Source organism: Cyprinus carpio, unplaced genomic scaffold (genome assembly GCF_018340385.1).
Source record: "Cyprinus carpio isolate SPL01 unplaced genomic scaffold, ASM1834038v1 S000006762, whole genome shotgun sequence".
Taxonomy (NCBI): domain Eukaryota; kingdom Metazoa; phylum Chordata; class Actinopteri; order Cypriniformes; family Cyprinidae; genus Cyprinus; species Cyprinus carpio.
In genome coordinates, this window is record NW_024879359.1 from 625285 (window position 1) to 760169 (window position 134885).

General features: G+C 36.8%; 5 protein-coding genes and 3 pseudogenes across 6 annotated transcripts; all 8 read left to right on the plus strand.

The window, feature by feature from the left end:
* LOC109046281 overlaps nucleotides 1–1431 on the plus strand; it is a 60530-nt pseudogene extending 59099 nt beyond the window's left edge.
* Nucleotides 1432–9341: 7910 nt separating this feature from the next.
* On the plus strand, nucleotides 9342–29332 carry LOC109046030 (annotated as a pseudogene).
* Nucleotides 29333–30250: 918 nt separating this feature from the next.
* Nucleotides 30251–33205, plus strand: LOC109046031 (tRNA pseudouridine synthase A-like). Of its 2 annotated transcripts, XM_042755976.1 has the most exons (7): nucleotides 30251–30283; nucleotides 30386–30537; nucleotides 30616–30845; nucleotides 30924–31061; nucleotides 31477–31579; nucleotides 32006–32691; nucleotides 33057–33205. In XM_042755976.1, the coding sequence occupies exons 2-7, from the start codon at nucleotides 30468–30470 to the stop codon at nucleotides 33087–33089; spliced, it is 1260 nt and encodes a 419-aa protein (XP_042611910.1). In that variant the 5' UTR covers nucleotides 30251–30283; nucleotides 30386–30467; the 3' UTR covers nucleotides 33090–33205. The 2 variants fall into 2 exon arrangements, with proteins under 2 accessions (XP_042611910.1, XP_042611909.1); XM_042755975.1 differs by having other exon boundaries at nucleotides 30275–30537.
* A 528-nt stretch (nucleotides 33206–33733) lies between these two features.
* On the plus strand, nucleotides 33734–39101 carry LOC109046282 (nucleolar complex protein 4 homolog). The gene is made up of 15 exons (XM_042755974.1): nucleotides 33734–33941; nucleotides 34050–34170; nucleotides 34501–34607; nucleotides 35637–35738; nucleotides 35826–35975; nucleotides 36097–36199; nucleotides 36278–36312; nucleotides 36744–36794; nucleotides 36877–36988; nucleotides 37071–37131; nucleotides 37213–37323; nucleotides 37439–37602; nucleotides 38413–38495; nucleotides 38642–38755; nucleotides 38866–39101. The coding sequence occupies exons 1-15, from the start codon at nucleotides 33801–33803 to the stop codon at nucleotides 38980–38982; spliced, it is 1572 nt and encodes a 523-aa protein (XP_042611908.1). The 5' UTR covers nucleotides 33734–33800; the 3' UTR covers nucleotides 38983–39101.
* A 456-nt stretch (nucleotides 39102–39557) lies between these two features.
* On the plus strand, nucleotides 39558–40920 carry LOC109046032 (14 kDa phosphohistidine phosphatase-like). The gene is made up of 3 exons (XM_019063829.2): nucleotides 39558–39726; nucleotides 40591–40718; nucleotides 40804–40920. Exons 1-3 carry the CDS (start codon nucleotides 39582–39584, stop codon nucleotides 40894–40896), a joined length of 366 nt encoding a protein of 121 aa, XP_018919374.1. The 5' UTR covers nucleotides 39558–39581; the 3' UTR covers nucleotides 40897–40920.
* Nucleotides 40921–51387: 10467 nt separating this feature from the next.
* LOC122144817 (glutamine synthetase-like) lies at nucleotides 51388–54061 on the plus strand. The gene is made up of 6 exons (XM_042755992.1): nucleotides 51388–51719; nucleotides 51805–51966; nucleotides 52173–52319; nucleotides 52802–52929; nucleotides 53005–53204; nucleotides 53616–54061. Exons 1-6 carry the CDS (start codon nucleotides 51551–51553, stop codon nucleotides 53926–53928), a joined length of 1119 nt encoding a protein of 372 aa, XP_042611926.1. The 5' UTR covers nucleotides 51388–51550; the 3' UTR covers nucleotides 53929–54061.
* Nucleotides 54062–56764: 2703 nt separating this feature from the next.
* On the plus strand, nucleotides 56765–84971 carry LOC122144806 (arrestin domain-containing protein 1-like). The gene is given in 9 exon segments (XM_042755970.1): nucleotides 56765–56842; nucleotides 56844–56902; nucleotides 75277–75387; nucleotides 79432–79482; nucleotides 80219–80373; nucleotides 80947–81129; nucleotides 81278–81454; nucleotides 82464–82938; nucleotides 84051–84971. Coding segments are annotated over 9 exon segments (1335 nt in total). The 5' UTR covers nucleotides 56765–56786; the 3' UTR covers nucleotides 84119–84971.
* Nucleotides 84972–100416: 15445 nt separating this feature from the next.
* On the plus strand, nucleotides 100417–120621 carry LOC109053896 (annotated as a pseudogene).
* Nucleotides 120622–134885: the final 14264 nt, after the last annotated feature.

The window sequence follows — 134885 nt, forward strand, 5'->3', positions numbered from 1 at the left end:
GAATGAATGAATGGACGGCCTCTTAAAAAAATCTGAATCTTAATAGGTGATCATCTCAGAGGCACTGGAGCCAGAGGTGGAACATTACGAAGAATGATGAAATCTCTTGGTTATGGATGTTGGATGTTGTATAGCCACGGATATATCCATCCATCTCGGTAATCCAGTGTGTCTTTAGCTTGATTTTCCAAATCTCATGCAAAGCAAGGCTCTTTTCCAAAGCGAGGAGATTCTTCAAATAATGATCTTTAGTCTCTAATTCTGAGCCAAGGTTCTCAGGATCCTTGAAAAAAAATTGCCTTACTATCTTGAAGGGAAAATGAACTGGTAATTGCTTGATTATAAGTCAGTTTATTATTGTAGGGAAAATTGGACATAATCCAAAAAAAAGTAAAAAGGATAAAACAGATGGCAGCAGAAAAACAGAATCCAATAAATCAATAAATATGAAACAATGGAACTTCTGTGCCAATTGAGTAAAATAGGAAATATAATTGGGTGCATAGATTCAATCAATGGAGGGAAAAAAAATTAAAAGAAAAAAGGAATCCACACAACAAACAAAATACAATGATCAAGGTCCTTTGAACAAAACTATCTTTTTTGTCAGCCAATCAATTCTCAAACAACTTTGAATGTAAACAGACCACCTGTATCCACAGACTACAGACCTGAGAAGCAATGCTCAAAGCTCATCATATTCTACTACAGTATTACTGGGGGTCAAGCCCCCCCAAGGTTTAAATTCTAGTATTGCCCAGGGTGGTCTCAAAACAGGAAATAGAGTTGACAAAAGCTGCAGAGGGAAAAGTGAAACCATAATAATGTGTATGCCAGATGAAAGCAAGTCTGAAAAATCCATTCTACGCATCAACCTGCATTTTATTTCCTTGAATTTTTCACTTTCTCTCTTCCCAGGAGCGTCATATTTCTTCAAGGGAAAGGAGTACTGGCGTGTGGCAGGCAGTGATATGGAGGTTGAAGCGGGTTATCCGCGTCCCATCGGCAAGGACTGGCTGATGTGCACAGAAATGCAGTGCAGTCGGACTCCCCGGAGATGCAGAACAACTCAAACACCAGGCTTCATGGGCAGCACCATGCAGACCATGCAGAAAATGGCTACGAGGTGTGTTCCTGCACTTCGGACTCAGCCTCCCCATTGGGGACGCGACTGACCTTCTCGCCCGCCTGGGTGTTAGCGCCGTTCGGGACACTCACACTCGTCTCCTCCTCTGCTCCTCTCTGATAAGGGCAGAGCCACAGGCCTGTAGTCAAAAAGACTCCAGGAGCAGAACTTACAGCAGCCTGTGGGTAAAGAGTGTTAAAAAGCTCTGGAAAAGCCTTTTGACAGCACCAGACTGATGGAAAGGCCTCAGCCCTTCAGTCAAGAGAGGGATTGGATCACATTCACATTCACATTTCTTTTTTTGGGGGTGGTTTATACTTTTTTTTTTTTTTTTTTTTTAGGGTTTTTTTTTCTAGAAAATGGAAATTCTATTATTATTATTATTATTTTATTACTATTATTATTATTAGTGGGGATTGCTATTGCTTATCTGAACAAAGGGTGAAAAATTGCTGCAGATTAACCATCAGGCTATCCAAAATGTAGATAAGTTTGTTTCTTCATTTGAACAGATTTGCATAACTTTAGCGTTACATAACTTGCTCACCAGTGGATCCTCTGCAGTCAATGGGTGGCATCAGAATGAGAGTCCAAACTGCTGAAAAAAACATTAGAATCATCCACAATTAATCTACATGATTCCAGTCATTGAATTAACATCTTGTAAAGTGTAAATCTGTGTGTTTGTATGAAACAAAGACATTAAATGATGGGTGGGACTCTCATTCTGACGGCACCCATTCACTGCAGAAGGATCCAGTGGTGAGCAAGTGATGTAATGTTACATTTCTACAAATCTGTTCTGATGAAGAAACAAGCTCATTTACATCTTGGCTGGCTTGAGGGTGAGTAAATCTTAATAAAACTCTAATCAAAGTTCTAATCTTTTGCCTATAAACCCCTTTAAACCCAAGTATTAAACTTCAACGCATAATTTATCTCACACCGTTTGTGCTACAGACATGAATGATATCTCAAATCATGCCGCTCGTCGAAGTGTGCTGTTAATTTATCAGACCTACGACTTCACCTGACAGACAATAAAACAACCGAAAAAATCCTGCAGGAGGGTTATGAGGCATATTTAGGATCCAAACTATCATAGAGACTTGTAAAAAGTCTTAGAATGCATCCATAAGTAACCCTTGCAACCCATCGTGCCAGTGTGTTTTGCACAAACAAGCATCAATATTTTTATTATAAAACGTAAAAATGTATTATTATTATTCAAAACATGAGAATATTCTTTAGCAGATTCATTTAATTATTTTATGTTTAAGAATATGTCGATATCAAGAGATTACAGTAACCAGCTTTCTGAGGTGTATCCAGGCAGAGCCAGTAATAGTAGATAATGATAATAATGATAGCGATAGTAATAATAATGCTGATATCGGGAAGGCAGCAGAAATCTCGCGAATAGGGCTTCCGGCTGGCTGCAGTTCATAGGCATCATGGGATACCATGAGCCACAACCTAATATCCTTCCCGCGATCCAAGTGCTTTAAGAATCCTGTCACTCATCTTTATTGGCACCTTTTTGACTTGTCTCTTACTAAAAATGTAATCCTTTACTAATCCAAGCATACGGGTTCCTTATTGTAACCGTCTCCTCCTCGTCCTCTCTGATCCACCTATTCCCAGTGTCCCTTTTTCTTTCTTATTAGTCTGCATTGTTCTAAGCAATTATATTTAATCTCATCTTCAGTACTGACTGTTTTAGTAAAACCACCACAAAATCATCACTCTAAGGCAATGACAGTAACTTATGATAGCAATCATCTGTATTTTATGGACATAAAAAACACTGCTGTTTAGTTTATCAAGGTGATGCATGAAACTGGATTCACAATGCCTGGATCACCAGAACTTGAACATTTAGTTATACAGTTATTTTTGTTTTGTTACAGTCTTTCCAATGGTTTCCACAGTCAGAGAGGGTTATGAGAAATAATTCAACAGACTGAGAGGATGTTTAACTCATATCCTGGGCTACTGAAAGTGCACTATGATTATATATGTAAAGAAATGCTTATATACTATATATAAATACATATACATATATATTTAAGGTAGAAAAAATAATAATAAACTTATACAGCAGTTGCGAAATCAATGTACATTCTGAGCTGTCTTTTATAAGGTGAAATATTTTTGTAGAAAAATAAAGAAGAATGAGCAAACTTGCGTGATGAGTGCTGTAATTTCATGTCACACTGAGACTAAAAGCGAGCTCCACGCTCCCACAGTTCCTCTTCCCCACAGACATGACAGCTGCTGTCACACAATGGCGGGAGCCGCATTCGCGCCGCTGTTTCGTGCACCAGCTTCACCCAGCGATGCCAAAATAACATCACGCCACCAATCACAATTGTATTAGCACCCAGAGCTCTGATGGTATGATATCCCTGTATATTTATGTGCAGACATCCTGCATGTATTCTGCTTTATCTTTGATTATTTTGTGCCTGCCTTACTGTAAATCAAGGACAGCGCATATATATTTCACAGTGTGTATGGAAACTAACCGTCGCCTTGGTAACGAGCCCACTCCGCGCCATGCATGGGAAAAGCTGTAGACGTTGTTTGAGTGTGCATGTGTGTGGAGGCTATCTGTGTGTGGGTGCCGATACGAAGATGTTTTAAAAAGTGCTGAAAGTAAAACCAATGACTCTGAATAATGTGCTGCTAGTTACCTTCCGATGGCGATAACAAATGTAAAATGTTTCATCAAAGGTTCCAGCGCTGCTAATTACCCGGCTGCCTGGAGACCGTCAGTGCCCGGTAAGCAGAGTGGTCATGTTCCAGTGACTGAAACTACATTTATTCAGCTCAGGGACTATGTGCTGGGATCCTCTGAAATACCGACAGAAATTTCAATAGGTTTACCGCTTTCTTTAAAGGTGAAAACACGGTCAGTCTGATTCTACGCACGTGCTTGAGTGAAATCAAGTGGGCGGATGTAGTCCTATAGCAAACTTATAACCGTTAACGTTAGCTGGTTTATCGTGTCGACCAGAGTTGGACAAAAAATTTTTAAAAAAAATGAGAAAAACGGGCTCCTTTTCAATTTGTTAGTGTGAATTTGAATTGAATTGGACACTCTACACAAATTTACTGAGTTGTAATTAAATGAATTTCTTCAGCGATGATGAATTCATCTCTATTGCTTTCATATAGGGTTTTATCTATCTATCTATCTATCTATCTATCTATCTATCTATCTATCTATCTATCTAAATATCTGTTGCTTTCTATTTATATATCTCTCTAACAAAAAGGTTCTTCATTTGAATTCTGCTTCAGTTCAATTTAAAAGGCATTTCTAATTCAGTTCTGAATGGCGCACAACCCTGATGTCGAAGCATGTCTCATCCACTTTTTACACAATAAAATATAAATCTCTCTGCCAAAGCAACACCAGCCCCCTCTTACTCATTCCTCCAGTGGTTGTAGGCATAGACTCGGGGTTGTTTGAACACACTGATGACAATTACGAGCTGTAAGAGTGTCGCTCGTTCCTCACTGGTGCTGTAGGATTTTGGACAGAGACACAGTAGGGGAATTCACCAGATGGTTCAGGCAGAACCAATCCATTCCTTTCTGGGCCGATGCAATTCACGAAGCCACCGTTTATGGCAAGTGTACACCGACCTCAGGGTCTGTGCTGGTATTGATAGTTGTGATTATAGACAGTTTCAGTAGGCGGTCATGAAGAGTGACCCACCTGCATGTCTCAGTTCTCAACTGACAGTTTCTGATAACCTGGGCCGGACTTACCATTGGGCTTGAGTGGGCTGCAGCCCATGGGCCCCACCTTGGAGGGGGCCCCGCCTTTGCCCGTTTATGTTTGTTTGATTTGTTCATTATTATACGCTATTCAGAATTCATTCATTATTAACCACATTTCCACTGCGCAGGCGAGCAGTGTTGGGCCAAGTCAGCGGTTTCCCCGCGGAATTTGGCTACTTTAAACCACTGTTTCTGCGGGTTGATTTTCATGTCCGCGGTTTTAGCGACCACAAGAACGTGATATTTATTCCCTAAAATGCGATTTTTACCAGGGGACCCCTCGAAATGCGATTGGGTTAGTTTAGGCTAGTTTTGAGTACCAATTGGGCAGGTTTTGTCGTGAAAACCTGGCAACCATGCAGCGCAAGATCTAAACGGGCAAGCTGAGGCTACTACAGCTTATAACTACAACTAGACCTTCCAGTTCACAATCAAACAGCATAAACTGGTATTCATAAACTGACATTTCACATAGAAGGACACTGAAATCGCGTTTGCATCAATTGGTTTGTTATCACATGGCTACTTCAGCTCCATTAAGCTTTTAGCCCAGAAGAGCACACATTTATAAAGATAATCATAAATTCTTCAAATGTTCACACCTCATTTCTTTAAAGAGGATGATTTTATATTAATATATTAATGTTGCACTAAATTATGCGATCATCTGATGAGTTTTTGAGCGCTCTTTCTTGTCTTACTGCCATTACACATAGTGGGGAAGATATGTCATTAAAATGATTTTAAATAAAAAATGACTATTTAATGAGTTTCTGTTTTTTATAACATAGCTATGCCTATGATGTAGGACTTAGCCTATCACACAAACAAGTCCGGTTTTATATATATATATATATATATATATGCAAGATCGCAAATGTATAGTAACCAACAACTTACAGAATTCCGTTTTGCTATGTCAGAAAGAAAATAGAACAAAACAGCAGAACCGCTGCATCTCCAAGTGTGTTTTGTTCCTCAGGGTTACACGGACCAGTAAAATGATTCAAAGTAGTCGTTTGCGAAGTTAAATGAATCAGCTTTTTAAAAAGAATTGGTTGATTCAAATCTCAATCATTAAGACAGTCACTTGCTGCCACCTACTGGTGGTTGTAGTTTCATATTTAAATAAAAGTAGCTTATTTTATAGTTTTTAATATTTCTACATTAAAATGTAATATTTAAACTTAACATTTATGCACAAATCCATCTATAAATTTTGTTGATAGTGACTTAATTTGATTTTTAATAGCCAGCATGTCTTTTTTTTGATTGAATTTATTGATTAAATAAGAACCTGACATAAGAGGACACAGATATAACAATAACTTTTATAATACTAATAAGCCAACATCTGTTTTTTTTTTTGTTTTTTTTGCTCAAAGTTATTTCAGTGTTTTGATTTCTCAACTGAGAGAACACATCCTTTTTATTATATTATAATGAATATTTAATATTACATTTAAATTATGACTATAAGCCTAGACATGTTGCATATTAATTGTACTGTTTATAAACCTCAAAGCAGTTTGTTCATTTTGTGTTACTCCCATAATGATGTTCTATTTGAGGGCATTTGTAGTGTAGGTATAGGGCCCAAACATAACCTCAAGCCCAGGGGCCCCCGCCCTGCCTAAGTCCCTGCCCTGCTGATAACCTTTTGGCTCTTACACCAAAAGGCTCAGGGGCTGTGAGTGATGGTTTGTTTGTCACGAGTTAAGCTCCTCCACAGTTCCATTTGATAAGCTGGCAGGTGACTCATGTGAACACTATGGATTTACATGCTCAGAGGTCTTTCAATTTGGAGCGGCAGCACTTTGATCTGCACAGTACATCTGCGACATTACTTTGCTACAGCTCTGCCTGCTAGCCTCATTGACACAGGAGAGATCTGGCATCTATAACATCAATTTATGTCCCATCATGTTCAGTTGAAGCCCTTTTCTCTGGTGCAAAGTGACTGATCATGAAAGACCTTTGAGTACAAACAATTTGACTGGACTGGATCCCTAAATGTGAACAAACAGTGCAGTTGTTGAGATTAGGAGCAACAAGAGTGAAATTTGCAATTTGATGGTTTTCACTATCTTGTGTACTGCCAGCACCTGCCATTGCACTCCATGCAGAGCAAGAGCCAAGCATAACAGATGCAAACATGGAAGAATTATTAGTAACCTTGTTGTAATGGGTCACAATCGAGCGGCAACCTCCCGCTCTCTCTCGTGAAGCCAACACGGCCTGGTTCAAAAAATGATTTTGGTCTATATAGCTAATTTTGCCCTTCATGACAACTGTGAGGGGGGAGAATTTGTTTTATACCTCATCCGTTTAAATTATATTAAGCCTTAAAGTTCTGCATAATTAAGGACATGGCCACTTGAGTGACAGGTGGATTGCCGCTGCTGACACTGCCGTCGAGCTAGGTGGGTGTGGCTTCAGCGACCAACTCCCGCCTTTTTGCCCATTTTCGATTATTATAATGACGCACTGCCAAAATGGTGACGGCCCGTTCCGCCCACAATGTGCTTCAAATGCGGTCTTCAGAAATCTGCGGGTGACGTCACGGACACTATGTCCATGTTTTTATACAGTCTATGGTCACAATGCATGATGCTAAATGTCCCCAGACCAATTCTAGCTGCCAAACTGTGCTTGTGCTTTGAAAATGCTGGTGTCCCCGAGGCTCAGAGTCTTCTGCAAGCCTGCAGCGCCCTCTTGTGGTAGAATTTAAAACACTTTAACCCACATGTTCTGGCTGTGCTATCTATGCTGAATAAAAGTATTAAATTCTTTAAAATTTTGAATGGTAGTGTATACTATGGTATTTACATGGTAATCTAGGGTGCATCAAAGAATACCAAGGTAGTACCATGCTAAATGTCCAAACAAACATTGCATTATGGTACTGTGTCCAAATACATGGTACATAATGCATTTAACTGTATAATGTTTCGTTTTTGTTTCATTAACAAACCCTGAAGATAATATTGCACTTTGCTTTCATGCCGTATTGTATACTTATGAGACATTTACTTTATAATAAAGCAAAAACGTATCCTGTGTATTCAGTTTCCATCTCTGTGTTATTTGCAGTGAATGCACAGCTCTCTTACGTTGCTGGTAAAAAAAAGAGGAAGGTAATTTCTTACAACTGCTTGTTTTCAGAGGCTATCTTTTTCCTAAATTTTCTAAAAGTATTCAGTAAACGGTCTGTATGAAATTCCCCGACTGTTTAAACAAATTTCAGATTCACAAAGAAGCACTGCCCACTCCCTGGAATTTATGTGAAGATCAGAACGGACACTTTTATGAGTATAAAAGCTGTCTTAAAAAGGTTTACAAAATGAACGGATAGGACAAGTTTTTGCAAACATTTTATAAACCTATTTTATTCATCTTGTTTTAAGGAGATATATATATATATATATATATATTATATCTATATCTATATCTATGTGTGTGTGTGTGTGTGTGTGTGTGTGTGTGTGTGTGTGTGTGTGTGTGTGTGTGTGTGAAGAGTTCATATGCAATTTTCATTTGCCATGGCTCCTATGTTTAGGTTCAGTAATTTTACTTTAACAACAATATATAGGTCCTTTTCTATACCATTAAAGAGAAATAAATGAACATAAATATAGGAGCCTTATAAAAATACTCATTTCAGATGAAAATTTCAGACTGCACTTAAAGGCTTATAGTTCTATCTGAAATTTTCATCTAAAACGAGCATTTTTATCAGGCTCCTATATTTATGTTCATTTATATATATATATATATATATATATATATATATATTATATATATATATATATATATATATATATAATGGAAAATTAGACACAAGTATTGATTAATAAAATTATTTTAAACTTTTAAATGTTTTAAACAACTTTGTCTCCACTTTACATTTTATACACCAAAAAGTTTAAAATCTAAATAAAGTAGCAACAGTTATTTCTTTCTACTTTTTTTTTTACTTTTATTTGTCGGTTATTTTGCCTATTTTGCTAATCCAACCTACTCCACATGATGGCTCCTGAAGTACTCTGTTCTACAGAATACCTACACTTCGAAAAGATGTTTATTAAAATATTTCCAAAATAGTTTCGAATTAAGTATTTTAAAAAATATATAAACACAAGCTGAACTGCTATTTGCTTGTTTTCTTTGCAGTTTTGCTGCACATTTCACTGCTGGTCATATGCTCTCCATATAACAATGTAGGCTATGTGACAAATAAATATCTTGAATCACAGTATTTTTGCTGTGTTTTTCTGTAGGAACTCTTTACAGTGTTCCTGTCAATTTGAGTTGTTTTCAGTGTTGTTGTTGTTTTTATTGTAAAAAAATATTAAAACTGCTAAAGGGTTACTAATTTACTGTTGAAGTGAATACAGTGACGCGACCGTGACAGCGCTTCCTTGACGTCAACACCGAGCCTGGGTGAAACGGTAGCGCGCATGCGCAGCGCTGCAGACCTCGACTAAATTGAGGTCTTTGTTGAGACCAATATACATACATTAGACAAATCTTGCTCGAGCTTTTCAGATATCTCATGGATATTTGGTGAAAAGACAACCGTGTTACATACAATCGCGAGCTTGATGTAACCCCGAACACGAACGCGAGGATAACAGCAAAGCTGACAACATCGGATGTACACAAACAAACAAACCCATCGCTAGCGTTTTAAGGTAGTATATTTTTTTAGCGTAGCTCGATTTTATTTATTCACCAGTTACGACAAGCGGTTTGCCGACATGGGAAACTGTCATAGTTGAAAGGAGTAGATCTCTTGACCTCCAGGATATCATGAAAGAGGAGAGGAGTATTTATATGGAAAGGCTGCCCATGGCACGCAGAAGTGGGGTTCAACTTTCCAACAGCCTCGTCCAGACAGAGGAGAAGAGGGAAGCAGGAAGAGGATATTTGTGGGCCAGGTTTATTTCACATAAATAGTCAAGCTGAAATATTTGGGATCAGGTGGGAGATGGAGACTGTCGGGAAATTCGAGTTCAGTAGGAAGGACCTTATAGGACACGGTGCCTTCGCTGTGGTATTCAAAGGCAGGCATCGAGAGGTGAGGAAATATCATTTAAAATGTATAATGCATTGTTTTCCTCTGAATGCACTGGTGTCATTTTGTATTATATAAATATACTGGTTGCAGAACTGACATACCACCTTAAAGGCCTCGAGCACAACAGATGGAGGCTAGAATAAGAGATTAAATGTCCAGTAGTATTATAGGGCGATATGGAATGCATTAAAACCCATTACATAATACATTCTCAAGCTTTAAATGTGTCATTTTCATTTTTAGAGATGACAGTTAATCAGAGATCGTGAAACAATAGGCATGCACGGGCATGTCTATGGTCATATATGTTTAATACAATATAGACTACAAGATGATTATGGTTAACAACTAAAGTCATTAAACTTTTCAGAAGCATGACTGGGAAGTTGCAGTCAAATGCATAAACAAGAAGAATTTGGCTAAATCTCAGACTCTACTGGGGAAAGAGATCAAGATATTAAAGGTACGTTTTGGTTGTATTGGCAGTTCATTGCATTTCAAGAACATAATAATAAAACATTTGTGTGCAAATGAATTCTCATTTGTTTTCTTTAGGAACTGAAACATGAGAACATTGTTGCATTGCATGACTTCCAGGTAGGTTGATTTGTCCATGAAATTACTCTGCAGATATGTGGATGGACAGTTTTCAATGCAATCATCTAGTGAAAGTTTACTCCTTCAATAAGTATTAAATACAAATATTTTACTAGGTATTATGGGCTAAAAAAAGGTTCAAATTTATGTTTTACCATCCCCAAGGCTGTATCATGGCTTCCTTTGCATTGATTGGTTAAAAACAGTCACATGTTCTTCTGTTGACATGACATGTGCACTTGTTTTTAATAGCTCTATTGCAGAGCATTGTGGGTATTGGAGTCTTGGTTGGAGGTCAGGCGTGTTTTGCTTTTGCAAGTAAAGGCAAAAAAAGTGGGAGTACAATAGACATGTTAAAAATAATAAAATGTATTATTTAATAAGCTGAAGATTAAAAAAAATTAGGGTTAAGGTTGCTTTCAAGAGGTACAGCTCAAGTGTCTTGGCACATTTCCTCTGATCTGACCTCTTCTCACATCTCCTGGATAGTCACATCACTTTCTGCTGTGGTGTTGACTGTCTGTGAATTGAATGGCATTAAAGTTCAAGTAGTTCTTGCACTACCCTGAAGGAAAGAGTCTGTGAGCTGCTTGGCTCCTTGCCACACGTGACAAACTTGTGCTTGTTTGTGCAGGATGAACCTTGCAAGAATTAATCTGGTCATCTTTTCCTTTCAGACACAGAAACAAGCTTTTGAGCAGAGCTTTTTTTTTAGTGCATCAGGGCCATTTAGTTAGAAACATAATTACTCTTAAAAATTAAAGTTCTTTATTGGCATCTATGGTTCCATAAAGAAAACTTTAACATCCATGGAAACTTCTTACTGAAAAAGGTTCTTTAGATTTTTAAAATGTTCTTCACACTAAGAACAAAGCTGGTTCTTTTAAGAACTGTTCACTGAAAGGTTCTTTGTGGAACCAAAAATGGTTCTAAAACCTCCTTTTGCAACCTTTATTTTTTTTTTAAAAATGTATAGATAACTGTGTGTAAAAATGGGTTCTCAACAGGTTCAGTAACATTTTAGGTCAACTATCAAGCTCAAAATATAAGGGTTGCATTTGAAATGGGCTGAGCAACAAAGCAGTCGTGTAAAAATAACAAAAAGTCCTCTCCAGAACCAGTTTAGTAGGGTCTCCACTGCCTCTGTGGTTAAATTCAACATAGCAGATCTCACGGGTCTGCTGTGTTCATAAGCAAAGCTCACTTTATCACCCACATGAACATCAATCATCTAGGCACCAAGTTGTCTGTGAGTGATGTGGAGCCTGTTGGATTTTCCCAACTTAATAGCCAAGCTCGTTCAAGTGCTAGTTGTCATTAAACAGCGATGTTTGGCGTAGTTTCAGTCTGACTGCACAGCCGACGAGAGTCTATCTTCAGTGGCAGAAAGTGAAACTTGGGCAACGCTGAGTCAGCAGCATATGCCAGTCACGGATCAGTCGATTCGGCTGATTAGTTGAGGTGGACACCAGAAAGGGGGAGGTCATCTGTTGCTAAGTGATAAGGTCATTTTAAGTGGGCTACTCCCATTTTTTTTTTCTATAGGCCTCCTAACAGGATTATTGGGCCATAAAAGCTGACGTGATAGCAAACGCAACCTGTCCTCTCTGATCGTCTGGATAGTTGAATATTTAGTGCTTTGGCCATTTGGCATGGGTTTAAGAAGATATCATGCATTTTTTTTTTTTGGTCAGTGCATATGTATTGAGGACAGTTCTGTTCTAATATCTAGTGTGTGTGTTTATATATGTTAATCATTTCCATAAAGCCCATTGACTGACATTGCTGCTTGGTAGCTGTCTGTATAAGGAGCAACAGTTTCAAAACCATTATCTAAAACAAAAAAATAAAATAACTTAAAATGAATTATACATAAATAAAATTGCATGCTTATTTCTTTTTTCCTTCAGATTACCTTTGCTTGTCATCTAACACTCAGTCTAGTTAATCTTTGATCTAATCTTTCAAATTTTTTCATAACAGAAATATGAAATCTTAAAGAGACCAAATCTCAAAAATGGATATGAATTTTCATAATGTACATTATGATATTGTGATGACTAAATTAATTTGTAGCAAATTAAATTTGCCAAAACTATCCATTTTAGTTTTTTCTTATTTAAAAAAAAAACAAAATCTATCAATCTCTAATTTTGCTAGCAAAATAGCATAGAATTATAATGTTGTATTGGTTAACCTCTACTCAACTCAGTGTTAAATTTTAGCAGAAAACTTGTTTTAACACTAGCAACCACACAGCATGCACTAAAACACGCTAGCACCGTGGTTAGCATTTCTCACATTTCATTTCATCAGCAGTATCTGTACTCTCTTGTGTTTGATTGAGGTTCAATGGTGTATGCTGTGGCTGCCTTGAATAGAAATCTGTCGCACCATTGAACTTTGAAAACGTACAATGCTAATAAAGCCTGTGACCTTTGCCCTCCCACTGGCCTTTATTAGCCTATTATGACCCAGTGCAGAAAAACACACTCATGCCATTTGTGAATTAGTGTCAGCCCACCGCGTTTACAATACACACAACAAATAAGCTGTTAACACTGCTTCCAGTGTAAACATGTTCCCACACAAGTCTCAGCATGATATGTTAAGCACAGATATTTTGAATATATATAAAAGAAAATGAATTCATTTACTGTCTCGGCCACCTTTCTGTCCCAGTGCTAAATCTAATTACTCAATTTCTTTTTCCTAGGAAACAGCAAGCTCTGTGTACCTAGTGATGGAGGTAAGTGGGCCTGTTTTCCCAGTGTCTTTTGTTGTTGATCTTGTCTGTCTTGTACCTGGTAATTCCTGCAATTAGCCATGTCTTGGGGCCAATAGAAGACAGCTGCGCAACATCCTTAGACAGAAACAGACCTGAATTCAGGTTGTTTTGTGTGACACAGTGAGCATTTGTAACGTTTTTTCCAGTTGCTATGAACCTCAACTTCCTGCAGATGCCACTCCACCATGTCAGTTTTCAGAAAAGCTCCATGGAAAAGCAATGGGGCCACTGGGAAGCCCATCAGTGGTGCACAAAGTAAAATAAAGGCCCATCTTTTCTGAGTGACTCGTTTTAATATGCATCTGAATTGTCTCTCTCTGTGCAGTGAACTAAGCCCCATTCAGATGCAGGTTTTGTCATACAGCATTGTGTGCTGCTTTTATTCATAATAAAAAGATCAATGTTTTTTCTTTAACTGCAGTACTGCAATGGGGGAGATCTGGCTGACTACTTGCACTGTAAGTGGGACATTTCATTTATCAAGCGTTGACTTTTTTTTTTTTTTTTTTTTTTTTTGCTGTAGATTCTCAGCATTCCAGCATCCTTTGTTAAATTGTGTTCACTCTAAATAATACATAATTTGTGTTTGATTGAAATAAATTCTGCTTTGACAGAGTAGGGTTGTGTAGGGTGACCGTGATGAAAAAAGTGATATCAGTTTATTTCATAAGCATGCAAAGCCAAATTCAGGAAGTTAGGCCAGAAGGGTTAAGGGTGTTTGTTTGTGCAAGTATGTTTTGTTTAAAGCAGGTCTAAGGAAGCTCTAACTGTTGACTTTAGAGTTTGAGCTTGTTTTCAGAAGAAGTAGCTGCTCTGAAAAGTCCAAACACAAGAATTTTTGTATGAATCTTAACATGAGAGGAAATAAATAGGTGAATCACTACAGCATATTGCTTTGCCTGTATATGTAATGTATAGTAACCCATTTGAATTTATATACAATTACTATGCGGTGCTGTCTTAGTTGATATGCATTGCACTTTCGGAAGGATTGCATTTTGAATTAGCATTTTAATTTGCCTGTAAATCTGGTTACAAATTGTTACATTGACTGTATATAGCATAAACGGTGCAGAGTCAAGGCCAGGTTATATAATATAAATCATTATCTCAGTATTTTTTAGTTTTTTGATGGTATGCTATTTGTGAATTTGATCTGAAATGACTTAAATGTTAATGGATTTTTGTAAATGAGATTGAGTTTTCAATGCAAGACAAATTCATTAACAATCTAGTTAAATGTTAAGATGCACTGCCATTCAGAAGTCTGGGGTCAGTAAGATTTTTTACAAATAAATTAATGCTTTTATTCAGCAAGGATACATTCAATTAAATTGATCAAAAGATACAGTAAAGACATTTTATAATGTTACAAAATATGTATGAATGTATTTCAAAATGCTGTCATTTTGAACTTTTCTGTTCATACCATCGATAGAAAAAAGTATCACAGTTCCCCGCAAAAATTGTTTTCAGCATTTAATAATAACAAGAAATGTTTTTTGAGCATCAAATCAGCATATCAGAATGATTTCTGAAGTATCACATGACACTGAAGACTGGAGTAATGGCTGCTGAAAATTCAGTTTAATTAGTACAAAAATAAACTACTTTTTAAAAATATTAAAATAGAAAACAGTTATTTTAAATTGTAGAGTTATAGTAAAAATTTGACTTTTTTAACAAATAAATGCCTTGGTGAGCATAAGAATCTTAAAAACATTTAAAAAAAAAAAAAAAAGGTTTGAATAGTAGTTTTATTTCTCACAGTTTTCGCTAAACGCTAAACATTTCCACAGTTAATGGAAATTATTTTATGGTATTTATATTTATATGTTAATTGTTTAGATCACCAGCAAAATCTTCATAAATATATTTTAAACATTTGATAGCTATATATTGCCCAGCCCCAGTAAAATCATCTTTGCTCTAATGCTGTTTTAGCTAAGGGCACTTTAAGTGAAGACACCATCCGAGTATTCCTGCAGCAGATCGCAGGGGCCATGAGGGTCCTTCAGGCCAAAGGGATCATCCACAGAGACCTGAAACCCCAGAACATCCTATTGTCCCTTCCTGCAGGCCGAAAGTCCCACTCCAACAACACCTGCATCAAGATAGGTGTGTGTGCCAGTGTTTTTGCATCTGTCCAAAGCATTAGAAACTCTAGATTCCACATCCATATACTCAAGGAGGTCTGGCGTTTGCAGATCAAGCCTTGTTTTTAACCTTTTGTTTGTGTTGTGCTTGAGGACTTTACTTTAAATTTTACTCTAACTCTATCTCAGATTGACAGACTTGACTGCAAATTAAATAGCTTTAGGCCAGTGATTAAAGTATGTTCAGTGATATGAAAATATATCACTGTAATAAAACAATATATTGACTTCTAAAACCACTCTTTATGAAATCTATTTAATGATTTATCAGTTCTCTTTTATCTAACACTGATTTGCCATTACCCAGAGTGCATTGCTTCACCAGAACAGATTCTAAGATCTTATTTTGATTTCCTTAGCTGACTTTGGCTTTGCACGGTACCTCCAGAGCAACATGATGGCTGCCACACTCTGTGGGTCACCCATGTACATGGTATGAATTGTACATTTTCTTCTCAGAATTTATGCATACATATGCATCATTGTGATTATTACTCTGAAATGGGTTCACCAGGCACCTGAGGTTATCATGTCACAGAACTATGATGCCAAGGCTGACCTGTGGAGTATAGGGACCATTGTGTTTCAGTGCCTGACAGGGAAAGCTCCATTTCAGGTGCGTACCATTCTGTGAGCAGATGCACTTCAAGTTAATTATATAGTTGTCATTCTCAAGTGCGAGATATGATTAGGAACTTTGTCCTGGCATAAGAAAAAAAAAAAATTATATATATATATATATATATATATATATATATATATATATATATATATATATATATATATATATATATATATATATATATATATATATATAATTTTTTTTTTTTTTTTTTTTTATTTTTTTTTTTTGCAATGTTAATTTTGGTATGATTGTCCATCCATCAGGCCAGCAGTCCCCAGGACCTCCGATTGTTTTATGAGAAAAATAAAACTCTTAGCCCAAAGTAAGTGCATCTCTTATTGACTCTAATAGCTAAGGATACTATTCTGCTACATGTGTAAAAGTCCCCCTCTTTCCTGCTCTCTCTCTATACAGCATTCCCAGAGAAACTTCCAGCCATCTCAGACACCTGCTGCTTGGCCTCCTGCAGAGAAACCATAAGGACCGTATGGACTTTGGTCAGTATCCTGAGTGTCTGTGCCCACTAGATGATGAGGCAATGTTTGTTATTTATAAGTTTAGATTTGGCAATGACTTTCATTAATTGATTGTGTAATCTTCTTAAGCTGATTGTGAAATCTTTGTGTTTTTGTAGATGAATTCTTCAGACACCCTTTCTTGGAGGCAAGCTCCTCTATGAAGAAGTGTGAGTTTTTACATTGCCACTTAAGTCAGTAATGCTTAATCTTCAGAAAATTTTTAGTGTCAGATTAACTGTAAAATATGTTAGTATAATAACGTAGTTTAGCATGCTAATCTGGTCGACATGCCAAGTAATGCTTTTACGTGATCATACTCGCACTGAAAGCTCTCCTCAGCAGCCTGATGAGTGTCCACCGACTGAGTGGTGTACTCTTCTGAGCTGCAGGCCCCGAACCTTCCAGGTCGTGGGTTTGAATCCAGTGTGGCACATAACATGTGACACACTTATATACAAAATCTTAAGAGTGTTTTGTGCTTTTGAGATGCACATTGTGGAGCTTTTGACCATTCGTGTGATGTGCATGTAATTGCTTGCAGTGGCTTGCTTTGATTGCTGCACCTTCAGTGCTTGGCCCCAAATTGCCGCTTGCAGCTGTATTTTCTTACAGTATCTGTTATAACACGGTTGAATGACAGAGAAAACACAACTTTTACAATTTGTGTAACTGTTGAGAAAATGAAATGAGATCACTTGCTTGTTTCCCACCATGCTGTAAAAGGGTCCAAATGGTGTTTTGGTTATTTGTTTATTTATTTATTGGGTTACAAAAATTGGGACACAACTAAATATACATTTTTTAATTAATTAATTTAATTAAAATTAGGTCACGTTAGTTTTTACTACAATGATTTGAATATATACTAAGTAGACATCGAAATGATGACTTTATATGATTGTAATTGTAGGATAGAGTTGAAAAGATCCACTAAAAGTCATTGGACATCATAGTGTGTATTATATGTGTGCGTGTCTGTGTATTTTTCACAGCTGCTCCAGTGACTGTGACTTGCTTTCCCAACTCAGCCTCTGCAAGCTCATGCAGCAGTTCGTCTACTTCACACCTGGCCTCTCCTCCTGTAAGTGTGTGTCTCTTCATGTCCAAGTAATTCTTTTGTAAAATCAATGGTTGCTCATTGTGTCAGTTGCACAGATATGTGTTGAAGTGTCAGGAGTTTGTCACAGACATGAAAGATAAATAAGCACAGCAGCCAGCTGCCAACATTTTATAGCGGCTTGTAACACTAATCAGTGGTAGGAGCCACATGTTAATCAGCTCTGTATTTTGTTGTTTTTATGGGTCTCATGGTATCAGAATGCTGTATAAAGGTCTACTGTCACATTTCTGTCACAACTTCACAAAACTTTATACTAATGAAAAAAAATTTAAATAGAGTAAAAGATTTTTTTTTTTATTGTTATATTTTTTTTTTCTTTTTATCTCACCAAGGCTGCATTTATTTGATCAAAACTACAGTAAAACAATAATATTGTGAACTATTATTACAATTTCAACTTTTTAGCTTAATATTTTTGTAGAAACCATGATACTTTTTTTTTTTTCCAGAATTTTTTGATAAAGCTGTTCTAATTTTTATTTATTTATTTAATTTTTTTTTATTTTATTTTATTTTAAGTATTAATTGCTTTCAAGTGTTAATTTCAGTCATTAAAAAACAATCAATAAATGATATAAATAGAATACATGATATTAAATTATATTCCATCGGGGCACAAAAATTGCTTTTTACGATCTTTTATTCTTTTAAAAAAATAAATATAGTGTAATATTAATTTTTTTGTAAAAATCTGTTGTGTCAAATGCTTTATCGGGGCACTTTTTTTACGATCTTTATTCTTTTAAAAAAAATATAAATGTTTTAGCAGGAGTGGATATTAATGATTCAGGATTATGTAACTCTCAGGACTCATCCTCTTTTATGTTTGTAGCAATCCCTTGCAGAGATCCAGCAGGTCCGTGCAAAGGCATTAGCCTCCCCTACCCAGGATTCTCCAGGATACCTGCTGAAGGACTCGGGAGGTGGCGGAGGTGGCAGCAGTAGCAAGAACTCGTCCTGTGACACTGATGATTTTGTCATGGTTCCAGCTCATTTCCCCAGTAAGCCTGCAAGAACTTTGTCCTGCCGGCTATTTTATTGCCTTTCCTTCTCCTCATTTAAAAAACATTGTGACTGTCCTGTTAAAGTGGAATGCTGGGTATTTGTCATCTTTTTTCCCTCTGTCTGTCTTTTTAGGTGAGCTTACTTGTGACATGCCAACAGGAAAGGTTCTCCAAGACAGTTTGATGTATAGTGGGTAAGAGCTCACTTTAACTGTTTACAGAAGAAAAAAAATCTGAACTGTTTATAGACAATAAAAAATCTGTTTCCTGCTTGACTATAAAAGTTAATCGTTTATAGACAGACATTTATAGACAGACATTTTAATACAAAAGTAAATTTCATAAATGTAGATGTTAACTCTAATAATGCCTACAAATTGCACTGATGCTGTGGTGCTCAAACAACTCATGAAATTTGAATAATACATGATTCTCCAGAAATCATTTTAATATGCTCATTTGGTTCTCAAAAACATTATTATTGATGCTGAAAACAGCTGTGCTGATTAATATTTTTGTGGAAACCACATTTTTTTCAGGATTCTTTGATTAATAGAAAGTTCAAAAGAACAGTATTTATTTTAAATAAAATAAATAAAAATTGTAAAGGCTGTATGCTCTTTACAGCTTGGATAATACAATTTCTGTTTGATATGGTTAAATGGGGTAAATTTCCCTCACTAATTAACCGTTCTAAACATATGCCAGAGTATCGTTTGGCATTAATCCACTGCTATAATCCATCTCTGTCCTGCTTTAGGAGCTCTCTTCTGGTGTCTGGAGGTCAGTACAGTCAAGGAAAAACCCCGCCACGCTCTCCCTCCTACAGCAGTTCTCCAGGACCCAGCGGGTAAGAACACAGACGGAAGAAAGTACGGCACTAAAAAATGACTAACAAAATGACCTTTTCATGTCAGGACATTTCAGCTGTTTTCTTGCAAGCAGATAGAGATGAGTCATGATAGTTGACAAGTCATGGAATTATTTATTTTACTTTATTTTAAAGTGTATATATATATATATATATATATATATATATATATATATATTTATTTATATTAATTTATAATTTACATATATTTTTATCCATTTTTATAATTTACATACTTTTTATCCATTTGTTATATACTTTTTTATTGTTTGTTTATTTTTGTGCTGGTGCTTGATTTAGTGTGTTGAAAGATTCAGAGAACCTGCCGGTGCGTTTCAAAAATATGTAGTTTTGCACAAGTAGTTATGAGTATAAACCATGGGCCATTTTCAGGTCACAATTTTTTACATGTAGCAACAAGGCAGAAAATTATTTTTCCTGTCTAGCAAAGGCTAATCTTTTCACTCTTCGGTTTCTGGGTCATTGAAGTTCAGGGCCTTTGCCACGTGGGATATGAGTCCTAGATTGGCACGAGGAATCTTTTTGATGGGCACAGATTGTCCTGTTCTCCTTAATTATTAAATACGGCACATGAAACCCACAGCCACACACAACAGGCAGTCATAGAGCACTCTCAGCCTCTACCTCTGCATGTTTCATAGTTCCTATCCAGAAATGTCCTGTGAGATTTGAAATGTTTTTATTTTATTGATCGGGTGCTGAAAGATACTGATGTTTGTGCTTTTTTATGTTTTATGCCCTGTCTGTCTCTCTCTGTTTGTTCAATCGCTCCATATCTTTGACTCTCCCTCTACTTTTTATTTCCGCCTCATTCTCAGCAGGCCGAGTGAGTTTTCTGGGAGTAACTACGGCAACTATGGGCAGTCTGTACCTATTCCAGTCCCCACACAGATTCACAACTACCAGCGCATGGAGCAAAACCTCCAGTTCCCAGGTCAAGAGGGCTCTCCACAGTGAGTGAAAGCACATTCTTAATATTCCTCCTTGAAATTCAAGAATTGGCATTTTAATTCACTTGCCCATGCTCCACAGGAATTTGAATATGAATTTGATTTGGAATGGCAAGAAGGGACATTTACTGAATTTTAATTCAAAGAAGGACAACACATTTATACAACAGAGACTAAGTTTTGCAGCAAAACCTAAATAACTCCATCATTAATTATGCTTTCACAGGGTTGGGTGATAAATGATCACCCAGCCCTATTAGAGCCAACCCAACCCAACTATCCGTACATAATTTTCCTCAAAACGATAACAGGAGTTTGTTATAATGTTCATGCGGCAAAAGCTGAACGAAACAGTGCTACTCATTTGAACCAAGCCACACGGAGCATTTATCCGCTCAAAGTTCAAACAGCAGCACAGCGCAAGCTCATTAGAGCAGATGCATTTACTCGCTGATAAGTGTCAGTCTAAACAGTGCTGTGAGATCCAGTGTGAAGTGCTTGAATTCCGTGAAGAACACAAGTGACTGTGATTTAAACTAGTTTTAAGGTGTATAAAATATCGCTGACAAACAGGAGAAACACTGTGAGCAACGATACAGTCAGAAGACATTTCAATCTACAAATCTCCATCATTTACCATGGATTTACTGTAGTAACACTAACTGTACCATGGTAATGTGGCAAAAATGTGGGATATTCATATAGAATTTTATTATATTATTAATGTAGAGGTATTAAATGAGTAATGGAATATAATTACTGTATTTTTTGTGATTAAGCTATAGCGTTTATAAGAAATGTATTTAGACTATAAACATATGTTACATTTTTACCATGGTATTGAGGTGCTATATGTGTGGTTTTAACTGTGGTTATCAAGATTTAAATGTATGCTACTAACGAAGACCAGTGACTAATTTTAATAAAATGGTCAGCTTAATTACATTTACCATATAAAAATGAGTTTGTAACAATTTTTGCACACATAAGTTTACATTTGCATCCCAACTGTGAGTGGCGTTTACTCTCCACTTTTATGCTATGGGGCACCGATCAGACTGGAGAGCTGGTCAGTGACGTCACGGGCACACGGGGATCAGGTGAGAGGTGTGGGCCAATGGGACATAACTAGGAAAGTGGAAGTGGAAGGTTTTTTTTGTATAATAACATGTTTAGGAGTAATTTATACAGAAAAAAATAAAGGTATTATTAAAAATTACAAATAAAACAGTACATGAATTTCTTTAAATTTCAATTTACATAAATTCAAATTTGAATTGTTTTGTATCTAAATTTTTATTCAGTTCAATTGGAATTTAAAGGGCATTTATTAATTTAATTTTCGTTTTCTCTTTTTTTTCTGTCTTGCTCTCTTTCTTTTCTTTCTTTCCTTCCTTCTGTCTTTTTTTCTTTTGCAGGTCTGGCACGGTCCAGAGGTGTGGTAGCGGGAGTTTTCTGGCCTGTGGAAGGACAGGGCCTTCTCCTCCTCAGTCTGGATCTGCTCTCACTTCCCGCAGGCTGTCTACAGGAGGCGTGAAACCCTTCCAGCTCTCTCCACAGGGTGAGGGCCGCTTTCTTTTGCCCAAATCCCTAGTCATGTCACTGTAGCTTAAGATGATTGAAGAACCCTTGTGTTTCTAAATGAACTCTCTGACTCTCTCTCCTTCTCTGCTTTGCTTTTGTCTCAAAGTGGGCACAATTCCTGAGCTGCCAGGCCAAGTTTGCCCAGCGAGTGCAGAAATGAGCCACAGGGGCTCTCGGGGTGGAGGTAAAATCATTCTTCCTCTGTTTCCATACGTTTTTTTTATTTTATTTTATTTTATTTATTTTTTTATGGGACCTCAGTATTTCATAGCCCAATTACTTTCGCTATTGTAAATGTTGCATGTCAAGAAAGTTGGGAAACAATAGCTTTCCTCTTTTCCCAGATTGTGAATGTTATGCATTAGTTTTTATTTAGATTCCTCTTGCACTCTTCCTGTCTGTATCTGCTTAGAAACCAAGGCTTGGCCACAGCAGCACGGTCTGGGCACTCGGCTCAACAGTGCCCCCTGTTTGCTGGAGGCGGCTGGTGGGTGCAGGCAGAAGATCAGAAAGCAGCATTCAGACCCGGTGGTGGCCCCTCAGGGAAACGTGATGCCCTTTAGGACCCTGCACTCCTCACCCAGGCTCAGTGAACTTATGCAACGCAACCCCCTACCAACCATCCTGGGTTCCCCTTCCAGAGTAAGATTTCATTCTGTCTGTGTGTATGTTCATGAGCTCTCAGTCTAAACTCCTGTTTAAAAGTTTAGGATTGGTAAGATTTTTAAATGTTTTTAAAAGAAGTCTCTTATGCTCACTAAGGCAGACAGAACACGTTTTTTTTGCAGTGAGAGGTGCCTTTTTTAAATTGTTTTCTATTGGCAGTGAGCGTTTTGCATGCTGTTTATGCGCCCCGGGCGCTTCTTGTTTTAGCCACCTGCTGAGCCTCATGTTTTTGCAGGAGCGCTCTGAGTGCCCGAAGTAAAAAAAAAAAAAAAGGAGCTCTGAGCAGAAAAGCGCCCAGCATTATTCATGTTTTTTCCCTTGTCCAAACAAATGAGTGGACAGGCGGGCCTGTTGCTTGGACACTGCAGTGATGGAGGAGAAACTAGTTGTGGCTATAATCAAGGTCAGAGCAAGCATCCTTTGCTTGTACATTAGTTTCTGCTAATATGACAGTTTAACAGCAAACCAAAGAGAGCTCGTGCTACACTGACAGGACAGCTGATTCAGTGGTTGCCTAGCAACATAAAAAAACCCAGCGCAGTGCCTGAAAAACGCGTTCTGTTTGATCAGGGCCTAAGGCTGCATATATTTGATCAAAAATACAGTAAAAACAGTAATATTGTGAAATATTATTGTTTTTTGTTTTAATATATTTTAAAATGTCATTTATTCCTGTGATGGCAACAATGACAGTTCAAATAACAGCATTTTTTTGACATTAAAATCTCGTATAACATTATAAATGTCTTTAGTGCAATTTTTGACACATGTAGTGCATTCTTGCTGAATAAAAGTACTTGATTATTTAAAAAAAAATAAAAAATCTTCTTGACCCCAGATTTTTTGAACGCTGGTTTGAGTTCTGTCTGATAAATGCAAACAAATAAAAATATCTTCTCCTTTCTCCATCCCAGGCCATGCCACCATTCGAGTTTCCCACCCCCGAGTTCCCCAAACATGGTCACATTTCTGACCCACCAGGGCCTCAGACCAGCTCAGGGAGAGGCTAGTTACCAGCCTGAAGAGAAGAAAGGCTTTGAGAGGTATGAGAAGGATTTTTGCTCCTCTTCAAACCCTAGTAATCTGTCTCGCTGTCTACATAGGCAGCACTGTGAACAAAATGAACCTCTTTGTGAACAAACTGAAGAGCGTCTTAAGTTACAGTGACGCTTTTCAAAAAGCTTGTCAGTTCTCCTAGTTTTGAAACAGAACCCTTGATTCAAGCTGATACAACCGCCCCTGTCCTTTGCATTCCTTCTTGCTTTTATTTTTTCTCCTCTTTTGCTTTCTCTTTTATAATCTTCTTCACTCTTCTTCTTGTTGGGGCAGGTCTCAGAGTGTAGGCCGCCTATCTGATGTGTTGCTGATGGCAGCGTTTGGGGGGCAGAGAGGAGAAAGAGGCAGCATGGACAATCTCAATTCTGACAGAGCCATAGACATCACAGGTGAGTACATTTGACAATTGTATTAATTTCATCAATGTATAAAGTGACTTTTTATTATTATTTTAATATATTTTAGAATGTGATCACAGAAATAAATTTCAAAGCTGATTTTTTGGCAGTCATAACTCCAGTCGTATTATTATTGATGTTGAAAACATGTTATTTTTAATATTAAGTTATATACAGTTTTCATATAACAAACTTTTGTTTTTCTGCTCACAGCACCATCTGGTGGTGGAGGCTTCGTGGTGGGCTCAGGTAGCCCTGCTCGAGTGGTGTTCACCGTGGGTTCTCCTCCCAGTGGAGGAACACCTCCTCAGAGTTCTCGCTCAAGAAAGTTCTCAGGTGAATTATTTATTATTATTATTATTATTATTATTAACATGGATGCTTCTAGGTAGCACTGACCTGAACCCCTCTGTGTCTCACAGCAGGCTCTTCAAGCTCCATTAGTCCAGTAGGGTCCCTCACCAGCCGCTACCCACAAACAGGCATTTGCATAGATGGCTACGAGGGGTCCTCAAGTCCCCGCTATGGTTTCACTGACCCCATCTCAGCCGTGACTTTTGAAGCCCCTGAACTACCAGAGGAGACCCTAATGGAGGTAAGCACCAAATTGCTGCATTACTTTTTGATAGAGTCATGTTAGCATGACTAACATGACTCTATCATGTTAACATTGCTGTCTCTCCACCACAGCAAGAACACACGGAGACTCTGCGCAGGCTCCGGTTCATGCTGGACTTTGCTCACTGTGTGGTGGAGGTGGCAGGAGCCCGGGGTGGAGAGGCTGCCCAGGCCGACCTCTCTTCCACCAGCCTGCTCCAGCAGCAGAGCTTGGTTGCCGACCAGATCAGCTCTCTGAGTCGAGAGTGGAGGTGAGGAGACGTCTGCTCATTGCTAATCTCTCATGCAAAGGAGCACAGTTGCTGTTTAATATATACATGTTGACAGCAGGACAGTGTCATTAGTGTTGTATAATAACCTGTAACTTTATAGTCCACTAAAACAGAAATTAAAAAGTCTATAGTTAGGTTCTGTGTTGAGTGGTGTTAAATACGTGTGCATTTATTTTGTATCAGTTATGCTGAGCAGTTGGTGCTTTACATGAAGATTGCAGAGCTTCTGTCATCTTCACTACACACAGCCATGGAAGGCATCAAGCAGGGAAAACTCTACCCCTCAACCACCGTCAAACAAGGTCAGCAGTCCAGACACTTTCTTCTCACCACAGTAGTAAAGCACAACAGTTACCATCCACTTATTAAGCATAGTTCCCATCTATTTACTCAACAGGCATCAAAAATTAATTGTAAAATGTTTCAAAGTATTTAAAAAAACAAATTTATATATATATATATATATATATATATATATATATAGAATATATATATATATATATATATATATATATATATATTATAATATTTTTTTATAATAAAATATATAAGATTTAATTTATTTGTATATTTATACTATTATTGTTTTTATTTTATTATTATAATTTTTTTTAAATATTATAAAAACATTCAAATTAATGCATGTTAACAGTTCTCTTTTTTTCATAAAACTCTTGATGAAAATTCATTTAATACAAGTACATAAATATTTAAGTGTACGTATATATTTATATTTTAGTTAATATTTAAAAAGATTTGCTGCACATTTGCATGTTAACAGTTCTCTGACATCAGTTAATGTTCAAAAGACATGCAGGTAAACAAATAAAATATTTCACCTGTTTTTAGTAAGTGTTTATCTGATGTGTTTATATTTTAATTTTATATTATTATACATATTATTTTACATCATTAAATTTTTTACATTATAACTATGATTCACTTAATTATGAACCTGAGGTTCAACCTGAAAAAAATATATAACAAATTCAACTTCCAACCTAAATCAGTAAAAAAATAAACAAAAAAAACAGATAATATACACACAAATCAGTAAAAACATACACACACAAAAAAAAACATACATACACATACTAAATATATATATATATATATATTATTTTTTATTTTTTTTTTTTTTTCTCCAGTGGTCAGAAGGCTGAATGACTTGTATAAGTCCAGTGTGATGTCCTGCCGTTCTCTGAGTGCTCAGCTGGAGCGATTCTTCTCCCGTAAACACAAACTCATGGACCACATCAACAGCATCACCGCAGAGCGGCTCCTCTTTAGCCACTCTGTACAGATGGTAAATAGCCTAGCAATATCAGGAATGATTGAAATTGTGACTTCCAGGCTCTGGACAATAATGGAATTTTTTTTTTTTTTTTTTTTTTTTTTTTTTTTTGTTATGCTCAGCTGTAAAATATTTGTCACCTTGTATAAACTTGTATAACACTAGTTCTTTGTCAGATTGTTTTTCTATTCAGCTTTTTTGCTATGGAAGATACCATGTAAATTTTAGCATATAAAAGTGTATTTAAGAAGTGGCCTGGTGTTACAGGTGCAGGCGGCTGCTCTAGATGAGATGTTTCATCAGGGGGAAGTATCGGTCCAGCGCTACCATAAGGCCTTGCTGCTCATGGAGGGTCTGTGTCTCCTCCTCACAGAACAGGCTGACATCCTCAGCATTAACAAGTGTGAGTAATACAGTAGCACTTGTTTTAATATTTAAGATGTCTTTTAAGATCATTTACATAACCAGTGTGATGTTTACTTACAGGTAAGCAATGCATCGAACGCCGTCTCAGCGCCTTGCAGTCGGGTCTCTGTGTGTAAAGCCTCTCCACCACGCTGCCGTTACACCGTTAAGATTCCCGTTTCTCCCTTGAGCAACTTTCTCCATCTTTTTTCATTCCCACCTTTCAAAATGCTGTGGAGGAGAGAACGGCCCTCTTATTGGACCAAGTTATTGACAGCTGATGTGGAAAGATGTAAAGTTGTGTTGCCACTTTACATCATCGCAGACACAGAAGGACAGAATAATACCTGTGTCTGTAGTCAAGATGAAACCTGTTTCCACGATTATCTCTCACGGAGTTTAAAGTGTAGTACAAACATGTTTCTCTGTGCACATGCTGGCTCAAATAGGATGTGGTTGCTCGTTATAAATGGGTTGTGCAATCTGAATTAATCTTAGATGAGGTTTATCCATCCCAGAACATCAGTTTCTTATTTTTTTCTTAGTTTGTAGTCAGAGATCTGCCCATGCACTACGTTAGCTAGCAGAGAGATGTTAGGAAACACTTTTAAGATGATTACTAGTGATTTAATAGTGCATTTGGGGATGCTTTGCGTGATGTGAAGTTAAAGTCATTTTGGTTGGTTGGTTGGTTGAATTCCAAATGTCCAGTTAGAAGAAATGATCTCTGAATGAATGTTGCAGACCAGCAAAATGGCGATTTGTGCACCATGTCAATGTTGTAAGAGGCCCAAATACTCCCTCACTGAGAATATTAATCTGAAATTCAATGACCAAATTTTGCCAGTTATTTAAAAAAACATTCTCATTGTTTCGCAGAAAGCAACTGTATAAAGCCAGCGATATCATTTGTAGCACTTTAGTGAATGTTTACCAAGAAAGAGCATGTGAGATCCCTTTTTCCTCCTTAAAATGTCTAGGAAATTAATATTGCGTGTGGTGTTTAGACATCTCTTATGACCTGTTCAGTTTCTTATTTTTTTTAAATAGCTATTATTGTGTTTGGCAATCATTTGTCTGAATGTAGTTTGGCTTTTTTAAGTTTGTCCCTTTAGGGCAAGACATAAAATTCCTGCGCCACCACAGAGAATCTTAGCTGTTATTTGGTCCAAATATTATGCCAAAAAAGATTTTTAGTGCATTTCCTAGTTTAGATAATGGCGGTATTAATGTTGGCCTGCTCACTATTAGGTTGGCATTGTCGTTGGCATCAAAAACGACAGAATTTATAAGGAACTCTTGATTATACCTCTTATTGGAATCATATGTGTGCCCTGATGATCAGTCCTGTTCCTGATTTCCATCTAGATTAAACTGAGAATTTAATGCCCATTTATAAGTGTTTGTTCTAAGGACAGAATGTACTTCCTTTTGGGTTGTGCATGCATAGTTGTTCCTGTTGTTGATGTGAGCTGTGTATAATCTGAAGCAGGTATATAAAGGACAGGTCTTAAGATAGTAGTCAATTCTAGCTTGCACTGTTTGAGGACTCTTTTTCTTTTTTAGGTAAGACATTCAAAATCAAGCGGACCATTTAGTGTGAACACATTACCTTACATTCTTTGTAGAGTTATACAGTCAGTGCTTTTTAGCCTTATTTCAATTGTGTTGTATTTGAACCGTGTGTTCATGTGTTGAATATATTTAAAACATTTTTAAAATGTGCCTTTAAAGAAAAAAAGCAAAAACTGAAACACAGAAAAAATATTTTGCTCTGTTGAATTTCCTTTCTTTTTGTACATTGTCAGTATGGAGTGAGTTGTGTTTTGATTGGTTGAATTAGACTGGGTTGAGATGCAGTGGGATTGATTTAGTTTTGCTTCACTTTTGTGTGTGTGAATGTATTTGTGTGTTTAAGTATCATAGTTTTCTTTGAATAAACTGAAGTGTGGTGTCATGATAGTGAGACATAAGCTCCAAAGCTTCCAAAGGCCAGTTGCCATCAGAGTAACATGCATTTTTCTCTAATACATACCAGTTAAATTGCAATTTTGTTAAAAGACTAATAGATTTTTTTTCTTTTCTGTCTGAACAATTTGAGGATTATGCTGTATTAAGATATTTCCCCCATGCAGTGTATTTGTTGTGCTTTTTAAACTGCATAAAATAAAACTTTAATCCATCAAATGTTAATCGCCGCCTAAATGGCCATTCAGTATACCACTTTAAATCACTATGTACCGCATGAAGTGTTTTGTAGTTACATCTTATTTAAGCATCACTTTGTCATTGATCTGCAGACACTAAAACTTGCAATATGTGAGCTCAGCAGATGTCTGACGTCCTCCTTTTGTTCTCCAGTAATAAAGACATACATCTGTTTTACCTTGATCTCTCAGAATCGTGTAAATTTGGATTGTAAATTATCGCTTTAAAACTTGTACATTTAACAAACGCATGGAGATTTGCTTTTCCATCACCCTCTCCCCACCAAAGATATGAACGTTCCCTATTGTGACTGTTGCTAAACATTTACAGTTGCTTGATTTGTAAAAAAAAGACCTGTACACACTCTTTCATGTCTATATAATATGTTACTTTTTGCTTTAAACAGTACAGCACCAATAAAAGAGGAAAACTGAAATAAATTGCCTAATTTTTGGTTTTAAACTCCCTTTACCTTTGAGGTTTTGGGAGAATGGAATGTGATCTGTAGTCTGATAAATATTTAAAATAGAAATATTAAAAAAATTAACAGTTTATATAAGAATTTTACATTTTTATTTTTCATTAAGATGTATTTGTTATTAATTTATATATTAAATGTTATACATTTTAATTGAATAAATAAGATAAATATATATTTTTATCATTTAAATATATTAAATATCAATTTAAAATTTAAAAGATTAAGTATATTTAAAATCATCAAATTATTATTTAAATATATAAATATGAAATATAAATGTTAATTGTAATTGATTTTGTAAAATGAATATATTAATATGATTTACTGAAATTAAAACCATAAAAGTTTTCAACTAAATTAAATCAAAGTTAATGCAAACTATAAAAAAAATGACAAAATTACTAAAACCTTAACTAAAATGAAAATGTTAAATATAAAAATAAAAACTCAAAATACATCAGATTTAACATATTAATAATCTCACATATAAATAATATCTCAATATCTCAATGATACTACAATTGAGGGGGATTGTTAAAACATGGCACCCCCTCATGGTCCCTTTTTATTTTGAAAACCTGGCAACCCATTTTAGGTCACGCGATATTCGGCGAGACGTGAAAGTTCAGCCACTCCACGTGGGTGTATTCATGGTACAGGGGAAGTAAATAAGTGTTTTGCGGTGAAGATAGATCATACTGCTGTTAAAGATACTCACAAAATTAGTTTTCTATACTAATTTCACTTATTTGTAGGAAATGGCAGATAACGTAAAAGCAGTCGAGCTGGTTTTGTTCTAAAGACCCTGGTGAGATCCTCACTGAAGAGTGTGATGACATGCTGAGGTGCTGTCGGATCATTCATATTTTATCACGTCACACATTTATTCCTGCTCTCAAAAGCAAAGGTGAGTTCCTTAACAATGCGTTCTCCTGTAAAGTAACCGATGAACGATCATTTAATGTTCGACTGAAATGCTCCTCAGGGTGGCCAGATCCTATATTAAATCCCCGTGGATTTTGCATGTCCTGCAAGATGACTGAAGAGTCAACAGACGCTCAAATCAAAGCTCTGAAGAGACCAGCAGATGATACCCTCGTTGAGACCGAGCATGAAGACAAGAAGCTTAAAACAGACCAGGATGAGAGGAAATACCCCAAGAAAAAGGTGGCCCTGCTGATGGCATATTCAGGCAAAGGGTATTATGGGATGCAGGTGAGTTCTGATGATGCAGGATAGTGATTTATATGTTGCAGTGTAGTCCAAGCATTAATACTTGTCCTGTGCATTCAGAGAAATGCAAAGAACTCTCAGTTCAGAACCATTGAGGATGAACTGGTCACTGCTCTTGTGAGAGCAGGATGTATTCCAGAGGGCCATGGAGATGACATGAAGAAGATGTCTTTCCAGCGGTGTGCACGAACCGATAAGGTGAATAAATACTTCAACCTGATGCACAATTACTCACATGTTCTCCTATGAGAGATCAGAAACAAGCTGCCTTTTTTCTAGTGAGTGCTATTTATTATAGTTAACTAAAATTACAACTAAAACTATTTAAAAAAAAACTACTTGTAATTAAATGTTATTTGAAATAAAATAAGATATATGTAAAAACCATAAACTTATTTTATTTCTTTTTTATTCTTCCTGGTTAGAAAAAAAAGAAAACATTGCAAAAAAAAAAAAAAAAGATTTTAAGAAAATCAATAATTAAAGTAATAATAAAAAATTGACATTAAAATATATTATTATTGTTATTATTATTATTATTATTATTATTATTATTATTATTATTATTTAAGAAAAGAGTGTAATTGCTGATAACTTCTCATTGCATTACCAGGGTGTTTCTGCTGCGGGTCAAGTTGTGTCTCTGAAGGTGTGGATGATTGACAACATCCTGGACAAAATGAATGCACATCTGCCACCTCACATAAGAATTTTAGGTCTAACCTTAAGGTTTTTTATTTACAATTTTCCTGTTCAATTACAGTATTATCAATGTAATGAATCAAATATTAGTATTATTTATATACTGTTATTGTATTAATGAATATTTTTAAACCGCTTTTATTGTTATCTTTTAATTTTAGTTGTAGTCATTTTTATTGCTTTTGTCAATTTTTTTAAAATATTTCTATTTAGCTTTCACTCATTTTTATTTCAATTCTGGTTTTAGTCATTTTAATACGTAAGCTTAAACTTCTTTTATTTGAGTTAGTTGGCAATTTAGGTTTTTAAGTTTGAATTTTAATCTAAAATTTTTATCTTATTTCAGTTAACAAAATGATTTCATTTCAATTAACAAAAACAAGATTTTAATTGTGTAAGTTAATTATAACAAGATCTTTTAAATCTTTTCAAACTTGCAGGTTACAAAAGAGTCACAGGAGGCTTCAATTCCAAAAACAACTGCGACGCCAGAACGTATTCCTACATGCTTCCCACTGTGTCTTTCTCCCCAAAGGACTATAACCAGGAGGACACGTCATTCCGTCTGAGTTCAGACACCCTTCAGAAGGTCAACCAATTATTTGGCCTGTATAAAGGAACCCACAACTTCCACAACTTCACTTCACAAAAAGGTCCACGGGACCCCAGTGCCAAACGTTACATCACCCACATGTCCTGCGGAGAGCCGTTTGTGAGACAGGAAGCTGAGTTTGCCATCATCACAGTAAGAGGCCAGAGCTTCATGATGCACCAGATCCGGAAGATGATCGGTCTTGTGATAGCTGTGGTTAAAGGATATGTGGATGAAGGGGTGATCGAGAGGAGCTGGGGAGAGGACAAAGTTGACGTTCCCAAGGCCCCTGGGCTCGGGTTAGTGCTGGAGAGGGTGCACTTTGACCGCTACAACAAACGCTTTGGAGGAGATGGCATCCATGAGACTCTGGAATGGACTGAAGAAAAAGAAGCCATCACTGCTTTTAAGGACAAGCACATTTATCCCAGCATTGTAGAGGCTGAGCTCCATGAGAAGTCCATGGTGAACTGGATGGCTACACTGTATATCCATGATTTTGAAGCCACGGCCACAGGAAACCAAGAGTGCAAAGTGGGTAATGTTTGGCTGGGCTGTTTAAAGTAATGATACTAATATAATTAATTAATTATTTATATATATACACACTATATATATATATATATATATATATATATATATATATATATATATGTATATGTATATTTATATATATGTGTGTGTGTGTATATATGTATGTATATGTATATTTATATATATGTTTATGTATATGTGTGTATGTATGTGTGTGTGTGTGTGTATCTATGTATGGGTGGTGTAAATTAGAATTATATTTTCATGAAGAAAATGTTTTACATTTTTTATTCTGCCCTGTTGTGCATGGATTGAACATGAATTATAGACACTGTTTAATATTTATCCAAATGCCTTTTTTTCAGGATGATGATGAAGATGGAAATGTATCTGACTGATTCACTAAGAAGCAGACGTCTGTTTTGTTTAATCTTTTATTCTGGTATTTACTTGTGTGCTAACATTAATTTCCAACGATTCCACTATCGAATTCTGAAATAAAAAGGTGATTTTATTAAGGCTCGTTGCAGTTTTCCTTTAAACAGTTTCCTTTCTGTTAAACAGTGTTGATGTCTATATGCAAGAAAGTGTACTGTTTAGTTGTTAGACCATTTTTTCTAAGAGATTGTTACTGTTTTATAAATGAGTTATACTTTTCTGTATTATAAATATTTGGTGCATTAGAAAGTGGCTCAAAAAAGGTGCTTTTTGTCTCACTGGAGACATTAGAAAGTGTCATCTTTTAAATGTAATACATTAAAGAATTTGTCCTTACCTGAAATCACTCGGTAATCACAAACCGTTCTGATTGGTCCAGCTCGATGGGCGCAGTGAAATGTAACTCGTATCACGTGACGACTGTCTGACACACTGCTTGAATCAGCGCTCTTGACACCATAATAATGATATTGAAACGTTTAATTGGAAATGATTTTGAAGTTACAGAGTGAAAAGTCCTAATAGATGAACTGTTGTCTCAATGCGTCGTAACTGACACCGGCTTCATGCCGTTCTTGTTATTTATTTTCTGCGGTAAAACACCAGCTGGCCACTAGGGGCGACCTCATCCTATGACATGAACACAGCGACACGTTTTTAGTGAAACAATCATGGCGTCGTCCACGGACAGCAACGTGAAAGGAGAAAACAGTCAGGTTTCATATAAGAAATATATAAATACTAAGACAGATCGTGTACTTCAGAACAAGAAACATGCTAACGACATATTCGACGTTATTGAATATTTGCAGGTATGCGATTCTTGTTTCATAGTGAACTCTAATGAATTACACACCTGATGTTTTGGTCTATAAATGACTCCTGTTATAAAACATACACTTTTTTTTTCTTACCTACAGTCCGAAAAGGATAAAGAAGTCATTTTCGCCACCAATGCTTGCAGTAAGGTTTTCTGTCAGTTGTTCTACAGAGGAGATCTTTATGTTGGTGATCTGCCTGAAGAAGAAGACCTCGTGAATGGTAAATTACTGCATCTTAAGATCATTGGATAAACAAGGTTAATGATCCAATTTATCTGTATTTTACCAATTTTACATAGGGCACATTGCATATGTGGTTTTTACATATTGTGTATGAAAAACCAGCTATCAAGTTATGACCTTAAATGTACCGCATTTATTTATTATTTGTTTGTGTAATAATTAATTTTATATATATATATATATATATATATATATATATATATATATATATATATATATATATATATATATATATAAGAAGTACCGAATACCAATTAAACACAGTGAAAAAAACAATGAAAAAATTATGCTGAAATTAAATTTCCAGGTGACCGCAGTGCTGAAGAGAAGTACCGTATATTCATGAGACATCGGTACAGCAACTGTGTGGAACTTCTGCTGGAAAATATAGGCCATAAAGCTTTCCAAGTGAAGGTGAGTGAATTTTGTAGGTGATTAGTGTGTGTTAATTTATGTAACATGATGGTTTAGTTTTTATAAACGTGGTCTTTTATGTACTTTACATATACTGCAGATTGGAATATAAATAAATGTATAATACTACTATAAGAGTCATCAGATATTTAATAACCAACAGATCAATGTTGTTTTAATACTATTTATATACTAATAATATTTTTAACACCCATATTTTAATATTTTTTTATTTTTTATTTTAATTTAAGAGCTTATATGTATATATTTATATATATATATATATATATATAATATATATATATTTTTAAAGTGAAAGTGCTTTTGACAACATCCTGGATTAAGTGAAAAAATTAAGTGCTTTTATATCTTATATGTATATATTTATGCCAGTTGTAGTAATTTTATAAATTCAATCCATTTATATTAATTTAAATACTTTTATGCCAGTTGTAGTAATTTTAGTACTTCTATTTTTTGATTTTTTTTAGGAATTTTTTTTAGGAATTTTATATGCATTTTTATACATATTTATATACAGATTTACTTTTGTCTATTTTATTTTTATATTTTCTGTTTTTATTTTAATTTTAGTAAATGTTAATTTTATGTCAGTTTTAGTCATTTTAGTACATTAACTTTCAGTTGTTTATTTTAGTTTGATTTCGTAATTTTGTTATGTGTTTTTTTTAATCACACACACACACAATGCTACAGTAATATATATGTAATATATTTAATTAAATCAATCAAATCAAATCATATATATATAAATATATATAGTTTTAATTTTAGCATTTCAAGTTAAGCTTATTTATTTCAGTTGCCAAGATAACATGTCTAATTTTTTAGTTTTAAGTTTAAGGTTTTCATCTAATATTTACATTTTATTTTATTTCAGCTTCATTTCTATTACTGAAATAGGTTTACTTTTAGTTAACAATAGCAGCTCTGTAACAGACTTGGGACACTCCCATATCTGATAAACTTCAGTGTGTGATTTATGTCCATTATTTTCATATTTTCCAGGAGACGTCCCTATGTGCACTGATGAAGTTTGTTGCAGCAGAAGGCAAACACCCTCTCCAGAATCTGGATGAGCACTACAACTTTCCCAGGGAGCTCTTACAGGTAGGTTTTCTTTACAACTACAGATACTGACATGTGTCGCACACTGAAGTCATGTAGGAATAAAGCTTATCCCTCTCATGTGCACAGACCCTGGTGGAGCATCTTCTCTCAGAGAAAGAAGACATGTCACTGCTCATCTCCAGGTTTCAAGAGTTTTTGGAGATGGACGATGTGCGCTACTACGTCATGAGTTCAGTGCGAGACAACATTTACAGAGTCATGGGCCGAAACAAAAAGGTGAGTGTGGTTGTGTTTACATAGTCAGTTTTTCTGTACATTTATGCATATTCAGTTTTGCATATTTATTCTGTATCACCAGTTTTACAGACTTATTTTTGTAATCAAATCTGTTTCATAGGCTGTGATTCCTGTATATCAGAATAATGTTTTCACACTCCTCTCAACCATCAACGTACCCAGCGAAGCATCAAAAATGAAACATTTCCTTGTCAGACAAGATTGTAAGTTTGCTTAATTACCGCGGTATTGTCCCTATAAAACATTGTCCTTCATAAATACTATTTCTCTCTGCTTTACAGACAAACTTGAACAATGGAAAGTAGCAAAACTAAAGGTAAATTTCCAAAGTTCATTCTCACATTATAAATATAAAGGGAAGTCGTGGCCTAATGGTTAGAGAGTCGGACTCCCAATCGAAGGGTTGTGAGTTCGAGTCTCGGGCCGGCAGGAATTGTGGGTGGGGGGAGTGCATGTACAGTTCTCTCTCCACCTTCAATACCATGACTTAGGTGCCCTTGAGCAAGGCATCGAACCCCCAACTGCTCCCCGGGCGCCGCAGCATAAAAATGGCTGCCCACTGCTCCGGGTGTGTGCTCACAGTGTGTGTGTGTGTGCACTTCGGATGGGTTAAATGCAGAGCACGAATTCTGAGTATAAATCTTTCCATATAGGAGCATAAACGAGCTTTTGAGCAAATGTGGTTGAATTTTTTATTTTTTCCAAAGTTCATTCTCACATTATAAATATATCAATCTTTCCATATAGGAGCATAAACGAGCTTTTGAGCAAATGTGGTTGGTGTTTCTCAAGTTCAAGGTAAAACAACCCTCACTATAATGTCACAGTATATACTCCTTGTCTATATTGAGGTTCTTAACCGGTCTTTGGGTTGCCATAGTTACCTAGCAACATGTACAAGAAGATCCTGGTCATCCTTCATGAGTCCATAATGCCACAGATGAGTGATCCCACACTTTTGATTGACTTCCTGAGCGCTGCCTATGACATCGGTGAGTCCAGGGTGTGAATTATTATTCATGACATTATCTGTGTTATGTGTGTAATGCACTTTTCTGTCTGTGTTTTTCCCAGGTGGGGCGATCAGTTTATTATCTCTGAATGGCTTGTTCATCCTCATCCATAAACATAATTTGTAAGCATTAAACCATTTCAAAAGAACCGATTTAATATTTTAAGATTCTTTTAAAAAGCCTTCTCTGTCTTTGTTGTGTAGGGATTACCCAGATTTTTATAAGAAGCTTTACAGTCTGCTGGATCCCTCTATCTTCCATGTGAAGTACAGAGCACGTTTCTTCCACCTGGTGAACATCTTTCTATCTTCAACGTAGGTTTACTCTTTACACTTTTATTTTGGCCTAAAGATAAATGTGAGCATCAGAATATAAATGTTGTGTTTTGGTCTTAAAAACAGTAGAATAGTAACCCGTTTGCTCTGACAGACATCTGCCAGCCTACCTTGTGGCAGCGTTTGTGAAGCGTTTCGCTCGGCTGTCTCTCACAGCGCCACCTACATCTCTCCTCATACTTCTGCCATTCATCTGTAATCTCATCCGCCGGCACCCGTCATGTAGAGTCCTCATCCACAGGCCCAGCACTGCAGAAGGTACGTCACTGATAGAACGATCAAATTATTAATAATTTAAAGGTGCTGTATGTAGGATTGACACCGAGTGGTTGAACTAGGTATCGCAGTCCAAATTCAAAATATTGGAGAGGGTTTTTTTCACCCGGCCCCTCCTCCTCAGACTTGAGGCACATGCAGGTTGCCAGATTGATGATACAAACAGGAACGAGTGCACATGACGATGAATGAAATGAAATGCGCTGTATTTTCCGCCAACTGGCAACCTGGGGTACCGAAATACAATTGGTAAACTGGCAGTGGGCGGGTTTCACAAACCAAAACAAATACTGACATTCCGACCCGGAACACACATTTTCAAAGGAGAATAACTGACTGTAGCATTGTTTTTCAGATAAACAACTATGTTTACTAAGCATGTTCTTAAATATTTGCAAACATATTATGGTATTTTTATGCTTTAGTAAAGTCAAAAAATCACAAACATCACCTTAAAGATATATACACATTTATATATACATTTACAAATATGTATATTTACATATGTTATGTATTTATCGTGTATTAATTAGTATTTATTTATCATTTTTATTATTTATTTATGTACTTGTTTATTTATAAATATATAAATTTATTTATTTGGTATAAATTGTTTATTTAAAATATATATAAAAAATAAAATAAAATTTTATAATAATAATAACAAAAAATACCACAATTTACAAAAAAATATAAAAAATAAAAAAAAACTTGATTTTAACCAGAATTTATTAGGTGGAATACAGGAACACTTAATTATGAAAAATTGTTCTTGGTAATGTTTTTAATCAGAGCCTTGTGACGATCCGTATGTTATGGAAGAGGAAGATCCGGCTCAGTGTCATGCTCTGGAGAGCAGCCTATGGGAGATCAAGGTAAGACTCTTCATATTGTTCTTTATTTAGTACTGTCCTTTTCTGACATTTACATTCTGAATGACTCACCATTCACAAACTCAATAAAGAATTAACCTTTGACTATCTAAAAGGATGTCCATTAAAAAAGGCCAATCTTCTCTTAGACTTTGCAGAAGCATTACCATCCAGATGTGGCCAAGGCTGCTATGAAGATCAACGAGCCACTTACAGAACAAGAGGACGATATCAGTGAGCTGCTAGAGCTCTCTACATTTGAGGTAGTTAGCAAGATGTGGTATTTTGATTATATTTTCTAGTTATATTTGCCATGTGTTACAAGTATAAAATTGTTAACTAATCATTATCCCCTCCACATTTTGTATGGCAGCTAATGGAGCGAGAACTCAAAGCTGTAAGGAAGACGATACCGCTCGAGTTTGATACAGCCATAGAGCTCCTGAAGAGCTCTAGAGAGGTGCTCGGAGTGCACTTTTCTCTGGAGTAACCACTCTTATTTGCAAATATGATCTTTCCAAAAATGTATTCTTTGTATTAAAAAAGGTTGTGCATCAACTGTGACACTCCGTTCCCCAGTGTGACGAAATAAACATTTGCACAAAATGAGCATGTGCTGTGGCCTCTAGTGAATGCTGATCAGACTGTAAAACAGCAGTACAAAGATTTAATTTAAAGAACACCATGGTACAAATGTGTTTTAACACATTGATTGCTAATGTAATGGTACCACAGTTTTATTGTATGGACAGTAACTGTAGTTTATTCGCTGTAATCTCAGTACTATATACATTTTCCCTGTTCTTAAACCTCTTCAAATAACAATTAAATCTAAACAGCATACATTAAGTGACAAAGAAATGATATGTCTTTGTTTTGCATGAGCACACCATACTTAATGTGATATAAACACTCTGTGTGGTGATTCTGTTCATTGTTGTTGCCGCTGCGTGTCGTTCTGCTCCGCCCCAGTAGGTGTCGCTAATGTGAATACGTTCATTCCAGTACTTCAAAACACAACGATGTCAAATGAAGTGCTTCTGTGTTGTTGTACTGAACTTCGCTGTAGTCTTAGGATTTTTTGTAATTATGTCTGCCGAATGTCTCGCTAAAATCCCAGAGGTTGATTTAGATCCCAACGGCGTCTTCAAATACGTCCTCATACGGGTGCACAGCAAAAACGATGATTCACATGTTGATATTGTGAGAGGATACGCATGGGCCGAGTATCATGGTAGGGACTTGTTTGAATGAATGACAGATGTGAGGAAAGTGCAAATTTATTGAGTGCGATAGGCTGTGAATGTCAGAAAATACAAGTTTTAAAACTACTTCAGCGGCAGTTGCCAAATGTTGGTTTTGGCTTGTAGTCTTTCAAGGCGAACTTTGTTGATTTCCTAAAATATTGTATTTAGTGGGAATATTGAAGCAATGGCGAATCGTGTGTGTGTGTGTGTGTATATATATATATATATATATATATATAAGGTGAAATGTTGAGATCTATTGACTTACATTGCTAATATAATTGAATGATGTTGTTTCTTTAAATAATCTGTGATTTTTACTTTTTTTTTTTTAAGCGAACGGATCGTTTTTGTTCACTTATAAGCGTTGACTCGTATTTTTCTTTCACTGAAGTGACTTACTCAAAACACAAGACTTTTGCAGGAACAGCCAATGAATGAATCTTTTTAAATGAACTGATTCAAAAGATTCGCGTCACCGGGAGAAATAGAATTTGTAGCGTATTGAACTGTGATTAGTCTCCTTTTTTCATAATGCTTTGTGATTGGTCTTTTATTTATTACAACAAATAATCATCTAGTTTGCATTTCATGCATTGCTATTCATTTCTCTTTCTTTCTTTCTTTCTTTTTTCTTTGTATTAGTGTTTCAGCTTTTCTAGCTTTCATTTTACTAAAGTTTATTACTGCAGAAAAGCACTTGAGTTTGTTTAAATACAAAAGTGTTTATTTTTCATATATTTCGAGATATGTATTACAGATTTTTTGGAACTTTCTCCACACATTTGATACAAGAACAAATGTTTATTTGTGTCTACCTACAATTCCTTCGTAACATTGTATCTCCTCAGCTGATATCTATGACCGTGTGGCTGGAGAACTGGAGAGAGGTGGAGGACTGGATTGTGAATGTCTCGGAGGTGGAAGAATCAAACATGACAGTGCTGCAAAAAAGATCCACGTCTACGGTTATTCCATGGTACACATGACGTTCCAAAATATAAAACGATATATACACACCTTGAATTAGTTCCATTTGTTGAACCAGTTCCTCTTTTTTTCAGGGATTTGGGAAAGCAAAGCATTCAGTTTCCACAGAGAAGATAAAAACCCATTACCAAGACTATGAGGTGACCTGGGCGGATGAAGGGTATTGAATGGGTTACATGGGACAAATTACAGCTGCGAACAAGGACACTATTTCAAACCTAACTGTCTTAACATAGCTTTCAAGTCTTGATGTGCCAAGGCTGAGAAAGTACAGAACTTAGATGGGTGGATGGGACATTTACTCCAAAACTAGACAGGTCATCCTCATGTTTGATTGGTTTTTAACTTAATGTGTAGATTAACACATGGCAACAAAGAGAAAGGAATTCAATTACCTTTATTTCCATTGGTCTTTAAATATGATGAAATAAAACAGGTAAAAGGGATACTCCACCCCAACATGAACATTTTTGTCATTAATCACTTACCCCCATGTCATTCCAAACCCGTAAAAACTCTGTTCGTCTGCGGAACGAAGATATTTTGGATAAAAACCAGGAGGCCTGTGACTATCCCATAGACTGCCAAATAAATAACAGTGTCAAAGTCCATAAAAGGTATGAAAGTGGTCATCAGAATACTCCATGCAATCTGGGTTATATGAAGTGACGGGAACACTTTTTGTTAGCGAATAAAACAAAAATAAGGACTTTATTCAATAATTCCTTTGTCAACAGTCTCCTCGGTGTCTCTGCATATTGACGACTTTCATACCTTTTCATCTGCGCTGTAAGGATGTGCTGTTTTTTTTTTTCAGATCAAAGCTAAATACATGTGGAAACAGCGCATCCTTGTGGCGCGGATGATACAGAAGAGTGTACGCAGCATACAGTGATATGGAGAGAGACGTTATTTTTGTTTTCTTTGCTTTACAAAAAGTGTTCCTGTCACGCTTCATACAACTCAGATTGCACATCTTATGGCAGATGTAGTATTCTGACGATGACTTTCATAGCTTTTATGGACCTTGACAGTGTAACTTACTATGGGACAGTCACAGGCCTCCCGGTTTTCATCCAAAATATCTTAAATTGTGTTTCGAAGACGAACTGAGCTTTTACAGGTGTGGAACGACATGGGGGTTACAAAATGAGGTGTGGATTTCTCATCCACAAGGATGCTGTTGCAACTGTACTTTGTCCAAAAACCATAAAAAGTTATATAGTGCAACATCCTGAAATAATAATAAAGTCAAGAGAAGTGTTCTTTGAAATTCCCAGAACATGCTTATTTGTTATTTATTTAAGTTTGAAGAAATGTTTGGATGCACTGTTATATCACAAAATGGGAAATATCTTGGTAAGGTAGATTACTCTGCTTAACTACAAAATATTAAAATATAAATTGTGATTTAATGATTTTTAAAGCACCATACAATAAATCTGGACCCACCGACCTGATCTAGAGGTTGTAAACCTTGCCTGATAAACTTGAACATCCACCTCACATCCATTTGTCAGCATTTTTAATAGAACATGACAATAATATACACAGACACTCTTCTCTCCTAATAATACTACCAAACAACAACATCCGAATAATATTAACAACATTAATAAACAACAGCATTTAAAACAACTGTATTTTTTGTCATTTCAAGCCTGACGATTAAAATCGAGATCATCTTGTATTAGTTGCATTTAAATCATTTAGTGCAAACAAACAGAAATGGATTGCAAAACAACATATTTAATAAATGAGTCTATCTTTGTGTAATTGCCTTTATTTCTTATTTCTTTGCTTGTCTGTCGAGCTTTACTGGCAAGCCGAACCTTAGAAATGGTTTACAGTTTGCTACTATTAGTAAGAGCAGAATGTGCCATTCGTTTTAGCTAAATGGTAGCATTGTCAAGTGAAGTATCTAGTGTTGAGGCCAAAATAAACTGAACTGTCTGTGCTGCATATTTTTTAAAAGGGCTGAGCAGCTTTAAAGGAAGGATCTGGCATGCGTCTGGGGGTTAAAATGTAAAGTCCAGGTATTATCTCTGTGGAATCCGAAGGAGGGGCACAGGTGAAGTTAAAAACTTTGTATGTGGCAGGATGGTGCTTTTGCTCACTGTACGCTGAAGAAGAGATCTTGTTCTGTCTTCAGGTGGCAAAAATAAAGATTGGATTCTCCTTGTGTGTCTCATGCTGAATGTCTGTCAGAGGGGGTGAGAGCTGGTGTTTTTTGTTCTTTTATTTGTCATTAACGTTTTCAGGTCAATTGCTTTAAAGTATTGAATGCCACTTTGGGACATATGTGTACTATCGAACATTAGTCATATTTTTCTTATTTTGTTTTTGTTTTTAGTGCTTTCAGTTGTACATTTAATGATATTTCTAATGATAGTATTAATATTTTTATGAATAAGCTCCATTAAGTTATATCTGCTAAACCGGTATTACTGTAAATGCAATCTGTTTTCTGCTAAACCCATCATAACTGCAGAACCATCTACACTATATCATATGTTTATACAATCTCTGGCATTTTACCTGATTTTCTGCATTGTTTAAGAATTATCATCCTTGTATTTGGGAATGCAGCCTCATATCTGACATTTGTGTAACAGAGACCTTTGACTGTTTGCTGCGTGTGCGAGCAGCAAATCAGCATTAGAATGATTTCTGAAGGCTTATGTGACACTGAAGACTGATGTAATGATGCTGAAAATTCACCTTCGCCATCACTGGAATAAATTACATTTCAAAATATATTAAAATAGAAATGTTATTTTGAATGTTTATGTTTTAAATGTTCATATTACAGTTTTTACAGTATTTTTGATCAAATAAATGCAGCCAAGAGACTTCTTTTCAAACATTTTAAGAACTCGAACCACCCCCTACACATTTGAAGGGTATGATGTCTAAAAAAAAGTAGCTTCTTTATTATTAGTGCAGTAGTAAGCTCCCAGCAAAAAAAAAAAACTGAAGTGATTTTAGGTTTCTCTTCCTGTAATGCTTCTGTGTTCTTCAGGCTGGTTCATGGAAGTGACAGCTGTGACTTCTTATACTCCCAGAACCACTGTGCTTGTGTCCCCTACAAAAAAACACCCCTCCCACACCTCTCCCCCTCCTCACATACTCCACATCTGAAACAAAATCACACACATACTAACATGTTCAAAAAAAAATCAAAAAAAAATTGATCAGTTAACCTGAAGACCAGACAAAGCTCCAGCGTCCGTGGCTGGAGGGAGGCCACTATCTACCTGGGCTGTATCTTAGGCCCTTTCATTATCCAGCCCCATCCGAGAAAAAAAAAATAGAAAAAAGCATCATTCAACTATTTCCAGATGGAATTCCTAGATTGTACCCTGCCGGGTAAAGAAAACTGGAAAAAAGCATCATTCAACTATTTCTTTTTATTTTTCATTAGGGGACACCAATCCTTGCTCCCTTCTCATTTGTTTCTTTTTTTACATGGATATGTGCAACTTAATTATCAAAGGTACAAATTCACTTTTTGGGGGGTGGCATTTCAAATCCACTTGCCTCATTTTGAATGTGCATGGTGCTTCAGGGATCAATGGGTTATATGGATCACAGTTTTAATGATAATAAGTATGTTTGGATTCTCTCTTTGTTTTAGTTCCACCTGAAAGTGGAACATGCGGTCCTGGTTTTGTGACATGTAAGCGGGAGGGATGTGTGGAGGATATTAAAGTGTGTGACGGCACTGTGGTGAGAGACTAGCAAGAGAAATCAGTGAAGTGTTAATGATGAGACGTTTCATTCATTTAATCTTCAGTGAATTGATTCCTGTGTTGCATCACTGGTCTGGAGTCATAATCACTGATGTTTTGTTCTGTTGGTGTGTCTTTACTGTATACAGAGCAGAACATGAGCTGTGACTTTGAAAATGGCCTTTGTGGATGGGACCTAAGAACATTATCATCCTTGAAAAGGACAAGGACCAGTCAGATGAATATATCACTTTCTGAGCCTCTAAAATGACCTGGTAGAGAACACACAACTAATACTGTGGCAGGTATGTGCGGGCCAGTCTGAGCAAATAATTTATTTATTATTTTTTTTTTTTCTAAATAATTAAATTTAAATTAAATTTATGCATTCAGCAGACACTTTTATCCAAAGCGACTTATAGTGCATTCAGGCTATTAATTTTTACCTATCATGTGTTCCCGGGAATTGAACCCCCAACCTTGCGCTTGTTAATTCAATGCTCTACCACTTGAGCTACAGGAGCACAATATAAATAATTTTGTTTATTATTATTTATTTCATTTATTCAGTTCATAAAAAAGAGAAAGTGAGAGCGAGAAAATTATCAGTTTTATTTAGCAAGGATGCATTAAATAGATTGCAAAGAAATTGTATTGCGCTGTTTCTACGTGTATTTAGCTTTGATCCAAAATATCTTAAATTGTGTTCCGAAGATGAACAAAGCTAACACTAATTTGAAAGAAAACAGCACACCCTTGTGGCGCGGCTGATACAGAAGAGCAGACGCAGCATACAGTGATATGAAGAGACACAGAGGAGACTGTTAATAAAGTTGTTATTTTTGTTTTCTTTGCTTACAAAAAGTATTCTCATCGCTTCATAATGTTACGGTTGAACCACTGATGGCAGATGGACTATTCTGACAATGTCTTTCATACTTTTCTGGACCTTGACATTGTAACTTACTTGGCAGTCTATGGGACAGTCACATACCTCCGGGTTTTCATCCAAAATATCTTAAATTGTGTTCCGAAGACGAACAAAGCTTTTACGAGTTTGGAACAACATGGGGGTAAGTGATTAATGCCAAAATTTTCATTTTGGGGTGAAGTATCCCTTTAAGAAGTCATATAGCATCATTTCTGAAGTTTGAAAGCTCTAGTCACCAATTATTGCAATTGAATGGAAAAGAACAGCCAGTATAGTCTTCAAAATTTCACAATTTGTGTTCCACAGATGAAAGAAAGTCATAAGGGTTTACTGTAATCTCTAGTAATCTAAACTACTCCATAATATTTAAATATCCTTTTGTGTGTTAAAAAATTCACAAAAACCAAATTACAGGGCCGGCCCATGCTCTGTTGTTGCCCTAGGCGAGATTTTAGATTTCCGCCTCTCCACTAAAAAAAATTCTGAAAATTCAGATTTTTCAAAACTTTACTATAATGTAACATAACATAAATACTGATAAGTAACTACATAAATAAGTAGTAAATAAATTGTGATAATAAATAAATGGAGATGTTGAAGCGCCTTGTAGGTATTTTAGTAATAATCTAAAAAAACATACTAAAGAAATGACCAGACATGAGCTACTCCCACATCTAGGCTATTCCTACAGTACAATATGAAATGCCTAAAGTAGTCTAACAGACAACAAAGGCAACAAAATAAAGACTAAATTTTGTAATTCATTTGTACATGTTTGCCAGCTAGCTAGTTAGTCTAATTAGCATTCCCATACCTTTCATTTCAATTTTGTGCATTCATTACAGTGGAAAATGGCATACTTAAACTTAATTATTTAATTTTATGAATGCTAAATTATAGTCCTAGTCATGGTCTTTAAAGCAAATATCATTTAGACACTTTTTGGTGAATTAAAAGCAAGCAGTAATGTAACTGATCTTAAAAACAACATTACAGAAGCTTATATTTATTTTAAAGAAAATAAAGTAAAATTAAAATAAGCAGTTAACTCAAGCAAAAACGTCCCACAGTGTTAGTGTTTCCAGCTAAGATATTCTAAAAAGGCTATTTCAAAATACTACATAAACATCACTTGCTAATACACAGTCCTTCCTTAACCAGTGATTTCTATCTCTATATTGATATTTATCTCTATATTCTTTGCTCGCTTCCTGCCTTGTGCCCCTGATAATTTTCTTTTTCCACTCATTTTTAGAAATGATACTTTAAGAGCACATAAATGGCAAAACTGGGTGCGCCATGCGTATTATAAATGCGTTATGATGATGTATTATAATTAGGCTGCGTCATGACGCAGAAAGTGTTTAAATGAGTCCAACATGACATGTTGTCAGATCTTATGATTTTTCGTTGATGTCAATTTTATTTTATTCTAACATTATTTTAATCAGTTTGATGATCGATCGAATTATGTTAACTGTCAAAAATCATAAATCATAATACATAATAAAATATTATATGGGTTTTTGAACCGCACGATGCACAAAAGAAAAAAAAAAAACAAAAAAAAAAAAAAAAAAACAAACATGTTGACCCCCCTGTTACTCACCACTTATTTTGCGCCACAGGCAACTGCATATTTGTGACTGCGCCACCAACCAGGGGCGCCCCCAAGGGGTGGCCACCCCTAGGATGATTTGCAGTGGCTACTATTAATTGGCAGCCTTTCAGCAAAACAGTCGACATCACAGCAGAGAAACTGCTTTGGGTTCTCCACATGAGAAAGATCTAGTGGATGGTCCCCAATTTAACGGATTCTCTCTATTAGAGAATAAGTCAGAGGTTATCAGGTCCTAAGTGCCACAAATTTCTTTTTTTATTTTTTTTTTTTTTTTTTTGTGGAGGTCCTAAGTGTCATTAAGTGCTGTGTAAATTAAATTAATATTGTATTCCCATTCTGCATACGAAAATGTCACATTAAATTGAGAATTCTTTAAAAAGTGTCTCATGTGCGATTAATAGGAATATTATGCAACTTAAACGTTCTGTCAAATAATATCTTAAAGTGTAAATAAACTAATTGTACAAGATAGATAGATAGATAGATAGAAAAAAAAACACATAAATAATCCCATAAAACATAATGAATTTAACAAAACATTCTTTTCATATACAATTAAAAAAAATTTTCATATACGATGATGAAAAATACATACAAAACTGGACACTACAGACAGACGCTAAACCGAAACCGAATCACGGCGTCTCTTAGCAACGGCGTCTCCACGGCAACATCCTCCCAGTCCGTCTGTCGAAAAGCTTCAGTAGGATAATTAAAGCAACAAAATCCTCACGCTACGTCACCAGTAAAAGATATAAAGCTTTGCTGTGTACAGAATTAAAGGATAATAAAAACCAATGGAGAGGAGCAAAATATCGCGAATTGTTTATGAGGCGCGTGACAGAGCTGCAGTGACAGTAATGCTGTGATTAATTCACGATTATCTATCCGTGCAGCCTGCATTGCTGTGCAAAGAAACCCCTACAAATAGCGAACACTTTCACTTACCGGCAGGATGGACCCTGGTGTGCTCATATTCTTACTTTACGTCATGATAGCTCACGAGCTTGTGTGTGGATTGATGCAGTACAGGAGACAAGCAGCCAAACCTAACAAACGCCTGATGTGGTGCTCCAGGTAAGATGTACCTCGCTAAAAATATTAACTATTTTTCTGACCAACCTCATTCTTGGGACACTCACAAACGTACAGAGTTATTCTGTAACGTTATGCCTGAAGATGTTCTGTAATGTAATCTAAATATTCTTCTGCTAACATGTAAAGTAATTATATTTAATATGACTGAAGCAACTTTAATTATTCCTTAATAGTATTTAAAGGGTTCACTTTTCTGGGAAATCCATCTCTTATTTTTCAGTACAACGCTCTACAAAAATTATTATTTTGCATGTGTCTGTGCAATGATAACTGTACCATCTTCATCTTTATTTTTACCCACAGTTCCCGTGTCTGTCATGGAACATGGAGAGTCAGTAGCCAGCCGGTGCGGACAGGGAGACGAGACTTGAAGAAAACTGGACGTATTGTCAGGAAAGCGTGACACGAGGGCAGCTGTTGACTTACGATCCATAAATGTGGTTCTTAATCATCCTTCCTGCACTGTGATCAATCACTGAAGCTATGCTGACCGCTCACTGCCAGTTCATGATAATATCATTTCAACTTTGATGCTCAAAGTTTACAGTTTTCCTATTCACTGTAATTGTGGATATCTTTAGAGGTTCATTTTTAGCTATAGTTCACCTAGAAATTGAAATTCTGCCATTATTTACTCACCCTCATTGTCGTTGCAAACTTAAGAAAAAATTTAAAAACTATACTTCCTGTGATTTTTTTTTCCGCTGCAGTTACAATGCTTCAGAATGGACACAAACAGCACCATAAAAGTGATCCAAGTCTTCTGAAGTCATGTGATAGCTTTGAGAAAAAAGTCACAGGTTTGGAATGGCAGAAAATAATGGCAGAATTTTAATTCATGAGTGATCTAATTCTTGAAGTATGTTTGTAGAACTACGTTTTTTCTTAGTGATTTGAAAGCTGCTGTTTTTACCTAAACTGAATATATTGTGTGTGGTTAATATGAGTTGTTTTTGCCAAACGTATAGTCCAGTCCCATGCAAGCAGAGGTGATTTGAGATCTCTGATCACATTTACAATGTAATGACACTGTGCACTTGAGTATGGAAATTAATCCCAGATTGCAGCAATTAATCTACATTATATCACTTTTGATAAAAATCATCTGCTAAATGGGTTTCCGAAACACAATTTGTATATTTCTTGTTCAGTTTGCTGTTTCTGCCCTTATTACATTTTGTAAATTAATTGCAAATTCTTGTTTTGGATGTGATAAGTCTAGTGTACATGGAAGTTCACGCTAAACCTTTGTACCCGACTGTGTATTGAGATTCATTAAATATGCATTTCAGCATCAACTATAATGTAGTGATATTTTTTTCGAGTTGAGGTGTCAGTATCAGTAGGTTTGGGAATTATAGTGCTTAGCAAGCACTTTCATGTTTCAATGTCGAACCACTTAACATTTTCAAATATTGATTTTTGATCTGTCTCATCAATGAGGTTTGAGGAATACTTCATGCAAAAAGGAAAATTTACAAATTAAGTTTGTTACTTCATCGGACAGATTTGGATATATTTAGCATAACATCACTTGCTCACCGATGGATCCTCTGCAGTGAATGGGTGCCGTCAGAGTTCAAACAGCTGAAACATCACAATAATCCACATGACTCCATCAATTAAGGTTTTTTTTTTTTTTTTTTTTAAGTGAAAAGCTGCATATTTGTAAAAAATAAATCCTCCATTAAGACCTTTTTAACTTAAAACCATAGCTTCTGCTTTTGGATACAAGTTTGGATACGGTGGTTTTCCACTGAATGTTGGAACATGGCAAGGGAGATTTGCTTCTACTCAAACACAAGTTGGGTGTTGGCTTGCAATTGCTGCTCCAATTAATCCCAAAAGTGTTACGTTTTTTGTCTTGTTTTCCAGTACAGATAACACTCTTAAATTAAGATACATTTTCTTAAGAGGCAAAATAACAAGATATTTTTTGTAGTCTTATTTTCTGAAACATGTATCAAAATGAAGTGAATTTCGCAAGAAAAAATATCCATCAGTGGGGTTAGAAAAAATAATTCTGTTTTCCCTTTGAATTCATTTTCTTTAACCACTTACATTTATCTTTATTATTTGAAGTAAATGTGTCTTGGTTTAATTTTTTAATTTATTTATTTTTGATATTTCTGTTTCTAAATGTGTCTAATTTTTTAATTTTTTTTTATTTTTTTTTATTTTTCCACTGGAAAACATGACAAAAATACTGAGTAAAAAACAAACAAACAAACAAACAAACAAACAAAAAACATTTTTGAAGTGCAGAATTATTTATATCTTATTCTTATATCTAAAACTAAGGTCTGTGTGAAAAGGCTCGAACCATTGATCCTGAGACAAAGATTGTAGCTGATACTAGACTTTCTATTTAGTTTGACTTGTTTTGGTTTGTTTATTTTTATCTGCAAATATCTTCAACATGTTGCTTATGCCAGTTTTGCTTGTTTGTAGGATGTTTACCCTACAGCATTTTAGTGGCCTATAAAAATTAGTGCTTCTATGTACTAAGATGCAAACGAGCAGTTTCCTTTTAAATAATAGAGGCTGTTTTTGCTTCATCTACATTTTTGCAAAAGACTGTATGTGTTTATTTAATCAGCTTTAATAATCAGGTTATTTACAGCAATGACCATTTCAGCAGGTTTGTATATTGGCACATCAGAGGCTAATTGGCTGTAAAAACCTCTGGTCCTCAGTGCTTTATTTGTGCTGATGTCTCTTTGCAGTGGAAAAAAAAAAACTCTCAATAAGCCTAGTGTGTAATTGTGTGTTCAGGGGAGCTGAGGTGAGAGAAAACTGTTGAGCTGGTTTATTTGTCAGTGAACGCACTGGTCATCCTCAAGTCTCTAATATTGTATGAAGAGACATTAGACTATAACAAAGTGTGCTTCAGTCTTCATATGAAGTGGAGTAAGGGGGGTGGTGTCATCCATATTATCTACGTCACACCTCTATACAACATAACCTCAATGACAGGCTGCCTTAAATCTGCCTGTTTCAGTGTACAGGGTTTCAGTCTTCATATGAAGTGGAGTAAAATATACATCTCTGAGTAAGTCATCTTTGATTTGTACGATTAATATGGTACATTAATGAGCATTGACATTTAGTTTGTTGCTTGCTATCTATTGCAATCAATGAAAATGTAACAATTATTTAAAATATTTTAATAATAATAATAATAAATTATCTAATGATATCATAATATCAGTACACAGTAGAATATTTAAGACTTGTCTCTTTACTTTCATTTTGAGGAATGCATAACAATCAGATGTAATTTCTTTCAAATGAATTCCCATGCTATTTTATTAAACAAGTAACATGCTGTTATTTATCATACAAAAAGATAATCTTTTTTTAAATGCACTACCTTAACACAAAGTTTTTGTCTTGTTTTATCTCTCCAGGTTCGTTGGTTACTGTACATCTGATTCAGTATGTCTTATGTATCAGACAGCTCTAGTCTCAACAAGGCCCTGCGGCAGCAGTATCTAAGTCTGCCCCAGGGAAACTTCTGTCAGGTCACTTACGTCTGGATCGATGGCTCTGGAGAGGGTCTGCGTAACAAGACTCGAACCATGGATTCAGAGCCAAAGAGCGTAGCTGGTAGCAAAGTGTTGACTGGTTTCACTTTCATCTTGAATATTTTATTTATTCTTATTTTGTTTTTGTTCTTGTTGTTCTTTGACAGACCTACCAGAATGGAATTTCGATGGTTCAAGCACGGGTCAGTCTAAAGGACACAACAGTGATATGCTACTGATTCCTGTCTGCATGTTCAGGGACCCATTCCTCTTGGACCCGAACAAACTGGTGCTATGTGAGGTGCTCAAGCACACCCGAGAACCTGCAGGTAGAGTGTATCCACTATAAAAATTTTGTAAAGTTAAAATAAAAAAAATAAAAGATGAAACTACAAACCTTTTTTGTTAGAGTTCTATAATCACCAAATTTTGTACAGTTAAAGTGCACAGCGATTTATTTGAGTTCCAAAATTTCTCGTAGTGATAATACAAATTAAACTTGTGTAGAACTAATGAACAAATTTGTTTCTTTTAGAATCAAACCACCGTAACTACTGTAACAAGGTCATGGAGAAGGTCAAAGACCTTCACCCCTGGTTTGGCATGGAGCAGGAATATACCCTTTTTGGAGTGGATGGACACCCTTATGGCTGGCCCAGGCTTGGATTCCCCAAACCACAAGGTTAAATCCTGTATCAAGCTGCTGAAAAGGATTTTTGAATGCCAGACATATTGTAAAACGTCCCCCTACCTGGCAGATAACCCTAAAATCTGTGCAATGAGAAACCACACCAGTTCTTTGTAAACACCGAAGAAGAATCTGGAAGCAGGCCATGTTCAATAAGAAAACACTTTCTGTTTGTAAAAAAAAAAAAAATGCATGTTTTGGTTGGCTGACAGGGCTTAGGATTTTGATGAGATGTGTGGTTGAAGAGCAGTGGAATATAAGAAAACAATCACTTACAGCACCTTTATTCCAGTGGTACATTGATAAATGATACTGCCCTGTGGAAGAATTTAAAGAGATCAAAAATCTCCCAACTCCCAAGGTCAACATTCAATTTAATTGTATGGAGAAAAAAAAAAAAAACTTGGACATTTTAATTTTTACATGTCTGATTGTACAAATAAAGTGCCATCTGTGTTGTGTCTGTTTTCTGTCAGGTCCGTATTATTGCAGTGTTGGTGCTGACAGAGCTTTTGGCAGAGACGTTGTGGAGTGTCATTATAAAGCCTGTCTGTATGCTGGCATCAAAATCAGTGGCACTAACGCAGAGGTCATGCCCTCTCAGGTAACTACTGTTAAATTATAGTTACTAAGTATCATGTTCTGGATGGCCAGTCTGGATAGTTTGCTCTCTCTGCAGTGGGAGTTCCAGGTGGGTCCATGTGAAGGAATTGAGATGGGAGATCATCTATGGATGGCACGTTTCCTGCTATACAGGGTGTGTGAAGATTTTGGAGTGGTGGCCACTCTGGATCCAAAACCCATGACAGGAGACTGGAACGGAGCCGGTTGCCACATCAATGTGAGCACAGTGCAAATGAGAGAACAAGGAGGAATCGAGTATGTACTGAGTTATACACACACTCATAAGTCACAGAAAAGACTAAAGACACCTAAAAAACAAACAGAGTTGTGTTAAAGTCCATTCACACTAAGAATGATAATTATATTTGCCTCCACACCAGCACATGACAACGATCTGTTTATTATAAGCACATGCTGCAGTTTTAGTGCTCAAGCTCTTAAAAGCAGGATGACTTGATTTTCTGATTGGCTCTCATTGACTGATTTTATCGTCCATGAGATGGAAATAAATTCTTCTTATAGTGATTCCAACAATATTTTTCCCCTGTGTCGTTATCATTAAAGTTGTGATGTGAACTTCCATTACCATTACCATTTTAGTCATCCTTGGCGCGAACTGTGTTTGGTCATGTTATCTGACTTCCATGATTCTTTTCTCTGCATCAGGCACATTGAGAAAGCTATTGAGAAACTGAGCAAGCGCCATGCAGATCATATTTGTGTTTACGACCCACATGGTGGAGAAGATAACAAACGTCGCCTCACGGGTCGCCACGAGACCTCCAGCATCCATGATTTCTCAGCGGGTGTTGCTAACCGTGGGGCCAGCATCCGTATTCCTCGTCAGGTGGGACAGGAAAAATGCGGTTACTTTGAGGACCGTCGTCCTTCTGCCAACTGTGACCCATATGCTGTGACCTGCGCAATGGCCCGCACATGCATGCTGGAAGAGGAGGAAGATACCCATGAAACTGAATAACACACTTTTGGAAACTATTATTTGTTTAGAAAATAGGAAAATATTTTGCTGAGATACAACTGTTTGAAAATCTGGAATCTGAGGATGCAAAAAAATCATCAAATTTTGTTTTGATATATTTATGGAAACTTACAAAATATCTTCACAGAACATTATCTTTATTTAATATCCTAATGATTTTTGGCATAAAAGCAAAATTTATCATTTAGACCCATACAATGTATTTTTGGCTCTTACTACAAATATATCTGTGCTGCTCAAGATTGATGAGGTTGATGATGTTTCTTATCCTCACAAAGACTGCATTAATCTTATCCATTTATATGTAAAATAAAAAAGCTTTTTGAAAAATTAAATGCATTAATTTAAAAATACAGTAAAAGCAAGAAAATTTTGGCAATATTATTGCAATTTAAAAAATATATATTTTAACATATTTTTTATTAATTTAATTTAATCTTGTGATGGCAAAGCTGATTTCCAGCAGCCATTATTCCAGTATGTAGTGTATGTATGATACTTCAGAAATAATTGTAATATGCTGATTTGGTGAAACATCTGTTGTAACATTATATATATATATAAGATCAGATTTACAGAGATAATTCACACTAAAACAGGTTATTCACTATTTCTTCTTTGGAACAATGTAGTTTCAATATAGTTTGAACATTTGAATGAGTTTTATTGGCAATTGCAATGTATGCTCTTCTGTATCACCCGCACTACAAGGATGCGCATACACAGCATACAGTGATATGCAGAGTGGATGGACACCCTTTTGGCTGGCCCAGACTTGGCTTTTCCAAACCACAAGGTTATCTAAATGTTACCATGAGTTGTTACATCCACAGTCTAGGGTGAGAATGCAACATTAAGTATAACAAGTAAACAGTAATACACAATTTCCTCTGTACACATATGGACAATGATATTGCATTCTAAAAGCATAGACATTAATATGGAGTTGGTCCCCAAACTGTTCCCACAAGTTGTGGGTGGGGGGGTTGTTTTATAATAGATTTCTTCATAAAGTAGCCATAAAATGTCATCTGAACTTCAAATAATTCACAATAGACAAATACACAGTGTGTAAATAATGCTGAGAACAAATGTGGTTACTTTGAGGACCGCCGTCCTGCCGCCTATTAAACAATAATAGATAATAATAGGTGGATAATAGAACAATATCTGGGATTTGTGTGATACGCAAGTGTCAATTGTTATGATTGCTGTTCTTTTCTGTGTCCATTAGGGGGCGTAGTAGGCTAGTTTTTAGAACCCAGGTAACGCTTTGAATAAGCCTAGAAATGTTTCAAGTGTTTCTCAGTTTAGTTTGAAAATAACGTATTTGTTAAAAATTTTGCTCAAATGTTTTAATAACTCAATTTATTAATCATTATCTCAGTCTTGTTTTCCAGTAAAATATCTAAACATCCATAAAACATGATATTTAGTACAGAATAAAATATATTTCCCCCTCTTTAGAATAGGCCATCTTTAATATGTATGTTGCTTTATTACACAGGAAGATTGCTTGTTTAAATCTCATAAAATGCACTGTTAATTAAATGTATTATTATCTATTATCCATTGTATTATATATTATACAATGTATTATAATTAAATATATTATCTATTATTATCTTACAGCTATTCTTTCAGTGAAACTTTATATATAAAGTCTGATGCTCAATGCAATTAATGTTGTTGGTTAGCAAATAGCACTGATTTTCTACCTCTTTCACACAGGTGTATTAGAACAAATACCAATTTTGACATAATTCTTTAAATCTCTTGAGTGACATTAATAAAGTTGCTATTTTTTTCTGTTATTTCCACGAAGCAGATGTCTCAGAAAAAATAAATGCTGTTGTCAGCAGGCACAGGAGATGAGTTTAAAGGGGCTTCTATTTTCAGCAGATGAGTGATGTGTTGAGCACAGGAGTGTTCAGTCCCCATCATGAGGTGAATTTATTATCCCCAGAACAATGGAAGAAGAGATGTCTGTTCAGTTTTATCAATGCTTGTGTCGCCAGACAGATGGAGTTATGGATTTTTGCTGATTTGGTTGGTTATGGAGAAAGTGCAGCGTGGTGCTGTTAGCACATTTACATCACAGCAGTATGTGGGTCAGTGACCTGACACTCATTATTTTGCTTTTAGTAATTCAAAAATACACAAACTCAATGCAATTCATACAGATTATTTACTGAATACATGTTTTCATATTCTAAACAAATTTGGAAATTTTTGAGGTGCTTCAAAAGTCAAAAATATGCATGTGGTGTAAAGAAGAAAGTCATTAAAAAATAATTAGTTTGGCATAATCTTAATTTTAATAATTATTATTTATAATATTATAAATTACGGCTTATGTTTTAAGCTTTTTTACATATACCAGAGATAGATAGATAGATAGATAGATAGATAGATAGATAGATAGATAGATAGATAGATAGATAGATAGATAGATAGATAGATATCATCACTAGCAAATCAAAATGATAAATAATTAAATATATAAAATGAAAATCATCACAGTAATGAATGCTTTGGATGTGCATGACAGTCTTTCAAGAATTAATGCAGTTGTAAGAATGTTGTAAGAAAAATGCCTTTGCGTTCAGTTTATTAGCATTCAAAGGAAATATTAAATTATGTCATCACACGATTGTTTGAAACAACCTTGGGATCATAAAGAGCAGGGGGAGTCTGACTATCCCGATGACGTCAGCGCTCTTGGAGGGGCGGAGAGATGAGAGCCGCAGGTGGGACGTGAAACTGGCCGCGTTTACCCCTTAGTTTTACCGACGATCTGATTTTCCGAGAGTGCTTGAGTGGTGCTTCTGAACGACATGGGGAAGCTTCAGGAATTCGAGATTACTTTCACTAATAACAAAGTGGTCTACACACGGGGAGTCCATATCAGGAACTGTGAGAATTAAAACAGGCCACTCCTTACAGTTTAAAGGTAAGCGACGCTGTGTATCTTACATATGCTTACAATAGGAAAAATGATTTGCATGGACAGCACAGCTGGCAGGCTTCGGGGTTCCCCGTTCATGTAAATGAGGGTGTTAAAATAATGCATGTCAACATGGACGTGTCGCTATATGAACGTGTTGCATGTTTGCATGGTGACATTCAGCATCCTTGCTGCTCCGTTTCATATACAGTGCAGTACAGGATCCATATATATTTATGAGAAATAGTAGCTGTGATCAGAAGGCATCAACATCTGTTTTAATGAACGTCAGTGTACATTGCCTGTTTCTCCTGCGTTACTGGGTTTCGGTTCGATTGCTCAATCTGGATCACATCTGGATCGTTAAAGCCTATTGCATATCGTGTGCGTTTCAACAAGTGGGTTTGATGTTTGTTCATCACTTGATTTTCATCTTTAAATGTCCACAAATGAGCCGTACATTCAGAACTGACAAGCGAAAAGGTCCTATCGTTCGTTCAGGGACGCGTTTCTTGCGTTTAAAAACGCGTGCGGGTGACCAGCTAAACGCAACTGAATGTAGGCTAAATGTAGGCTACTCCAAGCAAAAAAGCAAGAATGCTTGAACGACCGCTAATACGCAAACCTGTTTCAAGAAGTCACTGAATTATGTCAGTGGGTTGGTTATACTGATGAACATCACACATATAGGAAGATAAGTTGAAATTTTTAAAGTCGTCATAAAATGTGTTGAATGCATTCAAGGACGTTCAGAGAGTTAAATTGCCTTGTGGCACCCTTTAAACAGTTTAGCTCTGGAATCAAATGTTTTGTGATATGTGAATCTCTAATTAAAGTGCTAAATAATCACAGTGTTTGATGATGCTCTGTCTCAATGCGGCCCTCGTGACAATAACTGATGTAGGCTCGGCTGAGTTTGCGAGGCGTTTATTTAACGCACTCTAATTTATAACCAAACTTTTGTTGTTCCCTCTAAACGAAAACGTAGGGTTTAAGCATTATTAAATAATACATTAAATTTATAATTTATAAAATCACACATAAATCTATAGATAGCCTACCTACCTCGCCCCCTCCCCAACCCTTTGTCTTTACTTAGGGGCCTTATCAACTTTAAAACCTTAAACAAGGGTTAGGCCTTTAAAGACCCAGTTGTAACAAACTCCATTAAGTTAAGAAAATTTCTAAAAGTGAGAAAAATCAAAACCCCGGGGGCAACTCGCTCCCCACTAACCACAATTTAGATATTGCTGGTCACTGGGGAAAAGAGATAAGAAAGTAGGTTTTAGACCAAGGTGCTTACACACTGAGTGAATGTGTACAAAGAATGCATTGTGTTTTTCACTGAACTGTTTTAGTGTGTAGGTGAGATTCATGGAGTGGACACGCGAGAAAAAAAAAAAAAAAGAGATTCAGATGAAACAAAACTCTATAAGCTTATTTCCCTTTGCACTTGTTTCTCTTTATTGGGAAAAAACACAATTTGAGACTGATCTGTTGCCTGAAGTTGTTGTGCTTTTTCACTCAGTTGTAGAACCCCTCCCTTATTGGGCACTTATGAAAAATGATCAACACTTTGCGGTCATGTTTTCTGTTCCTCTCAGTTGTTCCTATCCACAGCGAGAAAACAGCTCTTCGCGTTCGATCACACTGTGGATTGGAAAATTTTTGTCTGCTTTAGTGTCTATCAGTTGAATGCATGACAGATGACATCACTATTATATGGGATGGTAAGGTCATGTGACCGGTGTGATTAGTAATTCTCTCCAATGCTGGCACTTTAATTATTAGTAGGACTTCCCGCATTGCCAGTACTGTTGGGAATTGGCTCAGTGCATCCTCACCCTTGACTTAATGTGGAAAAAGCTCCTCTAATTGTGACAGACATTGTGTATTAGCATAACAAAAACTGCTTGCTGATTTGAATCGTAGGTAACCTATATAGTCATTTTTTTTAAAAAGAATAGTTCATCCAAATGTAGATTCTGTCATCATTTTCTTGCCTTTCATCAATTTAAACCTCCATGAAAGAAAAGTAGATATGTTTCTCATCAACGTCATATTACACTACCCAGAATGGACCTGAATACTTGCTTTAGAGTCTTGCTGCGAAGTGGAGGATGTGATGTTGTTACTCCGAGAACAGCTGTGCTTTTCAACATTGCTCAGTATGTTTTATTAAAAAGCAGCTGACTCATGCTTTGGCTTTCTTATCTGTCTTTTTTTTTAAGTCTGGCTGCTTTGATAAAAAGTCAGTTGTGGACCTGATGAGTATGAGAGACAATGGCATTTTTTTCAGCTTCCGCATAACTTATTGGATGAAAATAAAAAGCATGTTTTGAATATTAAAGTGAGTCTCTTTCAGTGCTGAGACATCCTTCTGTTGAAAGATGTTTTCTTATTACATCACACCCTGTATTCAGTGTATAGGGTTACTAGTTAACAGACATAACAGGCAAGACCAGTCTCAGCTTTAGGCAGAAGACATGTATAATCTCTCGAAACTATGAAAGAAGGGCTTTAGCCTTAATCAGTCAGTTACAGAATCTCATCATAAAAAAGATATGATTGCTTGAATCTCAAATAGAAACACGCTGTAACAGTCTAGAAGTACATTAAAGGGATAGTTCTCCCAAAACGAAAATTGTGCCATCATTCACTCACACCTCATGTCGAATTCTTTTAAATATCTTCTAGTGTATCCAGCAGAAGAAAGCAGTTCATACAGGTTACTATGAAAGTCAAAGGCTACCTGTTTGGTTACCAGAATTCTTTTAAATATCATCTAGTGTATCCAGCAGAAGAAAGCAGTTCATACAGGTTTTGAACAGGTTGAGGGTGAGAAACTTATGACAGAATTTTAATTTTGGATGAACTATCCAAAATTAAAGATGAAGTTTTTTATTTGACGCTTTGAGACCTGTGTGATTTGTGGAGAGAAAAATAGGCCTATCCTTAGTGTTTTGTTTAGGATATAAAATTGAATTTTGTCCCAAAGAAAAGTGGTTTATATGCAAAGGCTGAAATATTGAAAATACCCAAAAAGCCCCAGAAGAAAATCCATGTTTACAAGTTGCTTAAAACATACTTTTAGCTGACACAGGAAAACAGAGACTTATTTTGTTTGCAGAGGCGTATGCAAATTTCTGTCCAATCAATTCTCTAAAATGACAACAGTAGAAAAACCAGAAAAGGTTTTTGCCAGGATGTGACACAAGCTAGACTATAGCAATTAAAAAAGGCAAGACCTTCTAACTAGGCTGTCCAACTGTGGGCTGCAGAATTTTGAGAAAAAAAAAACTCTATTGCTATTTTTAGATAAAAATAAAGATTTTTTTAAAAGCTCTAGGCTTGGTATGATGAAGGGCTTGGTACGCTGAAGAGCTTGGCAAAATGTTTGTTTTATATATCAATATTGACGTATAATAATAATCATCATCATTATTATTTTTATAATGTGTGCAGCATTTACTCTGAGCTAACCTGCTCTGAGGACTCTCCTGTTAATGCATGTGTGAAATGAACACATAAAACAAGCAACACTATGTTCATTTTCATTAAATTGAAGCCTTTGTGATTGGATAATGAGATTTGGGTTTTATTTTGATAATCATGCAAGCCCTATACATCCAACTTCCTGAGTTTTCAATAGGACAAATGTCAACAGATCATGATAGAAAGCATGTTCTCTTTATATCCAGCCTGGTATCAAATGCATACTAATGATTGTGATAAGCTTGTTTGTAATGCTTTAGAGCCTTTTGTCTCTTGTAATCTCAAGAGGACGTTCACATAGACAAGCCCGTCTATTCATTAGCAGTGGACTGACTGGCCTGTAAGGCAACACCACTGATATCAGCATGATGCTATTCTGTCCCACACTGGCTCTGTGTGAGTGTTTGTGAAGAGGACTCACTCCTGTCCCTCACTATAACAGGGCATTCAGCACATTTACAGGAAGTACAGTACCTACGCCCTGTTTTGTGTTGAAATATTTGACACACTATTGAACACCAACCATTAAGTCAGCCCGAAGCTGTTTGTCCCTTTAATAACGGGATATCGCAGCCTCAAACATCATTATTTTACGAATGAAGCATGCTTTTTTTTTTTGAGGAGTATTCACCCAATATGATACCTAATTACTGTTCCTAAGTATTCAGGATGAGTTTAGAGCAGGTCTCCTGAGAACCTTCTAGGGACAGAACTGGTGTGTTTAGCTTTAAAAGAAAGTTTTGAATATGTAAAGCTATTTTGGAGACATCAACGTTTTAATTTCAGTTTCATAGTGAAAACTATTTAACAAACCCTTCTGTTGTTTAAGCAAGCCAAGTCCTTTTTGACTCCTTGTGCTTTTGAATTAAAAATTTCTGTTCATTCAAGGCCGGAAACTCTGACATTAGCTTGTGTGGTTTTCCCAGCAGGTATATAGGCATAGTAACAAGAACTCCATGACTGCATCTGCCATCTGCAAATAGCAAATGAACTGAGTCACAGTGAGAGTACGCTTAGGGCATCCAACTCTAATGTGTCTAGACGTTAGGATGTTTTTCAAAATAGAACTACCTGCAAACGGCAATCATGAAGTTTCTTTGTGAACGTAAAAAAATTTATGGCTTCGGTAAAGAGCATCACCTGAACATTTCTGGTCCTTTTCAACTGTTAATTTCTATTTTTGCTGCAGCGCAGTGTATTAAAGCAATATTTTTCCTTTAATACACTGATATAATGTTGATTACCAACTAATTTTGTTTGTACTTTTCCCACCTTTTCTTTTTTTTAAATGTTAATACAGCGAGGAAGTTTACAATGGAATTTAAAACAGAAAAGTGAAGCTTGTAATTTTATAAAAAGTAATTGTATTAATTATTCTGTAAAAACTTCAATTAAGTCAAAATGATTAGATCTTTTATTGTTTGAGCTCTAGCTCTGGAAGCTGATTTTTAATAGAATCTTAATGGGTTTGGATGGCATTGCGTTGTCATGGTGACAACGTGTTAAAAAGGTTTAGAAAAAGGTAAATTTTTATCAGTTAAAATCATATTTGAAAATGTACTCACCCTTATGCCTTCCAACATGAGTTAGTTTCTTCTCCGAGTAAAATCAGATCTGGATACATATGACATTACATCACTTTAGGGTAGCCAGAAGCAAACATTTGGAAGTTTAAAAAATGTATTGATGGATTTGTTTATTATAAAACATGTTAGCTTTTGTGGACAAGACATTAATTGATGAAGGAGACATGTCAATTGACTCTCGTTATGACCGGGCCCCATTCACTTGCAGCTGGTGCGTATGGAATGTGGAGTATGACTTGATTTTTTTGCCAGACATTACACATGGCTCCTTTAAAAGAAAGTTTGAATATGTAAAGCTATTTTGGAGATGGCAACGTTTGTAATTTCGTTTCTAGTACTATTTACAAACCCTTCTGTGTTTAAGCAAGCCAAGTCCTGTTTTGACCTCCTTTGCTTTTGAATTAAAAAATTCTGTTCATTCAGGCCGGAACTCTGACATAGCGTGTGTCCCAGCAAGGTATCCTAGGCATAGTACACAAACTCCATGACTGCATCTGCATCTGCAAATAGCAAATGAACTGAGTCACAGTGAGAGTACGCTTAGGGCATCCAACTCCTAATGTGTCTAGACTTTAGGATGTTTTTCAAAATAGAACTACCTGCAAACTGCAATCATGAAGTTTCTTTGTGAACGTAAAATAATTTGGCTTCTGTAAAGAGCATCACCTGAACATTTCTGGTCCTTTTCAACTGTTAATTTCTATTTTTGCTGCAGCGCAGTGTATTAAAGCAATATTTTTCCTTTAATACACTGATATAATGTTGATTACCACTAAATTTTGTTTGTACTTTTCCCACCTTTTCTTTTTTTTAAATGGTTACAGCGAGGCGTTTACAATGGAATTTAAAACAGAAAAGTGAAGCTTTTAATTTTATAAAAGTAATTGTATTAATTATTCTGTAAAAACTTAAATTAAGTCAAAATGATTAGATCTTTATTGTTTGAGCTCTAGCTCTGGAAGCTGATTTTTAATAGAACTTAATGGGTTTATGGCAATTGCGTTGTCATGGTGACAGTTTTAAAATTGTTAGAAAAGTTTTTTCATGTTTAAATCTATTTGAAAATGTCCTCACCCTTATGCTTCCAACATAGAGATTAGTTTCTTCTTAGTACAATCTTGATACATATGACATTACATCACTGGTAGGGTAGCCGGAGCAAACTCTTGAAGTTAAAATGTCTTGATGATTGTTTATTATAACAGTAGCTTTTGTTGTCAAAACCTACTTGTGGCTGGAGACATGTCACTTGACTTCTGTTCTGGACCGGCAACCGTCACTGCAGGCTGGGGAGCGAAGTGATGTAATGCTAAATTTCTCCAATCTTTTCGGATCTTGGATGTCCCTGAAGGGTGAGTACATTCTAAGCAAATTTCATTTTGGGCGAACTGGTCCTTTAAAAAATGGATGATAAAGTGTAAAATGAATTTTTTGTGGTTGTCAACTTGTCACAATACTGTTGATTGAGCTTGACAGACCAGTATCTGGAATATTACTTTAAAATCAAAACTGTTGATGAAGCAAAGCGTCTGTCACTAGAGGGGGGGGACGAAAAGACAAATTTCTTGTAAATGTTAACCTCCGGGGTTGTTAGACCGTGTGAAGTGGATTGTTATAGTGAGAGATGTAGATTGAACACTTAATTTATCTCGCTGATGCCTAGTGGCACGCCATGTTGGCACCTCATTACCTTGCTTGTTCCTTGATTTCGGCCTGTCCAGCGGTCCTGCCATGCCAGCTGCCCTCGACTGGCTCTTTTTTTTTATGGGTCACAGCGTACACGTGGCCTGGCGAAATTCATTCTCTCCATTCCTCGTTTATGTGTCCTCTTCCTTCCGTTTCTTTTCTCTTTCTTCCCAGGAATGAGGAAGACGTGAACATGTCTATTGTTCTGGGGTTTTAGATAAGACAGATTTGTCCACATCATGTTCCTAGGCTGAAATGAGGGATGCAGCTGTAGCAGTTTGAAATGGAGCTACGGATGGGTAAATGTACTCTCTTTTTATGTTTGCGGACTAATGACGTTCTTGATTTCTTTTAGTGACTGTTTTTTTTAAGTGTAAGCTTCAGATCATTCTCAAGCAGGTAATGATTAATGTAGGACATGCGTACATCTGGCCTCACCATGAATGTAATCTGGTGAAATAATTAGAGTGCTCACATTGTCTATAAATTAGTTTTCAAAGGGAACCAACAAACCCTTCTGTTTCCATGAACGGGAATATTTCATGCGCAACTGACAACATGTGAGAACCAAAAGACTTCCAGGTCTCTCAGTGTACCGTTTCCTGTGTTTATTACCTACTGTCTGTTATTATCTATACACTTCCAATTTTACAATGCATCCTTATCTTCGGAAAGCATGTTCATTTAAAATGGATAGTTCACCCAAAAATGCAAATCCTGTCATTTGCTCGCGCACCCTACATGTTCATTTCAACAATCTGCGCTTTTCTTTCTTCTTTGGAACCCAACAGAAGATATTATCTGACGAAATGTTTCAGTTGTTGCCTGACAAACAACTTTGGAGCCCACTGACGTTTCATGTACAGCGAGACACAAAACACACACACACACACACACACCCCACACACACACACACACACACACACACATACACACAAAACGTTCTCGTGTTCCACAGAAGGAAGTATATTATGTATCAGTAGTGCTCAAGCACAAAGATGAAAATGGTTTCCGCACCATTTTACAGTAAAACCTCTCGGAAATTCCACGCTTAACCTTAATGACCTTTCTTTGTCCTTTCTCTTTGTCTGAATAGCCCTCAACTCGATGACTGTAAGAGGCCACACTTAACCACATTATTCCACACAGTGGAATAATGGCCTTGCATGGTAGGCTGGCAACCTGTCACCCATTCCTCACAAATGGTGTTAAGAATCTTCAGCACTATTCTTGAACAATCACCAGGCACCCAACGTTCTAATCACAGCCTTATTTACTTTGCTAACCAAAAGCTTTTGTGGTGAGCTTTGGAATTTTGGTAATGTCCTCTGTGATATGGTTTGGTGTGTTACGTCGTGCGCATTGGAGCCGAGAGTGTTTATTGAGGCAAAGATGAGGATAGCCTTCCACCTGGCTGGCAGGTTTCAGGTCTTTTATCGTTGCCTAATCTTATAAGACATGTGGTTGCTGGTCCCCCGGACATTCAGAAGTACTCTGGTCCCAGGAGACGTATGGGTGTTTCCCAGCCCCTCCCCCCCCTATGTCCTTTGCTGTGCAGGTGCCCTCTCTATCATTCATACTCTCTCAGAGGACAAAAGACGCCTTTACTTCCTTACAGAGCGAGCTGGTTTGATTGTGAGGGGAGTTTAAACGAGCCCCATGGTCTTAAGTATGGACAAAATAGTTTCAGGACTTGATGTGCATGTTGTTAGGATGCATCAGTATTTAAAATTTCTGGCCGATTCCAGCCAGCTGATAATTATTTTATGTAATTCCTGATAGCTAATAAATGGCTGACGTAGAAATTAATGTATTAATCTTTTTAAAGACAATCTTTAAGTGAACATTAGAAGATGGAAAATGTAATAAATGTAAAAATGGGGAAAATTAACATGCACAATTAAAGGGATAGTTCACCCAAAAATGAAAAATTGATGTTTATCTGCTTACCCCCAGATCAAAAAAAAAGTAGACTACTTTTCTTCATTAAAAAAAAAACAAAGATTTTTTTTATTTATTAATTTATTTAATTAATAATTATTATTATTTTTTTCCATAATATGGAAGTCAATAGCTACCGTCAAATGTTTGGTTACTAACATTCTTCAAAAATATCTTCTTTTTGGGTTTTTTTTTTTTTTTTTTTTCCAATAATCAGAAGAAAGAAACTCCCAGGAGAAAACAAGTGGAGTGAGAGTAAATGATGGTAGAGTTTTCATTTTGGGATGAATTACCCCTTTAAATATCCAATATTATACAATATAAATTGGTTAGAAAAAGTAATTGCACACCTCTTCTCGACATTTTTTTTTTAGACAGCTCCAAACAATCTGTGTTGATGTTGTTATCTGAACCCATCTCAACTTGCATGTGTGCTCTGAAACACTCTCGTTAATTAAATCAGGTAGTTAAGAAATGCTACTGTCCTCCCAGCCCTGAGGATATAGAGTAAAGAGAGGGGGCGATTTGTCTGTGTCATTTGAGAATTTAATTACAGATCTTCCATCTGGCCGTGGCCGCCCAGAAAGGCTCTTTTTTCTTTCCTCTGAATGGAGGAGAGAACACTCATGATTTCATTAGCCTTATATGAGTAAGTACTTCGATATGCCTTCATTACGAGGCTTTTTCTGCCCGTTTAAAAAAATAAAAAATAAATCAAGAGCATTTCAAGTCCAAATACAATATTAATATATTTGAATGTCTGTTTTTTTGTTTTGTTTTTTTTGCTGAAAATCCATTTTCCATTTGGACAACATAAAATTCACGACTATATAATATACCAAAAATATCAATGATGGTGATGGTTGACATTTCAGTGCATATCCCAGAATAAGGACACAATAGGCCTGCTTTTCCTCTGTATTATTGAAGCTCATTAGAAAGCTTATCATCCTTTCAAGGAAGGACTGTACTTCCTCTTTTTGTATGTATACTTGAACAGAACATCATGTTGTGAGCTAGACGAATGTAAATGATGTAAGATTAGTTTCTAGGCAGAATTTACCCTCCAAATGAAAATGTCCCTGCTTTCTCTGAATGAGAAACCTTGTAAATACCATTGTACTATATATGAATATATTCATCATTCTGTACAACAGTATGTATTTATTATCTGATGCCATTTTTGTGCCATGGAACCATCAGTACTTGCAAGAGATGGGTTTGCCACTGCCTTGCATCATAGTTGTTGCATTGTAACGGTTTAATATTTCATATATATTAAAATTACATTTTTATTAAAAAAATGTGTGGATATATATATATATATGTATGTATGTATGTATATGTGTCGGATATGTATATATATGTGTGTGTGTGTTTATAAATTATATACAAATACAAAATAATAGATATATAATATATATGATGTATGTATATCATTTGTCAAATATAAAACATAAAGAAGCATATACATATATAATATACATTATGTATTATATACAGACATAGTATAAATAAATGTTTTTTGTTCATCATCTGTAGCATAATTATGATTATGGATGCAGCTCTCTTCCAGTAGTATTTTGAGTGATTATGATGTAAAATAGTCGGCACGTAATCCTAATGACAGGATCCCATACAACGAGTAAACAAAAGCCTGATAAATTATTTCTGTCTCTTTATTGAAATATAAATTAATCCACTTACAGCTCTTACTGCAGTGCTGTTTGGGGTGTGTCTTCTGAGAACCTGGTTTTTACTAAGCGAAAGCGTCCATAAATATAGGGAGAACAATCTTGTTTAAACCAAGTGGACCTGTCTCTGTTGAAATTCTCAGTTTGCTTGCACTAATCTGCCTGTTCTCTGTCAAAGCAGATGTGTTGTTACCGTCCTGGAGTAAATCTCCTTCTGAATGCGCATCCGGCTCCCTGTGACTTAAAGCTTGCTCATAAATTCTCATGTTTATGTAAAGTTTTCATGTATGTGGTAAGCAAAATATCAGTTTCTTGTTATCTCATTGACACACACTGCTAATGCATCAGTCTTTACAGTCTGACATCTGCATTGTCTGGCCAAAGGGTATGTGAAATATTCTAAAGCTTGGTAGCCCCTCAACATTTACGTTGAAAAAAGCTGTAATGTTAAATTCCCTTTAGACTGACAACGAAGGAGAAATCCTTTCTCTTTCTTATTGAAGTGGATTCATGTGCCCCACACTTCTCTGATTTGACCAAGCCAAGTCATAAAAATCAGGATTACAGATAGCTTGAGTGTTTATCTTTCCCTCTCTGTGGCTTCATTCAACGTGTTGTGATGCTTCATTGAAAGTAAATTAATAATCTACTGAAATTTAAAGTCCTTTTCTGTGGATGCCAGTTCACTGACTTTTCTGTGCTGGCTTAGAGATAGCATTTGTTTTGGTGAGGTTAATAAAGCTCAGGAAGATGCATGGCACGTGGATGAGCAGAGGCTCATGGGACAGGATGGGCTTGTGCTGTAATTGGTGGGAATGTTTGGGGTCAGTGGGGTCAGCTCCTTATACATAAATGTGATAAATGAAATTCTTGTTTCTTGTTCTATTAAATAAATTCCATAAAATGTTATTAATCACATTTAGAAACTGTAATGCTTATCATGTCAGTAATATAAAATTAAAAAATTAGAATTGGCAATAAATGATAATTTATGTATTAATTTTATTTCATTTTTGTTGGATTTGTTTATAAGAATTATTACAAGATGTTGTCAGTTAGTTTACTTGTAAAAATTAGTGATTCAATTTGGAAACAAATGCACTAACTTTCCCTAGTATGACATATCTTTATTCTTATTTACTCATATTTTGAAAACATTTAGATTATTTTTGTGACTACAATCATCAGCTTTAATGACTGTATGCCATGGTTATTATCGTTAGCTAAAACCAAAACTAAAAAACATTTTCACTGTTTAAAATAACAACTTATTTGTTTGCAAGGCAACATTTCTCATTTTTGTTTAAAGTTGAAGTACTAAAATAAAAATAAAAAATAAATAAACTAACTAAAAAATTTTGACTATATAGGCATTAAAAATAAAAATGTCAGAAAAAAACGAACAAAATGACTAAACCTTAAAAAATGAAACAAAAAATAAAATGAAAACAGAAAATATAAAAATAAAATTTAATTCAAAATATTAACAAAACTGTATCAATGATCTTAAATTAACACTGCTTTATGTATTAAACATAATACACACACATTCCTTTAAAAAACATATTTAAGTTTAAATAGAAATGAAAAATATAAATATATTAAAAATGGCAAATATTTACATTACTCCCATTAAGCAATGCTATGGGTTCTGTGAGTCTCTGTCTACTATATATTAGCCTGCCAACCATACTGCTTTCGTTTTCATTCTTTACCATGCATTTGAAAGTGTGACCAATGATGTGAATGGCAGATGTATTATAGTCTCTTGTGCTGTTGAACTGAGCTATGATCTCTTTGGTGCCAGTGGATTAAATGCGGTAGTAATCTTATAAAGGGAGTCGTGACGGGGTCAGGAGCGAGGCTAGACTGAAGAGGGAAAGCAAGAGTGTCTAATTGCTCTTGAAGTTTTAATGAGGACATGGGAGTTGAGTTACCCTCGAGCATCAGGGATGATGGAGCTCCTCAGTCGATGATGCCATGCTTATGATGAAATGTGGTGTTAGAGTTCGGCCTCAGTATTCAGTTTGTTGTGGGTAGTTCTTCCAAAAAAGGAAATATCTGCCATCATTTATTGATCCATTATGATTTTCTTGAAGATTGCGTCTCTACGTTCTTTGCTTCATGTTGTCGAATGTTGCCCTTCTATCATGATTTGGATGGGTGAAAGGCAGAATCAATCTGTGGTTAAACTTTGCGTCACCATGAGACACATAATGTTTCATAAGTCATCCATTGTGTGCTGTGTTGTAATGTAGTTAATGTGTCAGTGGGTGAAATAAACCAGTTCATTGCTTTCAGCTGTTGAAACCAAACAATTATCAAGTCTGATCTCAAACAGACATTTGAAGGGTTATATTGTATCTTCTGCTGCACGTCATAGTCACATGACGCTTTCTTCTTTTTGAATGAAGCATAGAACTTTCTTCTCTTCTGCATTCTATTAATCTCATTATTTACACTCTTGACCAATTGAAATTGACCCTGTGCTTGCTGTGACACAGTCCTTCTTTGTGTTTTGGCCTAATAGGGTTCAAGGACTTCTTCCGTGTGAATTGTTGAGAGAAAAACCTGACCATAGACAAACACACTGTGGCTCTTTTGTGTGTCTCCACTCCAGCTGAACTGTATCCAGCCCAACAGTAAACAAGGAAATATCAGTCTCTCCCCAAACCCAGCTGTCCATTTCTATGCCAGTGCAGGCGGCCCTTCATGCGTGCTGACTCACTGTTGCTTTGCTCCCATGTCACAGGGTCAAATTCTCTCTGACGAGTTTCAGAATTCATCACTGATTGGATATAAAGCTGCCAGGGCTGTTTTGTTTTTTGTTTTTTGTTTTGTTTTGTTTTGTTTTGTTTTGTTTTGTTTTGTTTTGTTTTGTTTTTTGTTTTTGTTTTTGTTTTTGTTTTGTTTCAATTCTATTAATTTGTTTATTTTAATGCCCAACAAAAGTTTTACATTTATGAATCCAATAAAATAATATAATAAAACAATACATAAATAAAATATTTTATTTTAAATACAGAATGCCCATCAAGATTTTTACATTTCTAAATAAATAAAACAGTTAAATAAATAAATAAATCATTTCTTATTTTATTGTTTTAAGACAGAATGCCCAATGCGATTTTTACATTTCTGAATAAAATAAAATAAAATAGTTTCTTTTTATTTAGAAATGTGAAAATCTAATTGGGTATTCTGGTTAAAAATGTCATTGTTTTAATGTATGTTTGAAATGTATGCTTAAAGTTAAAACAAGGAAGTCAGTTACACAGACTTGTTGTCTTGTAGTATAAGATAAAGAAGATTTATGGTCTAAAACATTGCAGAGAAGAGCTTTCAAAGCCAGTTATGCATATAACCGAAACTTAGAATTGTATTTCAAACAGAAAATAAATCTTTCTGTAGAGAGATTTTTTAGGAGAATTCTTTTTGTTTGGTTATTAACAATTAGGATTGTGTGTTGGAAGAGTACAAGAATAGGTCTTTAACTATAGTATTCTTAGATATAAATTCATTGATAATAGATGGGTGCGCAGTTTCTCACAGTCGTCTGATGACTGGCAACAGTGTTGCTTACGCTGCGTGTGTTAGGAAGCAGGTTCAGCCCATGCTGTCTTCCCATGTGGAAGGGTTGTGATAAACACACAAGACGCTCTGGACGCCCACTGCAGTGTTTCTCTGACACATGCCCTGAACTGTATAAGCTGCCAAGAGGGCTGGATCAAATCCAGCATGTCCCCTCTGAGTCAGATCCCAGCACACAGAGTACAGCTCGAAATGAATGTTTCATCCAGAAATTAATTTTCTGTCATCATTGGAAAAACATCAGGGTATGATTTTCTGTCCTCGATAAAACACAAAGAGGATTTTTTATAATATGCTTGTTGCTCTTTTCTATGCAGTTGCAATGAATGGGAACTAAAGCTTTTGAAAGCTTCAAAAACAATGCAAAAGCATCATAAGAATATCGTAAAAGTGATCTATATGATACAATGGAGAAAAATAACTGGAATTTGAGTCAATATTCACTTCTTGATTCAGATCAACTGATTCATTAAAAAGATCTGATTCAAAAGAATGATTAATTCACAAACTGTCAAGTTTGGAATGCTTTTTCGTGAATACCATCTTAAATATAGTTTGGTTTCTCATTCAAAGCTATAATATACAGCATAAGTCATATATGGACTACTTTTGTTACTGTTTTAAGGTGTGTTTACATCCTGTATGAATCTTGAAATCTCCAGTGACCATTCATGTAATAAATTCTTCAGAATTACCACTTGTGTTCCTCAGAGGACTGAAAAACAAATATTAGTTTGGCAGAATTGATGCTAAAATAAGACAAAGTGAAATCATGACATTAACTGAGATCTTGTGAAATGTCAGCGGCTGAAATATTCAGTGGAAGATAGAATACATGACAGATATGTTGTAAGAGTAACACCATAAACCACACATGCTACAATCTCACTTTATAATCTGTGAATCTTATTTCAATGTCATAAAAGCTTAATTTCCTTCTTGCTCTTTTGTCCGTATGAAGTTACAGGGAATCCAGCTGGCCTCACCATGTTTTCATTTTAATGGCCGTGTTCCCTGTCAGCGTGACCTTTTGTTTATACACTTCCAAACAGAAGTAAAGCTGTGTCTACATCCTCTCTTTAGTTTTTCAGTCATGGCTGATACAGTAACACTTGTCATGTTGTCAATTCCTCTGTTTTACAGTTTAGCTGTAATGCCCATTTGTTAAAAAAGACAGCAAAAAGATTTGGCAATGCAATCTGTTTCACATATTTTATACTTCATATATTCTTTCTTTGTAAGCATGTTAGCTTTTCCATGGTCATAGAAAATCAGAAAATAATTATTTTTAAAAAATACATTATTTTCTAGGTCTGCAAAAATCTGCTTTCCAGATGAAGCAATCTTTAACAGACATCATGCAGACGTACGTGTGCTATCTGTGTAGAAACATGCTAAAACACGCTAGCAACACTTAGCTAAGTGCTAAAGCATGCTATTAATGCAATGAAACAGGAAGTTGCTGTAACTCAGACATACAGTGTCCAATCTGCCCCAAACGTAACATGCAACATGTTAGAATCATGGTAAGGCATGCCAATATTCCAATATTCAGTTATACTCATAGCACCACCTACTCTCAACAGGGAATGACATGGTTTAATACTGTGATGCTCTATTAGCAACACACTAAAATAAGCCATTGAGTGCTAAACATACTAAAGCATGCTATTAATGCCATGAAAATGTCAACAGAAAATGTCATGTTTTTCTCTAACTAAAACATGCAATGTCCAATCTGCCCCAAATTTTTTGTTTGATAAGAGTCCTGGCCGGAAAACACCTTCTTCTTCTTCTTTTGAATTTGCGGCAGCATAGACGCATCACCAGCGTATTACTGCCCTCCTCAGGTCATTTGAGACTCGGTTTATCCTTTAAATCCTTGCGTAAAGTCCAGTCTTGTGCAAAAACTTCATAAAAAATCTTTGTAGACTCATAGTCCTTTGGGTTAAGAATAGTCCTGAACAGATATATTAGAGACTCCACATTCTAATAACTCTGAAATCATGTGACGTCTTGCTGTATGATGGTTGGAGCACTCCATTATTACATGATTCACCGTTTTCTTCTTGTCCACATCTACATCTGCCGGAAAAACACCTAAAGGCCAATATTCAGTTATAATCATAGCGCCACCTGTTGGCAACAGGAAGTTTGGCGCACATAAACGATTTAGACATATTCCTCCTATATTTACCACTTTAAATGCATATTGCCCACCGTTCACTGTTTTCCTAAGGCCACCAGGCAGAGGTGGCTCCAGGTGCGAGGGCCCTTTTAACACTGCTTGCAGCTTTAATCATTATTATCATTTTTTTTAGTACGTAGTGGTAGAATATATTCAGCATAAAGTTTCCTTATTCCAGCAGAAGTGCCCAGATGGTACACAGCAGATGGCACTGGTGCTTTAATGCCTATTTATTCGTTCATGAATCGTCTGATACTCTTAGGACCGTCTCTCCTTTGAATTTAGTTGTTTTATTTGTGCTAGAGATGGAAGGGCTCTCATGCCAATGTGCCAGGGAGGGCAACTCCCTTGTCCAGTGATATGCTGCCATCTGCCACCAATGTTTTGTGTCTGTGGTGCTGATTTAGACAGTGCCGGCCACACACAAACAGGCTTGCCCTGATTCGAACCCCACTTCTGCCTGAAAATGCAAACTGACATTTTTTTTCTCTGTGAAAATTATGCCCGGTTTCATTCATGATGGGACTACTGTGGCCACACTTATCCTTAGCAGTTTATCTGTCTGTCTGAAGTGGCGTGGAGCTCTTTGACTTGAATACTGAAAAGTAAGCTTACGCCAGGACAGAGTAAAAAATTACTGCAAATTTTAAACCGTACAATACATTTGTTTTGAGATTTTTATTTATATTTCAATTATTGGTTTAGCATTTTTGTTATATGCAAATCTGACATATTTGAAACTCTGTCTGTTTTTATCAGTGTATCAATACAAAGACCCAGAGCTGTTGTTACACCAAAGCTGAAATGTGGTATTGAGCTAACCCTGCTAAGAAGTGCCACTAACATCTGTATCTTTTCCATCTCTTACATTCTGCTTTATGTCAAATAGTCTCACACTGTCTTTTTCTACAGTATGTACCAAGACTGCATGCATGCAGAAAACCATGATGGTTGTTTAAATGTTTTGAGAAGGTTGCTTTCTGAATTTCTGTATATTTGAGGGTGAAGCTGTAATGGTGTTTGCTTTGCCCTGCTGTTTTGAGTCAATCCAATTGAGATTTCTTGGGCTTTGCCCACCACTGGCCCATTACATAATCAGATCAGCTTGCGGTCACATGGCCGATGGTCAGTTTGTCTGTTTTCACTCAAATTCAGATTTGTGCACACTGTATATTTGTGAACTGCCTGACAGGGTCATGTAATATGTTTGTCTAAGTGTTCATTTTGTCTGCTCAAAGTCACAAAATGTGTAAACGTTCATCTCTACAGCCTATTAGTCACATATTTTGGCAAAATCACCAATGCTACAGCCATACACATGCAAATATCTTTGTCTGTATCTTGTGACCCTGACCTCTAAGCTGAAGAGGTCTGATTTTAACCTAAATTTTAGTCTTTGAAGGGTCTGACATTGGTCTGTCTGGTTGGGTTTTGTACGTTCAGGTGTTTTATTGTTTTTGGGTACACCCTGATAAAGCCTGTGTGGAGAGCTTAGCATCACGCAATTATAATGCAAATAAGGATGGCTGTTTCTTCTCGACGCGCCAGACAAAAAGGGGCTTTTCTGTCTGGGTGAATGTTTAATTCATACGGAACGTCTGTTGTGTGGATCGGTAGAAATCAGACAGGTTTTTCGAAGAAAGGAGAACATTTAACATTCCTACTTAGCATATGGTGTGTTGCTCTAGCCATCAAGAAAATGACATCAGATCTGTTTACAGTGGAAAATCCAAAGCGATTACTTATCAGACCTGTCCTTGTGTCATTTCTGGAATGGTGGAGTGTTCAAAAGAAGTCTAATTTATGAAGGTGCGGAGGAAGGTTCGCCAACATGTTTCGCAAACAACCTTATCAGTGTTTGAATGGAATGACAAGGTGTGTCAGATATGAATAGATATTGATTTGTTTTTGACAGGAAAGGTATTGAATACTATACAGGACAATATATAGAATATTTAAACAGGTCATTTAAAATAAATATATAAATTAAATGCATACAATAAAATATAAAAATAATACATTCAATACTAAAACATTATGTATGTTCATCAAAACATAGAATTTTTATTATATTATTAAATATATTATATTACTAAATATATAAATCTTAAACGTTTTGATTAAGTTTTGCTTTTTTAACCTTTTGAATTTAAACTTTGAACCAAAAAATGATGAATTGTGTCTTTTGGCCTTTTACAGCTATTAAAGTCAACTGTGTGGGGTCGTGTGGCATTTCGTCCAAGCTGAATGATGCGTCGTGGATGCTTGAGGAGAAGTACTTGAGCAGCATGCTGTCTGTGGCCGATAAAGGTAAGGAGGCCAACTTCCATTCACCATATCATTCAGTTTCTGCTTTCCTTTAGTTCAGAAATACAGTCATTCTTAATATTGTTAGTCAAAATATCCTTTAAAGGGCTTTTAATAGCTCCACTCTACAATAAAAAACCTTGCTCACTTTGAAGGACTTTTGGTTTACTTCTCAAATTCATGTTACTTGATCAGCTGTTTGTGTCGAAGAGTTTCCTGTTCTGAGAATGTGTCTTTCTGGTTTCTTCCTGTCTGTCTGAATGTGTCAAGTATCACATAACCCTTTAACTAGGTTAATTTTGAGTTACCCCTTTGAACAGGAAATCTTTCAATAGTCTTCTTCAAGCAGTCCACGATAATGATAACCAATCTGTTCAGCTGGCATAGAAATAATGTTTAAAGAGCTGTTATTTCTGATAAAACTGATGGTTGTAGTGTCCAAACAATCCTGATCCTTCTAGCGAATCAGGCTGTGTATGCTAACTATGAATGAAATGTGACAAGTTACCAAGTTTTCTGTGCACACTGCACTGTCACAGGCAATGAGAAGTTACTTGATGTTCTGGTCCATTAGGATTTCACAGTGGAACACCACAAAATGCAAAAGCTCCCGCCCACTTTTTCAGTGGCCGCAATTATGAAAGTATTTTTTTCCCATAAGCTATTAACCAAACCAAACAGTTACAAGGTGAAATCACAACAAAATGAACCCTGGTATGAAGCCAAGAAATATTTGAAAATTGAACAAAAAGACAACGGTACAAGCCGCTGTTCTTAATGACTTTAATGAGGAATAGAACTACAATCCCATGAAGCATTGCAAATTACATAAATTCAAAAATGATGACGAAATATAAAACTGTTGATTTAAAGATGTTGATTATATATTTTTTTCACTGTGCTTCATGGGATTAGACGGGTTCTTTTGGTGCTATTTGCTTGTCACGATTCTAACTGTTGAAGGCTTATTTGTAGAATCATGGTTAATATAGTTTTTCATCAGAAATTCCACTGTTAAACATAATTATTTCAAGAATAAGTTGAAATTATTTGGTGCTGATGACTTTAACAAAAATATATAACTGTGATTAACTACCTCGTAGCTCACAGAAGGTCTGTCTTTAATGGTTTATAAGTTATCATTAAAAATCTTTTCCCCAATGCAGAAAATAAATGGGATTTTTATTTCCAGAACGTGACTGTTGTACTCAATTAAAACCAACCGATTTTGTCTCTCTTTACAGTAGCAGCTGGCTAGAACAACCAAAATTAAGATTTACATGAAAGTTTTATTGCATGATGCCTAATTAGAAATGTACAAATTTTATTCGAAAATGCAAGAATTTCTTCTCACCTTCTTTCTGCACTCTCTCTCTTCTCTCAACTCTGTGTTGAGGTCACACAGAGTCATTATGTTTTGCCATGAAGTGAAGTGTGAGCTCTTGGCATATGTGTCCCGGGCAGGTCTTTTACTGTGAGAGTGCTTGTTAGTTCACATGCCCAGGCCTGTCCTACGACACCTTTCCAGGAGACCTTTTAGCAGCCTGACCGTCTGAATCAGCAGCGGGGACAGATGTGCTGGGTAACTGTGCTCATCTGACCCCGCAGGCTGACAAAAATGCTGAATGTCTCTTATACTGGCTGCCAGGAACTAATGCTGTCTGCCCATTATGAGTTCATGTTCCACTCTTCATTGCTCAGCAACACTGATAGACAGGGCTGTGGTGGTGGATTGAGATGCTTTTAGTTCTCTGGGTATTGAAAATTGTGTGTTGTACTGTTGTAAATGATATAGCTGGATGTGTGGATAGTCGGGGGGAGGGGGTGGGGTTGTTTTAAACCTCACTGAATTTCCTTTTATGGATAAAAACAGTCAAATCATTTTTCAAAATAATGTGTGTTCTTCAGAAGAATTAAAGTCATAAGGGTTTGGATGGAATGACATGAGGGTGAATAAATGATTCAGAATTTCCTTTGTTTTTGTTGGTGTTTTATACCTCTCCTTTGACAGCACTTCATGAAGGCGCTCTAGCGATTAAAATATGTCCCCGTTTGACCTCTTGCTGCTGACGACATGGAGATCTGTATCTTTAGATTTCTATTAACTATTTGAAGGCACATACTGAGCAAGAAAAGGTGACGTTTCCTTACACCTGAGCGGTTAAACACATGTTCCACTCGTCACAAACATTCTTGGCTTATGTAACACTTGATGCATGTGTCACTACCCATACATTCATTTAGAACAGGTTTCGCTTCTCAGAATTAGATGCCATTGTGTTTATAGCATCAAAGCAGTACCTGGTTCACATGCACAACAATCAACTGATAACTATCAGAATGTTATGATTTTATGCGAAATCATAAAACTAAACGTAATTTTTGGCATTGGAAGTGGGTGTAGTTCAGTAAATAATGTATATAAGTTGCTAGCTATGCTAGTGTTGATTTAATCAACCCCATTTCCTGAAATAATGCCTTTTTTTTGAGGACTTCGTTCCTTACAAACACTGTAAGTATTGCTCAAACCGAAAATAAAGCTCAGACCATTATTTTCTCTAAGAGGCATTTTTCTGTCTTAAAGGAACACTCCACTATTTTTAAAAATAGGCTCATTTTCCATCTCCCCTACTCTTCTGTAGTTACATTGTGTACTAAAACCGACGGAAAATGAAAAGTTGCAATTTTCTAGGCCCATATGGCTAGGAACTATACTCTCATTCCGGCGTAATAATCAAAGAACCTAGTGGCAGCAAAGTACACAATGTAATCGGTTTTAGTACACGATGTAACTACAGAAGAGTCAAATTTTAAATAGGGAAAATATCGAAACTCTTTGGTAATTTTTAAGCGAGATGCTAACGGTCTAATCTGTTTCAGTGATCTATGCTAAGCTAAGTTAAAAGTGCTACTGCCAGTCCCAGAGATCGGCTGAATGGATTCGAAACCGGTAAAACTCAACTGTTTAACTCTAGGGGAGTTGGAAAATTAGTCTATTTTCTAAAACAGTGGAGTGTTCCTTTAAGGACTGTGACGAGAACAGATTTATACAGTTATGAATGTTTTGTTTTAACTCGTTTACTCGTTTACACATTAACTCATGTAAAACTTACAATGTGATTTTACTGCCAAATGATGAAGTTTTGATAAACAAAACAGTTTTTTTAAGTGTCATCAGAGGGGCACACATGTACAGTGCTTTATTCAAGACATATATACACTTCCAGATCTTTGAATAACCTCTGAGGCTGTGGAAATCCCCAGTTAGAAAGCACAGGAGAGGGCGTTGTTACAGCTGTCAGGGCGCTTATCTACCCAGATATGCCGTCCTGTTTGAGTCACTCTGACTTAACAGACTTCCACTCCCAGAATACACTGTTTTCTCATGATAGTGAAGTAGTTTAGGACGTCTGCTGTGCTTATGTGTTAATATTTTAGTATATTAAATATATGCACTTTCAGCTAGACTTAATAATAAATAATAGCATTATCAGTCATTAATACATCATATAATACATTCACTAGTTAATGTACATACACAATTAAAAGTTAAAAATGCCAAAAAAACATATCATCATTGCCAAATATTTTTACAATGCAATTATAAGAAATATTGTATATATACTTTAGTTTGTTTTTTATTTTGTGTTTATATGTATGTATATTATTATCAATCATTAATGCATATAATGAAAATTTTTAATGTACATATATAGAAATGTCACAAAACCATTTATTAAACATTTATATATAATTGTATGAAATATTGTAAAATAATGTATTTTTTTATTTATTATGTATACTTTTGTAAAACTTAAACACACACATATATTTATTTATCATTATTTTTTATTAATATATATATATTTGTGTGTGTGTGTGTATGTGTGTGTGTGTGTGTGTGTGTGTGTGTGTGTGTGTATATATATATATATATATATATAATAATAGTATTATGTAATTAATGTTTCTAGTTTATTATTTTTTAATAAGATGCATATGTATTTATGTACGTAATTCTTTTTTTTTCTCTCTCTGTATTTTCAGGTACTCTGTCAGCTGGTGAGCACAGCTTTCCTTTCCAGTTTCTCATTCCAGGTAATTTTACAATTAACATTTCAAAGCCGTTAAAGCGCTTTTTCATTCAGAGCAACTTAATGGTAGTCATTAAATGAGGATGTATTATGCACCGTAGAAGGAGAGCACTCAGGTGTGAGGTTAAACTATGCTGAGTGCATCTGAAGCATGATGAGAGGGTGGAAGAAGAGTTTAATTTAAACCACGTTTTGTTATGGGCCCGCCCCTTTCTGCACAAACACATGTCCCATCATGAGCTATTAGGGGAAGATATGGCAGCACATTCCTGGCTGCTTAATTAGTGGCTGCTAGCAGCCTACAGCTGCGCCCCCTGCTGACAGACTGTATGAACAGCTATTAAAGATTAACCTCAAAGGATTTAATCAATCTAGAGACTTTCCACCCCATGAATCAGGAATGCATACAAATGTGAAGATATAGAGGGTTAAAGCTAGTAAATATCTGTGGACTGTTTCAGTTGAATTTCACAGTCGTTTGCTATTATTTATTCATTTTTCAGAGCTCCTGAGTCTTCGGCTTATGTTTTGCTTTTAAAACAGATTCACAATGAAAGCACTTAGGGTTGTATTGATTCACTTTAATGATTGTGAGCTCTAACATCATCTTGTCATCAGCCAATATCCTGGTCCTTGAACGATAGCATTGTTCTGTCAAAGACATGATTATTTTATAAGGTAGCTTGAATAGGAAAGCTTTTGACAAATCCAAAATAACATATTCTTTATGTCTCTTGTAGCATCCGTTCCAACCTCGTTCGAAGGCCCATTTGGGAAGATTTTGTACCAAATTAGAGCATTTATTGACACGCCACGTTTCTCAAAGGACTACAAGACCCAGCGACCCTTCTACCTTCTCAATGTGCTCAACCTCAATGAGTTGCCAGATGTAGAGGTGAGACTTGGCTATACTTAAAAAAAACAAAAACAAACTAATTCTAATATTATTATTCACATTATACATATCATCAGGGATGTAATGATTCACTCAACTCAATTAGACTGTATAACTTCAAAATCAGAAGCAAAAACAGAATGGTCTCACTTTAGTTTTGTGAATTACTACATAAAACATATCTGAATGAAAGAGCAGACGGGCTGAATGAGATGCAGATTCACTCTCTGACTGCAGGTGGCGCTTATGAACAGCAGTGATACAGTGTTTCCTGGGTTACCGTTGTTAACAAAGCACAGCTGCATAAACACTACTTTAATATGCATCATATCATTCAGAGGCAAGATGAAAAGAAAATACCATGTAAACTTTTCTAAAGATAGTCAGTTCCCCCCAGAGATACATTTATATAAACTCCTTCTCCAATTGTGTCATGATTTGTTTGGCATCTCAACCGATTTGAATCATCACATATTTGAATCTATTTTTGACCAACTCGCGGTTAATCATTACATCCCTACATACTATATTATACTTGCTTTCAATTTCTAATCTCCTCTCTCATCAACCCAGCAACCCAGCTGTGCTGTGACAACAAAAAAGTTTAACTACCTCCTGGTAAGAACAGGCACGCTCATGCTAAAGGCCAGCAGTGATCTAAGAGGATACACTCCCGGACAGGTTATCAAACTATCCACTGAGATCCATAACAAGTCTGGGAAAGACACTGGCTATGTGATGGCCAGCCTAATTCAGGTGAGAAGAAAATAAAAAAATAGACTCTGCTGATATTTAAATTCATTAAAATACATTTCTGCAGCACTTTGGTTGACAATAGGTGATGTACTTGTTGATGTAAATTATCAGAAAATGCAACTCATTTCAACTGTGTATATCTGTGCAGAGAGTGTCGTATAAAACAAAGCGGGCAGTGTTTGATCTGCGGCCCATAGCACAGGTCGAGGGTGCCGGGGTGAAGGCTGGTAAACATGCAGAGTGGAAAGAAAAGATCATTGTCCCTCCTCTTCCTCAATCAGGCCTCACTGGCTGCAGCCTCATAGATATTGAGTATTTTATCCAGGTATGGGACAGGAAATCTGAACCTTACTATTACATGAGGTAAAAACCTTCTTTTGTGAACTGAATCAACCAATTAATTTAAAATATCAGACACATTGAGTTGAAATAGAGAAACGAATCAGTCTGATTCATTAAAGAATCATTCCAGTTGTTGAATCAGATCAACTAATTCACTGAAAATATCTGACTTGGTGAGTTGAATTAAACTCAAGTGAGCTTTCTTGTCATTCTGCTGTATGTGAAACATTCAAAGGAATTAAAAGCTGTACCTCACAGGATCGGCCAATGCACTGAAAAGATAAACCAAATAAGTGTGACTCATAAAATAATCATTCAGATCATTTTTCTGAACAGGACTGAGCAGTGCATTGAAAACAAATCAAATCATGTGAACAGATTTAGAATACCAAGTAAGTTGATTGATGATAGGACTTAACACCTAGTCATATCATGCAAACAAATTAAAGAATCATTCAGAGCAGTTTTGTGAACTGGATCAACTGATTCATTGAAAATATCTGACTCAGTGAGTTGAATTAAAGAACTGAATCAGTCTGATGAATGAAAAAATAATTCAGAACACTTTTGTGACCTGGCTCAACTAGTTCATTAAAAAAAAAAAAAATAAAAAATAAAAAAACCACTCAATGTGTTCATTTCAAAAACTGATTCAGTCTGAATTCATGAATGAATCATTCAGAGCAGTTTTGGGACCTGGAACAACCAGTTTATAGAAAAGATTGGACTCACTTTTATTTTTGACTAACCAAATCAGTCTGATTCAGACAAAACATTCAGGTCAGTTTTGTCAACACATCTACTGATTCATTGTAAAGATTCATTCCAACTCAAAAGAATGATTTGTTCACAAATCTCATGAACATGTGATTTTTATTTTTGCATGTTCTATTCTTTGAAGGTTTTTTCTTGGATGCACTGCTGAAGTCTTTAAAATTAAGATTTATCTAGAAACATAGCTTCATGTCATGAAGTGTGTCTCCTTCTCACAGGTTTCACTAAAATCTCCAGAGGCTGTGGTCACGTTACCCATCTACATTGGGAACATTGCTGTAAACTTGACTCCCTCCATTCCTCACCCCATCGCCCAAGGTGCACCAGTCCCTGCCATGCCAAGCCTCAGCCCTGTGCCCGTAGTCCCCAGTGCACCGCCTGCAGAGGACGATCTGGAGGGTGAGCTGGGTGCAGGAGGAGTAGACAGCGAGGAGATCCCCACCAAGAGTCATTCTCAGCAGGATTCGTCCGGCGTTCCTCTCTCCATGTCTCCCAGTGTGTTCGGTCAAGCGTCCGGTCCGCTCCCGATGCAGAGCCAGCAGCCCACCCAATACTCTGACAGCTCTGCTCCTCTGTTCTGTCTGTCCACAGGGGCCACCATACCTTTCTTCACAGATGGTAATACAACACCAGTGCCCACTTCCTGTCCCCTCATCCTGCCCCCTGAATACAGCACCTGGGAATACCCACATGGTGAGTGATCTAGTTGAGAATTAGTACCCTGTACAGGTTTGTGTCTCGGTGGTTACCCTTATTTTCCAAAATGTTTTGCAGGATTTACATGCACTATGTTTATTTGCTAGTTGACGGATCAGTGTTTAAACTATGTAAATGGCTAGTGCAAAGCTTTGGAACTACAAAGCAAAAAACTCTAGCTCATACTGTAGGTCATAAACTCTTTATAAAATAATGTGTAGTTGCATAAAAATTATGCCTCTTTTTGATTCAATTAGCAGCATTCAGATTTGTAAACTGAGTGTTGAAAGGCTAAATATGTCAGTTTATCTGGTTACAGTTGACGTTTCAAAATTATTTTTCTTATTTATTGAATGTTGTATCGACGTATGCATGTGAAGCAATAAACATAAATACAACAACACCACTGAAATATGTAAATAATAAATCTAGGAACTGTATCTAAGATCAATACAACACACTGGACAATTTGACATTTATCTGTCTGTCTTTCAATCGTTTATTCTATCATTCTATTGTTCTGTCATTCTATATATGACATGTTTAAAACATTAAAACTCTTGCATGCAAGTAACTCAACGACACACGTATAGTTCAGATCAGTTTTGCTTGAAAACCATTTATGCTTACAATGTTCTCTCCTCTAAAATGTAATCAAGCATAAATGTCATCATCATAACCATCTACAGTAAAAGATCAAAACGGAAACATCACTAGTCTTTGTAATCCAATCGGTTTGCCATTTTATTCTAGACGTTACTTCTGGTAGGAGCCTTTTGTTAATATTTAGTTTATGTATGGGGTTACATTTCAGCAAAGGTTAAAGTTACAGCCATCAAATAATTAAGAGTGTGCAACAAGCTGTAACTTGTCACCATGTCTAGAGTAAACGCACATTCAATAATTTAAACTGTTCGATGCTGATCCAAAATATCATTTAGTGGCAGAACTAATCAACTAGTCATCGAAACCCTAACCTACCCAGCAGCAAATCGGAAGCTTGTATATTTATAAAAGAGGTTTGCCATGTAGACATGACCCTGTCTTGATTGTGTACTCATATTAAATGCAGATTTATTTAAATATGTTCTTTTTTTCACTCTTTTCAGAGCCACCTCCCACTTATGAGGAAAGCTGCAGTAGCAACAACTCCAGCTTCAACAGTAGCATGAGGTAGACCCATTGGGGTCTCGCTTCTTCATCATGCCATTCATCTGCTGCCCCCTGCTGGACGGTACAGGCATTGCTGCCAGCCCATAAACCTGGCCCTTCTTCTTCATGAACCAAATATGTTTAAAACATATAAAGGATTGTTTCCTTTATTTTTTGTTAATCCCCTCAGATTACCATTTCAACATTAAAGAAAACAACCTTGAAACTGTACAGGGAGAATGTTTCAGTTCCTAAGAAGATGTAGCACTCTTGAGCATCCCCAAGATGAGACACACTCAAGAGTTCTAGAGAGAAAAAAACCAGCACCTGTAACATTATGAAGTGAAAGTTACACTGAAAATACTTTTTCATTCAACCAAGCCTGGCCTTATGTAAATCTCATCACAACACATGCTCTGTAAAATCTGACTTAACGCAGAAATATATTGCTGCCTGACTGAAAGTCTTGTTGAGGAAAAAATATTTCTTTCCATTATGAATTATTCCTGCTTATGCCAGCAGCAATGGCTCTTGACGGAGACACCGGGCCAAAGAGAAAGTGACTCTGGAAAGAACAAGTTTATTTATTGATCATGATTGATGTTGTAAGTTTTCATTTGACTTTTAAAATCCATCTCATCACCCAATGGACACTGTCTGGATACAGCTTTGGAATACCAGTATAGTCAGTATGTCATTATCACTTGGCCAAATGGTAGCCAGTGTCCCTTGAATGGTTAAGGGAACAACATATTACATATCATTTTTAAATGAAAACTAGTTATACGTTCATTTTGTTTCACAGGCTGTCAAGATTTTAGGATGACACTTATGACTTCTGACACTGTATTTTTGTTACCTTGTTTTACATTAACAAAGCAAAATAATCCTTTTTTTTTTCTCTCTCTCTCTGGGGTCCACCGTCTCACCCTAGAATTATTCTTTCAAATTATTTCAAAGAACTGACGTTCAGAGTGTAATAGATTTTTTATTGTTTTTTTTCAGACTGTGCGTAATATCAGTGCTGGTAATATGTTAGATTTTGGAAATTTCTGATATGCATCATTGGAAATCTGATTCGAACTGTACATGTCTTTGTATGTGACTTGTTTGGTCTTATGCATTAATATTTCTCATACTAACCCACAGCAATTGGAGATTTATGATGGCCTTAGGCTGTACTTGGATTGTTGTGTACAGTCCTTTAATATGGCAAACACTTTTTCCAAAACACTTGTCCAGACCCTTGAACTGTTGAAGAAATTGAAAAATTGAAGCACACAAAAGGCACTTTTAAAATGATCAATGTGTGTGTGTGTGTGTGTGTGTGTGTGTGTAAGAATGTTTTCTCAATTCCTTCTCCAAAATCTAAATGATCAATTTCCATTTTGAGTTGAGTGTTGTACTGAGTTTAGTACTTGATTCAGTCAGCAAACGAAGTGTGATTCAGGACAGCCCTACAGAACAGACCACCTATATAATGTTTAACATCATTTTGTATGAAACAAATTTAGAAGACATGTTTTCAGTACTAAATCCTGTGATATTCTATATCTTTTCCATCTGTCTCTGAGTATCTGTTTAAAATTTATGTTGCACTATGTACCATTTACAGTGCTGACAGAGAAAAATCTTTTGGGTCATTCTACAAAAAGGGTGCCATTTGCGTCCTTTATACAGTATATAAAAAATTAACAGTGAAAAGGTGATGCATTCATGTGATAATGTGTGTATTTCTTAAAAGGAATGAACAAAAATCCAGTAGCTTTATTTTATTTTCATCAAGCGGATTGAATTTCTGGCCTGTGTACTATTTGATGAAAACAAAAAATAGAGACATAAAAACTAGCATTTATTCTCTCTTTATATTTATGGACATAAAAATATTTTATTGTGCAAAGGTTATTGAAAGAATAAGTGAAAGAGTTAGTGAAAAAAAAAACTGAACTATTCCATAACGCAGAAAGACTTTGTCATAACAACATTATAATCTTTTCAAAATGCAAATACTTTAATGAAAAGTCTACAGTTTTTTTTTAATCACTTTGTCTTATATTCTGTTAAAATTGTCAGTAGGGGAAACTTGTGTAAATTGAAAGTCTGATTGTTAAAATTGTATTTTAAAACATTTATATTTGTAGCATGAAATGAATCAATGCGATTTACTAACAGTTAAACATTATACAAATTATATAATGTTTAAAGTCTTTCAAAAATGTACTTTTGAATCATGTTGTTAGACTGCAGAAGGTACAGATTATATAGAATGACCCATTCATATTCATAACAAGGGATCTCTTGACTTTGCAGGTTTTATCGCAGGAGGCCACTGTGACTTCTAACAGTGCAGCTAAAATTCTGATTGTTTCTTCACTGTGAGCAGCACTATGTTGAAATTGCATAAATGTTAAAAACATTCAAACAAAAATAAGAAATTTCAAATTGATTTATTTGAATTTGTTAATGTTTATAATCGAAATCAAGTAAAGAAACCCCAGACTTGAACACCTATTCTGTATTTTAAACCACATTTGCCTTAAATGTGAATCTGATGCGTCCCTGGTGCCATCGTAATTGTTAAAAAGACTTTGATATAACATTGCATCGCTTTAGATATTATATTAGATATTATTAAAATGTGAAAGTCCTCCATTTTTGGAAATGGTGACACTGCAGTATGGACAAACACTTAGTTGTTTTTTTTATTTACATGTGCTATGTTCAGTCTTTTCCTTTTCACCAAAGGTTCACAGCTTTATCATGTTTCATTTCATCATTGTCTGATACTTTCCTTTCCCTGGATTTTCAGGGCAGGTTTTTGAAATAAAGAAGCATGATTGTTGATCAGTGTTCTATGTTTAGATGTGACAGAATGAAACTTGTACAGAAAATAAAAATAACTTAATTCTCAGGTCCAGCCCCCCAAGATGTTGCTCATTTAAATTTCTCATTTTTAAAATTACTTGTGCTTGCTTACTCATAAAAAGTGATTAAAATGCATGAAAGTATTTATTTGTTCATTTATCAGTTCAGTTCCTATTTACTTTCTTAAAAGAATATTTCACCTAAAAATGACAATTTCCACAAAATGATTCATAATTTAGCCAGAAGCAACAGTTAAAGGAAGCAATTGAAGGGTTTGTTTCTTCCTACAAACACACAGATTTTCACTTCACACAGTATTAACTGATGGACTGGATTTGTGTGGATTATTATTATTATGTTTCTATCAGCTGTTTGGATGCTCATTCTGACGGCACCCATTCACTGCAGAGGATCCATTGGTGAGCAAGTGATGTAATGCTAAATTTCTCCAAATATGTTCCAGGGAAGAAATAAACTCATCTACATCTAGGATGGCTTGAGGGTGAATGCATTATCAGCAAATTTTTCCTTTTTTGGGTGAACTTTTCCTTTAATATATGTTAATAGGTAATTGATAAAAAAGAGAGAGATGTTCCCTTGAAACAGTCATTTTAAATTATAAACACTGACAAAAATAACATTCGTAATGGTTATGAAACAGTTTGTTGTATCGCATTATGTAGATGTAGTCCTAAATAAATTCACCAAAATAAACATAATTTAGAATAGCAATTGATTGCCTGGTTTTAAATGATACTCACTCGTACACTGTTTTCTGGATGGCAGCACAAGGAAATAGGAGGAAATGATTAAGGTGTCAGCACTGCCTGGTGCCTCTTTCCAGTTGCCATAGAAACTGATCCCAATCCATCATTATCACAGTGCCACATGAGGACATGGACAATGGTGTGTAGTCAGCATGGATGTTAGACACTCTGAAAGCCAGAGAAAGATGGAGTGACGAACCCCAAAAGAAATGTGCATGGAGAATATTAAATGGGTGGTCAGAAATAAATGAATTCACTGCTAAGTAAATCTTGTGATCTCGTTGGCCTGTTGGCTGTTGTCAGAGAGGTTTTAGGAAGTTTTCAGCTCGGCTAGGCTGGTTTTAAAATGGGTTTGGTTAGAACTCAGTACAAAAAATATATTTCCTTATGAATTTACTGACTCACTGAACTGAGAACGTTCTCTTTCGGACATGTCGGTTTTGAGAACAGATGAGTGAGCTGATATTTGAAGTGAACCCATTATTTGACTGATGAGGGAAAAAAATTAAAACATAAATTTTTACAAATTAAACATACTGGAAATACGAGTTTAATCGACATATATTTTCAGCCAAGAGACGTTAATGAACGTCACATAGGCTAATATTTATATTTTAAATGGGTATCAGCTGCATCATGACTGCAACAAGTTGAACTGGGACATATAGTAGGAATAAAACTTAATTAAAAACGTATAAACAGGAACTTTTAGCGGAGTCCACGTCAACGAAAGCAACAGAAAGCCTATACGCTGCATTTTATTGCTATTTTGAAGAACAAAGACAGCAACAGGAGAGAGCGGCATTCAGATGTGATGTGTGTTGAGCGACTGCGACTTATTAATTTCAATTTCATTTGCTGCAGTTAGCCTGTCGGCTAGACGAAGAGATACTCAGCTGCTCAACTGCGGCGATAGATTGCACTAGCGCTGTCAAATCCAGGGGGCCCTTAGCTAGTGGTCCCGTGGGGGCCCCCCTCGGTTCCGCATTGCGTGGGTTGCGTGGTGCCTAAACATGCTACTGGTAATAACTGGCTATAACACGTTTAGGCTATATATTTATTTATTGACATTTTGAGAGGAGTAAAACTTACATAGGCTATGTGGTTTCAACACCCAGATGCATTTACACCTGTCCAGTTTCGTCTGGAATGGGTCCCAGACCACCTGAAGTGGTTTGAGCGATCGGATTTAAATCTGTCTCGAAAGCGTTTTCAGAGGGCATCTGGTCTTTTCAATATCGATAGTTTACAAAACTATTTAATGTTTAAAACTTAATATTGTTTTTAGGTGTTATTAAATTTCTGAATCTCTTAACAGAATTCTGACCAAAACAAGTTGAATGAGGACCACTCCAAAATAGCTAAAAGCTTGCTGCTGCACGTATATGGCATCCAGTTACTTAAAGGAACACAGAAAGACCTGTTCTGTGAAATCATTTGAAAGAACCGAGAAATGCACACAGCTGAAAGAAAGTAAATCCGTGGCGTAAGCATAAGTGGGCGGGGTCTCGGGGTGAGGAGCCATGGCTTCAATGAAAACTGAGGTAAGAGCAGAACAACGATTCTACGTTGAACCTTTGTTTATCTGTTGTAGTCGTGCGGGTTTGGTCAGTTTGACTCAACGACTGATTGACAGACCGTTTGAGGGCATACTGAGCGGCCGGTGAAGGTTTCAGCGGCTATCCCCAGCAGGTTTCCTCACGGGTCTTTCAAAGAGCCCGCCTGACGGTCTGTTTTCACTGTGAAAACTCGGTGCCTTTCTGCGAGTGAGTGATCGTGAAGCTTTGTGAAGAGAAATACTGGGGCTGCCTCCCCTTTTGGGGTACGGCTGCTGTTGCCTGGAAACCTGAATACAGTTTCGCCTGTGCTCTTTGTACACGGCAAGGTGATTGTTGTTATGCTGGTTCCAGGGCACTATCCGGCTTTAGATGCTCGGTGTTGCTATTTGTAAATACAGCGACAGTGCATATTGTTATATTATCGTACCTTATCCACAAACGCTTCCCTTCGTACCTCAGCCAAGCATCCAGTGGCCTTCCCTTGTGTTTGGGAATATTTTAGTAAAATCAGTAGTTTGTACCGTCTTTCATGCAGGAAGCTGTAGCTAAGAGCTACTTGGCGCTAAAGCACCTTGTCAGCATTAGTGTTGTGTGGTAAAATGAATTTTACATTGGTTTCATGTAAAAGTATTTTAGATACGTGTTTGCTGTTTGGAGAGTTGTTATGTTCCTAGGCAAAATTCCCTAGGAATCCATTTGGAATTTCTGTAATCTTGACTATCCTAAAGATTCTAATGTACTTTGTGTTTCAAGATTCAAACTTAAGATTAAGAATTAGTTCCAAATTAGGATAGAAATTCCAAATAAAATCCTGTAACGTTATACGTTCCTTTAGGTGTTTGTGACGGGCCACTGTTAAGTCATATTCATAGGAAAAGGTATTGAGGAATGTTTTAGTCGTTTCTTCATGACTCAGATATTTTGTATATTGGATAAAACACTTGATGCATCGCAGTTTTATTAATGACAGCCAGATCAGTATTAACATAAATAATAAAAATATACATTTATTACTGACAGCCATGATCTGCTCACTATACGGAGTACTATGAGGAAATCAAACACACTACCATGTGTTTATCCACTGGAGAGAACTTGCACTTGTTCACCGACAGGTGGAGCCCTGTGATTGGGTCGTTTCAGCAGTTTCAAGTGTCTCTTGTAGGAGGCACGGTATGAGAAAACAAGTTCATGAAGGTGCATGACAGTATGGTCTTTAATGCAAGCCTTTGTTGATGGAATGTTCCATACGAGACATCGAGCAGAAGGGCCAGTTGATGGTTTCTCCTTTTAAGAGAACAAAAAGATGAAGCCATACCTAATTTAGTGTGGAAGTTTCAGGTAGATATTGTTATCTGAGTTTTTCACTGCAATCCAGTGATTAAGTCAAGCTGACTTTGTTGTTTTGTCTAATGTTTTTATGTCTTGTGAAATGGATCTACATGGGTGTCTTTGGCATAAAGTCAAGGAAGGTGGGCATGGTTAACAATTTTCAGTGGAAAAAAAAAATTGTTTGGCTAGGCTGAAACCTCATGAGAAGGGGTGGCAATCTTTAGACACCTAACAATTTGATTTTCAATTAAAGGGTAGTTCACCCAAAAGTGAAAAAAAAAACAGTGTCTGTCATCATTTGTTTTGTCCACAAAAATGCAAGTCAGTGTGGTCCTAATGTTTGGCCCCCCCATTCATAAAAATCTGTCTTCCGAGGTTCAAGACAGAACACAGAAAGTCATACAGCTTTGGAACAACATTATGATGACACATAACTTTTTTGTGTTGTTTGTTGTTTTTGGGGGGGGCGGGCTGGGTTTATCACTTATTTTTATTACATAATTTTACATAAAACCTTGAATAAAGTTGAGTTAAGTTCTCTTTTGGCATCTTCTTGCACTTGAATGGACAAAATACACACACATTAATGTATTCAAGATACCGAAACTAAACCTTGAGTGTAGGTGGCAGTAAATGTCATTCATTCAAACGGCTGATTCATTCAGGAATGAACGGGTCATTGAATCACAAACACAAAACCATTATAAATTCACAAAATGTTTGCTTCTTCAAACATAATAACAGTACTGCTGTGTCTTTAATAGTAATATTGGTGTTGGCAAACTGAGGCAAAACAGACAATATTGTGTCTAAACTATAACACAATGTTAAGTTCTTATTTATGAACGGTTGTAAAATATTTACATGTGCACTTGTGCTATTTGGGACAAAAACAGGCACTCATGTGACCACTGCACTCATTGCACGTGTGATATTGCTTAACTGTATCATATTATATAAATAATGAGGACATAAACTCATACAGGGGTGTTTTTTCCCAATATCTTGAATTTTAAGGCATATAACTGCATTTTATAGGTTCTATCATGCGTGAGTTGTCACAAATCAGCTGTAGTAGGTGCTCGCCAATTTTTTTTCCCAGCATAGTGGTATTCCAACATGGGCAAGTCCAAATGTAATGTGGAAGAATCTTTGATGAATCTAAAGCAAAACACTGACTCTAGTTAGATCAGGCCAATCCTTCCAAATTAGCAATCAAAAAAGATGGGAGTTTTCAGAGAAAGTTACAAAGGACATATGTCTAACGTTTAGTCATGTCTAGATTGATAGAAGGCCTTGTTATAGTTTAAGTGATGGAGTGATGACTGAAATTGAACTCTTTGGCCCTGAATGGAATGTGTTATCTTATATATGTTTGGTGACGACTAGTAAGTTTGACTACCAGCACTGTTATCTTGTTGTGGCCAGGAATCACCCATGTGGGCAGTCGCAATCCGGGTTTTTTTTTTTTTTTTTAGTTAGTTTTTTTTTATTTGATGTTTAGCTGTAGATAAATCTAAAACAAGCACAAAATTCGAGACTTCTCGAGACTTCTCATTTGGATGAAAAATTGTGTGAGATTCTGGTTAGGCCTGTCGCGATAGTTAAATAACCGTCTAATCACGATTATTTGATCTAACCGATTATTGTGGCTTTTTATATAGCACAATGGGGAATCATACACCAAAAGAAACAGAAGGAGCACAGAAGTTTGATCTTTTCATTCACTGTAAAGCCTATAATCCTCTGAAGCCATTTCAATATCGTAATGTAGTGACAGAATTATATTTTTACATGTAAATCTAAGTTTACAGAAATTGATCGTCCTTCGGCTGCAGCTGTCAGTTATTCTCCGCTCAGCATTCAACAACACTTCACGTTCAGTATGAACAGTCAGCAAGGTACAGGCTCTCTCTCCAAGATGATATAGTCCCATTAAAATACTTATGTGTTTATAAAAGGTCTGGGATTTGCATAAAAGTACATCTTGCTAATAGTTTCATTGCTTCTTTCATTTCTCTTCCTTTATTTGTACTGTGTTCCTTCAAGCGCAATCTTCTGCACCAGGGTTGTGCATAAGAGCTTTGTGCCACTCTGTTTGAAGCGTTTCAAATTATAAAAGTTTTGCACACAGAAAGATTATTAGAAGGTTTTATTTTTCTCATGATTTCTAACTTATTTTCATGAATGTATTTTGAAGGAATACAAATGGGTAACAGAATAAACATGTTTAAGTTGTATAATGTGCACCAAAAAATTTTTTTTTCTCAAAATATAGTTTTTGCTGCTAAATTATACAGTCAGCTAGTTTAATTTCATAGCTTATATATTTTTATTCAAAATTAGTTTTTCTCTGTAATGAGGAAGTGAGTATTTAGTGGATTATGTTTAACAAAGGGTTTGAAAAAAGAGTTACCATTAGTTCCACAAACACATTCATATTTTGTAGTGGTGTAGAAAAAAACATTAGCGCTGGTGCTAGATTGGTATTGGTCAATTCTTAGAATTTGGAATACTCTATGTAATCTTACACTTACGAAATAATAACTAAGAAAAAGATTAAAAGATAACATCATAATTATTTACTGAACCCTTAAATGAAGTACAGTTATATAATGAAAGCGCATAAAAATGGAAAATTAATTGTGATGTCTGACGCCATCAATATAGTTGCCAAAGCAATATGCTGCTTGACTATTTTTAGACAATTAATCATCAACCCAAATTTCATAATCGTAGCAGCCCTAATTTTTGGTGTGATATATTAATAAGCTGTATCATTATTATTTTAGGAACTAAATTCTGCTGGGCGATTAGTAATATATTTCTACCAGAATTTCTTCAAGTTAAGCTTAAGCTTTTTATTTTGGGTGGAGTTGTAGTAGAAGACATTTGATTTTCTCTGTCAGTAGTATGTCACATTGGTTTTTATCAAATTCAATAATCTTCATGTAAAAGAAAAAGAAAAAGAAAAGAAAAGTCTTTCTCTTTATTTAATCCTTCTCTCGCTAGCAACTTCTCTAAGCTAAGCTTGTACTTATTTGGACAATGCACAAAACGTAATTATTACAAGCACTTCCCTGTGTCTGTTTGCCTCTTTTAGAAAAAATTAGCTTATGTATTCCCCCAGCGCTGTAGAGTAGAAGCGTTTGGATAAAAGCGTCTGCAAAATGACTTCATGTCTAAATGTCTTAGCGGAAGTTGGCTAAGAGAAGTGGAAGTCACTATTTGATCTACCTAGGGATGCACTAGAAATTCTTTACTGAGAGCGAGACAAAAATGGCTTACTGGGCGAAGGCCGAATACAAGCTTATGGCTTATCGAAGATTTCCACCCATTTTGCCATTTTTTCAGCATTGCATAAATTAAAATGGCCAAAATGTACTATTTATAGCATAATAAAATAATAATTTTTGGCCATTTTGAGAACCACTTCTTAGATCAGGCATGTGCATTTTTTTTTACTGTACAAATAAATGCAATGCCTTGCTGAGCAGAAGAGACTTATTATAAAATATTAGAAAATATTACAGATCCCAGTCTAGACACTATTTGTGAATGCTATAATAAATGTATTAATAGAGGCTGTTGTAGTGTTGTATTATCCTTATTAATTGTCTTTTTATTTTGTTTTTTACATAACAGTAAAATTACAATAAATAACATTTATTAATGTTGATGGAGTTCTTGCTTTTTTTCTCTGGCTTTTATTTTGGCAGAAACCCACAGGAAGACCACAGTGCTTCTTTTTGTTGACAATGGTAGATTTATAAATGATTCTCATTACGAATTTGGAAGAAGCGTTTGGATGCCGCATTATCCACATTTATCACATGCCTTCATAGAATTCAATTCATAAAAGTGTTACTAAGCAACTGGCGAGAGTAACACTATCTTCAGATTTCCCTGGCACTTTGAACCCTGCGCAGTGAGCTCATGCAGCACTGTTTGAATTTGTGCGAATTAGTGTATCCAGAAAACACAGCGTTCTGCAGTTTATTTAATTGCTTTAATTGATTTCAGTGCGAGTCATACAGTAACCAGCTTAGCAACCACTCCTTCCCTCTTTTCATTGAAGACATGCGATGCAGTGCTAAACAGTCTCTGCGCTGTCGGTTAGCACTAATGATTTTTGCATCTTTCTCAAACGGTTTTAAATGATTCCACGCTGCTGACATGTTGGCTGCGTATGCACATAGCATTAGCGTGTGATCACCGTGATCCGATCCGGCGGGTAGGATCATCAGTTAATCGAAACCACGGCTGCGTTTACGCCCGAAAACATCAGCAGACTTTTCTATCTGGATAACCCGTCCGAATCTATCTTTTTTCCTGCAATATTTAAATAAGTCTGCAGAAGATGGCCCAGTGCAAAGTCAACCTGGAGTGGTGGTGGGTTTTTTCTTTGAAAGCATTTTTCAGTCCGCAAGGACATTTTGCAAATCGGAAAGACAGATCAGATCCGATTATCAGAAAGAAAAGTCAGTTGATATTGCGCAGAATCTTCTTTACCGTCATTCTGATTGACTGATAATCGATCACGCGTATTAGGACACACTGATTGGATAACATTCTGATAAATCCGCGACTACCTCTGGACCAGGACACACTGATCGGATAACATTCTGATCAGAAGTGCATTTACACTTGTCTTTTCAATGTGTTTGTGGTAGGGGTGGGACGGTTCATGGAAAAAATTAAACCGTTCGGTTCTCCACACACGGTTCGGCACGCGCTAGGACTGTGGTTTAACTTAAATCTGACAACACATCTGTAATATGGTTTCTTATAAATAACACACAAAAAAAACAAGGTTTGGCTAATGTATGTTTCTGTTGATGGATGCGCATTCTGGCTTCCCAGTACATTACAACAACAGCGATAAGAAGAAAAAAAAAACGTGGACAAACCATTCACTCTTGTTCAATGCGAATGCTGTATGCTAGAATACGAATAGTCATGTATTTTCTTTATCACCCGGGTGCACAGGAGAGAACAGCACACGTTGATTTCTGTGTTGAAACTAAACTCATTTAAGTTTTGCCAGTTTAACCCTTTAACTGTCACCCCCCATTTTTTAAAATAGCTATTAAAGTGCACCAAACAAACATAGATTTAATTAATAAACAATCACTAATAAAAACAAAACTAAGGTCTCTCTCTTTATAGAAGAAGTGGCAAAAGTGGAATTTTTTCAAAAAATTAAAGTATCAAAAAGTTATAGAAGTTTAAATAAACTGTAAATAAAATGACCTATATTAATTTTATTATATTTTATTTATTATAAATATTTTACATAACAGGTTTTACTCTTAAATTGGTATAAAATTAAAGCCTTGTGTCTAAATAAGTTATGTTGCAAATTTGAAGCTGATATGAAAAAAATTGAGGTTCCTGTGAGATTTTATTTAGGGCGTCATACCACAAACAGCCACTGGGAGCCATCAAAACTACTTTGAATTTTGCTTAATGAATTTTTTTCTAGATTTCTGTCAATTTTACTTCTATCTCAAAGTAACCACCAAATATGGAATCCTGAGACTCAGACCTTTCCAATGATATGTTTGTTGCCAAGATTATAAAAAGTTTTGATTCTAAAAGACCATAGTGCATTTTGTAATATGACACTTGACACTGCCCACTAAGGGGGAGGAGACCGCCATGAGATTTTAAAGTACCATTTCCATGAGTAGCGCAATATCCGATTTCAAAATGGTTTTCACAGGATGAATCTTGGGCTTCTAAGCTTTCAAATGATATATAATTTATGATGATTACTAAAAGATTTTTTTAAGAGCGGCAAGCACAGGTGGGATGGTGACAGTTAAGGAGTTAAACATTTAAGAGCCAGAGGACACGAGCAGTGAAAAGATTTGTGCATGCGCTCATCCAAAGCGTGCAAACCCGCGTCCCAAAACATGCGCAAATACAGTATTAAGCTCTCTCTGAAGTATTGCCCGCGTCTCAGAACACAAGCAGATATTAAGCTCTCTCTGAAGTATTATGTTTGGATGGACAAATTCACACAAAAATTATGTCAAAATGTCTGTCTTGGTAAGTATCCTATAGCAGACATAGCCGGTTGAACATACTGTATACTTAATGTGACAGTCTTAATATTAATCGAACAGCAACAACAAATAAATCATTTACTGCTTTTGATTGGATAGCTTTTGTATAAATCTTTAATTTATACAGTCAAATATGCAAAGCTGTATTATATTTGATTACTTCATTCAAATTCTGTACCTAAAAATTAATGCTAGACCTACCTAAAAATTTATTTTATTTGTATCATTACTCGTTTGTATTTATTTGTGCTGTTGCTGGTAGTTAGATAGAATATTCTTATTTTCTTTATAGTATAGTTTTTCCATTAACACAGCACATACCGTAACCGCGACTCTAAAACGTGATACAAACCGAACCGTGAAAAAGTTGAACCGTTCCACCCCTAGTATGTGGATAACATCTAGATATGGTCGCATGTTAATGCCAAGTGTAAACGCAGCATTTGCTGCATAAGTGCGCGCTCTACTTGATCATTGTTCAGTACAATTTATTAGGTCTTTTCGCTTATTCGGCCGAACACCAAAATTCATGGCTGAATAATTTCGGTTGCTGAACATTCGGTGCATTCCTAGATCAAACAGCCAAGTAAACAGCTATGCTGTGTTCAAAATAAAAAAGAAAAAAATGTCTGAGACAGTTTGGTCCGTGGAGGAAATATTTGCGCTTATTGCGCTTATTCTGTTTATTTTATTTTTCACATTGAGTTGTCCTTTTTCTGTTCTTTACCGAAGTAAATATAAGATAAAAAAGGAGTCCCAAAAACAGAAATATCTGATCATCGTCCATATCGCTGCTTACATTACACTTGCTTTACCAAGGCAACGATTGACACATTTGTACATTTGTTCCAAAATAGCTCCATTGTTATCAGCACTACAGTGGAAAATTAAACCGTATCCGTGCTGACTGGCCCGGATCTGCACAGAATAGAATGGTTAGCAAAGAGAACTGTTCGGCCGGATAATGGAAAAGCGGATTATGAGTGATGTATACCTGCATACCTGCGAAAATCTTTGGTTTAAATGGGGCAGTTATTCATAATTTCATACTCTTTGGCCTGAATGGAATTAATTTGTATTTTTGAAAAGTTTTACATATCTGTATGCTGATCTGTAGAAAAATGCTGTGTTATGCATGCCAGGCCAGTAGATGGCAATGTCACCTTCTAACTCGCACATCCCTCTAGAGCAGGGGTGCCCAACCTTGCTCCTGGCGATCGACTGTCCTGCATTGTTTAGCTTCAACCTAATCAAACACACCTGCCTTTAATTTAAGTGAGCCTGAAGACCTTAGTTAGTTGGTTCAGGTGTGTTTGATTAGGGTTGGAGCTGAACTTTGCAGGACAGTCGATCGCCAGGAGCAGGGTTGGGCACCCCTGCTCTAGAGTCTAGACTGATCACATCATTAACTCTAAACCACTGAAAAATTGGCTAGTGAGACTCTGGCCTTAGACAACCCTTTATTGCAACAAAATGCAAAAGCCTGACAATAGTTAGATCAGGCCATCCTTGCAAATTAGCAAACAAACGTATTTGGTTTAAATGGAACAGTTTTTCATACTACATTTCATACTTCCATACTCTTTTGGCTGAATGGAATTAATTTGCGTTTTTGTAACGTTTCACATGCAAAATGATCCCCATTCACACAGAATTGTGAAAACAACTAAAAATGCTGTATTTAACATGCCAGGCCAGAAAAAAACCTATGTAACCCTGAAAAAAAACATTTAATACACATATGCGTGACATCCCCGTTGTCACAAATACGTGCTTTTTTTTTTTAGTTTACATGGAGACGATAACGGTATTGTTTTTTCGCAATGATCTTGGTATTGTTTTTCAAAAAAATTGCACTTTGAAACCTGTTTTTAAAGCTTGTGTTTTAGCCCAAATGCCTTTGTGGTGTATTTAAAAATTTTTCCATTTTATTTTGACGTATTGGCGTTGTTTAAACACCCCCTATCTCACGAGAAGGTCTACAGCAGTACTTTTGATTTATCATTCTCCAATTTTGCCCAATTCCCATGAGACGTTCCACACAGTACATTATAAATTCCATATTAATAATTGGATTCCATTGTGTGCATGAACCTAGACACCTGCACGTCAAAATGTGTTGTCAGAGGAGCTCTTGTATTTATTTATTTTTTTTGCTGTTTTATGCTGCTATGCTTATAGTTAGAGACTTCATTGTTTTATTTTTGTAGATTCTGTTCAGCCCACTTGCTTTTGGGTCCGTTAGATCAAAGGGAACTACATTAGAAAATGGTCTCATCCTCATTTTTTTTCTGTGCTTTGAAAACCTGTATATCTAGCTTAACTAACTGATTATTTTTTTAGTGGTTTCTATCCCCACAGCAACAATCCGTTTATAAAATAATAATTTCCAGATACTGTGCATATTTAATGATTTTCTGATTACAACTCATGTTGACATTCAAATTCTAAAGCAGCTGGATATTTGTTACAAAAAAAAATGTTAGATACATGAAACCCATTTGTAAAAGGCAAATGATTCAGCCAATTTTCTTTTTGCATTTTTTTAAAAAAACTAATTGTTTCAGTTATAGCTCGGAGGATGTGTTTTGCTTAAATCTAAAAACTAGATGGCTTGAAATTGCCCTTTTGTTTTTTTATATTGTAGGAAGCAAAGTTTGATGCATTACTTATAATTCACGTTATGTGGAGGAAATGCACAGGTTTGACACTACAAATCCCAATGAAAACATTGATACTATGCCATTCAAAATGTACTGTTAATGTATTGCTTTTCATTCTATTCAGAAACCTTCGAAATATCAAAAGGGTGTTAGATTGAGCAACAGTAATGGTGTTAAACACACCAAAGAGCCCATTGATTGTAGCTACAGCCCGTTCCATGAAATGGCTGCAGTGTTGTTTTTTTCTGCTCTTCCTTCTTCGTCAAGAACAGAAGAGCTCCATCTGAGCATGCTCAGTGTGGGCCATGTCAGAGCTTTTTACAGAGAGCTGGTCATGTGACCTGTGCTCAGGGACGGTGCATATGTGGGAAGATAGCTAGTCATTTGGAGAGTCATTTGTTTCCTCCTCCCACATGAATGAAGACCACTGCTTTAGGCAGGTACAGCCATGTTGCTGGAGGGTTTGACCTCTGATGAAGCAGGATTATTTCCATCTCCATTTTTTGCTTTTGTGGTCACAGGAACAAGTATTTCTGCTCCCAAGTAGCTGCAAGTAGCTGCTCCCAACTGGTATGTTTTTTGAAAGAAATGGACTTGGTACTCAAACAATCCACTGTTTTGCAACTTGGAAATGAGTTTTCCTTCTGATTCTGGATATCATATGATTCATCTGTCATCTTTCTGATGAACTGATTAAGCTCATGTTCCAGGATCTGAAGAGCGGGCCTGCTTGAAGTGGGACAGGATCTTGTAGCAATCTTGGATCTGCAAAGAGTTGGTCCTGCACTCATCCCCAAATCTGAACTCTGAACACTTCCTTGGGAAGATTTTTCAGGGGTAGCTGTACCCCAAAACCATATTTAATTAGCCTACCATGCTTCTTCATCAACTTTGATGTTTCTAAATCTATTTATAGGAAAAAAGGGTAGATTTTTTTCAACACCCTTACGAGTCGTACAACTTAGAAAGCCTATCAAAGCCTCTCAAAAAAATCCAACACAAGTCCCTGTAAAGTCTTAGACGAGAACTTTATTGGCATTAATAGATGGTTTTACTACAGTGTTTTTGCATTTGTCTTCAGTGGCAGAAAAAGAGAACTTGCAAATGGGATAAACTTGAGTAGCCAAGCAAATCGAGCCAATTATGTGGGCAATCCTTGCTGACATCGACCACCTATAATCAGCAGTGCAAAACATAAACTGGCTGCTCCTCTTGCTGGCAATGAGCTTGGTTTCGTTGGCTGGTCCTGTTGTAGATTCCTTGGAGGTGAATACTAGGATCCCTCTGCATTTGTAAGAAGCTCGTTTGCATGCCTGGAGCCGTCTGGATTTATATTCTCAAAACACAACTCTGCGTGTGTGTGTGTGTATGTATGTTTGTGCTATATTGCAATTTCTTTTGTGATAGGGTGATAAAAACCAAGCTGTAGAGAAATGCAAAGAAGAGATAGGCCATCCAAACGGGTAGTGAATAGCCACACTGTCGCTCTCTTTTCTATATGTTTGTAACTCTCCCTCCTTCCCTCTCATTGTTTCCTTAACTGGTGCTGTAGAAAACCAGGAAAAAGCATAGCTCTTAGCCATTTCCCAGCTGGAGAATGTGGAACTACGTTATCACTCTTTGAAATCTTGAGGGCCCTCGATATGATAATTATGGCTACTGGGGAAATCAGTTTTATCTGACTATCAGTGTCAGTGGTATGAAGTGACTACGAAATGGCAAAAAAATGGTGAAAACTCCTAGTATGCTATGCAGGGTTCAGTTGTGAAACTTTGTTCAGTGGTGGTTTCAGTAGTGCAGTATTTTGGCAGAATGACAATCAAGAGACTTTTCTGCCTCTGCCAAGGTTTGTAAGACTAGGCCTTGACATGTGGTGTGAGAAATGATTCTTGCGAAATCAAAAGGAACTTTGTGCTTAAGATCTATTTCATTGCTACAAGAGTTTAGCTTATTGTGCAGAGTATTCATAGTCCTCATTTTTAATGTATTCATAACACTATATTGCATCTGTGTAGAAGAAATGCATTAGGACTGTGGAAGAATTTAGAGCAGTGGAACAGACTGTGTATACCCAAAGAATCTGCTATAATATCAGTACTGGTTTAGTATGAATGAGCACTAGATTTCTTTCAGAGAGCAATCTACAGGTTACAAAGCTAAGTTATATGAACTGATTAGCCTCCTGCTTTGTGTTGCTCTGATAAATGGAGATAAAGGCAAGATTTGTGTCATGAAGTTGAGGCTCTCTGTTGTTTTTTACAGTTTGGAAGAGAAACACTACATGGTTCTTGGCAATACTGGAGGACATTTACACCGTGCAAAAGTTGGGGTCCTAAGGTTAATAAAAGGACTCAGCTATTGTCCCCCTAAACACTGGTGTATTGCACACATTTGACTTACATTGTTCATTTTCCAAAAAAGAGAATAAAATTAGTGTGGTAAATTAAAAAATAAGTGAATAAATATAACACAAAAGGACATAACATAGGCTTTTTTTTTTCATTTTCATTATTCATTGGAAAACAGCACAATGAAATTTTTTTTTGTCTTGAGCTAGTTGAAATATTCGATTGAAATATACGAGATTGTACTGTTGAAACGGTATCTGTGAAATATGCCATTCCTCAAGTATCTTTTTGATGGGAGTCAATTTACTTTCATTGACTCCAGTGCACGTTCCTCGTTTAATGTAAATGATTTAAGTTTTGGAGAAAATTGAACTGATCCGTGAAGACTATATCAAATCATCATTGATTTTTATTAGCCTGTGCTAGCATTTACTCGATCACTAACCCATATGAAGCAGCATGTTGATTTCTGCATCCGATTAAAAATACAAATGTACCAAACAGCTTGTTTTCAGACAGCTTTGATTTGACTACTAACATTAAGAAATGTTTTTGCAACTGGTTTCTCTGGGCCTTGTGTCTCTTGTGACATCTGTGCCCTACTAAAGGACTCAGAAGAGAGAAAGACCTCTTGAGAGACGACAGCAGATAAAGGATAACACAGTCTTGCTCCTGATCCCTGTGGTAGCCAGCAGAGCTTCATGTTTCTATGGCTTCACTATACATTTCCTGCACCTTTCTAGCAATGAAATGGCTGCCTGAATTCGTTGTTGCCCTGCTCTCAGGAGAAAAAAAAAAAAACGGAAATTTGAACCTGACTGGGCATGCTCAGTGTGAGCTTTAGCTAGCTTAAACGACAGAGGGAGCCTCTGGGTCACATGATCAAACAAGCCGGTTGAATGCTTGCATGCGGGAGGAAAGAAAAGAGAAGCAGTCAGCTCGAAGCTCTTTCTCCCTCAGTGGAGGCCATCGTTGTGAAAGCAGGTATGAAAACCAATGGAGGGAACCTTCAGTTACTCAGTGCTTGGGTTCTCATCATGCTGGTTCTGAATGTGCATCATTTTGAGACTCGTCATCTTGTTTTCCCTCGTGTTTTGTCATCACTACTAATCTCATCTCATCTCATCACTTTCAGTCCATTGATGTTCAGAGGAGAGGAACGCTCTGAGAAATGACTGAAATATGGCCATCCAGTCTTCCTCTTAAGCTTTCAGCCAGTGTTGTAGTCAACGGCCCTCTCAGCTGAAACAAGAGAGAGTGTCAAAATCCGTTTGAGCTTGAAACCTTCAACAGTGGCTTTTCTTCCTTCACAGAGGTCTGAGTCAATGTTTGAAGTTTTGAGGAAAAAATCCTGGGGATTAATAGCGTTTGTGGTCAGATGGTTGCTGCTTCTGTTGGCACAAATCTATAGAGAAATATTAAGCAAGGGAAGAGGATTGGTTTCTGAATATTGGGCAGCAAGCAAGAGGTGGTTCAGTTTTATATGCTCGCATCTCATTTTGAATCATCTCTTTTGACATCCTGGACCTTTTAGTTTGCATTTGCTCATTCTGCCTGTTTTGAAGACTTCATTGATCTGGATCCAGAGAATTTTAGATGCCTTTAAACAGTGGAGACCTAGCAGGCATCCCAAAATGTTTTGCGCACTGTTTTTTTTATTTTTTTATTCTTTAATTCTTAAATTTTCGGTTCTTATTTTTTTTATGGAATGTTGCAGTTATCATAAATGATTCATCTGTGCATGTTGTTATGTGTTTTTAAATTCCTGTGCCTTTGTCATTTTTAAAATCAAAATCGCCTTCATAATGATATCTCTTCTTCAATGGCGTATTGCACCGGTTCAATGATGTGAACAGTCCAAACAATACTAGATCGGCAAAATCAAAAAAATTCTCATTCGAGAAGCTGTTTCACTGGGATGTACATCACAGAAAGACGATTACAGTTTCTGCTTCATGTCGACTTTGATAAGCATTTGAAACTGTAGACATTATACAACTATAAACGCTTCAATCTTTAGTATGTTACATTGTCAAACTTCACACACATTTTTAATGAAACTAGTGCCGTACAGTTTTGAAAATAAATATGGTTATTTTGCAGTTTAAATCTGAATTGGTCTAAAAAAAAATGTACTTTTTGGCAGTCAGATCAAATTTTTGATGTTTACTTTTGGTTGATTCGTCACACTGGAAAAGGCAGGTTGTCAGTTGTAGAGGCATTGGATTGTGGGATACAGTATTTCTCATTGTTTGCTGTGTTGTATTTGCACATTTTGCCAAAAATTGTTGGTAATTTTATTCATGAATAATTTGTGTGGTATGCATACCATATACTGCAGAAATTTGTAAGAGTTGTGTGTGTAGTATTCTCTTCCAAACATAGTCATATTGTTCAGGAAAGAAAAAAAAAATGCAGGCCCGGGGCCTGTTGTGAGATCCTAGGGCTGCCAGTACGAGGAGACTACAGTAAATCTGAAAACTTGCTTTTTGTATGTTTCCTAAGAGAATATTTGAAAACCGTTCCAGTTGCAGAGAGGCTTTAAACAAGAAACAGTCTGTGTGACAAGACTGATGACACAGTTTATTGGTAAGTCTTGCTGTAGAACTAAAGAATGTGGCCTGTTGTGTTTTTCCAACCTTCTCCAAATGTGAATTGACCAAAAACAGGCATAAAGTCTTGAGTTCTCATTTTGTTTGTTGCTACATGCATTTTGGCCATATTTTTAGTAGTGTATGATGAAATCCTTCTGTGTTTTTGTGTGGCAAACTGATTTGTTACATTTGAATGGATTGGTCACCTGTGCCTTGGCTTGTATTTTGGTATCTTCATTGACTGCCATTCATGCGTGAGTCACAGCCACAGCTGACACACTGTACGGTCACTTTGACTCTGACGTTTGCTTGCACACACATTAAACTGAAATGAAGGTGTGATTCATTTTAAGCACTCTCATTATTTCATACGTCCTCATTAAGAAATTGTTGCTCTCGGCTTGCGGTGGTGTGTTGAAACTATTAGAAAGGTGAGGTCAACAAAATCCTCATGGGGTTTTGTTGTTTGCTCTTTGATCTCTGCCACTGAATGGTATGATACAAACCCGGGTCACCATTTACCTCTGAATCCACAGCTCAGATTAATTAAGTCTTAAAAATCCCACCGGGTGGCTGATTAATTCTTAGCAGATACCAGAGAAGCTGATCGTACGCATGTGGAATGGAAGAAATCAAAACCTGTTTATTGGTGGAGGGTTGAAAAGTAATGCTGCAATTACAAAAAATATTGCGGTTCTCTATAGACTCCAAAATAGGTCATTAAAGGGACAATTATATAAAGTGGTGTGATATCCAGATAATTATTGAGAATTTATTTTTACGAACCCCGGTATAGTCTTATATGTGCATATATACTTTCTAGCAGCATAATATTTATTTATTTGATATAGATTCAGTTTTCAATCATATATTATATCTCGTTTTTTAATTTTTTTATTTAAACTCTAAATGTGTTGCTCGCCACACAAAGCTGTTTGTCTGCTATCCCCAATCCACCCAAATCCCAATCCAGTACCCCATATCCAGTGGAAAACATTCCCTGTCTGGCTCGTTGTATCAGTAAACACTGTGGTTACAAAATGGTGGAAAGGAGCAGAAGGCCCTTCCCTCCTCTTTCCTCTACTGAGCATGTTCCCTCTTTGGCCTGTAGGGGGAGATCCAGGGAAACAACTGGATAATCGCAGTCAAATGCTTTTCTCTCAATGAGAGGAATGTTGGAGCTGATATCTGGGATCCATTTTCAGCTGGTCTGCTTGGAAAATGTTTTGGGCGATGAAAAGATCACTGGAGTTAATATTCAAGGTGATGGTTTACAGTATATTGATAACATAAAAGGGCTTGACATGATTTTGAGAGATTCTGTGAATGGAAAATGATGGGAAATGCAGCTTTTTTGGTTGTTGATCATTTTTAATATGGCTGTGCCAAGTTGTTCTTCCTGTGAAACTGTGAATGGTAGCACTGAAAACCGCCACGCATGCTAGAAATGCCAAGAGAGTGGGATATACTAGCTGTGGTTAGGTCAGAGCATCTGTGACATTTGGGCAACATGGTGATGGTGCAAATATTCTTGAAATCAGCTGCATACTTTGCATTTGCTCATATTCTTGCATGTAGGCCTCTGAAATGCCAGTCTAGACTGGTTTTAGTTTTGGATGTTGAAGGGAATTTTGGTGTGCTCATAAGTTCCCTTTAACATCTGAAGCTAGTGCACACTTTTTGTGTCTGAATTTCTCCCAAAATGAAGTGGAATGTCTTACAGAGGGAGATTGAGTGAGAGGTCGTATTAATCACTCTATTCTCATAACAGTTTTCCATGAGTGAACTTTTACTCTCTGACAGCTAAGAATAGCTGACTAATTAAATTTAAAAGAAAATAATAAAAAAAAAAAATAGGATTATCTAGTCAACCTAGCTAATGGTCAACCTGGCTAGTCTTCTGTTATTAGTTGACAATTGAGACCCACTAGACAACACTGTGTCAGTCTATATATTATGGATTCTTATACTATTGTTAGATATTTGAAACCATTTATCTTTGTAACTTAGTCTTTTGCTAAAATGTGAGTTGTTTTGTGCAACTATTTCTTTTCAAGAGACTATTTTATTCTCATGTGCCAAGAATGTCTCTTCAGCTCTTCTCTGTTTGCTTTAAGAATGTTTTTCTAAGATAAGGAACATAATGCTCTGAGCTAATTTTTGAAGAAAACCAGTGATCCAAACCAGGTTCTAGGGGGCACCTGAAGGATTTAGATTTTGCTGTATTAAACCTATTAAACAAACATTATGACTTCAAATAGAAACATTATGACTGTCAATTGATTTAATAATATGATAAAATCTTCTTATTGGTTTGTAGTAATTGGTTAATGCATTGTTACTTATTAAAGCAGTGTAATTAAGTAGTAAGGTATTTCGTAGACAGACTTCAGATTTCTTTACTCATCTTCTCATTAATGTTTTTACTAATGACCGTGTTTTTTGCTTGTATAAATTCAGCTTTGATGCTAATTATATGCAAAGACTATACAAAGACTGCAAATGACTTGTTAATCTGGATTCCGTTCATGAATAAATTTGCTGTTACTGTGGATGGAGGGGTGCTTCAGCCTTACTGATGGGGCAGTTGAGTCACAGAAGACAAAAACGGTTGGGAAACACAGCTCAATTTCAAGGATTTGTCTAAGAAATTGTTGCTTAAAAAGGGTACTCTCATAACAAGAGACATTTTGTAATAACCAAGGTATGACTTCATCAGAGATGCAGCTGAATGCTGGTAAGACAGAATGATCCCAACGTGGCAGGGACCTCGGAGTTTAACCACAATCTGTTTGGGGCTGGTTTGATAAGGTGTGATGGGGTCTTTGTAGTGTCAGTGGGGCAGATCTTCCCTGGTTTGGGCAGGGAAAGGGGGGACTCTTATTATGAAGTGGCTCCCCTGGTGGTGAGAGAGAGGAACAGAAAGCCACACAACCTCCTTTGTTGCAAGAGCAGCTCCAACGAGCGGCAGACATTTTCTGGCTGTGCAACGGAAGGCAGCCGGTGTGTCTGCCAATCAGATGAGGTCTGGGGATCGAGGCTGGGGTGGGGGAGGGGGACAAACGGTGGGAGAAAGCTCGGATTTGCTTGTAATTACTGCACCCTCTGACCTACCTCTTCCTTTTTGAGCCTGGCTGCAGAGATTCACTCCAGTAGTTGGTATGTGAGTAAGACTGGATGCACTACTTAAGTTGCATGGCTCGAGGACCATATGCTTCCAGACAAAAAAAAATCAACAAGTATATCTCATCACCTCATGCCTTGCTGTTTGTTTCCTGTTCAGGGTTTATCTATAAACATGCTTTATTCAGTGAACAAGAGAATTGGGTGAAGCTGAAATCCTTGATGCAGGTGATCACCTGACTTTTTGCAGGTTTCTCCTGGCTTCTTCTTGGGATGTGGTAGTAAGTTGAGTAGTAGCTCAAAGGGATTACACATGATCTCAGGTGTTTTCCTAGGCCAAAGCTTGATCTGCTTTGTTAGACTGTATGGGAGTCCTGTAGAGGTACATTGTCTTTTGGAGTGAGACCTCTAGACATTAGGACACTCTTTCTAGAGTTGCGTTTTCTTGTGATTTTGTTAGATCTCAAGGATGTGACACATCTGATGGTACCAGCATGATGATGTTGTTGTATCCATTGAGGGCAGTTTTGGACTCTCGATGCACCATTAGAGAGGACTTTCCATGAAGTCTCAGCACTTTCCCAAATTTGTCTTTGAATCTACTTACTGAAACAGGGATTTTTTTGTTGTGGCTTGTTTTGTTTCACTTACCGTAGCAGGAGGGGTGTTCCACATGGACTTTATCAAGATATGGATCAAGCCGTCTACTTCTGGTGGACCGTTAGCCAAGAACGAAAGTGACCAATTCAACCACAACATGTAAATGAAAGAGAGAGAGAGAAAAATTTGTGCAATTAGGGAACAAGAGCATGCTGGACCCTCAGTGTCCACTCTCTTCCTGTTAATTCTTTCTGTTGTTGTTATAAACGTCATGATATTATTGGGCCTGGTCATGACTGGTTCATTTTAAATAAAGACATGTTTTTTTGTTTGTTTTTTTGATTATTGGATTTAAAAAAAAAAAATATATATATATATTTTTTTTTTCTTAGGTATAATGAACCTGTAGGATTTGGTTGAAACCAGTCATGGCTTAAAGCATTGGGAGATATTGAATCTCTTGAAAATATAACCTTGACTCAGGAGTGATTGACAGCTCAAAGCCCAGCCAATCAAAGCCTTTGTTATTCAGATGTTGTTTAGACTGAAGCTTTGGGATAAGCCTCTCATATTCCCAAGGGAAGTCTCCATGTTTTTTTGTTTTGTTTTGTTGGCAGTGGCCATAATGATTATCTGCTATTTTTAGAAACAGGGGTTCATTTAATTTCGATTCAAACTCTAATTTGATCCGCTTTCATTCTCATTACCGCTTTAATTGTTTTAGACAAGTTATTCCTGCCATCAGCCTGGCTTGGACATTGTAAAGTTTCCTCTCTCTTTAAGAGACATATTATTCATTACTGCTTTGATACTCATAGTTTGCACATACAAATTTTTTCCCATGGTATTACATATGTTATGGAAACCCAGTAATTCAACTATGTGCTTGTTTTCAGCCCTCCAGTTTGGCCAATGGGAATTCAGGGAAGAGGGAGACCATGAAGTCCGAGGGGACAAAAGAGTCTCGCAGTGATCAAGAAGAGGGTAAATACTGAATTTATTTTGATTCATGAGCATTTATGATATAATGTTCATGGCAACATTTTGACTCGTTTCACTCTTGATAGCCATGTCTTAACACATTTTGACTCATTCTTTAGTGTTTTATTTAAAAAATGTTGTTTATTGGAAAACTATTACATTTAATTTTGAACATTTTATTTTACTTTTTTATTTTTATTTGTATTTTTGTTTTTAAATAGAATAATTAATTTAAGTGCTTTAACAAAATATTTCTTTCTGGTCTCTGGCATTATTTACTTCCATTGTGAGTGTCTTCTATTCTAAGCCCAAATTTTGCTTCATTTTTAACAATATGATGCCAACTTGTTTTGAACCTGGAACAACCTCTTAACTCTTAAGACTGTGAAATCAAATAATCTTTTTCTGTTCTGTTTCTTTTAGGAGGAGATGAAGATCACTCGAACGGGCAAGCCGACCCTCTCAGAGAGGCCACTGAGCTGAATGGGACCTATGAAAATATGGACACAAAGAGAACTGAACAGAACCAGTCTGCACAAGGGTCACCAGCCCGATCCTCAAACCATGGAGAACGGACTGTCAGAGACTGAGCCCCCCCCCACGGCTCTACAGTGGGCAGTAATGGATATATTCTAAGCAAACAGCAGGAAGACACAGTGTCAGCCCCCACACAGGACTAACTGGTCTCCCATAGGGGGTTCCACACTGGGGCATGGGACTAAAAGCTCGCCAACTTCAGCTTCTACATTGCGACCCCCAGAACAGGGTTCTTCAAACAGTCCTGCAAGCCCAGGACCGAGCCCAACAGAGATGCGAGCAGAAACAGAGACTAAAAAAATGGCATAGTATCAAATACGCCCCCACCAACTATACATCGCGCACGCAAAACTATGTCAAGGCCGGCTTCAAACCCAGACACTAAAGGTAATGAAGATTTACCACAATGAAAAATTCTGCGTCAGCTGCACTAGTCATGACTGCAGTGCATTCAGCACTGAACATCCCACAATGTTGTTTTGGTCTTTTTTTTTTTGGTCTCATGAATCATTGTCATGGATACATATAATAGCATTTCTGTTCCTCGCTTCAGTTTTTGAATAGGGAAAATAAGGAGCCAGTCATGGTGAAAGATGACAGTCTGGGTAAACTAGAGGCAGTGCAGCCTCAGCCATCTCCAATCCAGAATCAGCTACCCTCAAAGCCAAATTGACGCCACATCTGTACTGAACACCACACCAGCCAAGCCACAAACAGGTTATACACTGTACTGACTTTCTTTGTTTCCAACAAACCTTGTCTCTCTAAAGTTTTTTTTGATGTGGTATTCCATTGACATTTTATTTACATATATCTATGAAAAAAGTTTGGGATGGGCAATATATCGGTAAATTTATTTAAATTTTTTTTTTCATATATATATATATATACTGGCCATTGTTGGTTATTCCATTGTGCTAATTTCCCACATTTTTTTTTCTTAATGTTATGTTTTAAAATTAAATAACTGAATCTTAAGTTTGTTTTAGTATTTTTCAGAAAATCATTTTATTAAAATTAAATAAAGTTCCTGCATTTTAAAATGAAGTATGCAGTAAACATATACATATGCATTTACATAAGCTGTATACCAGAATTCTCTCTTTATGCATTGACAGTTGAACCCAGACCTGTCTCTCCCTCAGTAGCAGCCGTGTCAAGGAAGAAGAAAAGAAAGATGGGAATGTATAGTCTTGTGCCCAAGAAGAAAAATAAAGTTTTGAAACAACGCACAGTTCTGGAGATGTTTCAGCGTATGTCCCAGTCTCCACCCAACCCTCAGGTCAGAGATCGGACCATTCTTTGAGTAGTTGCTTAGATTGTTAGAGTTAGACTTGACCATTAGTATTCTTATCTTAATATTTTTGCATTGCTAATAGGTTGAATCTTTCTGTACTTCTTAAAACCAAGACATGTGAACGTTGACATCTAATGCCAGTCTTTTTATTCCTTGGCTTCGCAGCAGTCAAAGGAAGCCGTGCATGTGAATGGCGAGAGAATAGAGAATGAGTCTGATGAAGAAGAGTCAGAGGACGGAGAAGACACAGAGGAGGAGGATGAGGAGCTGGTCAGAGTGGATGGAGCGAAACCCTCTCAGGAGGGACCCAAGATAGATTCAGTCTCTCAGGTGGGAATTTCAGCAACAAAGCTCATGAGCCAATGGAAAAATGGTCTCATCCATTCTTTTTTGGATTTTTTGTCCAAATGGCTTGTTCACTGGATCTGTGAACAAGTTGAGTAGTATCTAGTCATTACATTCCTTTGAAAGGATGTTTATTTGTTCATTTTTTCATTCAAAAGCCTCTTGAAGAAGAACAGGAGTCTGAGGAGTCACCGGAGGGTGAAGGCGAAGAGGAAGGGGATGAATCAGACTTGGTGAGTTCACAAACATTCTATCAGAAGACACAGCATAACCAAGAGTTATTTGGACACAATGCTTTGAGACCAGTGAGTTTCACAGATCTGATTTGAGGTTCCTGAGATAATGCTTTGTTTCAGTTTGCGGACTGTAAGTTCCTTCTGTCCTCCTCAGAGTTCAGAGTCCAGCTTGAAAAAGAAATGGAAAAAGAAAGTCAAAGGGGACCATGCCTGGCTCCGACCATCAAGGAAACGCAAGAGGAAATTGAAAGCGAAAACAGAAGGACTATTAGGTACAGTCAATTCTAAAATGCCTGTTTTCCTGGAATATCTGCTGTAGGGCAACACCTCAGCTGCCAATGACTTTCATTTACAAATCTGTCCCATCATAACTCCAGGAATGGAGTCCCAGTCTCAATCTGAAAGCCAGAGCTCCCCATCAGCCCCTTCTGACAACAGGAAAGAGTATAAAGAAGTCCCACTAGACTCCCTAAACCTAGCAGCACAGGAAGCCTTACTGACATCTCAGAATACAGGTGAAATGATATCCTGAATTATTATTATTATATACATTTTTGGGTATTTAACATGGGATAGCAGTGAATGATGAAAATGATGGTTTGCTTTTTCACTATATGATGAAGTGCAATAAGAAGTCTGTTTCTTGTTTAATGCTATATAAATTTGTTTTCTCTTCAAGTTGCAATCTTTTAAGTTCTTCAAGTTTAGAGTAGAAACTGGTTGCTAGTTACAAATACATTTTTTATTTCTAAGTCTTAACCATCACAATCTTATCGATCTCAATCTCAGTGTCTTGAAAGACACGTGTAAATTTGTATAGTAAGGACTTTGTGGTGGCCTCCATCTTGGAAAAAATTAGTCATCAAGACTCAACTGATATGGTGCCCCCTGGTGGTCATGTATCTATTCACGTGTAATCCAGTTTGTGCTATCTATGCAATATTTTCCATCGATATACATCTGATTATGAAGTAACATTGACTTTCTGCCTTCTGTGTTTGCAAAATGATTGTCTTTAAGCTCTTTCAGGATTATTAGAGTCTTATAGATGTTGTTTCTTAGCTGTTTCAGGGTCAGTGGAGAGCACAGACACCGACATGGTGCAGGAACTGCCCCTTTGCAGCTGTCGAATGGAGATGCCCAAGAGCCGAGAGATTCTCACACTTGCGGACAGGAAGTGTATGGCCACAGAGAGCATTGATGGCCAGGTGAGATGGTTACCCTTTTTGAATATGTAGAACAATGATGGTGACAGTGTTTGCATTTTCAGGAGTATATTATCTCGCTATATACCATGGGTACTCAACTCTGGCCCTTGATGTCTTTGAGTTCTCGAGGTCCTCAAGCTCTGGCCCTCACTTTTTGATCCAACTCACCTGCATTCCTAGTAATCCTGAAGATTTTTATTAGCTTGTTCAAGTGTCTTTGATGTGGTTTGAGCTAAACTTTGCAGAAAACTGGACCTTGAAGGCCAGAGTTAAGAACACCTGCTATATACCATCTGAATATGGTACCAGTTTTGGAAATGAAATGAGGTGAATAATTCAGTTCAGTACAGAAGGTTCTAGGTTTCTTAAAACTGCTGAATACTTGGCATCTTCTTTTTCTGTATTGTCATGTTTCATGTTACAATACACGCTTTTTACTCTTTTTAAAAGACGAGGTTCTGAACTCTATTCTAATTGGTTCCCTGTTGTTCTGGGGGTAGCTGAGCCGTTGTCAGAGTGCAGTGCTGAAGCACGAGATGATGAGGCCTTCAAACTCAGTCCAACTGCTGGTTCTGTGTGAGGACCATCGTACGGGCATGGTCAAACATCAGTGCTGCCCAGGCTGTGGCTTCTTTTGCAGAGCCGTGAGTCTTTGGCTTTACCCCAAGAGAAAACGTTTTAGGTCTTTGATTGGGTTTCAGCATGACAAGCCAATGGCCAAGAAATTCTTGACTGAGTGCATGTGTCTGAAAAGCTCCAGAGTTTTTACTTCAGCACATTTGAGCAAAACACTCAAAGGTATTTCATGTGGCCATCGTGTAGGGCGTCTTCATGGAGTGTCAGCCAGAGGTGAACATCTCCCACCGGTTTCATCGAGCCTGTGCCTCGGTGCTCAACGGGCAGAGCTTTTGTCCACACTGCGGAGAGGAGGTCAGCAAGGCGAAAGAGGTCACCATTGCCAAGGCCGATACGACGTCTACTGTGCCTCTCACCCACGGCTCCTGCACGCCCAGCACCTCAGAGGGCAAAGCAGACACCACCACTGGAGGGTATGTGCAAGCTGTTAAATATTATGTACCTAGCTAGGACTTTGTGGATCAGCATCCTTGTAGGATTTTTTTGTGTTTGTTTCTTTCTCCACTTTTGGGTTTAAAATTGATTTGTTGGTCAATAAAGGTCCACTCGGCTCTCTATTCTTGGAGAGGGCAAAGCAGATAGCACCTTATCGAAACCTCCACGGTCACATGACACATCTGTGTCACCTTTGGGCTCCAGAACCGGACCTGTAGGAGCTGGATCTGGAACCGGACCTCTACCAGGAACCACTAAAGAAACTCTGGAAAGTGTCCTGCTGGCTCTAGATGCAGAGAAGTAAGAAAACCAACAATTATGGCCACATTATCCATACTAACATGGGGTTCAATCATTATGAAGTCTTGTACAACTTGCACTGACTCATTCCCATAATTTCATCTACTCCAAGCCCAAGAAGCTTCGGTTTCACCCAAAACAGCTGTACATTTCTGCCAAACAAGGGGAGCTGCAGAAGGTCCTATTGATGCTGGGTAAGAGAGATGAATAAAGTTATTTTTCTCATTCATGGTTGTCTGCTCTGTGCTGGAAACCTCCTTTGTCATTCTCAGTGGATGGGATAGACCCTAACTTTAAAATGGAGAGCCAAAATAAACGGCGCACACCGCTCCATGTAGCAGCTGAAGCAGGTCATCAGGAAGTCTGTCATATGCTGGTGCAGGTGAGGGCAAATGCTACTAAGCTAGTATTAATAACTGACTCAAAGATGAAAATTCATCATTAATTCACACCCATAGACCCCACCTGTATGTGGCTTTCTTTTTTCTGTGAAACACAAAAGAGGGCCCTGTAGTAGTTCTCAGATCTCAACTGCATATACAATTATGACTTTTCAAGAAGGCCAGAGTTAAGAACTAGGTTTAAGTCACACTAGGTTTGAGCTCAATGACTTTGACGTTGTCATTATTAAAATCAGTGATTTTATTTTTCAGGCTGGTGCAAACCTTGACATGTGTGATGAGGACCAGCGGACTCCCCTGATGGAGGCATGTGAGAATAATCATCTTGACACAGTACGCTATCTTCTGAGGGCTGGAGCCATCGTCTCTCACAAGGTCAGCTGGCACGATCAAGAGGGCTGATAAGTTTAGCACAACATTCTGTAATCAAATGCTTTTTGGGGAACATTCACTCTGTTTGAAGCCTAATCACACCGTTTCCTTTTCTTTTCAGGATGTTGAAGGTTCAACATGTCTCCATCTTGCTGCTAAGACTGGACATTTTGGCATTGTACAACATTTGCTGTCTACAGGCCTTGTAGATATTAACTGCCAGGTTTTGGAACTTCTGTTACATTTAACATTTGTAAAAATATTTAGAGAATGCAAGATGGTGTTTTGGGGGATTTCCACCATTTGAGTCAATAGACTGTGCCAAACATATCTCAGGAATTTCACACACTGCACCAATAGTCCTCCATCCAACTGAAAACTACTCCTACTGGTTCTTGTTGTGAGTTTCTCGAAGATTACAAGGCACGTTAATGATGCACTCTCAATCAAAAAAAAAAAAAACATTTAAAAAGTTTGATTTTAACCTTTAATTTCAAAAAAAAAAAGAAATCTGAAATTCCTCAAAAAAACACAAGTATAAGTATAAGATAAGTATAACAAAAGAACTTTTCACTTATACATTTAAAAAGTTTGATTTTAACCTTGAAGTATTATTTATTTATTTTTGTGATTTAAAGTATATACCAGTAGTTCTCAATTAGAGGGCCTCAAGATGAGAAAATAATTTGCATTTAAATTTATATTTTTTATTATTTTTTAAAAGTGTGTATTATAGACATGGAAAAACCATGTAAAATAATAAAATCTTAAAATGCCATGGGCATTTTTGTAATGAATATACATTGTTCTAGTTATTTCAAACTTCAAAGTAGTTCATTGCATTGTAATTGTGAGAAAAACAATTTTGTAAAAATCCTCATAATCCTTCAAATTATTGGTGCATTGAGTATTGTTGTGGACAGTGGGAGCCATTGGAGTCCAAAATATTGAGATGTAGTTGCATTTCTTGTTCCAGGATGATGGAGGTTGGACAGCTATGATTTGGGCCACGGAGTACAAACATGTAGACCAAGTAAAACTGTTGCTTTCCAAAGATACTGAAACCAAAATCAAACACAATGTCTGTGTGCTGTGTTTTGTATATGGAAACTGCAGTTAAACTGCATCTAAGTTACATCTGGAGTTTTACAGTATTTTGTAGTTTACTTTGTCATATTTTCATTTCTTGCATATGTTTAGATGACAAAGACTGTTTAAAATGCAGTGTATTTGATCTGTTGCAATTGCCAACTTTGATTCTAGGAGGAAAATATCTGTCTACACTGGGCGGCATTCTCTGGCTGTGTGGAGATAGCTGAGATCCTGCTGGATGCAAAGTGTGATCTGAACGCCGTCAACATCCATGGAGACTCACCGATGCACATAGCGTCACGGGGAGAGCCGGCTCGACTGTGTGAAGTGAGTCAACATCCACTAGGTTTTATCGATCCAGACTGATTGATTGGGAAACTTCCTTTCAATCTCACAGGTCTGTAGTGAGCTAGGCTTATTTACAGCTTAGAGATGTCTGAGCCGTCCTCCTAGAAGATAACGGTACTGCAGGATTACACCCATATCCGATGTACTACAGTCTAATCAGGTGCTTGTGTAGATCCTAATCAGCTTAAAGCTGCATTTTTTTTATTGGAGACTGGATCAATGTCACGTAGATTTATTGAAGCTGGACACTAGCAATAAAGGCTTGCTCTCATCATTTCCTGGACAAATTTGATTATTGATCCGTTGGCAGGCAGTTACAGTGATTGGTTGGAGTCCTGAATGTAATATTGCCACAGGAGAAGATGGATTACATATTTTTTCATCCTTAGAATTGGCTTGTTTGAAACCCGTGAATTAAAACACTGTGACAAAAAAACATTTTTTTTTTGGAAAATGTTAGTAATAGTAATAATAATGTTGTCCTAACTTTTAAGAATACCTCTTTTGTGCCTCCTGTAGCTTGTTTCTGTCACGAGGTGCTGACATAAGCCTTAAGAACAAAGAGGGAGAGACGCCCATGGAGTGCTGCAGCCTGAACTCGAAAGTTTGGTCTGCCCTTCAAGCCAACAAAAAGCAGAGAGAAGCCAACAGCAATCAGACTGACCCTGTAGAGAAGCTTCTCAACAGGTAGATCCACTTAATTCATATCTCATTGTCCTTCAGCTCACAGTATTACCATGTTTATCTAAACCAGAATTAAGACCTAAATTAGCTTTTAAATTACCGTGTAATTGTGTTTAGGGACATCGCCAGAGGCTATGAGAAAGTCCCCATCCCGTGTGTGAATGCAGTGGATAGCGAGCCCTGTCCTGACAACTACAAATATGTCCCTGATAGCTGTGTGACGTCCCCAATGAACATTGACAAAAATATCACCCACTTGCAGGTAAACAAGCTGAAGTCCTGTTTTTATTCTAACACTTTTCAAATCTCATTGATATAAGAAAAACAATTAAACAACTCAAATTTGAGTTGGCTGGTTAGCTAAGGCAGAACATTGAGTAATAATCCCTAAACAAAGGAAAAAGATATATAATTGTTATTTTGCTCCGCAGTACTGCGTCTGTAAAGACGATTGCTCCTCAGCTAGATGCATGTGTGGCCAACTCAGCCTGCGCTGCTGGTATGATAAAGTAAGTCCATTTCTGAGCTCTCCATCCATAGAACCTAAACAATCAGTTCTCTGGCAATCACTCCTGATGTTATATCTGTAAATTGGGAATATTTGGGTTATTTTGAAGCACAGTCACATGAATTACTAGCTCTTAATGTCATTTGACTTGGCAAACATCTCCACCTAGAGGTGGAACTAGCTAAGTACAAGACAATGCGATGTGGTCCAGTCAAAAGTATTAGTGGTGCTAAATCAAATATCACTGTTAATAATGCCTATACCTAGAATTAGGTGTTTGTTAATTGTATTTTAAGTATTAAACTAGCTTAGGTAATATTGATATCTTTATCTAAGTGATAAAACAGATCAATAATAGGGGACCTGAGCATTAGCTATGGACAATAATAAAGTAAGAAACTAGCAAACTGCATACCAATGCCCTGAAAACCATTCTGTGTAATCTAGCATCATTTTGGCGAGTTTTGAATTGCCAAGCACCACTGACATGTTGCAATGTGCATTTTAGTATGAGAGCTCAAATGTTTTGTGTTTTGTGGCATCAGGAGAGCCGTTTGCTGCCCGAGTTCTGCAATAAGGAGCCACCTCTTATATTGAGTGCAACCACGCCTGCTCCTGCTGGAGAAACCTGCAAAAACCGTGTGGTACAGAACGGACTGAGGTACCTCACATCCACTTACATTTTGGATTAAACCCCCTCATTGTTTTTCAACAGCTGTTAGGTTAAACAATATTAACACATCCTAAAATGTGACGTCAGTGTGGCAGATATGGGTTTTTCTTTTTCTTTTTCTTTTTCTTTTTTTGAAATATGCTGATTTATGTCAATAAAATAACTGCAGCTGATCTCATGATTTTCATTCTTGTGTAATTAATAAGCAAGTAAAGTTTGTCATCCCTAAAAACATTTTGTAATTTTTTTTATTTATTTATTTATATTTATAATTTTCTACACATTTTTTTGTGAACAATTGTGGCCCCCTAATGATCTATGGACTTTAGTTTGAAAACTTCTTATCTGGAGAACAGGATTACTGATATATTGGTCATATCTGTTATATGTATAATGCAGTTTAATTATAGTATATGAAATGTACACATAAAATCCTGAAATTTATTTTACTAAAAACTCACTTAATAAAATTTGAAAACATTTGCGGTCCAAAAACTATGTAGAATAATTAAAAAATCTGACAATTAATCACCCTGACCAACTATTTAGTATTCACATGTACTTGTTGTTAAATTGTAGTATATTATCTGAGTATTATTGAGTGGTTTTCTCTTAAATAATTTCTTAGGATAAGACTGCAGTTGTTCAGGACGCAGATGATGGGATGGGGTGTCAAGACGTTACAGGATATCCCTCAAGGAACATTTGTTTGCGAGTGAGTTTCTTATTTAGAACCCTTTTGAGCTTTATGATGTTTTCTAAAGTTGATTGAGGCCTGCGTTATTTCTTCCTGACTGTGTGTGGCTGTGCAGATGTTTGTTTAGGTGTGTCAGTGTGGATACGATTGTGTGCTTAGTGTGTTTGTACCCTAATGTCTCATTTCCTTCCAACAGATACATTGGTGAGATCATCTCTGACGCTGAAGCAGATGTCAGAGAGAACGACTCCTATCTTTTCAGTCTGGACAGCAAGGTATTGCCATCCTAGGATGACTTCCCTTTAAAATCACATTACCTCTCCTGTCTGCTCCCGTCAATAGTGGATTATCTGCATGCCTGCAAGCACATTTTGCATGTATCGTTTAGATGACCTCTGTCAGCACAGAAGAATGATTTATTTGGCTGTATCATGATACTTTTAGTACTTGTATTTTAAGCCTTCAGTAGTCTTGCATAGACAGATGTTGGAATGATGGCATAAAATCTGACCTGAATCAAGTCTAATCAGCATGCAAGCAAGCAACCACAAAGGGAAAAAACTGAAGTACTGAAATCAATTATGATAAGAAATTAATCAAATTAATACTTTTTAAAAGTATTATTAAATTAATAGGGTAAATAAATACTTTTTAAAAATACTTTAAATAAATAATGAAATCCTATTCAAAAAGGATGCATTCAATTGTAAATTGTTTTAAATATGCTGTTTCTATTCATATTTTTAAAAAATACATCACAGTTTCTGCAGAAATATTAAGCAGCACAGCAGTTTTTAACAATGATGATAATAAGAAATATTTAAATAAAATAAATCAGCATATTAGAATGATTTCTGAAGGATCATCTGACACTGAAGACTGGAGTAATGGCTGCTGAAAATTCAGCTTTACATCACAGGAATAAATTAAATTTTAATATACGGTGTATTGAAACAGTTAAACTTTAAATTGTATTATTTCACAATATTATGTTTTTTTTTTTTATTCATAAAAATCATACATAATTTACCGGAATATATATATGTGTGTGTGTGTGTGTGTGTGTGTGTGTGTGTGTAAAATACTTAAAAAGAATAAGAAAAAAAGAAATAATGAAAGCTCATCCTTATTGTTCTCTTCAGTCTGACCTCACTCTACAAACACCTTCTCAATTTATTTTCTGTCACTGCTGTTGCAGGTGGGTGATATGTACTGCGTTGATGCGCGTTTCTATGGCAACATCAGCCGCTTCATAAACCATCACTGTGAGCCGAATCTGTTCCCCTGTCGGGTGTTCACCTCTCACCAGGACCTCAGATTTCCTCACATCGCGTTCTTTGCCTGCAAGAACATCAGTGCCGGAGACGAACTTGGGTCTGATTTACATCATTGTCCATTTACTTTCTAATACTCAATTTAGGTTGACTCAACATGTTAGTTTCCCCATCATGCACTTCATGAATGCATTTGTTGGTGCTCATTTATTTTTACCGGAATATAAAATTGGAATTTCTCTCCCCGTCTCAGGTTTGATTACGGTGATCACTTCTGGGTTGTAAAAGGGAAGCTGTTCAGATGCCAGTGTGGCTCATCCAAATGCAAGCACTCAGCCCACTGCCATCGCCCAGAGACAGGCAGACAGTACTCCGGGAGACCAGCAGCCCAGCGCCCTGCCCGATACCCAGCTCGTCCACCCCATCCAGCCCCAGCTAAGCCCTCTGACAGCCATCTTTCTAGCATAAAACATCCGGTTCTCCTACTTCTACGGTTGCCTCCCATCACCAGCACGGACACCTCTGTTATCTCTAATCAGCTCCGGTTACCAACCCGGGCCACTTGATGCCACACCCACAGTGCCCACATTTAGCTCTGGTGGTCTGAAAGCCTTGATTGGTTGAAACGGTTTAGGGGTTTGAAGTCTTGAAGGTGTGAGGGCACAATTGGAGTTTTTTTCAGGGTGTTCAGTACGCACATTTTGTACAGGTTTTTTTATCATCACCCCGCCCCTTTGGACCACGATACATCTCGTACAACATCATGAAAATAGCTCAAAGTGGATTCCTGTTTTGTTTTTTTTTTCTCTTGAGAATGAACCTGTTTGAGCCAGTTTATGGACTTTGCAACAGGTTTCCGTTGAGTACTACCTTATTCTTGTCCCACAGTGTTCTCCTGCCCGACTCGAACTTCTGTGTCATTCGCATACACGCATCTTGTCATCTTTTATGAACTTAATTCTTCAATGTTTTACTTCAGCAGTCAAGGTCAGCGAAAACTGAACTATCGATTCCCAAATGAGTTTCAAATAATTAGTTCATTTAACACTTTATGCATCTGTTTGTTTTACTTTTCTTCTGATTTTAGTTTTTGTACATTCACAGAATATGCAGATAATTATAAAAAGGTATTCAAAGACCAACCTTTTTTTCCCAGTAGCCTTTTCTGAGTCCTTCAGTGGGCTGTATTAACTTGAGATGAGCTATTGGCTAGCGATCATTGGACTTAAGCGCCCGTCGTGCGTGTCCTCCTCTGATTGGTTCACAGACGCAGGACGTCATGTCAGTGCTACCAAAATCATGAAAAGGCCTCTGAACAGGACTTTTTGGCACTATTTCCTCCCGGTAACAAGCCCAGGTCTTGAGTATAAATGCGTTTTAATGGCGAATCGCCACTGGAAGTGCAAATTAATCCTGGACGAGTCTAAAAACAAGCCCTATGGGTTATTTCCTGCATGTTACAGGCCTGGTTAGACACGGCTGCTGTTAAATACATATTACTTGCACCCCCATCGATGCAAATGCAAACTGTAAATATTTCTGTGCGTACTTTCGGTCACAATGATGGAACCTATTAGCATGCTTTTGAGACACGTGCTTAGGAATAGGACTGGAACGTTTCACTCTGGTGGAATGAAATGTGGTCGGGTGTAGAAAAACGCAAATGGTGCTGAAAAAAGGTTTTTGTTATGTTTATTTTTTACTCACTAAGTGAATACAAGTTGTAAAATATGGTGAACAAGCAAGTGTTTCATTTTTTTTTCTTTTTCATTTGTATTTTTAAATTGGCATCTGTTTTTTTTTTTTTCTAACTGTTAGCCTGTATCAATTTTGTTCCATAAGTTCATGTTAATGGTGAAACTATTACAGTCTTTTTAAATGTTGATAGTGTAGTCATGTCCTTCGTGCAAATCCAGACATAGAGATTCAAAACACTGCCAAATGAGGGGGAACAAAGAAAAACTGTAACACATTTCTGGGACCGTGAAACATGATGCACAACCGTACTGGTTGTGTTTTTCTTTTTCAATAAATTTACTACTCATAAAAGAGAAACATCTCTGTCACTATTATGCAAAAATACATTAAGTTCATCCCATAATGCTTTTTGAGGATGCAGATAATTTGTGTTTTTGTCTTTGGAGTTACACTTTTAAACCCATGCGGCCACAAATGCGATGCAAAACAGGAAGCCTTTTGATCATTTATCAAAAGATTTTTTCATTTTTATAAACTCTTTGATTATTCTCTTCCTGATTACTTGAGATTTTAGTTGTAATTGATGCAATGAAATGTGAGCTGATGATTGAGGCCCTCTGACTTTGCTGATAAAGGCTTTTTAGTAATGAGACTGGAAACCGCCTTTCCGCATTCCACAATTGCAAACCTTAAGACCTGTTGACTATTACAGCGGTCAGTACAATTATGAGGATCAAGCTTTGTGGATGCACTATGTTACGGCTGAGAAGCTGAATCGTGAAATTTCATAGATTTGCACAAGGTTAACAAATAGGCAGGGCCATGAAGAGGTCAACACAGCATAACTCTGACTGGAAGGAGAGAGAAATCAGCTGTTATCTATGGTAGGATGTTCACTGGGTTTGTCTTTGGAGGTTGCCGTGTCATTATCTGGGTTGTGGATTGTTATTCATCTCTATCACAGTGAACTCTTCACTTATTTTAATGATAGATGATGACGTAAAATGACTTGCTTTAGTTTTATTTAGGTTTAGTGACATTAAATGATGAGCTGAGACTGAATGTCTTTTTCTGGGTGAATCTCACAAAAACATGTCAAAGTTATGTTACTATGGAAGCTTGTTTCTGCTACGAGTTAAAAAAAAAATTAAGGTAATTGCAGCCATTTTATCTCACAATTCAATTTTGTTTTATTCTCACAATTTAGTGTTTGCATCCCACAATTCCGAGTTTACACCTTACAATTTCAAATTTATATCTTGGATTTTTTCTCTTAATTCTTAGTTTACAACTCATAATTCTGTTGTTGTTGTTTTTTTTCTGCCAAAGGATAAAAAATTCAAAAAGGTATTGCAACTTTTTATCTCACAATTCTGAGCTTATATCAAGCAATTCTGAGGGGGGGGGGGGGGGGGGGGAGTCTGAATTGTAAGATATAAATTCATAAATTAAATTGTAAATTCGTAAATTATGAGGAAAACGTCTGAATTGTGCAAAAAAAAAAGTCACGATTGTACTAGTTTTTGTCCTGTGGCGAAACAGGCTTCCATAAATTTTGCATTGTGATCGGTTAATAATAATAATAATCATTTCTTTTTTTATTACTAAAGAATTACTGTAATACAATAAAGTTTGTATTTAAATCTATAGAAGTACAAACTACATTAATATATAATTTTTATGTATTATTTTCACTATAGTAATAAGATTTTTTTTAGTAGTATCAAGAATTGTAGGGCAATTATTTTGTATTAGTTTTATTTGTTTATTTTTTGTTTAATTGTAATTCTGAAAACTGTCACAATGCAAAAATACTTATACAGTATAGGCCCTAAATATTAATTTTGTAAGAATTATTATTTTATATAGGGTAAAATTTACAGTAAGTCCTTTATAATTGGCACTATAGCAAGCATGCATTTGTCTCTGTCAGTCAGTCTGTTTATCATCTCTCATCTTATTTCGAAAATAAAGTCGCCCGACTGGCCACACTTGGAACATGGCGGATGTTGACTCTGGGCACAGAGTTCAGTTCCTGGGCTCAGTCTTCTGAGCCACCTGACAATCAGAGGAAGAGAAGAGCAGCTTTTACAGAACTATCCAGCAAAGACAGTCTGTATGTGGAGAGCCAAACTGCCAGAGATGACCAGAACACTGCAGAATGTAGCAAATATGACACTGTGGTAGAGCTGGAGAGGCCCAGAGACCTGAAGAACATGGACATCATCAGCGCCCATGAAATGTGTTCAAGAGCAGGTACCAGGATGGGAGGAGAGGTGAGCAGCAGGGGATGAAAGTCATTTGTAATGTAACCCACACTTAAGGTTATTAGCTTCTTTATCATGGTCTGTTGTAAATGTAAAGCGCAACACTGTAAAGGTCAATACTGAGAACTTAACACAGACAATGACAATTGATCATTTTTAATTCATTCTATTAGCCACAAGGGGGCCTAAAGGCACAACTGGAAAAAATGTACTATATAAACTTTACAGTGGCTTCAAAAAGTATTTGGACACTTATACATATATGGTATATATGAACTGAATTGTGCAAATAAAATATCAAAACTTAAATAATCGGAAAAAAATTGATTTAGTGCATTATATATTCTAATATACCGAATTCATGCTCAATAATTAACGTTTATTCTTGTTTATAAAAATAGTTATCAGTGTTCAAAAAACGTTTTTGGTGCTCAATATTTTTGTGGGAACTGTGATCTTTTTTCAATGAATAGTAATCATATCAACAGGAAAATATTATTGGGGGGAAAAATACAGAGATCCAAGAACTGTCCTGAGATTGAAAACTTATTTCCCTTGTATCTTCCATCTGGCTGTGTGTGTGTGTGTCTTGAATCCTTTCCACTGCAGTGCCCTAGGGTGTTGTAGGATGGAGCTCTGGTATGCCCACACATCCAGAGATTAGCTCAAAAGCCTGGAGTCTCTCATGAGATTTTGTGCCTCTGGGTCTGGACTGGCTGCATGCACACAGACAATTCTCCACACTTACCGACCCCTAATGCCTTGAGCTTCACATCTGGACCTGCTGAATACTTTTCTTTCAAAAACCTTTCCTTCTTTGGAGAGGTGGAGGAGATGCCCTGGTTGGAGTAATGTTTTGCCTATATGGAGACCAACTATGAAGACCAGCTAATATAATGTTTTAATTAAGATTAAAAAAAAAAAAAAATTGTAAAAAGGTTCTGTGAGTGTTAAGGTAAAAAAAATATAATTAGCCAAATATAAAAAAACAACACAAAAAATATGTAATATATTCATATATAATGTATTAATATACAATGACGTGGTACAACATGATTTTTTAAACTGATCCATATTTCAAGATCTGTGTCCACATTTGTGTGATTAATAACAAATTTGCTTTCTTTGATAGTGACCTATAGTGCAGAGTCTTGCATATTTCTTATTATTTTTCCTCCATAAACTTCAAAACCCAGAAACTTTCCATTTATTTTTAGGTTTAAAATTAGATTTTGAATCCCAGTTGTCAGTGTGGGACTCCAAACCACAAGCCACTACATTTAGATACCTAAATTTGAATGTTCAAAATGTATTATGAAAATGTGTATATGTAGCCGAGAATAGAATGCATTAAATATAACCAAACAAAAGGCACACAATGCAGCTTGATAATTTACTGACTGACAACAACAGGCAACCGACAATTCGCTTTTGCTTTGTGTAACGGTGCCTCTGATTTTGGCCATCGGTGTTCTACTCTATTAGAAATAATTCAAAAATCTTTAAGATTCAAATTTAGTAATTTATTGACAATGAAAAGAGCTTTTGCTTGGCTTTTACTTCCTTCTCAGCAAATAGACACTAAGCAAACAATAAGACAAACAGTTATAAATATCATCTCATTGATGATCAATTAAGACACCCTCCCCTCACGCGCTCTCTAGCAGGTGGTCCTGCCTATAGGGCCGTTTGCGTCACGTGTGAGAGCCTCGAGCTGCGTACACTCTTTTGGCACCATTCGTACCGTGCGCGTCTCCAAGTGCAAATGTTGTGTGGAAGCAGAAAGCAAATCATTGCTGAAGAGAAAAACACGTTTGTGCGTGCATATGGAATACCTTTTATTCGCGCTTTTGATACCACCAGCTCGTTTTTTCCGTCTAGCGTGATGCGTAAGTGATGGTGCACATTTTGGTTTCCTGACCTGTCAGCTGGATCAGGTTGTGTTGGATGGATGTTGCACGAATTGGAAGGTTACACATTTTCCATTGTTTGAAATGCGCTCAACGGGAATGACATTTCTATGACAAATTTCTCTTTTGTGCATTTTTCTGAGCAATGGAGTGAGGCGAGGGCGCACGGAGAGCTGGTGTTAAAAGGGATGTGTATATATTTATTTTCACTTTCACATAGACTGATGGAAACTCTACGTGGTAACAGATGTCTGTACTGTAATGTGCACTCTTCATCTTCTATTTAATGCCAGTTTGGATTTTACCTGTTGGATATCTGCATGTCTAGGATGGCTCGCTTTGGAGACGATCTGTTCCACCCGCTATGGAGGTCCAGCGAGCGCGGGAGAGGGGGAGCCCGGGCAGGAGGTCCCTCGGGCGGTCAAAGAATGTACAAACAGTCGATGGCTCAGAGAGCCAGGACAATGGCTTTATATAATCCTAAACAAACCAAACAGAAATTGCTTCACTGTCAACCCGCTTTCTTTGTTCATCTTCAGTGAGGACAATGTCATCAGGAAAATACGCCAAAAGAATAACCGAATGGCCATATCCTTAATGTTCAAGAAAAGCTTCATGGCATCTCCACTTTCTACATTTGATCTTCATGTTTAGAAAGCATGTAAATATACGCTTTTAGATCTGGCAATGTCAAATGAACTGTTGCGTGCCGAAATGGTGATTAACCCTGACATGGTCTTTTGTTTTCACGTGTTCACGCACTTTAAAGCATTTGACAGCTGGTGGTGGTCGTGTGCAGGGTGTTGGCTGGAGCAGCCTTTTTATTTTCTGATTCAAAAGCGTATGAAAGTCAAGAGCTCGATAACCCTGGGCTAACGTTAATTTTTAAATCCGGCATACAGACTAGTTTTAACCATCGGGTATGTAACGTTTCAAAAGGGGGACTGGCCACTGGGCCACCAAATAGAGATAGTGTGAAATAAAGCGGCATTATACAGAACATTACAGCTACATGATTGGCAAACAGACAACCAATCATAAACTGTGGCATAGCGCTTTCTCATTAAATATTCATGTGCTACCGTTTAGTCACAGAAACTTTCACGTGCTGTTCAGTTCCAGTATCTAAGCGGTTAAGACGTCGAACAATGAAGATTTCAAAAAAAAAGGTCGCGGTATTGTATTTGTCCAGTGATATTGGCCTTATAAATATGCAAATGATAACGGGCTACAGGGGTTTAACGTTTACAGTGTGAATTGGTATAACTCATTGAAACAGTGAACAAAATAGCTCAGGATTAGGGCTACATTACCAATTGAGAAAAAACAGTCTCAAGACTTCTGGGGTAAAACATTGTAGATTTGAGATGTAAACGAGGGAGTAAAAAGCTAATGTGGTGGCAAATGGAGAAATCGCGATTATACAACACCGCATTTTCTAATTTTTTTTGGCGGCAGCAGTAATGGCCAATGTTACAATAGTTGCTACGTACTATTGCTGATACTAATAATTCCATAAAATAATATAGTTATTAGCCATACTCTAAGTTGTTAACAAGGTTGCTAGTAGTTAATACATAATAAATATGGGTAACCTATGCATATCGGTGTTTTACATCGGTTAATTCAGTTTAAAATCATTTACATTTTATAATTTAATTAAAAAAAAAAAATTCAATAAGAAATGTATGAACCCAGAGAGTTTTTAATTAATTAAATCTGTCTTTTTTTTCTTCTTTTTTTGTCACTATGGTTGTGAAAAGCTGTAGCGCTCTCCAGGGTCCTGAAATCTCACCATTGGTGTTCCAGTCTCCAACATTGCTTAGAATTTTAAAGCACGTGTGCAATCAGATATCTTGCCTTTATTTCTGATACGTCCAGTTTGTCGTTACAGTCCCTGTTACAAATGCATCTTTATGGAATTCAGGCATTCATAACATTAGGTTTCTATAGCATGTAGAGATCCCTCAAGGGTCGTGATAGAATTTAATTGAAGTGGCCATTGGACATTTCCCTTTCTAATTCTTTGCCTCCATGAATAGCGATCTCCATAAAGACCTATAGCCATAGGGAACGGCCCATGGCATATAAATTGGGAAAAATGGATCCTGTCCAAAGATACCATGAATGATATAATGGCTAACCACTCATAAAGACATGTTAGCAGCCTTTTCAGTGTTTCCTTTAAAAAGGATTGAAAAAGATTTTTAATAATGACAAGACTGATGGGCTTACACAAACATTTCACCAGACGCCAGTAAGGTTGCACAAAGTGGCTGTGCTGAGGAGAGGGAAACCATCATGCCCAACCTAATGGGGTCAGTCGATGATCTCTGCACTGAAATGTTCCAAAGCATGTCTCACTTTTATGCCCAAGACCTCTGCATGTCATTTACAAAGCATGAGAGGGAGCATGGTAGTGTCCTAGTGTATTCATTCAGCATTACTGCTTTGTGGGTTTTGAACATGGTCGTCTAGGAATGCCAAGGACACAAAGTTGAATGTCAGTTGCTGTTGATTAAAGCTTAGCAGGTATGTGAGTGGGACTCTGTGGGGTTGTTCTGTCCTGGGGGTCCCTCCTTATGATTTTAGTGATTGAGTGTTGTACTGTGACATAATCCTCTTTGTCCTGATGGCGTGGGGGCAGTGTAGAGGAAATTCACACAGTAGTAGGAACTCATTAATACTTATAAATTCACATTACACCATTATAAATATTCAAAAACTTAATATTGGAATACATTCAGCACCCAATTCAGCCCAGATTTTTGTCCTGATTCGAACAAGGAGGATGGCGTCAAACACTAGTTGCCGAAAGACAGAGCTCAGCTCTGTAGATTTTGGATAGTCAGAGTTGTAAAATTTTGCAGAAGACGTGTTACTCAATCACAAATTGAAAAAACCGCATTACAAAAAAATAATAAAAATACCTGTAGGAAACCCATAGGGACTTGTTATGGGTTTTTGACGTCACGCATGCAGCATGCTATCATTGCATGGAATAAAAAAAACGGAGACATTTAAAAAAAAGTCAGGTTTGGAATGACATTAGGGTGAATAATGATCTTTTTTTTTTGGTTCTCTATCCCTTTCCGCCAGTATTTTAAAGCACATGTATCAGCACATTTCCTGTTGAATTTACATCGCGCTATAGATATAGTATCTTGTTCACTTTTATTTTTTTTGCACAGTCTTCCTCTTAGAATGTTTTTGAAATTTTGTTATGTTTGTTGTTATTCTGGTATTTTTCCTTGACTCATCCACTCCATTTGAGTACCTGATCCTCAGTACCATCATCGCCAACTGCATCGTACTGGCCCTCGAACAGCATCTCCCCGCCTGGCACAAGACCCCCTGTATGGAACGCCTGGTGAGCATGAGAATTCAGTTTTGTATATTTCTCATTCACTCTTGATTATTAAGGTTTCACATGTCTGTCTTTTTTTGCCCGAATAAGAACGACTGCAGCCATATCTCTTAAGAGAAGAGAAACAGCAATGACAATTGCATTCTGCCGAAAAAAAAGCAGAGCAAGTGAGAGATAACTGTGTATTTGGCTTGATTTCTTTCCGCCCACACACCTGACATTCTCCTCTGGAGTATATTGATTGATCATTTTAGCGGTCTTGCACTGGTTGGCGTGGGTGATCAGTGAGCCTGTTGGAGCGGAGGCTGTTATCCCACTCTCAGAGCTCCAACCAGGGCCGCTGAGAACCACCCAAGCACTCCACACAGGAGCCATGTCTCGTCTCATTAAAACACTGCCTGCTGGGAACCACTGATGAATGTGTGCATAAAGCATTGATCCGACCTTAACCCATGCAGAGCAAGCTTTGATCCACTGCCTTGCTCTATTTCCCCGACTCACAACGGCAGTTGTGCCTGTTTGAGTCAAGAAGCGGCTTCAAAGTATGCTGTTGCACAATTTAGGGCAGGAACTGGACATGATGGCGGGGATTAAGGCAGTAGCAGTCTGTGAAGGTGAATATCCAGGCAGTGATGTTAGATTCCACACTCCCTGGAGGAGTGCTGGAATCACAGAAAGGAAAACAGCATGAGCCTATAAGGTAAATTGGGTCTTCTTGAAAACAACTTCCTGATGCTAAAAATACAACTTCTTATTCTTGTTGTGTAGCTTTATGGGGTTCATGGGTTTTGGTCGCATTTGGTTGAAACCAAATGATTAACATTCTTTAGTCAACACAAAAAGTATGTTTGCGCTGTTCTTTTTTCATGATGAACAAATTTATCTATTTATTTTATTTTTGCTGAAAAATGTCCCCCTTCCCCCTTTTGTGTGTGTGTTGAGTTGTGTGTGTGATATGATATATATTTGATATATATATATATATTATATATAGATAATATATATATATGTATATAATGCTGTAATTGTTAAAAAATGGTTGTGCTGCTTAACAGTCCCCATTATGCTTTTGAAAGGTTCATAATTTGGTTTCGAGGGAGTCCCCAACAACAGGTTGACATGCATGCAAGGTCAAAAAACACTTTAATTTTCTTATAATATGCATTTAAATTTACCTTATTTCTCAACGACCCTCAAACGTTTAGTTCGAAGATTCACACTCTCCAAACCCAACCCCCACCCTCACCCTTTGCGTGAGGTCTACTCTACACAACACAACCTATATTTGCATGCTTGACAGAACATTACAGCAACAATTATCAATCATACCTACAGGTTGTAATTCGAAGGAGCAAGCTGGTCCAAACAAACTGGGCACTGAATCAGGTTTCAAGGACAACCATTTTGATGAATCCTGCGTTGAACTGCGTTGACGGGAAGCAGTCGTCAGTGAAATGACAGGAAATCATTAAAAGTTTGGCAGTCCTTAACTGAAGAGTAATTGCAGTTTTCATTGCTCCCTGTAGCAAGGGTTCAACTTCAATCAAGTGTCAAATTTATCAACAGCTTGTTTGGTAACACTGCGACACAACCGAATTACCCTACCTGTTGCAAGAGCTAAACCTGGCCCTGCCCCCGCCTGAACCCAACAACGTCAGACAGGATGTTCAGTTATTAATTAAACTCTTTGGACTAACCATAATAAATTTTAAACTTATTGCTGTGTGCCGCCACACTCACGTCGTTCTTTCTCTGCTCCCATACATCATCCGTTTACGCACAGCCTCGACATCTGCTCCCGCAACACTTTTTTGCCAAGGATTCACTAGAGACAACATGACAGGTGGCTGTCTACACCACAGCAAATATTAGACTTTATCTAAAAATACAACAATAGAGGTGTTGATATCAATTTGGGCCCCTTAAGAGGGTGTTATGACCTAAGAGCACATTTGTGTTTTGTTTGCTTTAATATTTTTGTTTCCATAACAAATAGTATGTAATGCTTAACAAAATAGACAGTTGTGTTGTTTGCAATTGCGAGACTGTTAGTAAACCTGCAAGTTCTATATTTGGGCGGCTTAAGGTGTTCCATCAAAAGATAAGACGAGGTATTCACAGTGTTTGTAATTGTATATAGACCGGGTGGGCTTTGTGAGAACAAATTAACTGAGGTAAGAGGCGACACCACAGTCCAGTTGATAATGCCCTGTAGAGCTCGTAGGCTTCCGGTGACATTATATGGGTATCTGAGTTCAAAAGACAATGTGGACAGCGGTGAGCCAGGACGTGAATCTCTTTAACCTACACACCTCTAACAGATTCCATAACATTCTTGGGTATATTTTTCCCAGTTGTTAATTGGTTTCAGAGTCTTTTGAGACTTTTTTGTTGGTTGTTGTTGTTGTAGCATCTGAAACACCCCCCAAATCAAACCGCCCACCCCCCCCCCAAAACAACACACACACACACACACACAAACCACACCACCTATTTTACAGTGTATTTATATTTATTTACATTTAAGACCATCCACTTATAAGGTGCTTGTACTTTTAAACACAAATGCGGGACACCTCCTCCAAAATTTTCTATACACAAAAAAAAAAACGGAGTTTATGCTTATGTTTGCTCTCTCTTCTTTACTGCTACATGGACGCCACAGTAAGCAATCTAGCTTGTTCGGGAATAGTCTGTCTCCGGATTGACGCGCGCCTGGATCATTAGAGATCATCCTCCGCTATTGGGGCGACTGTGGTGTTCCACACATAGGAACATTCTTACCTAAGCATGCGGCTGGAACGTTAATGGTACTGTGTGTTGTTCTGAGCTTGTAAAAGTTTCCTACCAGCTGCAGGTACATCCCCCGGCGTCCACGAGCTGGACAAGCAGAAAGAAACAGATTCAAAGTTGAATTTGATATTGTGGTGTTCTAGTTCTTCAGGAAAGTAATGGGATCTGCTTTTGTTTCTTTTTGTGAAAGTGCCTGTTACAAAAGTGTCGTCTAAGTATGATCCCCGTCTGTATCTTGTCGTTGAACATTTGCCTCTGACTGATCTATGTAGTCTCCTAAAAAAAGCCTATCTTGAATAGTTGGGACATCTTTGTAGCACTATTCTGAACCAGTATTCCCTGTTCACAAATGATGTTTAGTTACAGTTATTGAAAGGAGTATGCCTCAGATTTCATATGACTGATTGCAGTTGGCCTGCGTTTTTTATGTAGGGACTGGGGTCTGTTTGGATGTGGGTTATTATGGAAGCGTCACCATGAAACACAATGAAGTAAAACATTTAAATCTATTTGTCGCCGTAGCAGTTAAGCGGATCAAGGAATTTATTATCTTTACATCAGATGCAGCTGCCTAGCCACGTGCTTTTGAACTGTTGTATTTCCCACACTAGAACAACTGCGCGCACCGACAGCAAGGGACGGTCCTCTAGATCACTGTAATGCTTCAAGGTTGCTAAGGCTCGGTTGGCCAGCAGACCAAGGAAAGAACACCAAATTTTGCGCTTTAGTACTGCGATTTCATTTGATTCCAGCAGGCGGGTCTCTATAATACATAATATAGGAGGTGCGACATTCTACGCTGTCAACCATATCGCTCATGGTCGCACTGCCGCAACCATTCACACCCAACGAACCATGTAGCGCCTATTCGCTGGGACAGGATTTGCGATATTCTTGATCAAGAGGGTGAACCTCACGGCTGAAAAACCATGGTAATATTGGTTTGTAACTTTTTCTCAGATGGTTCGTGGCGCCCCACAGGTTGTTTGTGTTTCGTTTGCGGAGGGGAAGCACACACCACGACGTATATAGTGCGACTACCTGCGTTGGCAGGGGCAGAAGGACAATGTCTAGTCCTGGGTCTGTAATTTAGGGCTCCCCCCCCCGTTTGCTGTGTTTGAGTTAATGTCGTACACACATGTCTCTTATTGTAACTTGCAGAATTACAAGAACTGTTCTGGGGCTAGTTTCATATACAATCTCACAGCACAATGATCTTCCATAGTTACAGGTGAACTTCATGCTTTTCTCTTTTTCTTCCAAACTGCTGAAAACACAGAAGAAACCACTATTTTTTCTTTGTTTTAGGACCATGTCTACGGGTCCAAATTCATTGTTTGAAACTTTTATATAACAGAAAGGAACTGACTTAAAATAGACTTAAAGGGAATACTCACCCCAAAAGTGAAAAATTTGTCATTAATCCCTTTTCCCCATGTGTTCCAAACCTGTTAAAAGCTTGTTCGTTTTGGCAACCAATTTAAGATATTTGGATGAAAACCGGGGGCAATGGACTGTCACCTAACTGCCAAGTAAATAATAGTTCAAGGTCCAACACGGTACTGAAAGTCGTGTCGTCAGAATCCTCTATAGCCATCAGACGTACAATCTGCGGTTTCTATGAAGTGGGAACAATTTTGTAATTGAAGGAAAACAAAAAATAAACAACCTTATTCAAACAATTCCTTTGTCAGCAGTTACCTCGTGTCTCTCAATATCACCAGATAATGCGTATGCTCTTCTAGATCATCCACGCCACAATGATGCATCTTGTGGCGCGGATGATACGAAGAGCAGACCTTTTACGACCTTGACACTGTATTTACTTGGGGACAGTTATAGGACAGTCACAAGCCTCCCGGTTTTCATCCAAAATATCTAATTGTGTTCCGAAGACGAACCAAAGCTTGTTACAGGTTGGAACGAACATGGGGGTAAGTGATTAATGACAAAATTTTCATTTTGGGTGGGGTATACCCTTAAATGTTATAAGTACCCTAACGTTTCAAATATGTGAATAGTACAAATTGTATTGTTAGTTTTATTCAAGTAAAAAAAAAAGATTTGTCACTGTTTCCACAAAATATCAAGCAGCACAACTGTAATCAACATTGATAATAGTAGTGCGTAAATGTGTTGTGGCGCACTAAATCCAGCAATTAGAATGATTTCTACAAGGATCAGTTGACACTGAAGCATAGGTAATGGTGTAGAATCATAATTATTACCAGCTTCTGTTGGGTAAGAGGCTCAATGTACTAAGCCCTAGGCACATAGTGCTGAGTTAGTGAAATAAGGATCAAGCTATATGAGCCCAACTTGATATTGCAGTAGTTGTGCTATTTCAGCACATTTAAGGTCTAAGCTGGATTGTGAATTAAAAATGCAGCGGATTTTTGCTGAGATACAGCAAGAAAAAGTTGCTCTGACTTGCTTGCTCCACTACCATTCAGTTTTTAAAGGTAAAATATTTATGGTTCATGTTCGAGGCACTTCGGAGGTGAGAGGATGTTTTTATTTGCGAACCTGTGAAACTGTGCTATGAGCACTGCACTGATGAGGCGCAATCTCTATCCGGCGTCTCGATCACCGATTGAAGGGATGCTATCTTTGTGCTGCCCCACGATGAAGAAGTAGAGACAATTAAATTATTCAGTCTTCCACTAATAGTAATAGGACTTGTAAGATAGGAACAATTTACATTTGTGGCAAATTAATTTCACAGAGATGTTAGCCGTCTAACTCAACCTGGACATGACAACTTACACTATGTAACAATGCATATATCATATTTTATAGTAAGCTGTCTAG

Excerpts from the sequence above, each read along its gene's own strand:
- LOC109046031 (XM_042755976.1), top strand. The coding sequence starts at position 30,468 with ATGCTGAGGTGCTGTCGGATCATTCATATTTTATCACGTCACACATTT. Across the intron at positions 31,062-31,476 it reads GGTGTGCACGAACCGATAAG|GGTGTTTCTGCTGCGGGTCA; the intron begins GTGAATAAATAC and ends TTGCATTACCAG. Across the intron at positions 31,580-32,005 it reads ACCTCACATAAGAATTTTAG|GTTACAAAAGAGTCACAGGA; the intron begins GTCTAACCTTAA and ends TCAAACTTGCAG.
- LOC109046282 (XM_042755974.1), top strand. The coding sequence starts at position 33,801 with ATGGCGTCGTCCACGGACAGCAACGTGAAAGGAGAAAACAGTCAGGTT. Across the intron at positions 36,795-36,876 it reads TGGTGTTTCTCAAGTTCAAG|TTACCTAGCAACATGTACAA; the intron begins GTAAAACAACCC and ends GGGTTGCCATAG. Across the intron at positions 38,756-38,865 it reads TAGAGCTCTCTACATTTGAG|CTAATGGAGCGAGAACTCAA; the intron begins GTAGTTAGCAAG and ends TTTGTATGGCAG.
- LOC109046032 (XM_019063829.2), top strand. The coding sequence starts at position 39,582 with ATGTCTGCCGAATGTCTCGCTAAAATCCCAGAGGTTGATTTAGATCCC. Across the intron at positions 39,727-40,590 it reads CGCATGGGCCGAGTATCATG|CTGATATCTATGACCGTGTG; the intron begins GTAGGGACTTGT and ends GTATCTCCTCAG. Across the intron at positions 40,719-40,803 it reads ACGTCTACGGTTATTCCATG|GGATTTGGGAAAGCAAAGCA; the intron begins GTACACATGACG and ends TCTTTTTTTCAG.
- LOC122144817 (XM_042755992.1), top strand. The coding sequence starts at position 51,551 with ATGTCTTATGTATCAGACAGCTCTAGTCTCAACAAGGCCCTGCGGCAG. Across the intron at positions 51,967-52,172 it reads GCACACCCGAGAACCTGCAG|AATCAAACCACCGTAACTAC; the intron begins GTAGAGTGTATC and ends TGTTTCTTTTAG. Across the intron at positions 53,205-53,615 it reads AGAGAACAAGGAGGAATCGA|GCACATTGAGAAAGCTATTG; the intron begins GTATGTACTGAG and ends TCTCTGCATCAG.